Here is a 144179-nt window from a genome sequence, read left to right on the forward strand (position 1 = left end):
GTTAGAATTTACACACAAGACTTTAGGTGGCTTTTTTTTTCTCATTTCAGTCACTGAAAGTTTATTCCTAGTTACTGACAGCTTAAGTAGGCATTTGCTAGTCCTCACAAACAGCAATAATCTTAACATGTGGCTGGTGGATGCGACAAATAAAGTTAATGTAATTTATTTATTTTTCAATCAACCGTGATTTCAGGGCCCTTTCCCCAGGGCCCTTTCGTTAGTTCCAGCAATATTGTTATTTGTTGGATACCAAATAAGCCAGTTATTTTTTTGACAGTTTTTTGGAGTCTTGTTTCTGCAGAATGTTGCCTATTTTGCCTCTTTGTTTTATGTCAATAGTTGTATATTTGCTTTATATTAAGATGTTTTTCACTCATGTTGCAAGGAGCAGAAAAAATAATTATGAATACCACCAACCTCAAGTAACACTTAATTTTTTTTATCTACGTGACAGTTTTCCCATCCCTATATGGCAATGTTACTATTGTGCCTGGAGCAGTCCATAAAATTCAATCTGCCCCATTTTCATTGAACACAACCTACGCCCGGATTCGCACGCCAAACCGCCAAATGAACTTCCTTTCACCAAAGGACTTCAACAGGGAAGAGGAACTAGAAGGAAATGGGAGATACAGAGAGGCTGGGGAGGGCTCGGCCGCGCGTGGAACATCTGGACCACGGCTACGGCGGTGCACCACTTCCCCCAAGTCCCCCGGCCCCCGAAGTCTCCGGGCTCAGCCACTGTTTTAATGCACCGCGCCGAGCGGCGCTCCCCGCTCGGTCCGGCCACCTCCACCTCCGAGCCGCGCGAGCGCAAGGCCTTGTCGCCTCGGGCACAACAGCCCTGAATCCTGCACGTTCGTCCTGGCTGGCTTCTGGGGCTGTGACTTACTTCTAAAACGCCGCCGCGCGGGCTCCGAGCCGCCCTCGCCCGTCGCGCGTCGGCGGCGCCCGAAGCGTCCAGTTGGAGGCTGGGGTGCAGGCCCGGGTTCCGCCTCCACAGAGCCGGCCCGAGGGAGCCGCCGCGCGCTCCCTTCCGGCCCGAGGGCAGCTGCCGTCGATGCTCCCAGAGGAAGCCCCGCGGGAACCGCCTGCCCGCCGGTCGCCTACCTAGAGGCTTGCGACCCCCCGGGCCGAGCCCGAAGGGGCGGGGGCCGGCGGCCGGAGCGCTCCCCGCGGGCAGCCTACCCCACCCCCGCCCCCGCCTCGGCGCACGCGCAGCAGCCGCAGCCTCCCTTATTTAGTCCGAGATGGCTTCTCTCGCGCCCCACCGTCCTCCTCCCGAAGGCGGCTCCCTCCCGGCGCACCCCGGGGCCCCTGGGGCCAGCGTCGAGCGGGTTCCCAGGCAGGACTCTCCCTAAACCGGAACGGCGGTGGCCGGACGCGAGCGTGAAGAACAGCAGCGGTAACCGGAAAGAGCGGACGGGTCGCGAGGCCGGGAGCCAGGCCGCGGAGGAAGAGGCAGGCCGGGGCGAGCCGAGGTTTGCCGAAGGCGGCGTTCCGGCGCGGCGCGGGGCGGGGAGGAGGACCGAGGGTGGGAGAGGAGGGGCGCGGCGGAAACTGCCGAGCTTTGCCGAAGGCCGCAGCCTCCGAGTTGCCCGGATGTAGTTGGTGGAGCGGCAGCGGCGGCACCAGCGGCGGCGGCGGCGGCAGGAGGAGGAGAAGGGCCAGGCAGCGGCGGCGGCGGGGGGAGGAGGGGAGGAGGCGGCGGAGCGAGAGGAGGAGAAGGCGGAGGAGGCAGTCGCTCTCCGCGGGGCCGGGCCGGGCGCGTCTTCTTGCCCCCCTCCCCCCGGTTCGCCGCTGCCGCCGTATAGTTGGCGCCGCTGCCCGGACTGAGAGTGAGCGTGGTGTGGACGGAGGGAGATGGCCCGGGAGCGCCGGCGCCAGTAACGGGGAGGTGCTGAGAGCCGCCGAGGGCGCGCCGGGCCCTGGTGCCGGTGCTGCCGCCCGCCCGCCCGCCGCCCGCGCGCCCGCCTGCCCGCCTCTCGCGGCCACCTTCCCCCCTCCCCCGACACACACTCACAGGCCGGGCATTGATGGTAATGTATGCGAGGAAACAGCAGAGACTCAGTGATGGGTAAATTGGCTTTTCGTTTCGGGCCGGGCGGCGGCGCGGGCGGGGGGCGGCGGCGGCGGCGGCGGCGGGGGGGCTGTTCCTCCTTATCTGTGCTGGCCGAGCCGCCATTTTTGTTGTTAACCCTGATCCGGATCGGGCTGGGGAGGAGGAGCGGCCGCGCGAGCCGGCGAGGCCCGAGCGAGTGGGGAGGGCGCGGCGTGGGGAGGGCCGCGGCGTTTCGCCCTCGTTACCGCCTTAGAGCGGCGAGTGTCTGTCTGCGGGCGGGCTCCGTGCCGCTCGGGGTGGTGGGTTCCCCGCGGGGAGGGGCGCGGGGGGGGCACCCGTTTTCTAACCCCCCGCCGCCCCCCGAGATGTTTCATGTCGCTGTCTCTCTTCCTGTTTTTCAGCTGTCACGACCGGAGGGGGGACTCGCAGCCTTACCAGGTACCAGCCGAGGCCGGGCTGGAGGGGCGGATGGGGACGGAGGGGGAAGGGAGGACCTGCCGCTACTCGAGCGCAGGCTTCAGAAGTCGCTGCAGGCCCTTTGGTGCGACAAACCCGAAACAAGCACCACGGGCCCCCTTAAAATGTTGTGTTTGGGTCCATTAGCGCTCCCCGACAAGCTTTAGTCACTTGTTTTGACAGGTGACGGGAGGAAGGTCAGTTGTGTGAGGAAAAAGCCTTCTCAGCCAGGCAGGACCTGGCTCGATTATTTGGGTGTCGGAGGAAGAATCGATAGGGTGAGGTGACAGGTGATTTCTGAGCCGTGTGTATTGTATCCGGGAACTGAAAGTTTAAAGTATTAAAATTAGATGAAAGGTCTGGGAAGGAACAACTCCTTGATTTGCAATTCTTAAGTGTGTTGTAAACCACGGTCCCTTCTCAATTGTTTTTTGTGCAAACAATTGCCTTACTAGTGAAAGATAGTGGATTTGCTTCTGTAGGAATCGAGGTCTTTGGATAGTTGGAAAATTCATTCTTATGTAAGAGGGTTTTAGGTTTTTGGGTTCCTTTTTACTGCAGTTGTTGCATGTAAAGTTTTAAAAAATTGATACAGGTGGTGCCTCTTTTCAGAGGGCCAATCTTATAAGTGGTTAATTATCAGATAACCCTAGGGGTAAATAACTTTCTACATCTAGTTATTAGTGATTAGGAGAGCAGGTTTCTAAACTGATCGTTTAACTGGCTAGCATGAGTTAAAGCTCAAGTTAGAAACCCTAGGTTCCTTGATGTGTAAAACATTTTCATTATAGTTGGATATGTCAAAGATTAAACCCGAGTGAATCTGCTCCCCTAAAAAACATAATTACACGTTGTAAAAGACTGGTATATCATGGTCATCTTAAATATGTGTTAGAATAAAACTAAACCATTATTGTGAAGGAGTTGCATTAAGTTTCGTTATGTTATGTTAGAAGGATCAGCCAACATTTTTTGTATGCCTTAAAATTGTTTTACACCTGTAAGAGTAGGTAAGGTATGTTTGAAAAGCTTTATTTGAATCAAAGATTGGAGAAACGGATGCTTTCTTCTGCAGGTTTGCAGAAACATGCTTGAGCTCATTGTATTTGTGTCTTTGCATCAGTTGTAGAGCAGAAATAGACTACAGTAGTACTCACTTTCTACTTTAGGTTAAACTATTGAAAACTTTACTGAGGAATTAATGCACCAAAGTGTTTGGTTTTATGTATTTACAAGATACTTTATATACTGGATTTTTAAAACTTTTTTCAATTTTTTTTTTTACATGGTATTATGATTTGTATCAGGAGTCTTATAATAATTTAGGCTAGTGGGTCTTGTCTGAATACCTTAAATGCACAATTTAAAATGGAAATTTTAATTTTATTGATATAAATTCATAAAACTTCATGAAGTTAAAAAGCCAGATTTTATGATAAAATTAATTTAGGAAGCAACGTTTAAAGTTTCAATTTTTTCTCTTTTTTTGGGGGGGTGATGTTTTACAGGCACTTAAGTATTCATCGAAGAGTCACCCCAGTAGCGGTGATCACAGACATGAGAAAATGCGAGACGCCGCAGATCCTTCACCACCAAATAAAATGTTGCGGAGATCTGATAGTCCTGAAAACAAATATAGTGATGGCACAGGTCACAGTAAGGCCAAAAATGTGCATATTCACAGAGTTAGAGAGAGGGATGGTGGTGAGTAGCTTTTTTGTTGAAACTTTAAAAATACTTTTATTTTTAATAATAGCTCTGTATAAAACAGTAGGTGGCAGTAACATTTCTAGCGTGTGGATGTTGACATACAATTATGTCATCAAAATATTTTATTTCTGTCAATTTACTTGATTCCTGAAGAAGTTATTGTATAAATAAGATGCTGACCTGAGCATCTAAAAATGGACTCCAATGGCGGATAATAGAATGCATTTATGAATATAGTCTACGAAATGCTTTAATAATAATGAGAGAAACTCAGGACATTTTTCTAAGAAAAGAACTTGCACCTTTTCAAGTAAAGGTTTTAGCTTATTTGGCTTAAGTTATTTTGAGATCCGTGTTGCAGCTTGAATTTACTTTTTAAGGGCCTCATCCTATTGATAAATTATGAATTTAAAACAGTAGGTTTTTTGAGACAGTATACAGGTTAAAAAAATTAAGTTTTTTTAAGTTTCGTCATGTTACATTAGAAATATCAGCCAACATTGTTTTTATACCTTAAAATTGTTTTACACCTGTAAGAGTAGGTAAGGTATGTTTGAAATGCTTCTCTGTGCATAATTACTGGGTTGAGGAAATTAATAATGGTTAGGAGATTGCACTGATATGGAATAAATTTTGTATGGGAGGAAAGTATAATTCTCTTTGGAATATAGCTATAACTGCTATTAACTTCGTTGAACCATATTTTTGTTTGTAAGTGACAGCAGGTGAGTTTGATCATTAAAGTATTAGAAAAGTTCTTAGGCAAAATTACTTAGACTATTAATATTTTTCATTTTGTGGGTAAATTTTCTATAGTGTTATGTATAGTCTGAGGTGGTACTGTTATCAACCATTCTTCTGTAGTGGATTTCATTTCAAATATTAGCTCTTGGAAGGCAGGTATTGTATGTACCATACTGTGCTTTATTTTGAAAATTTTGGTGACTGACAAAATAGGATGTGACACCTCATCTCCTTATAGATAAGTATCTTAGGTTCTCTTTCAGTGATTATGATCTGGTTAATCTATCATCTATCCCCAGATTTAGGAAGAAGTCAGTTTAGGTGCTCTAGGAAACTTGATGGAAAAGCTTTCATACACTTATAGTGAATCATGCTTGATAAATTCTTTTACAGGTGAAATAATCCCAAAACATTCCGTTGCTTATTCATTCAACAAACAGTGGGCATCCACTGGGTGCCAACAATTGTGTGATATTCCTGGAAGTAAAGATAAGATGTCACCCTGGCCTTGAAACTATTCAAGCTTTTGACTCTTGAGAGTTAGTGGTGGTGTAACTACTTTTTCTTTGCTGCTTTTTTCATTGTGATTTTAATTTTCCTATGTGAATTTGATACTGCTTGTAGGCTTTTAGTTTCCTTTTTATTTGCATCTGCTTGCTGATGTTTCTTCAGGTCCATTTGTAAGAAATTCCTTTATTATTTTTCTGATTCAGTCATTTGCTGAGTTAGGCCTTACTTTCTAACTTTGCTTTTTAGCTGCTTGCATGTCTTCCTATGGATTCTAATACTATAACTCCATCCCTGTTCATACTATCTCTAATATACCTGCCATATTTCTTCATACTATGTAGGAATAATATAACAAATATCATAAAATGTGGGATCTCTGGAGTTCAGTGTATTTTTGATAATTCTGTCTTTTAAAGATGTAAAGTGATTCTTCTCATTTAATACTTAGGTATTTAGTCATTATACTTTACAGTTTTATTGTTAATATGAGGTTCAAACTAAGCTTTTAAAAGTGCATATGTATGATTTTATTAAAGGCATTTGTATTGCCTTAGAGTTTTATTTTTAAATATGAATTCAAATAAATATAAATATTCATATTCATATACATGTGTATATATATGTAAAGTCAGTCGTTGTCCAAAGTCAAATGCAGGTGAGTTGGATGATCTGTGTGCTTAGTGTGTATAAGTAGCTACTTAATATAAAACAGGTTACTATTGAACTAATTTCAAATTTGTTATTTTTTTCATTTAGGATTATAAAAAAATCTAATGACTTTCTTTAGTAAATATCTAATAAGTGCCTACATGCTATGATTTGTAGCTTGCATTTTACAAAGCAAGTTAAACAAATGTGGAACTTGTAAGATGTGTTTGGTTTTTTCAGTAATTACTAGATTTCTTTCATGGCACCGTGCAGTTCCTTGAAAAGTGACAGTTTAGAAGTAATGTATAAAAAAAGCATGTAATGTATGTTATAAAAACTTAGAAATTAGGGTTAGAGAAGGACTGTCACTCCAAGAAATCTTTAAAGAAAGACTTAATGTAACATAGTATGTACAATTTAAAAAGTGAGAGATTTTTATCTTTTAGATTTACTAAAGGGAATGGAGATTTTCCATTGTGAATTAAGGGAAGTTATGTGAGATATAACTTAAAATGTTATTTAACTTGGTGAAACAAATTATTTTTCTGTATTCTATGATCCATCTGCAAATCATATAATCTTTTGTTTAAAAATGACCAAAAGCAAGAATATTAAGATACAATCATGAGATTTGGTTTTTATAGCTTAGACATGTTTTTAAAGGTGCAGCTGACATCCAAACCTCAGAAGAGTGAGCATACAGTACATGTTGTATTTATATTTTATGGATTTTTAATTTTATCCATTTGGTTTAAATACTTTTTCTTGAGGGCTAGTTCTAATGATTATTTTACTAAGTAACTTTAAGAATGATGATAATACAAATGAGTTGAGGAATGAAGGGTGTCTTTACCAGGTATTCTGTAAAGCTGTTCCAGAAAACTTCAACCTCTTGGGGATCGTTCCATTTTTCTCATCATCCATCTCAGAATTGACTGAAATTATTGTGATATATTTGGAATACTTGTTAGAAACATCTTTTTAGGAGAGGTAGCTCAGTTGGTTAGTTGAAAAATATTCTTATTGGTTCTCTGATTTGTGGGGCTTTAGTGAATTTACATAGCTCTTTAGTTAGCATTCAAATATTTTTGAATGCAAAGGAAAATTGCTGTGGTTTGGGTACCCATGGTTTCTAAAGATTTTAAAGTTTTTAGCTGCGCAGTAAAAGTTTTATCTTGACATTTAGCCATATCTGGAGAAGTTTGGAAATACATTTTCATCTAATTTTCAAACAGGTTACTATAATTAACATTTGAAGGAATTGTTCAGTAGGGATCATTTGGGGGATAATTGGTGTTTATAGTTTTTAAAATATAACTTAGTAATGTTTGAATCTTTTCACATTGGATAATAATAACTAGTTTTTGAATAAAATGAGATATGCTTTGCGTTTGTAATGTTAAAGAGTGCTATAAAAATGAACAGTCTCATTTGATCCTCATTTTGACCTTGGAAGGTAGATAGAACAGGTAGCGTCCCTGTTTTAGTTTCACAAATGAGGGAATACCATAAAGTCTTTTTTTACTTGTATAAAATTGAACAAATAGTGACAGCTGAGTGTAGGAATTAGTCCTTTCTACTCTGGTAAATTGTATACACTGTCAGAGATGAAACATGAGGCATATTGAAAGCTTACTTGGTGTGTGTTTACTATAGCACAAATTAAAGGTGCTTTTGTTTGTATCCTCTTAATGGTTTCAACCAACTTCCTCCAGTGGTAACGTCTCACCTAATTATAGTACAGTATCAAAGCCAGGGAATTGACATTGGTACAATGTATATGTGTAGTTCTAGACCAAGTTATCACATGTCAGTGTTTTACTTTTAAAAATAAGTTTTAGCATGAAAGCTTGCCAAATATTTTACAAGGAAGGAGACCTGTTTTCAAAACAACTTGGAAATTTCATACATAATCTAAAAGTTACTGATAATTTGGATTTCAGTAACATTGATTAATATTAAATATTTTCTGTTTATTGACAGATATATATTACCTATTTTTATTAATCCCTGCTTTATAGGAAGATAGTAATCTCGGCAAATATGTTTGCATTGGATTTCCATAGGTCAGTGAAAAGATCACAGGAAACAGGTATTCCATTTCAAGAGAAACAATAAGGTTGGCAGATTACCATTCTCAATGTTTCAGCTCTTTAGTATTTTTTCCTTATTTTTAGAAAATACATATGCTCTAAATATTTGTGCATATATTTGAACACATTCATCATTTGTCTTTTAGTGATCAAATTTTAACATGTTATTTTTAAAGATGTGGTTATTATGTATTGTTTACGACCTAATTTTTATTAATATTTCACAATCAGAAAAATTTGGAATGGTTGACTTTGATCTTAAAGCAGACTTAATTGAACTGTTAGTTGTGCAAGATGTATTTGAAGTTCTTGGTGTAGCACACTTAGGATTTTTGATCCATAATTCACAGAAAATTTATATATTCTAGATAGTCTCTCTGTTAAACATCTGTTTATTGTTTTATTCTGTTATGCAGAGTAGTTTTGGTGTATGTAATGTATCATTTTGTTACGATGATGGAAAGGGTGAAGAGCCAGTGATCCCCATCTTTATGGGGATTCTGTAAGTAAGACTAAATCTATAACTGGATTTTGGTTCTGGGCTTTTATAGTAAGTACTGGAGATACTATTTGTCAGTCGTGTCAAAAACAATTATTTGGGGCTTGAAAATAGATCTTATGAAGAGTCTATTTTTTATGATTTATATGCTTCATAATTTTCAAAGCTTTTTAACATTGTTTCTCATCTGATCCTCTACAACCCTGTGAAATAGGTTAATTGGATTATTCCTGTTTTACTGATGAAAGTATATAATCCATTGAAAATATTCAGCCTACTATTGTTGAAACTGGAAATAGATCTGTGTTGTACTTAAAAGCTTATCTCCACCTTCAGATTATACTCCAAGTGTAACCACTTCTCAGGACTGAAAATATAACCATTGTAGTCCTGGTGATCACCTCTTTTACCTGGATTCTGCAAGAGCCTCCTGAATGGTGTCCCTGCATCCTTTCTGTTTTCACCCAGTTTTTTTTTCACACAGTAGCCAGTGTGAAATGCCAGTCAGCTCTCATCACTCTCATGCTCAGAACCCTCCAATGACTATTACTTATGAAGGACTATAAAAGACCCTGTGTAATCTGGTGTCTGGCTGTTTCTTCAGCCTCTTCCCTGACCACTCTTTCCCTTGTTTGTGCTGCTCTGTCCACACTGGCCCTACAGGAAGAAGTTTGCTCTTGTCTCAAGGGTGCTGCACATTATTCTCCTTTCTGGGATGTTCATCTTTATGTCCTTGTGTACTCTCTCACTTCAGTAATGTGTCTGCTTAAATGTCACCCTCTCATTGGCCTTCCCTACCCTTGGTCACTCTGAAATAGCCATCACCATCATTGTTTATCCTTTCCACTGCTTTATTCCTTTCTTGTACTTAATGTGACTTGATGTTACTTAGTCATTGTGCTGTCACATGACATACGTGTTCCTGAAAGTTACCACGCTATGCAAAATTGCACCACAGGATTTACGGGGAAAATGTTTTGAGGAACAATATTCAAACACATCGTCAGTGACATGTTAAAAAGAGAGGAACCTAACACAAATCATAACATAACATTAAGTGATTGAGTACATTAATGATACAATAAATAGTGGCGCTTTATCTTGACAGAGACCTGAAATAGACTTGTGGAATTGGGCATCTGTTGGAAGGATTGCAGTGTGTTAAGTCATAAAGTGATGGAAGGAAGGTTTTCTGAAATAAGCGTCTAAAAGTTGTAACACCAGTTGTGGATGGATCTGACTCATAAGTCATACGACAAACTGGGTAGCTGACAGATGTTTGAGGTGTGTGTGTTTGTGCTTTGTGGATTCCTGTGTAGCTTGGTTCAGCTAGGTACAGCTAGTGTTTCACAGGTGAAATTGCTCATAAGTAAGTGGGAAATTTGTGTCGTGCTCAAATAGTTTCCTGGTACATCAGTAGCACTCAAATGTGGCATTTTCAGGTTAGCTCAGTTGGTTAGAGTGTGGAGCTGATAACACCAAGGTTGCTGCCGGTTCAATCCCCACGTAGGCCACTGCGAGCTGTACCCTCTTAAAAAAAAAAAAAAGCATTTTCAAAATAAGTGTTATAGCAGAACTGACTGTATTTTAGTTAATTTCCTTGTCTTCTTTGTATAAACTCCATCAGAACAGGGAGTGAGTTTGTTTTGTTAACGATTTTATCCCCTTGTATCACTGTTGCTTAGAACAGTGTCTGACACCTTATAATGCTTCTGTATATGGGTAGACAAAAGAATATTGGGATTGTCATGATTTAAGGGAAATGAAATTGCAGTGACTCTCAGACTTGAATGGTTACACTAATCACCTGGAGATAGATCTTGTTAAAATGCATATTCTAGTTCAGCAGTTCTGGGGTAGGGCCCAAGAGTCTAGTCTGCCTTTTTAACAAGATCCCAGATGGTGCCCATGTTGTTGGCTGCATCTGAGTAACAAGGTTCCAGAAGAGCACTGTCCAGTGGAAATGTAATATGGGCCACAAATGCAAATCACATGTAGTTTTCTAGTAGTCATAGTGAAGTAAAAGTGAACTGAAATTAGTTTTAGTATATTTTATATAACCTAATATATCTAAGATATTTCAAGACGTACTTGATAGTTAGAAAACATAAGATTCTTTACAATTCTGTTGTGCAATATCTTTGAAATCCATTGTTTTACACTTATAGCATATTTCAGTTTGTATTAGCCACATTTCATATGCTTACTGGGCACTGTGGTTAGTGGCTGCTGAATTAGTTGGACAGCACAGTTCTGGAGAATATGATCACCCTGTTCGGTCTAGCTTTAGACATATTCTTGTATCTCTGAAGAATAATTTTTTTTTCTGAAATACTGTGACAGTAAATTGATAGGTTTACTCTTCTATGACTGATGAAGAATTAGTGTCAGGTCAGCAGCTCTAGGTCTCTAGGAAGGAAAATACTGGGAGTCTGGCAAGTGATCTCCATGAAGGACTGCAGGGCAATTTTAACTTGGAACCCGCTCGTACCCAGGATTTTGCAGTTCAGGGATTTTTAGAATAGATGTAAGGTTTCAGAAACAAAAACACATGCTCAGGGTAATTTCCTCAAATTTGGCTGCTTATTAGAATCAATCTGAGAAGCTTTTAAAGCTGTAAGTGCCCTGACTCCATTTGAATTACCGTGAATCAGCAATAGGGGATAGAGCCTCGAAAACTGAATTTTTAAATAAACACTGGATTCATTTAGATATTTATAAACTGCAGATCTAGGAAGAATACTCACGAGGCACTCTGAACTGGACATTACGGAACATGAGTTTTATCATTAGGAATCTAGAAGTAGAGGGGTTGGGCGTGTGTGTTTTAAAGAATTTTCTTGTCATCTTTCCTGATTCACAGATAGTAATACAATTTGTATGCATTAAATATTAAAATTAAACATTAAATAGTTAACTTAGTATCCTTTGGCAAGGACAACTAATACCCCAGAGTAAAACGAGTGCCAGACAGTAGAGAAGTTTCTAACCATATCAGCAACTGGACAGGGCAGTAAGATATATTTGGGTAGTATCTGGAGCAACCACTATTGCTTTAGGTAAAAGTCTTTGGCACTCCATATTCTTCTCCCCTGCCACCCAGCCTCTCAGTCCTGTGCCAGCCAGCCGTCTTGAGACAGCTAAGTGGTAAACTACAGTTAGCTTTTTGTCTGTTTGAAAAATAGCCTTCACCTGAGTTGTTATACTTAGCCTGATTTCAAGTGTTAGCAGTTTTCTTGAACTGATCCTTAGGAGTAATTTTGCATTTTTAAAGAAACTTACGATGTGTGGTTGATGTATATACATAGGTCTAATCTTTTGGTTTAAATTTGATTACTTCTGAATTGTGTGACAGTATACCAGAAGAGCATGGCATAATGTTGGCATCTTCTGAAAAGTTCTGACCTGTACTATATTCACAGAAACAGTCCTTTTCTGGTAGTCAAAAAGCAATGCTAGTAAAATACGTTAATTTGGAATATTTTGGCTTGGATGAGGAGAGGATGGTGATCAAGTGTTTCTGCATTTAATAATTGATTTTTGAAGAATAATTTTGCAGACTCAACTTCATAAAAATGTGTGCTGATCGTGAAAACATTCTTTGTAATAGGGAAAAACTAGGGAAGTTGGAACACAGTATGTGATAGGCTATTAGAAGCAGTGTTCTTGACTGCCTGCAGCCTTTTCTGATGATTTGCTCAGGTGTCTGTTCCTGCTGCTTATTGGCTCCATATCAGGGTTTTAAAGCATTCATCTTTAATACTGTATGCATAGATATCTCAGTCTCATTTACCATGTGACCTTTAAATTACAAAGACTGTGAAGGGTTAGGTCATAAGGCTGTACTTTCTAAAACTGTAGACTAACTTTAATGATATATTTTTGTGTAATGACGATAGTTCCTTTTTTATATAACTATTAAATGTCAGTGTTGATTATTTTGAAAAAGGAGAACAAAGTACTTAACCCCTCAAACCTCCCCTTTGATTTGATTTGGGCTGGTTTTGTTTGTTAGAACCTTGACAAGGAGTGGGTGAGTCCTTGATACTGACTCTCATAATTTAGGAATGTTCTTGATTTGGGGGAAGAACAGGTTTCAAAATACAGTTCTCATTTTAATATTCAAATGTTAAACTGTTATTTTTAGAGCAAACAGGGAATTTGAAAAGTTATTTTACTGTATTTTCATCTGTGTAGTGCATGGAAAGATTAAAGTCTGGCCAGTCTAGAGCACAACTCTATTGGGTGCTATTATTCTTACTGTTAAATTTAATTGGACTTTGTCAGCACCATGTTAGTAGCACAGTTGGGGGATTAACTACTTTTTTCCCATTATGCCCTTGCACATTGGCACATTATACATTTAGGCTTTGAAACTGTCCTTTTGTGTGCTGATTTGGCATACTTTAGCTAACATTAGGTTATATAAAGCCATATGTTATTAGCACTGTTTGAAGTACTATAGATTTGAAGTGATTAGAATTTGGATTAAGATGGTGGAAGTAGAATTTAAAGAAGATTGCATTTGATAAGAATATTTTGAGGGAAAGATAGATTCTGGTTCCATTTGATAGATTCCAAATGGTTAGAAATGCTGAAGACCTCAAGTTTGAACCTAATGTAAGAGAAATGGTGGGGTGGGGGCCTAGATAGTTCGATTTTTGGATTAGTGGTTGTCATTGGGTGACCTCTTTATTGATGTTTTCATCTTGTTTGAAATTTTGATACCGTGTTTCCCCAAGAATAAGACCTAGCCGGACCATTAGTTATCCATCTTTTGGAACAAAAATTAATATAAGGCCCGGTCTTATTTTAATGTAATATAAGACCAGGTCTTGGGTCTTATATTAATTTTTGCTTCAAAAGACGCATTAGAGCTGATGGTCTGGCTAGGTCTTATTTTTGGGGAAACATGGTAAGGTTCCCATATAGCAAAATTTCACTAATGTGGAAACTTCTGATTTCTAGTTTGATAATGTAGAGAGGCTTGAGTTAAAAACTGTGCACATTTTCTACTTTAAAACAGAAAGGTTTACTTAATTTTTATAAATAATACCAGTAGGAATGTATCCAAAGAGAAGACATTTTTATAACAATGAAAGCATGTTCAAGATAGTCATTTTATGTAGTTCTTGGTAATTGCATGTTGTATTGCTTTATTAAAATTAGAAGGGCAATCATTATGAAAGGTAGAATGTGCATTTCTGCTGCAGCTTCTCACTGTAGTTATGTATTGGATTAAGTCATATGAAATTGCTGTTTTTGTAGGTAAAAAAAATTAAGTTCATATTCAACCTAGGTTACAGATTTATAGCATATTCTTCTTGGGGCAAGTCCTCTTGTTTTTGAAAAACATCTAGGATGTGCTTAAATATATTTTCTCACTGGGGTAAAATTTATTTTTTTTGAATAGGTTTATTGCCAAAGATGGGCATTCAAATAATGTTCATTGTACTGATAATGGACATCTTTGTTCTGCATTTTAATGACATACCTCTAGAGTTTCACATTAAAGAATACTTTTAGTTTTCTGGTAGAGACTACAAATTAAGGCAATTTTCTTCCTAGTTCGCCAAAGGTATCCAGAATAGATGTTGACTCTCATGCTTTCTCCTAACTGTTAAGAGAGCTGATCACTTTATTTTCTTCACTTTATTGATATAATAAATTGTAATAGGTTTTTTAATGTTTAAATATTTTTAACATTGAAAAAACCCTGGTTTTGGTCATAATGTATGTGGTTTTTGTGTGCTGACATTTTATTTAGCTTTTTTTTTCTTTTTTGCCTTTATGTCCATAAATATGAAGCACTATTTAGAAAGATTTCTTTTGTGCCCTGAAAGTTTGAATAATATAGGAATTATCTATTTTTGAAAGCTGTGTTTGAATCTGTAAAACTTGTTGCCTTATTGTGTGGTAGAACTTTGGCTCTTTTTCCGTTTTTCCTATGGTTATTGATTTCTTTTTCCTACCTCCTTTAATATTTTATTAGAAAGTTTATTGATACAAAGTTTAAAATTTATATTTCAATCTGTCATCAGTTTGATTATTCTCTTGTATTAATGTTGTACTCTCCTCCGCTTTTTGTGAATCAGACTTAACCAAAGACTCATTTCTTGGTATTTTTTTTTTTTTAACAGGACTTTATTGGGGGACAGTATGTACTTTCAGGACTTTTTTCCAAGTCAAGTTGTCCTTTCAGTCTTAGTTGTGGAGGGCACAGCTCAGCTCTAGGTCCATTTGCTGTTGCTAGTTGCAGGGGGCGGAACCCACCATCCCTTGCGGACTCCGGGAGTTGAACTGACAACCTTGTGGTTGAGAGCCCACTGGCCCATGTGAGAATCGAACCGCCAGCCTTCGGAGTTAGGAGCATGGAGCTCCAACCGCCTGAGCCACCGGGCCTGCCCCGGTATTGGTACTTTTTATAGAAGCTAAAAAGAACTCTGTTTTCTATTTATTTTTAAGTGATTTTTGTTTTTATAAATTTGTACTTATTTTAAGTGTGTTTTCCCAGGACCCATCAGCTCCAAGTCAAGCAGTTGTTTTCAATCTAGTTGTGGAGGGCACAGCTCATTGGCCCATGTGGGGATCGAACCAGCGACATTGGTGTTAGCACAGAGCTCTAACCAACTGAGCTAACCAGCTGCCCTATTTTTAAGTTTTTATTGGGTTCTTCTTTGGCCCTAATTTCTTTTGTTGAATACTTAGTTTATTGTGATTCTTTGTTGTTTATTGAAAACTTTTTTCCTGAAATAATTTAAAATTTATTATTATTCATTGTTGCAGGTGGGAAGGATGGTATCAAACCTAGTTCTTACTTATAAAGGTAGCTTATCCATTATAGTGTATCTCTTAACTTTCCTGTGTTCTCCCATACAACTTGAGAGCCTTTAGAATTTTTTCTTTATCCTAAGATCTAACACTTTACCAGTCTCTCACTGCAAGTGTGATCTTTTTTCAGAATACATTTTACTCTGAGGAGAATCCCTTACCATGTTCTTCACACTAATTATATTTTAAGCTGTGTTCATTTCATCCACCTATTGAAAGCTCTATTTTGGACGATCTAGTACTTTTAATTTTTATTACGTCTTGTAATTTTATGAATCCAATTTAATAGAAATACTCTGAGAATTTAAAGTATATTTTGTTTTTTTTCATGTCAAATGTTTCATCAGAAAGTTTTCTGTTTGAGTTTGGTGCATCACTTTCATGTTATTGGGTTCCTGGGATGTGTGCTGTTTGTAATTGCTCATATTTGGGAATGAGAGTCTAAGCTGCTTTGCAGTAGAATGTTGATGTGGTTTTAAATGTTCAGCATCTGAGCTGTACATTATGGTAGCCACTAGCCACATCTGCCTATTGAACATTTGAAATGTGGCCAGTGCAACTAAGAAACTCAAGTTTTAATCTTACTTAAATTTAGCCCATTGCTGTTAATGCTTTTTACTATTGCCATTTCTTTTTGCAGTTGCTAATCTCTTGGTTACCACTGAAAACCTTTCAGTACTAATTTTACTTGACGTTAAGTCCTTTCAGGTGCTTTGTCCGTTGTTGTTGGTAGGTTTTTGATTTTTCATGATTTTAGTTTTCTTTACTATGCTATTGTTTTAATCACATTCCTGGCGCTGAGTCCTTGTTGCTCCTCATTCTGCAAACCCTGTCCTTTGATTTTTCAGGCCCACGTATCTTTTTGCTTATTGGGCATGTTTCATATGGTGGGTGGTCCGTAGGTACCTTCCTAAAATCTATTTCTAACTTGAGTATTCCCTGTACTGGTTAATGCTGGGAAAGTCATACTTGATGGTTTCTCCTTTTCTCCTGTGTTTAGACCTCATTGCTCTTTTCTTAACTATTGCAGTATCCTTTTAATAGATTATTGTCTCATTCTTTATCCATTGCTGATTTTTAGGCTATGAATTTAAACACAATCCCTTCATTAACCCTTAAAGCCTGACTTTTATAGGTCTTTATTATGTTCTGTTGGCAACGTAATTGTCCAAATATATGAGTTTTCCTCCCTACTTTCCCATGCTTATCTGGGAAATCTTCCTGTCTCGTGTACATAGAAGACGCTGAAATGAAAACAGTTATGTTTATGCTGGAAAGCAAGCATCTCAAAATAGATTTCTGCTTGTAAATATAGCTTGAAGATTTGAATAATTTAAAATCTCTGAGTCACCATTGCCAAGAGTCCAAACATCTCTCTTTTCTTAACTACGTTCTCTTCTATACTGCAATTATGTAAAACTGCTTACCCAGTCCTAGAACACCAAATGATGTTGTCGTTTTGTGTTTTCATAACCAAAACTGTCCTCTCCACTTCTACCCTATCTTTTTTCTTGGCAAACCTCTTAATCCTTCAAGACCTCAGTTCTTTATTGTGTGATGCCTTCCTTGAACCTATTTCTGTTACAACTCTTTTACAGCAAATTGTAATTATTTACATACATGGTTTGCCTGCTCTACGGTGAGCTTTTAGAAGGCAGAGACTATGTTTTAATTTTTATTGTACCAGGACTTGGCATATAAATATAGGTGCTCGGTAATGTTAAATTAATGTCTCATATGCCATTTTAAATATCTAGTACATGTCAAAAACAGGTGAGTGCTAGTAGTCTTCAGAGAATTAAGTGGTTTCAATTGAAAGTTAATTTTTCAGGTACAGTTAAGAGTAAAATAATTTACTATTCTAGAATTCCTAAAATAGTTTAAGTTGCTTTTGTACTATTTATGAAGGAAGCAAATACTTTATGCAGGCTTTCAGGGAGAACAGTATAAACTTTTTAAAAAAATTGTGTACATAATTGATATGTTAATTCCAGCACATTATTACCAATCCCTTAAGTGGTCTTGATAGTTAGACTAGTAGATGTTGCTTTGTTATAATCCTATAAACTATTATATGTAATTTAAATAATAGAATGACATTTAAAATTCTACAGCCTTCTTTAGTAATTTTGACTGCTCCTTTCCTAAATCATTGTTTCTGAAATTCTCTTAAATCTATGCCTCACTAGTTAATGAGATTTTTATAGTTTTACTTTCTATAAGCCTGAAATACCACTGGAAGCAAATAGTATGTTAAGCAGAATAATCGGTTGGTTTTTTGAGTTTTTTGTTTTGTTTTTGAATAACCAAGAAGGTTTTTCAAGCTTATTGAAATTAAGAATTTCCCTAGAAATTCTTAACATGTGGTGCTCCATTTTCTTTACCCTTGAGAATCGCTGCACTGATTATTTTTAATTAGTGATTCATTGTTCCTAAAAGTGACTAAAGTGTAACTGAAGATAATTTGTATCAGGAAACAAAGAATGCAACAATAACAGGGCATATTTGATAGCTCTTGAACTTGTCCATTTTGACAATAAAACCATAACTTTTCAAAGTAAACTCATTGAAAGACTAAACTATTTCAACTATGCAGTGGTCCTTTTGAAGCCATTGGGGTTGAATTCACATTTTGTTAAAAATTCGAGAGCTGCAGTAACCGATTGTTGTTTCTTTTCAATCGCATTTTGGTTTTGATCTGAAACAATATTAGCCAATTTTCCTTCTATATTTACTTTTGTTTCCATTGAATTATGTATTATTTTTAATAGTCAAACCCATCTTTAATGATTAAAACATTAGCTCAAGACATTTGAGTGAATATGTTACAGGCTCTATAATGGTTTCTCAAAGAGGAGTAATACATGTTTTGAGAATTGACATCATCGGAGACTTCTTAAGGTGAATGCTTTGCAGGTTGGTATTTACTTTTCTTTATAAGTATTCTAATGTTTAATTTTTAAAAAAAATCATTACATTATTTGTCACCTTTCTAATTTTTTCTCAGTGTTTATTCAGTGTGTGGTTTCTTAAAAAGCTATCCGCCGGCTTTAAAAAAAGCATGACTGTATTTTTGTAGATGTTGGAACGATGCATTGTATTATGGATTTTCCTCTAGGCTCATAATTGATCAAGTCACGTGGGCAAAGTCAGGCTTATTGGTCAGAATGGTATTTAGGTTTGGTTTGCTAGCCCTGTCTCTTCTTTGTGAGTATGTTACGTGCCTTGAATCAGCTCTGATTCCTGGCAACACTGTGATGTCCAGTGTCCTGTCTTCAGAGCCTTAGGCAGTGTCTGCAGACTTATGCCTGTGGCTTCTTTTATGAAGTCAATCCATCTGTTTTTCCCAGCATTAATGTCTTTTCCAAAGAGCCCTGCCTTTTCATGATGTGTCTGAAGTAGGGCAACTTCAGTTTTGTCTTTTTGCTTCCAGTGATATTTCAGCAATTTAATTTGCTCTCGGACCCACTTGCTCATCTTTCTGTCAGTCCAGGGTATCTGTACAGCTCTCCTCTAACACCATATTTGAAATGAATCCATTTTTTCCTTTTAGACTTTTTCAGTGTCCAACTTTTGTATCCCTACGTAGTAATTGGAAATATGAGGTATGGATGACCTTAGCCTTGGTGTCTAATGACACATTTTTGCTTTTGTAATCTTTCCTAATTCTTCTATTGCTGCCCTTTTGAGTTTCAGCCTTCTCTGTAGGCTCCATTTTACTTGACTGAACCAAGATAAGCAAAATCTTTTTTAACAAGATGTTTAAATGAATCCTGCTTTGGCACTTTCTTTTAATGTCATCACAAGCAGTTTCAAGTCATTGTTACTTTCTGCCATTAAGATGGTGTCGTCTGCATATTTTAAGTTTTTGCTATTCCAGTTCCACCAATTTTCACTCCTCTTTTCTCTTAAGTCTAGCCTGATTTTCCTGATGTTTTTTTACACACGGATTAAACAAAGAAGGAGATCAAATGCACCCTTATCTGGCACCTTTGCCTGTAGGAAACCATTCTCCATATTCTGTCCTGACAGTGGCTTCCTGTCCACGACACAGGTTACACATCATGGCAATCGAGTGCCGAGGCGGCACGCCGTTGCTTTCAGAGCAACCCATAGCTTTTCATAGTCTACACAGAGGCTGTGCTGTGGCCTATAAAACAGACTGACACCCTTCTGAAATTCTTTGTAGCACTTTAGTATTTCTGTAATCCTTTCAGTATCATTAAGATTGGTATCAATGGTGAAAGGCAGGGAAGCATATAGAGATCTGCTTTGTGTAGTGTTATTTTAGAAGACCCTTCTTGGTTAACTCTGGGTTTTTAATGCACATGTCAAAGCATCAGGTTAAGGAACTACTACCAAATAAAATTTAAAACCTGAAAGAAAAGTTGAATCATAGATCCAGAACTCTTTGAATATTGACTGTTCTAATTGTAAGCAAGTTCCTGTTTGGGTTTGGATATATGTATCTTTTAGGATGGTACCCTGCTAGAGATAGATTGTTGTTAATTTGTTAACAAGAATTAAGGTGAGAAAATGTACGGTGCAAAGAACACCAGTCTTGGATGTGGATGTTGTAGTTTTTGTTTTGCTGGTTATTAGCTTTTTGTCTATGGGCAGGTCATGTATCTTCTTGGCTGCTGCTTTTTTGTTCCTTCTTTTTTTCAACAGGATTGAATTGATAATTTCCAACGTCCTTTCCAAATAAATGGCTTGAGATGTGTGTGGGAGAACTTTCTGATTTTCATGCTTTAATTTATGCTTTCATATGTTTGCTGTGTGTTCTGCCTTTCCATAGTAACTAAATTTCTCCTTGCCAAAAGTATAGTACAGTATGTATGGCTTCTTTTGTTTGTGTGGGGACCTTTGGAATATTTCCCACCAATGTTTAGCTTTTTTTTTTTCATTGCTATATAGAGAAGAGTAGAACAGCGTGATAGTTTTCTCTGTGCTTATTAACTTAAATTGAGAAATAGGTTGAAAATTTTCAAGATTATAAGCAGAAGTCCTAAAGTTTTTACTGTATATACTGTATATACTGTAAAAATCAATTTTGTTTATATAAAAAGTGGTTTAGTTTGTAAGCTTGTCAGTACAGCTTCCAATTTAAGTCTTCAATTGCCCACCAAATTCAGTATTTATTGTTCTAAGTTGGGAAACATTTCATTTTGCTTCAAAATACTGAGTAGTAAATATTTAAAACTTTATTGGTCAAATACCAGTTTCTGGTGAGTTTACTTTAAAAATATGAAAGAGATACTAATTTTATATTCCAGAAATTCTTGGGTATTCTTTGTATTTTAAATGTACAGCCTTTTCTGATTTTTACTGAATAGATGATATACTTAGAGTATTATAAAACAAAGGCAATTATATAGTGGGATTTAAGATTGAGGGAAGAGTCATTGCTGGTTTTAAGTTTAAAGTATGTGAGTATAGTGTAAATGTTAATACCTAAATTTGGCTATTTTTGGTGAAAGTGGAGTTTTCAAAATGCAGTTACCTAGCATGAGTCAATACTTTTTTGTACTGTATAGGTTTTTATAGCTGTGGAATGGAATGAGCACTGAGGTGTGGGGGAAGCATGCTCATTGTCCACTTACTGGTTTTATGAGCTTAGATTCTCTTCGTATCTTGGTTTCATGAGCTTAGATTCTCTTCGTATCTTGGTTTCCTTTATTTTGGTTGATTCTTGACTTTCTTAATACCGTTATTCTACCTTATCCCCAATATCCACTTATGAGTCTCTTAGATCTTGCCTCCGAAATAGCTCTTGAATGGATTCATTTTTTTTTCCCTAGCTCAGACCATTGTCTTTTGCCGGAATTAAAGCATACTGCTGCTTCCTTACCTCCAGATATTCCTCACACCAGAATCACCTCTTAAGAGGAAGAGCACATTTTCTCATTCTTTGTGTAAAAATCTTTGTCTTCCAGTTGCCCTTAAGATAAAGTTCAAATGTTTCTAGTGGACAGCTTGCTACATCTCTTTGTATTTTTTTAGCCCTCCTACATGCTTCAATTCCTTGAAGATAATGAGTTTCGTCACTCATGGGAACTTAACACATGCTGTTTCCTTCTTGAATACTATCTCTCCTCCTGCCCCTTTTGCCTAGTTAATTCCTTCCTATTTTTCAGGCTTCAATTTAAAAGTTACTTCCTCTAACCTCCCAATTTCCACTCTAGATTAGTTAGCACGTCTATTATCACATATAACCGTTTATGATGATTACATTATAATGTCCAGAACTGAGCTTCTCATGTTTCCCTCTCAAACCTGCTTTTCCCACAGCCTTCTGCATTTTGTTAAATAGAAACTGCAGCCTCTCAGTGGCACAGGCTAATAATCTGGGCCTCCTAACCGGTCTTTCTGCTTTCCTACTTTCCAGCTCTTTAGTTTATTCTCAAAGCGGCAATCATATCAAGTCACTCCATTGCTCAGACCTCTCAAATGTCCTTACAAAAGCCCACAGGCCCTATGTAATTTGTTACACCCTCTATTGTTATCTCTCTGACCTTACTCTCTATAGAGTCTACTCTTGCTGCACTTCAGTCACACAGACCTCCTTGTAGTTCCTGGAGCATTTCAGGCACATTCCTGCCTCACATCTCTGTCTTTGCTCTTCCTGTTCACTGGATATCTCAGCTATTTTCTATCATTTAGGTAGTTTGACAATGATACATAAAATGGGTGACTAAGAATAACATTGAATGAATTGAATAATCAAAAGGATTGCAGTGACGTCTGTGGTATGCACGTTTGTACTACGACCCTTACTCAAAGCAGCAACAGATTGTTCAAATATGCTTGGTTTCTTATAAATATTTTCTCCCGTCGGAGGACTAAATATCTAATCTTAAAGACTAAATCCAGTGCAGTAATTTAGGATTAAAAGAGGGATGGGCTTTCTTGAACAAAAAGTGAAAATACACTATAAAATATACTGCCAGTAATCTTAAGTCTTGTCAATTTGTCAGTGTTCTTTAGAACATATTACAGTATATTTCAGAGAAAACTATGTTCATTATATTTTAGAGAAACATTCTGTTTTTGTTTTTTTTCCCCCCATGGTCAGAAACATGTACCATTGTTTTTCAAAGTATGGTTCATGGACCACTTGTCCCAAATCACTTGGCGTGTTTAAAAATGCCACTCAGTCCCACACAAGACCAACTGATTCAGAAGCTCTGGGTGGTGATACCTGGATGTGTGCATGTACTTAACATGATCCGAAAAGTCATGTTGATGCACATAAAAGTTTTGACAACCACTGCTTTGTGCTATATGAATGATAGAGTTATAATGGAGTAGAGGAAGAATTCCATGGCATGATTAGTGGCAGAAAATCTTGGATAAATATTAAAGCTTAAAATTAATTTGACTATATTTAAAACTCAAAAGAAAAACTATAACTTAAAACACTGATGCTAAGAGAACCTGGGCCCTTTAAATCTGCAGCAGTATCCTTCATTTTTTTCCTGGAGGCAAGTAACAACATGTTTTGGGGTGGAATAGGGTGGATCCATTTGGAGTTGTCAGTACTCAAGGACTTTCTAATTCTTAGTGTCAGTACTCAAGGACTTTCTAATTTTTTTTTGTCACTTGAGGATTACACTAGAGAACATTGGGAATATTCTTTGGTTTAAACCACAGAAATATACATACGAAAACATATTTTTACAAACCCCTGCTTTCTAGGGAAATGTCTCTTAGTGTTATCAAAAAAATTTTGGTATTTGTTACAATAATTGTGAACTGGTTTATATTAACTCAAGTTTTTAGCCTGGATGTGAGTGGGTTATTTTGGGTTGAGGAAAGCTGTGTGTTTTTTCTCCCTGCTAGTGAGAACTTTGCCATTTTAATCTGTTCGGTTTTAAGATGGAGATTGTCCTGAATATTTGAGACTAGTAGTTGCATACTTTGGTTACACTTCTGACAAGGCTGCATAAGTCAAGATTATTTAACTTGAAGCAGTCATTTTCTATTCAAAAATGGATGTTATACCCTGAGGCGTTTAGAAATTAACTTGAATACCTGTATAATAGACTAATAAACCATCTTGCATAATTGAATGCATTTTCATGCCAGTAAAATTGCATATTGAGGCAGTATAACACTATTATAAAACTGTATTAATGTCATACAGTATTATCATTACCTACATAAAGTATCTGAGATTTAGCAAGGTCTTTCTTAGAGATAAAAATTTATCTCTGAAATTATTTTTCATTTATTTCCTGCTGCCACATTACTTTTTTTTCAATGCTGTGTGCAGCAATCGACTCTTATACACATAAATTATAAAAAGTTTTATGTAAACAAACCAACCTCTGTTAAGTTCACAATTTTCCATTCTTCTTTTTGGTTCTCATCATTACACTTCATTGTGTCAAAGACTATAATTATTGATATTAATGAAAGCCACTAAAATAATGAGTTTGCTTCAGAATAATTAAAATGTGGTACATTCAAGAAGTTCAAGAAATCCCAAAGTGGGACTGTCTTGGGGAATAAAGACACTTTGCAAAAAAGTGGAACATAATTTGTATACACTGTAGTATTTAGTTGATATAATTGGCAGACACCTAGAAGTGAAAGGTTAGAAAATATCAGAAAATTGTACAGTGAAGACTATGTAGTACATTGGTACAAATCAAGATGAATTTGTTGATATTGTGTTTCCCGGAAAATAAGACCGGGTCTTATATTAATTTTTACTCCAAGTGACGCATTAGGGCTTATGTTCAGGGGATGTCATCCTGAAAAATCATGCTAGGGCTTATTTTCCAGTTAGGTCTTAATTTCGGGGAAACTTTATAACAGGTGGAATGTGTAAAGTAAAACATTAGGGGGGGACCGTGAGAGATTGATAGAGCATGCACAAATATATTGAGGACCTACTGTGTGCCAGGCACCCTGGATATTGCAGACATTAAGACAGTTAAATCTGCCCGTTAGAAACTGACACTCTTGGGAGAGATAGATAATGAACAAACTAATACACAAGTTAGAGAAAAGTACTGCCTCACAGAAAAATAGAGCTGAATAAGAGAAAATAAGATAATCTTGGGAAGAATGAGCTACTATATAGAAATACAAGTTTGCTATATAGAAATGAGGAAGGTGGGCATATGAATATGGGGTGAAGGAAGTATATTCCAGGTAGACAGCAGTAAATGTCAAGGCCTTTTGGTCAGAGTATGCGTGATGTGTTTGAACAAGATAGCACTGGTGTTTTTTGAATAGGGAAGTGATGAAAGATCTCATAGGTAGCAAGGACCAGATTGTGCAGGGCTTCGTAGGCTTTGGAAAGGATTTATAGGCTTTTATTCTGAGTAAGATGAAAAGCCATTGGAGGATACTGAATGACTTAATCTATGTGAATAAGAGAAGCAGAAGATCAGTCACTTAGGACACTATTGCATTGCCAAAGGTGAGAGACAGTGCGGCTTGGGTTAGGATGATACACTAGAAGTGATGTATTTTCTGGAAGTATTTTGAAAGAATCAGCTGATGACCTGGAAGAATGACTCCCAAGATTTTCAGCCTAAGCATCTGTAAGCTGAAATTGTCATGTATTGAGATAAAGACTATAGAACAAAAGGTTTGATTTGTGGGGAGAATTGGGAGTTTGTGTTTTGGTTGTCTTATATCTGAGAATCCTGTTTAGGGCACCAAATGGAGTAAGCCGATGCTATGCTTGGGCTGGAGTCATCAACACATAGAGTGAATTTAAATTTAAAACCATGAGACTAGATTTCATTCAGACTTTATAGAAATAGAAATTGAATCAAGACCAGGGGTTTGCAGACTTTCTTCAAAGGGGTAGAGAGTAAATATTTTCATCTTTGCAGCCACAGGGTCTTTGGCAAATACTCAGCTCTCCCAGTGTAGTGCAAATGCAGCCATGGGCATTGTGTAAAGGAATGGATGTGGTGAGATTCACCAGCAGGAAGTTTGTCCACCTCTGCTATAGACAGAAAGGGATAGCTTTCTGATTGGTCCTGTGGTAATAGATGTTTAGAAGTCAGGAGCTTGAAGATGAACTAGCAGAGGAGATTGAGAAGGAGCAGCCAGTGGAATAGAGAACCTAGAGAGAGTATTTCGCCTGAAAGCCAAGTGAAAAAGTGTTTGCATTGATCTTTTTGAGAGTTTCAGTGGACTTCTGATTGGATGGGTTTAAAAGAATAGGAGGCAAAGAGGTGAAGGCAGTAACTGACAAACTCTTATTAGGGGAATGTTACTATAAAAGGGGAGTAGAGAACAAAACTATGGCTGGAGTAGGATATGGGTTAAAAGAAAGGGTAATTTTTTCTTTCTTTTTCTGTTTTTAAAGATGGGGGCCACTGAAGAATCTTAGTGTACTAATAAAACATCCAGTAGAGGAAAAAATTAGAGACAATTGCTGGGGCAATGTTGTGAGATTTAGTGTACAAATTAAAGGATTGACCTTAGAATAGAGCATTAATAGTTCATTGATAAAAAGGCAGCTTATTACTATTACAGTGTATATACTGGTTATTTTTGCCATTTACTTAATTATAGCTGTAGAGATCATTGTAGCAACCAGTTTTTAAGTTAAACATGGGAAAGGTTATTTGAACTATACAGCATGTTCTTGAATAATGTTTTTTTCTATGTCGCTTCATTATAAGGTTGATGAGATGCCCTAGGAACTTAACTCTAGTTTATACTAATTAGCCTATTATAAAATTGCTATTGTTATTCATTGTTAAAAGTTAAAGCCTCAGAACCTGTCTAGGACACTAAGTGAGGACTTCAGTAGCTGCTAAATGTGTTTTAAAGCTTTGAAAATTCTGCCTTTGGTGCCATGGATGTTCTGCAAAAGTACCTTGCAGGTCACTGTTAGGAGCAAGGGAAGAGAGACCAATTCTGCTTCTACCTGTTTTCTATATCTGTTCTGGGTGAGATTTTACTTTGGACAGAGTTTCTTTTTTAAAGGTTTTATTGAAAACTACTTTTCAAAATAATTTATATTCTTTAAGTATGAAATGATAGATATTAGAGTTAAAAGCAGTAATGCAAGGTGATGATCTGCTATAGTGCTACAGAACTGTACTTCCCACTTAATTTAAGAAATAAAACATCACAAATTAAAGAAAGCCCCTTGTGTACTACCATTTCTTAGTCACATCCTTTGGCTATCCCGTCCCTACACTCAGGACCCCTTTCCCAGAATTGTCCTGATTTTGGTGTTTGTCATTACCATGAATGTGACTGTTTTGATTTTGTAGATTTTGTATTCATCTAAAATGAACTTTCATAGATTTTCTTTTGACAAAAAATTAACTAGAAATGAAAAGTTCACTTTTAAATGTCTTTAAAAAAGAATAGTTTAAAGCAATTTACATTAGGGTGTGTGGATGTGTGTTGTTTTAATGGGATTTGAACCTAAGGGTGGGGGGAGAGAGGGACAGGAATTATAGAACTTTTAAGTTTTATTAGGTGAGATGGTGGGTGGAATATTACGGGTTGTTCTTCTAGGTTATTTAGAATCTTTCTGGGGTGTGAGGGAGGGTTGAGAGCCAGTAATTGATTTATGATATATAATACACTACAGACATTTGGGATGTTTTCTAATAGATTTTGTAAATGTTTTCTCACCCAGTTCCTTAAGGGCAATGGCAGCAATTGAAAATCTGATTCAGATAGAGTGATCTGACCTTTTATAGCATGCTTCATGGTCTGATATGTGTTGTCCTAGCACAAAGTAGATGCTGAATAATATGGTGACTAAATGAGCAAATAATGTAATGGTTAATAGTTTCTGAATTTGAGTATTATTTAAGAATGTACTTGTAGGAGATACGAAAGGTAACAAAAATGAATAAAATTGAGAGTAGGCATTTCATTCCATCCCTTTCTTGAAGGAGTTAAGCTAAAATTGACTATTTTGTACCTGTCAATTATGTAAATAATGATGCATTAATTGCATTATGGTATAGTGAACATAACAATTGGCATTAGGGCAAGGACTGTAACCCATGTTTGTCTTCCACTTACTCTGTAGCCTTGGGCTCATTATTTAAATTTTTTGTTTTTTGAATTGTAAAATAAGTCTTTGTACTACTCCTCAAAGATTTGCTTGAGGAATAAATGGCATAAAGAGCCTAAAATCTGTAACAATCCCTCCTATATAAGGTAATCAAAAATGTTCTTGTTCTTTGTGTTTTATGGTACTGTTTGAGTAAAAATGTATTTGGCTTTAGGTGCAGAGAACCATACTATTTCAGCATTTCTCTTCAAGTAATCTGGATCTTTTCCCCTATAATTGAAATGTTTAGTAATACCTAATACCTCTCTTTCCTTGATTTTGGTTTATAGCTAAACTTAGTGATTATGTTCTAGGAGGTATAGAACAAGTGAGATTTTGGAATTAAAAAAAGTGTGGGGGCAATTATATGTGGACTGCTTTTTCTTTTACTGAAAATATTTCTTGAAATTGAACTCTCAAAATGCTATATTTTATAGCACTAATCTATAGGTTTGGGAATTTTATGGAATCTTGACAAGAAGTATGTTAAGTCTTTGGTTACTTTAAACTTTTTCAAATTTATGACAATTTAATGGTAGCAGTGCGAGACACTCCTGTATTTTTAAGGACAATTACAGTAAAATTGTATTTGAATAGATTTTGTTTTCTGAAATGGCATCAAATTCAGAAGTGTTTTAAAAAATCAAGGGACAAGAGCAATGGAAAAGGAAAGTGCAGACTGGCTAATATTGGTGTTATCTGTAGAAGGCAAAATTATTTGGAGGAAGTTTTGATGCTGACAAAAGGCATGGTGAATGGAATGAGCGAAAAGCCATGGAGGTTAAGATGAGTGAGTAGGAGTGATTAAGCATGTATCAGTGGAGATTAGGAAGTTTAGTGGCAATAGTGAGGAACAATTATGAAAGCACCTCCAGCAAAAACTACTTCATGATTGGAGCAATGCAAGAATAAAACCAGGGCCAGCCTGTTGGTTCAGGCAGTTGGAGTTCCATGCTCCTAACTCCGGAGGCTGCCGGTTTGATTCCCACATGGGCCAGTGGGCTCTCAACCACAAGGTTGCCCGTTCAGCTCCTCAAGTCAGGCTCCGCCCCCTGCAACTAAGATTCAACACAGCATCTTGTGCTGAGCTGTCTCCCGGATGGCTCAGTTGGTTGGAGTGCGTCCTCTCAACCACAAGGTTGCCAGTTCGACTCCCGCAAGGGATGGTGGGCTGCACCCCCTGCAACTAGAAAACGGCAACTGGACCTGGAGCTGAGCTGTGCCCTCCACAACTAAGACTGAAGGGACAACTTAACTTGGAAAAAAGTCCTGGAAGTATATACTGTTCCCCAATAAAGTCCTGTTCCTCTTTCCCAATAAAATCTTTAAAAAGAAAAAAAAAGAATAAAACCACACGACCTATACTTGTTAGCAGAATAGGAGCAGTCACACTTGGGTTTAAACCCCCGCTGTTTGGTTTTAAAAAAACTTTATTTTGGGATAATTGTAGATTTGCTTACGACTATTAAAAATACTAAGAGAGATCCAATATACCCTTTATCCAGTTTGCCACAACGGTAACATCTTGGATAATTATAGAATGCTACCGTGTTACAACCAGGACATTGATGTAGATACAGTCCACTGGCCCTATTCAGGTTTCACCAGTTTTACATGCATGTATATGTGTATTTTGTTCCATGCAGTGTTATCACGAGCAGATTAACATGATTACTGCCATAGTCAAGATACAGAACAGTTCCTCAACAGTTTCTTGTGCTACGCTTGTACATGTATAGCCACAGCCACCTCCCTCTTTCCATTTTTCCCTAACTCTTAGCAACCACTGATCTATCCTCAATCTCTATAATTTTGTCATTTCAAGAATGTCATAAATGGAATGACAGTATGTATTAACTTTGAGATTGACTTTTTTTCCACTCAGCATAATTCCCCTGAGGACCAGGAGAATGTGTATTAATAATGTGTTTCTGTTTTATTGCTGAGTGGTGTTCTGGGGTATGATATATAGCTCAGTTTGTTTAACCATTCACTGTTGAAGGACTTTTGGTTTTTTCCAGTTTTGAGCTATTACAGATATAGCTATACGTTCATGTACATGTTTTTGTATGAAATAGCCTTTCACTTCTCTCTTACAAATGTCTATTATTGCTGGGTTATATAGTAGGTTAGCTGCTTAACTCTTTAAATAACAATTACTAACAGGAAAATCTTCACTTACTGTCATCAATCATCAGACTGTATTATAAATTGTTACTGTTGCCAGAATTTAATTTTCATCTGTTGTCTTCTAATCACATTCTTCTGTGAGTCATTACACAAATACCTGAATTTTTTTTTTTTTTTAAGGAAAGGCATTTTACTGGATTCTAATTTAATGTTTCAGTATTTGTATCTAATGTGGCATGATAGTAAATGTACCAGATTTGCTTTTCATTTTGCTCAGAAAAGGATACAAGCAACTCTTCTGGATAACTTGTACTTTCATATTTGGTCATTATATTTAGTGGAATAAATGTATGTTTAAGGCAATTTATTTTTAACCTGTCAAACTCTTGAAATACATATGTTCACAGAGGTATATTTTGCTGCTGGCTACTCTATTTTTTTTACATTTAAAAATTATTGAGTGTTTAAAAAGCAGTGACTCAATCTAGAATCTGCCATTTATAGTAAAGTGCCATCTCTACTATATTGCCATTGTGAAAAATTTCACAGTAGAATAAAATACAGTAAACAGTAAAATTACTAGATGTTATTTAATCTGCTTTTGAAGATTTAGGAGACTTGAAGTTGCAATATATGTTTTAGCTATGGTAGACCTCTAGTTCTAAACCTGGCTATGAGAATCACCTGGGAAAGTCTAAACATTCCTGAAAATCCTCAGATTATTAAAAGTGGTGGCATGGGACTAGGAATCTTAACTGTTTATGAAGCACCTCAGTTTCTTTTGAAACATAGTTAAATTTGGAAAACTGAACAATTACATAAGTTCCAGGGAAGAGTGATTTCTGTTTTATTCTTTTGGTGTCTTGCACCATCTTTGGCATATGGTAAATGTTTAATAAATACTTGTTAAATGAATACTGTTTGTGTTTTGGTGGTCAGGTGTTATTGACTGCTTGTATAAAATAAAATTACAACAAAAGAACAGTTTAAAGAGTATAGTTTAAGTAAACTTAAGTTTTGCTGTGTAATGTCAGTCATTTGGCACAAAACAAACAGTTATGAAAATAAACACTTGGTAATTTTAAGTGGCTGTTGAGCCCAGATACTAAGCAGATGAATTGAGGTGCATTCAGTAAACATTGCCAGTCTTTTCCATCTGTGAATTTATTTTGATTTTTCTTGTGACTGTGTTAGTTCTCCTATTGTTGTTACTCATGAACTGAATCCTGATTGGAAAAATAATTCTGTGGGCCACATCCATTTTTTTCCTCTTAGCATAAGACATTACTGCTGTCTTCTGGCATTTAATGTTTCTATGGAGAAGTCTGAGGTCAGCGCTTTCTTGTTTGTTTTATAAGTTTCTACCGCCATATTCTTTATGCTTAAAAATTAAGCAGCTTCACTAGGTGTGAAAGACGTGTCAGTTTTTATTGGTTCTTACTTTTTCCTTGTATATGGTGAGCCCTGTTCACTCTCCAGATTGAGATCTTCCTTTCTTTCAGGAAAGCTTGTATTACACTCATGAGCAGCATCTTTGTTTTCTATCCTCCTCTTCAGGACCTCTAGTTTTACATGTGTTGGCTCCATCCTTCATACAGGACATTTTATTGCTAAATGCTGTCTATCGTCTGGCCTTCTTGTCCACTTTGTTTTGTGATATTTCCAAGGTCAGTGTTCCTTATGGTTGACATTACATTCAGCAATGTTGATTCTTTTATTACTTCTAATGGGGTATTTATTTCTTTAATGATTTCATTTCTTCTCTAAGTTCCTTCTATTCCAGCTCCCCTGCTTTTTACCTTGTCTTACCTCTTTTTTGTTTCATAGAATTTATGTACTCTCTGCTCTGACATAGAACAGAATTTGTCTCAACAGTTCCCGGTTTCCTGAGATTTCTTTTGAAGTATTTTCTTTACCTGTTTCTGTTATATTCCCCCACATTGGTCTCTGCACAGACTCTGTGTGGGATGGTTTCTGTGTACCTGTCTTGAGTGAAGTTATTCTATTGGGCCTTTAAAATAGACAAAATATATAAAATACATATAGTGTATGATTGAGATTCTCTTTGCTTTTGTTTCATATTTTCTTGTACACTATTTTAATTTTGTATCCTTAGAAGTTTCTGGTTCATAATCTGAGTCTATATCAGGGAAAAAAGTGTGGGATGTGTCTTTTAGGAGGAGAGTGATAATGTGGGAAAGAAGCAGTTCATTCTGTTTTCTTTGAACTTCCTATATTTGATTATGTAATTCTGTCATCTGGGAGTCCTGGCAAAAATTTAGAGTGGCAAGGCTTTTCTCTGATTCAGGTAGGTTTCTACTTAATTGGGCCAAGTGACTCTTCTCTCCCACCTCTTCTGCCTGCCATTATTTTCAAAATATGTATCTTTACAGACTTCAGAGTATTTTTCTGCGCTTGAGTGTGGATTTAGTTGTCTCTTGAAACTATTTGTTAGTACCAGTTTGTTGGGTTGTGATGACTATTCCCTTGTTGAATTTGATTAAATGTCCTTTTGGTGTTTTTTAGTTAATTTTGATATGTTTCTATACCTGTCCTCTATAAAACCTATTCTCATGGTGTCATCTTTCTGAAAAGCTGCTTTTAATGTAATTTTCATTATCAATTGTTTGCTGTCTCAATCATTTGTTAAAACATATTTATCATTTCAGTAATGACTGAATGGGTGGCTTTTAAAATCAGTTCAGAAATAAGCATCTTAAGATGACTTTTACGTGGTTCTTTTCAGTGTTAGATGTTTTTAATTTCATTTTTATGTGGCTTGGGAATTCAACACATAGATAAATGGTAAACAGAGAACATCAGTGTTCCTCTGATTTGCATATTATGATAGATGCATGCAGTGTGGAGTATAATGTTGCCAATTACATTTATGAGTGAAGATGTGGCTGGGTATTAAATAGGAAAAGCCACATATAAAGTAGTATGATTCTGTTTTTGGGTGTTATATGTATAACAGAAAAAAACCTATGAGGATAGTTGTCTTTCCTAATGTTTTTCTGTAGCTTCTGATTATAATATTAACACCTGTTCTTTACTTTAGAAAATCAGTTGTTACAATTTTAAAAAATGATAAAGACTCTTGGGACTTAATTGCTTGGTGATATGATAAATCATCATTATGCAAAGATCATCCCTATTTGAAGTTTGTCTTGATTAAGGAAGCACCCATCTTTTCCTACATTTAGCTTTTAATGCTTTGTTAGACGTCTTAAATTTTATCAGATGTCCTCTTAATATCTGTTGATAGTGTATTTTTAAAAAATTAAATTCAAGATTTATATTCATACAAGTCTTTCAATATTCAGCCATTGTGCATTCCTGGACTGAGATATATAGACGTATATAGTTGTGAATTCTCTTAATTCTGTTACTGGTCTATGGTTCTTGTCAGCTTTGTCAAGGATTTTGCAGTTGGTTTCTTTTATGATTGAACCTGTTTCCGGAACAGATTATACACTACAGGAATTAACTTTTTCCTTGAAAGTTTGAAACAGTTCCTCAATAAACCTATATAATCTAAATCTGGCTAGAGCTGGGATTGGGCAAGGAGGGTGGTGAGGAATAGAATGATTGAGACTGAAAGGAGAGTGAAGAATGTAATATTCTTTGTCCAAAGTATGTTGCCATCCAGTTCTGTAGGTTAAACATTATCAGCAAATATGATCTGTTGGTGCTTCTCCCCTAATTATTTCAAGCCTCTGTTTTTATTTTTAAAATACTTCATAGTTAGTAACATGTGCATCTGCCACTTAATGTGTATAAAATTGGTTTAGGCATTGTGGCAATGTTTATTTTTTAGTAGACAATCATTTCAGAGTTGGAGAACATCTAGACACAAAATATCCAGTATTAGATCACCAGTAGCTGTATCAAAATGCAGCCCTGTCTCAACACAAAAGGAGGTTGACTAAACAACAGAAACAGATGGTTTTAGAATAAATGCTGTTTGTGTGTCTATTAAGAGACACACAAGAGCAATATTAAAAATGTCTTATCTGTAAGAGAAAACTTAGTCATTGTTTTCCTTGAGGTAACTCTGCTGTAATATGCTGCCTTTTTTTCTTTCTAATAACCTCATAATTTTGGGAGAAGAACTTTTCCAGTTTATGTTGTACAGGTAATAAAGACTGGAGGGTAATTTTTCCTATTAATAAGTATTGAGTTACACATTTTCAGTGAGAGTTGGAGGTAATGAGTTTCTTAACTTTTTTGCTGTGTCATATTAGTTACACTTAACAGGTAAAGTTTATATACCTGCATATGACACAGGATTTGTTACCACTACCCAGCCTTTTGACAACTAATCTAGAGATTATCTATATCATTCCTTTTTAAATCAAGCTGTATGGAATTTACAGGTTCCAGGATTGTGACTGGGCTAGTTCCTTAATCCCACACTACCCCATTGCAATAAGAGCAGCTCCTGTTTTAAGTATTGGACTTCCATTCATGCGTGTACTTTATTTTAGCGTCTTCTGGCAGACCCAAGCACTGTTGTAATTACAGGGATTATAGTCATGGTATGACAGGCAAGGTCTCTGTGCTCAAGAAGTTTCCTCATGGAAGAGACACAATATATATAAAGTGGACAAGCATGATCATTTCATGCTGTGACTTGTGCTATTAAGAAAATAAATAGAGATGGAAAGGGGTAGAAGGTGGTCAGGGAAAGGCTGTTTTGGAGTGTGACTTATGAATTGACACCTGAAGGATGAACCAGCTAACCATGTCAGAAAAACATTCTGTGGCTTAAAGTTGGGGGAAAATATTAGACAACCATTTTTTAAAAAAGAATCCTCTTTAGTCTTTTGTGTTGTCTTTAAAAATGCATACTTGTAAATTGCTTTTTCATGGTGCACCCAGTACTGTTCAAAAGCAAAAATTAGGTTCGTAATGATTTGTGTTCCTTGTACAGAAGAAAAATTCTATTTTTTCCTTAGTTTGGCTTCCGAGGCCCTTGAATAGCCTTTAGTTTAACTTAGCTTTATACCCCTTTTATCTCACATACAGTAATTTCATGTTCCTGTAAGCTAGTTTTACTCACTGTTCTCAGAACCGTCATAGGTGCTTTCTGACTTTTATGCCACTGCTCATACTGTTTGCCGTGATGGGAGCTTAGTCTTCACTTCATTGTACCCAGTTAGATCTCTTCCTGTGTTAGATGATCTTTGTAGTTTCTCTTTCCGTCTCGTAATGTAACTGAGTTTAAGTGTGTGCAACATGAAGGCATGGCAAATACTTGCAGATTCCTTTGCATCCATTTTTCACCCATTCTTAAATTGAGGAGTACCAAGAGGCTTCCAAAGTTGAAATTAGCTATTTCTTGCTCAGTTGATTAGAGTCAGAAGGTAAAATTACTTGGAGAGACCTGCAGACATGCCAGGACCTGCCTCTGTGTCTCTCTGTTTGTTCTATTGTGTGTCTGAAGCCATCAGTTTGGGAAAAGATGATACTCAGTTTTTCAATGACATTGTCTGCTGCTCACCCTTTCAAAGTCTTACTATAATTTCATAGCTTTCTCAAAAACTGCTTTTATTTTTCATACTAACATATATTCTTTCTCTTTTAAAGGGATGCTTTCCTTCCTTAGACTAGCCACTCAACTAATTTAAAAACAAGAAAACAGGGAGCGATGTCAGATGTAGTCTAATCACACTGCTTAAAAATAGCTCTTAAGGAGAGATGTGTGCTATGATAGGGGGCTTGTTTTAGATTGAGGGGTCAGGGAAGGCTTTTCTAAGGAGTGGCATTTAAGCTGGAAGGACGGCCAAGAAATGGGCAGGAAAAGAGTAGGAGATATAAGTAAGGAGATAGAAGGATCTAGGGTAGGAAAGAAATGGGCATGTGCTCAAAGAACTGAGAGAGACCACTATAAGCTAAAGTGCAGTGAGCAAGGCAGTGGTGGTGAGTGCCGCAGGGTGAGGCTGGAAAGGTAAGTGGGGCCAGAGGAGGTTGAATGACTTCCCTCTACTCATGGAATTCAAAACATATCTCATGATCTGACATACACATTTAAAAGGCTACTTTGACTAATCTGTAGAGAGTGTTTTGAAAATGGAGATGAGAATGACGGTTGGAGAGCAGTTAGAATATTAGGGTGAACCCAGTGAATTTCTGCAGGAGTCGGGTAAGAATGAGGAGATCCTTAGTCCAGGATTCATTCTACATTGCTCTGTAATGCTATTTGATCTGTGTGGATCACTGAAGAGTCAAGAGTCATGTTGACAATTCAAAGCAAATAGAAGTATAAGGCATCTAATCTTGAGGGTATAGGCAATTATCCTGTTTTCCTGAAAATAAGACCAAGCCGGACAATCAGCTCTAATGCGTCTTTTGGAGCAAAAATTAATATAAGACCCGGTATGATATTATATTATAAATTATATAAGACCCGGTCTTACATTAAGTTTTGCTCCAAAAGACGCATTAGAGCTGATTGTCCGGCTAGGTCTTATTTTCAGAGAAAAATGGTAGAAGGCTCTAGGCTTTTATTGTTACTTTGTTAATAAAGCCTTCACCAAGAGCTAATAGGAGGAAGGATAAAAATCTTAGTCTAAAATCTTCACTAAACCTTAGTGAAAAGTCAGGTGAAAGATCAAAAGAGGTTAGTAACATTCATAAGTATAGCATTTGTCATCAGTTGTCATCTTTGCAGTCCTACACACTGTCAAACCCGTACCTGATTTGACAGAGGTAACCGTAGAAGTTAGATGACCTCGTTTTTATTTAGTAAGGTGGAGGCAAAATACGTACTAAAGCCCAGACTGCCTGATTGGGTGCTCTTTTTACTAAATCAGTGTCTCAGCTTGGTTAGACTGAACCTTCCTACCCTTTAAAATATATTTTAATTGGTTATTTTAAAAAATTGAGATATAATTCACATACCACACAATTATTTCCCCTCCCCCAATAAACCTCATACCGATTAGCATCATCACTCCCGATTTTCTTCCTCTTCCTGTCCACCCCCCAATTGCTAATCTATTTTCTGTCTTGATAGATTTTCCTGTTGTGGACATTTCATATAAATGGACTATAATATGTGGTCTTTAGTGACTGCTGCCCTTCTGGGTAACAGTTTTAATGATGTGTAATTAGCATACCATAACAGTTCACACATCTAAAGTATGCATTTCAGTGGATTTTAATATTTTCAATCACCCCAAAAAGAACCCCTATCGCTATTATCCTCCTCAGTCCTGCTCCCCACTTTTGCCCCCAGCCCTAGGCAACCATTAATCTCCTTTCTATATAGATACTCCTATTATGGATGTTTCATGTAAGTGTGTTCCTGTAATATGTAGTCTTTTGTGACTGGCTTATTCACTTAGCATAATATTTTCAAGGTTCATCGATGTTATAGCATGTAGCAATACTTTTTTTTGTTGCTGGATAATAGTCCATTGTATAGATATACTATGTTTTATTTATTTGTTAATCAGTGGTGGACATTTGGTTTGTTTCCATCTTTTTGGCTGTTATGGATAATGTGCTATGAACATTTGTGGACATGTTTTCGTTTTTCGTTGACATGTCTAGAAGTAGAATTTCTGGGTCATATGATAATTCTATATTTAACCTTTTCATTAACGGCCAAACTTTTTCAAAGCAGCTGAGCATTTTTCATTGACAGCAGCAATTTCTCTGCTCCCTCATCAGTAGTTTGTCACAGACTGTCTTTTTTGACTGTAGCTGTCCTAATGGGTGCAAAGTGGTATCTCATTGCAGGTTGGATTTACATTTCCCTAATGACTAACATTGAGCTTTTTTTCTTGTGCTTTTTGCCCATTTGTATGTCTTCTTTGGAGAAATATTTGTTGATCTTTTGCTTATTTAAAAATTGGATTTTTTTATTGAGTTGTAAGAGTTTCTACTAGAACTAGATTAAAGTTCTTTCCATGTGATTTGAAAATGTTTTCCCATTCTGTGGATTGTCTTCTCTTTTGATGTCCTTTGAAGCACAAAAGTTCTTAATTTTGACAAAATCTAATTTAGGACTTTGTTTTGTTTCACTTGCTCTTTTTGTAATTATGTCTCTTTTCTTGTAAGAGTTTTATAGTTTTAGCTCTTATATTTAGGTCTATTATTGATTTCTAATTAGTTTCTGTGTATGGTGTGAGGAAGGGTTCTAAATCACCTTCATTCTTGTGCATGTACATGTTAAATATTTTGTAAAATCCCCATTTCTAGCCTGTAGATAAAGATAAGTATATATGCTACCTACACGTGTAAGAGTGGGGAAGACAAGGGTAGTTCCAAAGAACATGATACAATAATTTTTCACAAGGAATTTTGTATCACTGCTAAAACTATTTAGCATATTAATTTGCGATAAACATACAGGGTATCAGTACAGTTTTTAAAACAAGCTTTATTAATGAAATCCAGCGAGAGCTGCAGCTTTCATTTATTTTTGTTAGTTTGATAATTTTTGGTCCTATCTGTTAACAAAGGACTTAATACCATTTGTTTGTAATAGATACAAGTACAACTGTATCGTATGGCATTATTGATGAGATTTTTCCAAGTGGTAAACATCTTGGTAAAAATTCAAAACAAAACTAAGTACTCTCTACAGTACAATTTGCACAGCAGTTGTATTCCTTGAAAACTCAGCGTATTAAGCAGAGCTAGGTTCTAGGCTCAGCTAATTATAAGCTAATTTTTGAGACATGGGACGGTTCTTTGAGAAATGTCCTACGCATGGTAAGCATCCCTGGCTCCCTTTGAGTAAGTGTCACGGGGCACTTTCATCTAGAGCAGTGCTGTCCCATGAACTGTTTGTGCAATGGACAATTTTTTAGTAGCTAACATCTGGAATTAATTTTAATATAGACTGTTTAACCAAATATATGAAAAGTAGTTTATCTTGTCATCAATATAAAAATACTCATGTGCTGTTTTACGTTCTTTTTGTACTAAGCCTTTGAATCCTTCCTATATATTTGCCACTTTATTCTTTGAAACCTTCCTACATATTTGCACATATAGCACATCTCCATTTAGATGTGCTCAGTAGCTGTATATGCCTAATGGATATCATTTGCATAGCACAGATCTAGAGGGAGTAACTCAACTCCAGGGGACTTTCGAATGAGAGCCGATTGTTGACACATCATCTTATTCATTTCTCCCCCAGCCCCCAGTGACAGTCTGGTTACCACTACTTTTATTTTTTACCACCATAAGCTCATATATAATTGGTAAATTGGAAAATGACATGACTATAAACTGAAGTTGTGTTGGTTCGTATGTGAAAAAAATTTTTTCTAGTCAAGGAGAATCAATAGCAGGAGTAGGGTTAAGCTCAAGCCTTCTCCCTGAGCCTTACATGGCTCACTGTCTGTGGCAAGCTGCGCTGTCTCCTCTGTCAATGTAAAGTGTAATCTCTGTGCTCAGAACTTCACTTCCATGTTCTCAGCCGCAGCAAGCTGTGTTTCTATCTTAATGAGTTTTTACATTTTTAATATCCCCTGAAGCAATCTACAACCAGGCTGAGCTGCTTGCTTCTGCTATTTCAAGTCTTTGTTAGTGTTCTGGTTATAAAAAGTTGCGTAATATTGAGTTACTCGTTTGTTTCTACTCTATTTTTCCCATAAGACTTTATTCTTAGTGTGCAGTTTAGCAGAATTCAGTGTTTTTCAAGAAAATATTTGTCATATTATGGCAGAAATACCCACTATATAGATACCTGGTTTTCTTCATGAAGTCCTCTTATTTTTAAAGGTTTTGGGGTAATGAGAGGAGGACCAAAGATAATGGAAGGCAGTATATTTAGAATGAAATGTGGCCTAGATACTGATTACACCAAACCATCATGAGAGTGCTCATTAAAAATTCAGGTCTTGGGAGTTCCATCTCATATACTGTAAATCAGAATCACTGAGATTTAACCTTGAAATCTATTTTTTTTAATATACTGAAGTTTCAGAGTCACTGCTGAACCTTATTCAGTCATACCTGTTATCTGCTTTTATTCGTTTGGAAAGCATTTGGGGAAGTAGAGGTCCTTGAAATCTTTCATTTAGTATATTAGGTATACCTTACCTGTTTCTTCATTGTCATGTTCTGAATAAGAACATAATGCCATAATGTTTTGCCACTAGTAGAGTGAAAACTGTTTCACCTTTGGAAAAGCTGGTTGCAGTTCCCAGCCTTGTTTGATCATGTAGAATTGTATATACAGTTCCTGGTTTCCTGCTTATATCTGAGTTCCCTTTTCTAAATGGGAGGGCAGTCTAATTGCTTTAGTGCCCCCTTGTCTTGCTGAGTCAGTATGTTTTGCTGCATTTTTTGTTCTGTTTTTCAGAGTACTCTCCTAGGACTCTGTCTTACTCACAGTGTAGGTTATATTCTTTTTACCCTTAAGATCCAGCTTCTGAAGTATGAGAGGATGCCAAATAAGGATTATTTATTCTGCCTTTTAAATATTGAAGGTTCTGTCAGGGACAAAGTCATAGTATCCTTTTCTTGGAAGCCTATAAGACTTGCTTCATCAGTCCTAACTTTAATTTCTTAACGTTGGATTGAATGTGTATTACTTAAAACCAATTTTATCCCACTTCTCTGCAAATGCTACTTTTCTCAAGGAGATAGTTTCTTTTTCTTTAAAGTAGTAAGCATTTTTCTTGGTAATGGACACAGAGCCTAAAGGATACTGGACCATATAAACAGTTTTTGCTTCCTTTACTTTGTTGGGCCAACTAGCATCCATGATACATCTCACCAGCATATATATTATCTTCCTTTGTGCATTTGACTAATCATTGGATTTAGTATTAAAATTCTCAGTTCAAGTTTTATGTATGGCTCTACTTTTTGGATATGTTACCTTTTTGGATATGTTACCTTCCACAAGTCACTTATTCTTTGTGTCAGTATTAGGTTCTACATTATACTAATAATGAAAAAACAATTTGTGTTCTTATTCCGAAACACTCAAATTCATCGTGGGATAGGATACAACAAAATCGTGAGTTTTTAAGATAAAGTAGGAGATTTCAAAGAAATTGTGTCGTGGCATTTTCTCTAGGTATGGCTCTGGAAAATCATAACTGCCATCCTCATTACTCTGCCACTGGGGAGGGTGAGCATAATCGCTTTGCTTTTATGCTTGTGTGTTACTTCAGTTTGGAAAGAACTAAATGGAGAAATTAAAAGGCTCAAATGAAATACTTCCAAAAAATGCTCTGGTAAAGAATGTAAATTGTAGCTTTTATTATAGAGTTAGCTTTGCTTTAGCTTATTGTATTTATGTTATTCTGGGGCAAATCTGCCTTTCCTTTATTTCTTAATTAAGCATATTCTCCTGGCTGGATCTAGCCTGTGTTACCATAACATGCTTTGTGTAAAACTTCTTTTACTTAGTTTTGAATTCTGTTTAAGAATGTCACTTTATTCTTACACTTTTACAAAAAATTATCTGCATCTTAATCTTGCTCCTCGCTTTTTAATGTTTCATTTGTTAGTTTTGCTATCTGGTCTAGATAAATCTGATTCGTAGAACATAGAATCTAGTCCCTGTTCATAAAGCTCCTGTCTCTGAGAATGACTTCATTCTAAACAGCTGATGTAGTTTTCTCGACTCTAAAATCTTAGGCTAATGTGTCTTGATGCTTTTGGTTTTTAATTATGTTATACCCTCTGAAAACACATACTAGATCTAAATGCTATCTAATACCACAGCCTGAATGTTTGTCGGCTGGTGGAATATCATGTCTTTAGAGGTAAGAGCTTAGTTGGGTGCTTGTCAATATTTGAATTTTCATTGATACTAAGAATAACTAAAATTGAGGGAATTCCTGGATCTTAACTTCACGGAGAGTTCCATAGACCTCATTTCTAGCATACCTTATGTTTATCGAATAGTCTGCCTATCGTGCTTTTTAACAAATATTTATAATGTGGCACTTTTGTTTTATGGGTTTAAGCTATTTCATAGACTATTTTGCACAAGAATGTATGTAAATAGATGTCAGGACATCTAACCCAGACTTCTTAATGTATTAGTCTGGGGTTCATTTCGGTCCCCAGAAATGAGGATTCAATAAGATTGGAGATTGGCCTTTTCGCCAATATTGCTGATGTTTATGGAAATTTTCGTGGAAATCTCAGTTCCACTAGTAGTGTATGTGGCTTTCTATTAGTCTGTATTACCACTTCTGTTTATTTGTGTTCAGCTATAAACCTGTGATTTTTAGAAAATTTTATGAATTACATCTGAAAAGTACAAATTTTGGCATAGGTCTTAGATTTCCTTTAAAACTTGGAGTATTAATTTTTCTTTGTAACTGAATGTGTTGAGGTCCTCCGACCATCCCCAGGTTTGATGATTCTCTAAGAGGACTCACAGGACCCAATATGTAGTCATCATCACGGTTATGACTTATTACGGTGAAAGGAGGCAAAGCATAACCAAAGGGAAAAGGCAAATGGGGCAGAGTCTGGAGGAAACCTGGTGCAAGCCTCCAGGGATCTTCTCTCTGTAGAGTCACATGGGACACACTTCATTACTCCAGACTTGAATTGTGAGAACAATTGTCGTGTATACAAAAATGTTGTATAACAAGGAAGCTTCTTAGAAATTTAGTATCCAAGGTTTTTATTGGATTTGGCTTATTATGTAGGCACTCTCCCTAGCACCTACCAAAAGTCTGGATTCTCAGTAGGAAAGCACGTGTTCAGCATAAATCATATTACAGTACATGCACAAGCAACTTAAGCACAGTGAACAACTCACATCTGTTATTGTTGTGGGAACTCTCCTAAAATCTAGGTTTCCGCAAGCCAGCCAAGGGCCAGCTGGTCACGCAGGCCTTTCTAAGGATAGCAGTCTTAAGCCTGCTGTGTTAACTTTTCTGCCCTTTGATCTTATTCTTAACGGATTTCTTCTTGATTGTGTTCATTCTTACAATGTTTATTGAGTTTGTTACCAACTCTATTAAAATAGTTCAGTGTTTTATATAAATATATACTATAAAGTGAGATAAAATTAAAAACAAGTAGATGAAAAAAAGTCAGGCATCTTAATGTGCAGCTCTGTTAGGAAATTTCCGCTGTTATGCCTACATTTTACTCAGTACTTAAGTAACCCTCTTTTGTATTTTGTCACATCACTAGCCTAATTGGGTCTTTGAGCTTGCTTCTAGCTAGTCCCTTTCTGGGGTTAAATCTTAGCTATTTCCTGTTTTCTTGCCTTACTCTTACTTCATTCTGAGCTTGTGGTGCATGCTTATTATATGCAAGGCAGAGTTAGAGTCCCTTACCTTTCGTGCCTAATAGAAGAGACTTCAGATGCACTACGGAACTCCCAGTTCTACATAGACCTGCCAGCCATTTCCGCTTGGATACTGTCAGTCATCTTCTGTGTGTCCCAGTTCACCTTTGTGTCTACCAGGGGGGCCAGAAAGATGTGTACACATGTGACCTGTATTTATCTTTTGTTATTGGTATATATTGAGTATTACAATTTTAATAGTGTTTTCCTTTCTTAAAGTGTGTATACATTTTTTTGGCACTCTCTGTATTTAGTTTTCTTGTTGATTGAAATAAATGAACTTTTATATTCCTACTCACGGCAACTCTGGTTCTGATGGCTAAAGAACCTCAGATTACAAAACTTCTGTAGTTACTTAAAGTAGTTTAACATGAGCTGCTCTTTCCATAATTCAAGAGTCAACTTCTTATACTATATATTTATTGAGTACCTACTGTGTATTATACACTATTAGTCCCTGTCCTCAAGTGCATGAAACTAATTCTTTGACCACTGGACCATTTAAATTGCTCTTCCCACTTCCAGTTTTTGTTCATTATATAGTGTAGCCTTCATTCCATTGCCAGCTCAGGTGTTTTTTAAACAGTTGAATTATGTTACTTGATGTTGAAAAATAATGTGGAATGAGCTGAAATACTAACTGCGATTTTTGAGGTGAAACTTTGTCATTAATCAGTGTTTTTGCAAGTCTGGAGGTTTATACCTTGGCTTTTCTTAAGGCAATAAAAATTATCCTGCCTGATGATTTCTGTGATGTTTAGATTATTCATAAAACTATGAGTTACATTTATGCATTTTTTTAGGTAGATCCTGTTATTAGAAAGCTTGATGACATTTTTATCATCTTAAAAGCAAATACCTTCCTGAGACTTAACTTTTTGAAAACTTTATATTGTTTTAGATGAAAAATTTGTGAAACTATTTAAGAAATTGAAAAATAATTGCAAAAACATATTGGAGAATTGTGACTATTCTGTATCAGTTGAGTTTTTGTGCCCTTTCCTCTATGTATGTTGTGTTTCTGTTTATCCTTAATAAAACTTGTAGTAAAAAACCCTACAAGTTGCTAGAAATGATACAGATGAGGTTTTCCTGATCTGATTATAAATAACATTATTCCATAGGATATTAGCCACGTAGTATATGTGTTCATTAAGCCACATCTTTAGTAGGCTCATAAATACTTTATATATTAACAAGAATTATGAATATGTATATATTCCTAATGCTTATGTAAATGATTTAAGGATATGCCATGATATATATATATATGATATGATATAAGGTATGATAGACCAATTTAAACATGAAACACTTGTAAGTTGTTTTGCTTTTTTTCTTCTTTTTTAAGGGACCAGTTACTCTCCACAAGAAAATTCACACAACCACAGTGCTCTTCATAGTTCAAATTCACATTCTTCTAATCCAAGCAATAATCCAAGCAAAACTTCAGATGCAGTAAGTATATATATGAACATGCTCAATTTTGGGTTTTTTGGAATTTATTGGAAAAACAAACAAACAAAACACCTCACACCAAGTCTTGTTAAATCTAATGTCTTAAAAAAAATTTTTTTTAATCTAATTTGGCCTTTTCTTAATATGTTTGAACTAATGAGCTAGCCTTACTAGAACTGAGGATAGTCAGAAGACACCATTTTGGCATTATTTCGTCAGTATTCCTGTACAGGGCAGAATTTTACCATTGAGATATCGGAGAGGTAAAGAACCTCAGATTATGAAACTTCTGTAGTTAAAGTAATTTAACATTAGCTGCTCTTTCCATAATATATAACTTCTTATATATTTATAGAGTATCTACTGTGTATTATACACTGTTAGACACTAGTCCCTATTCTCAAGGGCATGAAACTCAATGAGGAATTTTAGGTAGTTCTAAAATGAAGCAACTAAGTTTGAATTTTTTTTAATTCAAGATTCAAATGAAAGTTCTAGTGCATTCAGCAAAAATTTAATAATAAGATTTCAATTTGCCAAGTATATTCTAGGTTGTAGAGAAATAGAACCAAGAAAATGTGGTACATCTTAAAGGAACTTTGTGACCTGTGGTAGAGATAGAAAAGTAGACAATTAAAACAGTGCATGTTAAAAAGTTGCTTTGGGAGCATTCAAGGTGGGGCTGGTCTCTCAGCATGGATGAGGAAGGTATTAAAGCATATGCAGTGCTTCCCAACAGATTGAATAGTTGAAGAGAGCTGGAATTTCTGTAGCATGCAGAGGAACAGCACCTACAAAGATAGAGAAATGTAAAATAGCATAGTATGTTTGGAGAACTACAGGATTTTGATAATGTGAAAGAATGGGAGGAGCTCAGGTTACAGAGATAACTGGGGGTTTGATCACAAAGAGTTACATATCTTGCCAAGGAATATGAGTTTTATAGAAAGGCAATGGAGAGCTGTTGATGTAATTGGTAAAGTAACATCATATTTGCAATTTGAAAAATTAAGTAGCCGTGAGGAAAATACATTATAGGAAAGAAAGAACGAACAGCTAGAAGGCATTAGAAGTGTAGGTGGAATCCATCAGATTTTTGCCTTGGATATTTGGGTGATCATCATACCTTAAGCAGCTTTGAAAGATTCTCAGTTAATTATTTCTTGTCCCTTGTTGAAGCAGTATGGATAGTACATTTCCATAGAAAGTTGAGACATCCATGATAACATTTTCATAAGAATAAATTTAGAATAATTTAAAATACTTTGTCAATCAGGGTCCAGTTGGAAAAATAAACATACTAGCTATTTTTAGTACAATTTAATAATACAGAATTTCATATACAGGATTGTTTAAGCAGATACCACAGGTATTAAGGACAAAAAGAAACAAAAAGGGACACTGAGGGAACACATATGTAGTGATTGCCTCTTAGGGCTGAGGAACAATAATAGGAAGAGTTAGGAGTATCAGAATGGAATAGCTTAGAGGAGGAGGCCTGCAGAGCTGGTGTTAGTAACCTCTGAGTGGTGTGATAAAGCTAGGTCTGGTGTGGGGCAGTAGCAAAGAGCTGGAAACTAGAACCAACTGGGGCAAGTAGGCTTTTCCTTTCTCCTGTCTTTCAGTCTTCCTCTAATGCCTACTGTTGGCAGAATCTAACCGGAGGCCAGCTGGCTAAATCGGATGTAATTTGCATTATTCCAGCCCTAGCATCGCAGAACAGACAGGCTATAGAAGGGTGGTTTTGAGGCTGAGACAACAGCTTGATAAAACTTCACAGGTGTTATCATCAAACTACTTGTGATGAGTCATTTTCAGTAAGACATACACTCAGGATTTTAGAATGAAGAGCTCGATTTTTTGTCAAAAATAACTCCATTAATTTACAAAGTTACACTAATGCAAAGTTCTGTTTATCCCTGACAATTTAGATTTGGTATTTGTCTGCCGTTAGGACAGAGGCAGGCCATGTGGACATTATTTTGGTTTAAAAAAACAAAACACCTTATTCACTGAAAACAAATTCCGATTATTTTGATTTTCAAGAAATGAATTAACGTAGTGAAATCAGAATAAATAATAGGCATCAGATAAGCTTGAAAGACCCACACCATGAAGGGTGTCAGGGAATTTCATTACATGAATGGAAACTGAAGACTGTTAGAGAATGGATTAAATGTGTTACCTGTTTTCAGAATCAGGATTTCCCTTTCTGTAGCTTTCAACTAGAGGTATAATTAACCTCCCAGTAGTTGTCTTTTTCATTATAATGTACCCAGCAGATACGACACATATATCAGTTACAATCTTACCTGAGAAGTGGGCTTTTGATCATTTCTGAAGGGTACTTGTAAACTGACTTTGTCTTAAAATTACTTCAGTGGAAGTTTTTGAGTAGTAAGTAAAACATAAAATTACCTTTCATCTAATATTTTCATAATGAAATAATAAATGAACAGATGAGTTAGGTAACTGTCGAGCGGGGGCGGCCGGCGGGCGGCCTGCAGGCGGCCTGCAGGGTCTCTGCTCCCACTCCCCACATAAGAACGCAGGACATGGTGAGGCCAAAAAGGAACACCCACGGAGCCATAGGTAGGGGAGTCATACCACTATATTATCACTGGCGGCATCCGCCTCTGCAATCCGCTCTTGCTAGCCCCCATTCTTTCTGCTAGCGTATCCACAGCTGTTATATTAGTGGCCAATGGCTTACGGGTTACAGCTGACGGCCAACAAGCCACAGCTGCTGGCTATCTGATCACAGTTGATGGCCATTTACTACCCGAGCCAGCACCTTTCTATGTGAGGCCGAGAGCCTGGAAACTGCTTTTTGGGGCTTTGTCCCTAAAGTAACCATTATTTTAACCCAAGTTAAAATAAGGAATAATAATAATAGCTTTTTGAAAAGTAGTTTTTGGGTTTTGTCTTTGAGGTTTTAAATCTGTCTTTGAAAATCACTAACAATATTATGTAGGATACTAGATAGACTTTTGGTTGTACAATGATTTATATTCGCTGTTGCAAGTTGAGTTGAAGTCACCTTATTTTTTCAGTATTAGGATAAGATATTTATATGTAGTTCCCTGCCGAGTCCTGTGATGAACATTTTATTGTTTGACACAAAGCCTACCTAGCCCATGGTAACTATTTAGGAAAAGCTTGTTGAATGTCTCCTCCTTCCTAAATCGTGATAGGGCTTATAGGAATCATATAGACTGTTTAGATAAGTTATGCATACTTGTTTTTTATGTGTGTTTTTAAAGAGACCTCTGAATCTCAGAAATAATGTTTTCATTCTCATTTAAAGATATTATAATTGGAATCTTCCCTGTTAAGTATGCTTCACCAATTTTGATTTGCTGGAAAGCACTTTAAATTCAATCCTAGATGACTTTCCATTTATATTCCAACTCCTCTTATCAGTTAAATATCTTCTGCATGTGTTGGAGCTTTTAAATTTGAGGCTCCCAGGATCTCTTTTCTATAATCAATCTTGCCTGTAGATATTCTACTTAGTTTAAAAAAAAAAGAATTATGAGAGAACTCATAGGATTCCATGAAGTGATTTGTTACAGTGAATGCTATCTTTGATGTTCTTTAATGAACTATTCTTTATTAACAATTCATAAATTTTAAGATTAACTATTTCTTTTTCATAGTTTAACTTAGAGAAGAAGTAGTAGGACTCCAAATTTTGGAGAGTAGAAAGGGAAGGTGCCTTTTTTTTCCTTTTTTTTTTTTTTTTTTTTTAGAGAGAAAAGCAGTATTCATAGAAGAGTTCTAAAAGACGATTTGAACTGATGGAGGGCAAATAGGTGGCCCAGTAACTGTTCAGTGCTAATCTTTTAGAGCAGCCATTTTCGTACTTTTAGTCTCAAGACTGCTCTACATTCATGAATTTTGAGTTTTTTTATGTGGACTCTATCAGTATTTACCATGTTAAATTAAAACTGATAAATTTGAAAAGTAATTCATTTAAAAATCAATTATAAACCCATTACGTATTAACATGTAATATGTTTTTAAGAAAAATGATTATTTCTAAAACAAAAAAATTGGCATTGAACATGTCTTTAATGCCTGACTTAGAATAGTAAAAGATACCTAGAATTTCATATCTGCTATACATTCAATGTTTTGTGATATCAAATCTTTATGCAGTCTCTGGGAAAACACTTTGATAGAATGAGGAGAAAAAAAGACAAAACTATCTTAGTTTTATTATGAAAATAGTTTTGATCTTGTGCAATGATCTCGGAGTCCCTTATGGGGTTCTGGACAGCACTTGCAGAACTGCTGCCTTAGGGTATATGTTGGCAATTACATGGAGCCTAATTTAGAAAACTTGTAATGTTTTCAGGCGTTTTGTTTGGTTAGTTCTTAATTTTAGATACTTTTTTAAATTAAGAAATTTAACACCTGAGGATCTAATGTATAACATGGTGACAATATTAATAACACTGTATTGTATAATTGAAATTTGTAAGAGAGTAGAACTTAAATGCTTTCAACAACAACAAAAAGCAATGTGCGGTGACAGATGTGTTAATTAACTAGATAGATGGGCAGTATCCTTTCAGTGTGAATGTATATCCAAATAATCACTATGTACACTTTAAATATCTTACAGTTTTGTCAGTTAAACCTCAGTAAAGCTGGAAAAAAAATACCTTGGAACAAAAAAGAAATTAACACCTGTTGCACATTAGCATTTTAAAAATTACTTCATTACTTAAAGTCCCTCCCCGCACACACACCTTTACCCTTTTTTTTTGAGCATGAAGGTGGCGTGTTTCGAGAAAGCTGTAACTTACTGGTATGTGATTGTACTGCTATATTTTACAACACATACTTGTACTAACCTAAGATTTGATAGGCAAAATCACTGCAGTGTCATAGACCCAAGTTCTTCAAAGTTCTGGTCTTTGAACTTTTAACTGTCCTGAAGTTGTGCCAGAATATGAATTTACTGGCATTAAATATACTATTTAGTTGATTTTTTTATTTTTGTTTTTTTCTTAAAGCAAGACTTTTGGCTAGGGAAGCAGTGTTGATACCTCTCGTCCAGGACAGGCAACAGTTCCCCAAACTATCACTTTGACTCTAGAGCACTGATCTACATCACTCTCATCTGCCCTGGTCTCCTCTGTCCACCTGCCTCCAAATCTTTACTATTGAACCCAGAAGAAAGGAAAGATAGGCTTCCAAAAGTATAATATTACTTCATTTAATCTCAAAGGTCTTTCGAAAAAATAGTTAAATTCATCTGAAGTATATTTGGGATTCTACCAGATTTCCTGGGGCCAGTGCAAGGCCCCACTTTTTGAGATTAGTTCCATGGAAACTGAGCCTTTCAGATTTGTCTAATTTCGTTGTAATTTTACCGTGCCTATAAAATACCCGCAAGAGACTATATCTGAGAACTTTCAAAAGACAGACCAGTTTTAGTTTCAGGACAATGAGTGATGCTGCTGATCCTATATATTATATGACACAAGATTTAGTTAATACTTGACCCATCTCAGGGATTTTGAAGGTGAAACAAATTCATAGCTCTTAATTAGTTTTGTGTTTACATTTAAGTTTGGTGGTTTTTTTTGCTGTTTTTCACTAAGTAATTGTAAATACAGGACAGTTGTTCTCTTATACTGTATATGATTACTGTTGTGCCCTAAGAGTTTAGAACTGATGTGCTCTCCTGCCATCAAATCAGTCAGTTGAGAATGAGTTCCCTGACCTCCTCTGCCATGTGACTGGATTTCAGCAACTGAAATTATGATAATGGGGAGCTTTGTAATGCCTTTCGAAAGTCAAGATATTGTTAATTTCATCTTTTCTTTCTGTGTCTAATCAACTAGTATTAATCTATTTAATTTTATATTTATAGGGTTTTCCATTATCTTTGAAGGTTTTCATAGACTACGGTCTCCTAAAGTACATATATAGATAGATAATTAATTACATCCTAACTTAGGGCACCTTCATCTTATGAAGTCTTTTCCAATATATGTGCTTTGAAAATCATCTATATTCTTTATACTTCATATCAAGTGGTTAAATAGTATTAACATTTTCTAATTTTTAAAAATATTTTTAAGCCTTATGATTCTGCAGATGACTGGTCTGAACATATTAGCTCTTCTGGGAAAAAATACTACTACAATTGTCGAACAGAGGTTTCACAGTGGGAAAAACCAAAAGAGTGGCTTGAAAGGTATTTGCTCTTAATCTAATTCAACAATATTTTTCATTCTTTATAATATAGGTTACCATCTTAGAACATTAAACATTCTAAGTTTAGGTTTCTTATCATGATACTCCAGTTTTTAATTGCAGTGGTTGGCCTATTGTGTTTTCCACTTATCTTTACTATTTCTCTGTTTACCTTTGGGCCCTATCCACAAGGGCTTTCAGTATACTTAATTTAAAATTTCATATTAGTCTACATTCGTGTTATCGTCCTGACAATTTGTAATGCATCTTCATTTATAATTCTTGTAGGGTATTATTTTTCCTTCATATATGTAGAATTAATGTTGCAGAGTTTTGGTTGTAGGGTTAATGGCATAAATAATTGGTATAATATTGCCATCAATGAGAAACATTTAATATTCTGTTTGCTGCCTCCCATCTGCCATGTGAGTTAAATGATTTTATGGCTATGTTCAATTCTTTTATTTTCTATATATCATTTCTTTGAACATTTGGCCAGAAGTGTTATATGTGGACTCATTATATCTGGTATAATTTTTATGGGTTTATGTATTTTTTATTTTTAGAGAACAGAGACAAAAAGAAGCAAACAAGATGGCAGTTAATAGCTTCCCAAAAGATAGGGATTACAGAAGAGAGGTGATGCAAGCAACAGCCACTAGTGGGTTTGCCAGTGGAAGTAAGTATTAATTTTCTTCTTCGAAACAATAATGATGTTTGCCATTCCTGTAGTTCATTTATGTTACAAATATATGTATGCATAACCATTTATATATGTAAACTAATATAAATAGAAACACATAAGGTTTCCTTTATGTTGGATCTGTTGCCCTAATCTCTACCATATTTTCCCTGAAAAGGGAAAAGTATGCGCAGTGGAATAGTACACACATGTATTCATCGCTGTCCTTACTGGCTATAATGCAGTTGAGTGCTTAAAAAAATACAACTTCGTGTTGTGGATTTACTTCTTTTTAAAACAGGAACTTAACCCCCCACCCCCAAGTTGTATACTATTATACTAGACACTGAAATCCCTTCCAACACTCCCTGGGTTTCAATCTAATAATTGAATCAGAGCTACCCACAGATAGTGACATCAAAGTACCTATTGGTGTTTTGTGTTATCAGTAAAAAACTTGTTTATCCTTACATTTGGAAACTGATTTCAACATGATCATAGATCTGTGTAACATCTCCATACTGTAAGCATACTTTAATATTCTTTTGAGGCCAGATTTTGTCCAAGTGGGCAAGATGAGTAACATACATTTGTTTTTAATTCAAATTGTATTTGAATGTGATGCTTTTACTAAACGTGCTCTATTTCCAGTGTCTTCCCTTGTCTAGAATAAAATGTAAATGCCACACAGAGTTCTTCGGCCCTTTATCAAATTTTGAAATTTCAAGAATTTTAAAGTGTGTTCTAGGAATCCTTAGACTTAAGCGTTTGAATCTTCCTCCTATAATTCTAAACAAAAAATGTAGGTGGTCTATTTGATCTCAGCAAAGAATATTAATTTTTTTGATGGGAAAAAATTATTTAAGATTAAACAGTAACAACTGTGCAGGACTGAATGTTTAAAGTATGTTCCTTAGAATATTTTATTTTTTAGTGAAATTGTACTTAAGAATTTTAGAAAACAAAGTGATTTAAAGTACTGAAGTTACGAAATAAAGAATATTGTATTTTGAGACAGAAGAGTGGGGTGCTAGCTCCATTTCACCTAATACCTAAGTAACTGACTTTTGGCAATTAAAAATGAGATAAAGATTTTCTTCTCTAGGTGTAAAAAAAAAAAAAAAATAGGTACCCAGTTTGTGGGCCTCCTGAACAAATTGTTCGGAAGTGTGGGTGGGTATCGATAAAGAATGGCAAAATGAGTGTAAAAAGAATAACTGTTTAGTTATTGGGCTAAGCCTCTCTTAGTGGTTGATGGTTCCCAGAGAGGAAAAAGGATCAGAGCCTAGTATGTCTGCTTTATTCTTTGCAAAATAACCTGTCATTTAAGTCACTCCTTCTCCACTGGGGTAGAGAAAGTGAAGGCAGTAATTGAGATCTGGTAGAAATATTGACGGAAGTAAAAATATTATTTTTGTCTTTTAGTAAGCCATGTTTAAGGAAATAAAATCAGTTGTGTTTTTAAATTGTTTATCTTCATGCTTTATGATTTCAAAAGTAATGCACCCTTGTTATTTAAAAAGTAGAAAAAATTTTAATCCCATACCCAGGGACGTTTGGGGACATATACTATTTTCTATCTCTTCATGTAAATGTACATATTTTCCACCAAAAATGGAATCATATGTTACTGTTTTTAACCTTTTTGTTCAGTAATATTTCAAGGATATGTTTTTGTGTCAGTTTATAATTCTACGTTTGGTATGTTGACTGCGGGGTATTCCTTTTTTGGATGTGCCCTTATTTATAAATAATTCCCTCTCAGTGGATATTTAGGTGGTTTTTAGCTTTTTCCTATTGTAAAAACAATGCTTTGATTCCTATCTTTGTTCTTATCTGATTACTTCCTTAGCTAAATTCCTAGAAGTGCAAATGAGTCAAATGAGTCTGGGTTTGTGTTGAAATGTAGTCATGTATTGCACTTTTTTTGACTTTTAAAGTATTGTTTGGAAAATGACCTTAGCTGTATTGCTGCTGCTGCTGCTTTTGTTTTGTTTTGTTGTTGGTTCACGGAGCTATATTTGGTGTGTTGTAGTTATACTAAGCCATTTAAACATTTAACTTGGTCTGTCCAAAAATGTTGGCAGAGTTTTCCCATATATCCAATACATTAGTGTTCATGTAGGGTAAGGCTTAAAGCTTTATAATTCCTAACTGCCAGTAAAAGAAGTGTGTGTATGTGGGTGTGTGCAGAGGGCACAGGGAGGATTGGGAAGATTTATATGTAAGGACATAAGGGTAGACAGACAGGTTTTTAGAGGTTCTTTGGCTGTCTGGGGTTTTTTTGTTTTGATTTTGCGGTATAGTAAATTTATCCACAACTTTACATTGAAAATTATATGGATAAAATTTTTAATTTGATATTACTGCTACTAGATTATTTTTATCATCTTTTATATGTGCCTGATAGAGTGATTGCTCTATGGTTAGAGAAACCTTATCTTGGGGTTCCTCGACAGTAACACTAATTGCATTTTGGGTCAGGTATTTCTTTGTTGTGGGATGTTGTCCCGTGAGTGTTGTAGGATGCAGAGCACCGTACCTGGCCTCTACATACTAGATGCCAGCAGCACACCTCCCCTCTCCTCTGTTGTGACAACGAAAAATTTCTCCACACATTTTCTAAATGTCCTTGTTGTGGGGGATGTGCAAACAGTCACTGCCTGTGTTCTGTAGAGTTGTGAGTAATAGAAAGCTGGTGCAGCTATATCTTCCTCAGTTCCTATAACGCTGCTGCCGTGTTTTTCTTCCCCAAAGCTTACAAACTTTAGAAGAAGTATGTTTAATTTTCATCTGAATATGTTTACTTCATGAATTTTGACTGTTTTAGTCATACAGAACTAAAAGGAAATTCTTGGTAGGGGAAATAAAAGTTCTGGGTAAGCAAGTCACAGGATTGGTGGGAATTGGGCGTGGTATTACTTGTTATGTCTGTCTCTAAAAGTTTCTATTGTAATAGTATTCTTTTCAGGAAGAAACTCTAGAATAAAGCTTTTAACTTTTATGTGCATGCAAGTTGATAGTATTATACAACAAATATATGTGTTCTGTGGTAGCCCAGTCTATTTGTTCGTTTTTCTGATACAGTAATATATGTGTAATTCCTAACACTAAGTTTCATTTAAGTCATTAAGTCAGAAGACTGTTTTGATCTGATTGAAGTTTTTCGGCAGCACCTTTGGTTTTGGTGTAACATGTAGGAGTTGTGCGCCGATGACTTGAAAACTGACTTGTAGTTGCAGCGTACTTCCTTCCCTGTGCTGTCTTGGTCTCTAGACTTGGAGGAACCGTGAAACGGAAAAAAACAACACAATATTCAACAGGGAGGGCGTCCTTTGGTAATATTATCATTACATAGCATGTGCTTGAATCTTAAGATGTTTCTCTACTTGGGAACATAAAACACATGATTTTAATTCTTCAGTTACTGATTATTATAATTTAGGCTGGAGGATTGGTTTTTTTTGATAAATACAAATTTTGTTACTGTGATGGTTGAATTTTTCCTCCTTTTGTAGTTTTTGTAGAAGCAAAAGTACTTATTTCTGACTTTAAAATATTTTTGTAGCTTTAAATTGGAAGAGGCTCTATATAACTGATAATAAACAGCAAGCTTTTTTTTTTTAACTATACTGCAGATGTAGGTCTTCTTTTTTCAGATAGCATTATTCGTAACCTGATTTTATAACCAATTCTGGTATTCGTTAGCATTATTAAAATATTGATTTACTTAGCGGAATGCACACAGTTCATTATAAATTCAGTCATCTCAAAATGAGGTCATTTAAGCCCTAGCAGAAACTACTTCAGAGCCCATTTAATTAGCTACGTTAGTGTTCAGAAAAATCAGGCTAAATAAAGCTAATATTCCTTTGCAGTTGAACCACTGTGGATAATTCAGTTAATTATTAGAACCTGTGATCTATATTTTAAAAGAATGGACCATTTAGTTTTTCAATTTTTAAAATATTTAAATATTTTTTATTTGAGTAAAATGTTATAACTCCATATATTGATTTTTTTTTAATGTTATGTTTGAACAATGGTGTGGTTCTAAAGAATCCCCAAAAAGTAATAGCCCACTTGAAATATAGATTAATATTTATAGTGGAGCTAACTTCTTCCAGCATTTAGATATTTATATGCTAGTAGTAAAACTGCAGACACTAACTGGGCTTGCAGTTTTTAAAAAAGATATAAGTACAGGTATGTTGGTAAATTAGCTGATGTTCAAGACAGGATTCTAACGTAATCTTTTTTCTTCCCCCTTCCGTCATTCCAACATCTCTTTTTTCGAACTGTGAACTAAAGTGGAAGACAAGCATTCCAGTGATGCCAGTAGTTTGCTCCCACAGAATATTTTGTCTCAAACAAGCAGACACAATGACAGAGACTACAGACTGCCAAGAGCAGAGACTCACAGTAGTTCTACGCCAGTACAGCACCCCATCAAACCAGTGGTTCATCCAACTGCTACCCCAAGCACTGTTCCTTCTAGTCCATTTACGCTACAGTCTGATCACCAGCCAAAGAAATCATTTGATGCTAATGGAGCATCTACTTTATCAAAACTGCCTACACCCACATCTTCTGTCCCTGCACAGAAAACAGAAAGAAAAGGTATGGCATTATTACTAGATGCTGCACGTTGAACTATAGTTTGAGTTTCTGATTATATTACATTATTTCCGTTAGCTTAAATAAGACTCTTATACATTTTTTAAAAGGTTTAGAATGTTACTGAATAGATGTAGGTCTAGAGTTAGCCATATTTAGCTTTTTCTTTTAATTTTTAATTATGAAGCCTCATAACTGTTTTTTGTCTTTGACACTTTGAAATCCAGTACTATAAGTTAGTAATGATTTCTTTAAATAACTTATCAAAGCCAAATGACTGTCCCTACGTATTTGTATACAGTAATTTTCAATTTTTGTGATAATTGTCTTGATGGTTTAGTTTAGAAATTCTCAATTTTCTATTAAAATTCAGTATGAATAGAGACATTTAAAAAACTTGTCATTTACATAGCATGCAATTATTGATTTCAGTTTGTGAATTAGAACATTGGGTCATAGGCCACAAGATAAGGAGTCTTAATTTCTGAAGAGTAAAAGTTAAACTTTGCAACCCAAACTGTGTTTATCCAACTCAGTGCTAATAACCATAGCATGTTCAAAAAATTTAGAAAAAGATTGTGCCAGCTGCTCTTTGGGAGATGACACGTAAACAGAAACAGTGATGGGATAAGTATGTTTGCATAGACCACTAACAATCCCAAACTTATACTTTATAGTGTGTTTTAAGAGACTAAAGAAATGAAAAGACAATAAGTAAATAAATTATCATGGGTAGACCCATTAGTAGATTAGCATTAGGAAATGTTGAGGAACTTTTAAGTGTCATGGGTTTTAGGAGATGCTGCATGAACATAATGAATCTTTAAGCATTTAATCTATTGTCTGATTCATTATTTCATATTGATTTACTTTGTTGACAGAGGGTTCAGATAATTGCATTTCTTTTGCTTTTAGTTTCCTCTCCTTTTATGCATGTTATTTGAATTTCACTTATAACAGTTGTTAGACATTACTAAACCATACTTTCATCATACAGTACATAATATCATCAAATTTTAAATTCCCCAAAGCTGGTTTGTATCAAAATTCATATCGACTTAGCCCGTGTGTGTGTGTGTGTGTGTGTGTGTGTGTGTGTGTGTCCGTGTCCCAAGATTCTCTGGGGCAGGTCTTGCCCTACATGGACTCAGGACACATCCTAGCTGGTCTCTACTACCTGCCCCCCCTCACCCCATGCCTTATCATTTTGCCTTCTAGAGCTCAGCTGAGGGCCAAGGGCAGGTGTGCAAGCCATATTTACCCTGATGCGGAATTAAATGAAAACTGAATTAATGCAGTAATTGTTAATTTGATAGTACTTTCTAAAGGATGTTAGGGTTTTTCAGTTCTTAAATAATTTCATTTTGATTTATTTGGTTAGAAAATTTTATTTTAAAAACCCTTGTCAGTTTTTAAAAAAAAAATCCTACTGTCTTTTAAAAGTCTATCTAATTTTACTTCTTGTTGACTTAACACTTTTTAATCTCTTAACTCCTTTTTAAAACTTCTTCCCTGTCTTCTGGGATACTGCTGCTCTTCAGTTTTCTAGTTCTATTATCTTCCTGCCCTTTAAATATCAGTAGTGTTTAGTCTATTTAGTCTGATTTGTTTTGTTTTTTTTCTTGCTCAACTTGTCTTCTTTTGCTGGGTAGTCATTCTGTGACTATGTTGTATGCATAAGTGACTTCCAAATCTTTATTTCTAACTCATATCTACCTGTATCTGCTTCCTTTCTGTAAGCACTTGGTATTTGTTATATCTCAGAATACAGTGTGTCCCAAATTTTTCCCTTTTCCCACAGTTTATTCTTAGGTTGTCAGTAAGTGACAACACTGTCCCCCACCACCCCAACTATTCCTTGTTATTCAACATTCTTTGCCTACCCTCTCATTGACAAATCTTGTATTCTTCTTCCTATATCTTACCTGTTTATATTCTTTCTCTTGTTTATACAACTGTCATTGAAATGACATCAAGTCATCTCTCCTGAGCTAACCTTCTCATTATTGCTCTGCTTCCTTCTACCCAGTCTGTCCACTTATGGTGGCATCATTATAACTTTTAGATTGGATTGTGTCAACTTCCTTGCTTTAAATTTTCTAATGGTTTCCCATTGTCCAAAGAATAAAGTTCATATTTCATAGTAAGGTTAAAGCAAATATTTGACAGTCTGGTTGCAGTGTTTTACTAGCTTGACCTCCATCATTCTACTCTTACATTTTCTATAATTCTCCTGTTAGAAATTTGTACACTTTTGAGGGCATGTTATGATCTTTCCTTTTATGAGCCTTTGTTGAAAAGAAAGACGTGTTCTTTCATCTATTACCATCCTGTTGAACTCAGTACTTTTTCTTTAAAAGCCAGATCGAATGTCCTTTGGTTCTCAGCATCAGTTAACTTCTCCCAATCTGTTTCCCAGATTGTACTGTTGTGTATTATAGTATTTATCACATTATAATTTTAGTTTCTTCAATTAGACTGTATCCTGTTTAGGGTTAGACATTATGTTTTATTGCGTTTTGTACTTCGTTCACCTTCTGCCCTCTTAATTCCATGCTTCAAATGCTATTTCTAACATACTTGACAATTAAAAATAACTGTGCCAAGTTTAGTGCTAAGTGTTTTATAGACATTTTTAATTTATTCCTTAAAACAACATTGTGAGGGGGAAAGTATTGTCTCTCAGATGTGAAGAGCCTAAATATTACCACAGTCTAAACACAGTGTTGTATTAGAGGCAGCTTCTCAAATCCATGTTCTTTCCATAAAACCATAGGAAATGAAAGACCTAACAAATCTATATTTATTTGAACTCTAGTAATTAAAAATTTCTGACAAATCATCGGTGATTCAAGTTTAAATTCTACACGATGTTTGCTAATCACAAGCTTTATATAAAAAATTTATATATAATAATTTTATTGAACTTAATGTTAGAAACTTGATTACTTTGGAATTGCCTCTTTGTATAGGAGAAATTGTACAGTCTCTCCAAATACTTCTGCTTGCACGTGAATTGAAGATAATATTTAGTTTCCTTAAATTATGTAACAATTTGGATCTTTTCAGATTGCTTTCCAGTTAGTCTAAATTTGTGAAAAATTCCATTTGAAATGTTTTTTTTTCTTCAGTAGAGACATTCATGTTATTTAAATTAAACTTCCTCTTGACTCTTCTCATCAACATAGTGATTTCCTTATTTGGATTTTCCTTAACGACATATATGAAGACGTTGATGGTTCAAATAAAATTGGTTTCTTGGTCATAAGTGCTCACAGGACACTAAGCTGTATCTGAGGATGTCAACAGTAGGATGCTGTGGTAAATGATACAAGAGCAGGGTCTTTCTTAACCATGGATCTATCCATAGTGCTTGACAAACAATAGGCACCCAGTAAATACTTGTAGATGGATAAGTAACTGAAAGAATGGTAATGAGTGTGTTGAGGGTTGGGAGAAACACCTGCCCTGGTCATGATTTTAAATATGTATTTGGAGAAAAAGAAGAGTGTTATATATGTTGTTCATTTCCTTAAAGGATACCAGCAGTAGGTTTAGATTTGTTTAATACCAGTGTGTCTTTTGAGAAAAAATCGTAAAATAAGTCAATATCTGTCCTTGCTCAAGAGATAGAAGTGTGGAGAAGCTGTGAAGCCTTTCGGTTTTAAATTCTGGTGTTAGGTAGGGTGAAACAAGGGCTGTGGGATCAGGTACCTCCTTTTAGATACATATCTGTTAGGGTAACATTTGAACATTTGGCAAGATTAATTTATTGGACAAGCATATAACAAAGTAATAGAAACTCTGATGTGAAAAAATCTAAAACTGATTTTTGTCAGTTGGCAGGCACCCCACCTCGTTGGCCATTCCAAACTGGACTTAACTCCACCCTCTCTTCCCAATTTGTGAAATGACAAAATAGGCAGGAAATACGTATCTTTGGCCAGATAAGTGCCAGAGTCAGAAGAGTTTAATGACCTTAATTAACAAGTTTCTTATGATTTATTAGCATAGACAGGTTTGAAAAATAAAGTGGCCTCAGAAACATCTGTACAGTGACCTTAAGCTAGTGCTCAGATTAGCATGTCAATATTTACAGTTACCTGCTGGTTCCATAGTCTTCATATAATGGGAAGAAGAATTGTTCATTCATTAATGTGAAGTGTGAGTCACTGGTAGAAATTTACCTTTTGTGTTTCGATGGTGTTTGTAGACTGGGTGAAATTCAAATGAACCTGAAGACAGAAATAGCTAGTGGTAGCCTTTTGTGGCTGACATAGGTTAACTGCCTGTAGTGGGTCACATTCAGCCCTCTGTTGCTTTGCTTTAAAATAATTTTTATGCTTACTAAGTACTCATGAAAAATTTGAAAGATTGGCCATATGGTTATTCAGATATTGTTCAATAACTGAATATATTATTGGAGGAATTTAGTCTGTTTTTAGTCCATAGGCTTAAAATTACATTTGGTCAACTTAGTCAAGATGGCATTTTGAATAGTGGGACAGTGGAAATACCTGTAATGAAAGAGTATTAGAAAATATTGTTTATTACTTGATGATTAGGGAAAGTTTTTTTAATCAAGACCCAAAAATGCATTTGACTTAAAAGAAAAAGTTGATAAATTTGACCACGTAAGACATTTAAACTTCTCTATGACAGCAATAACACTAAACAGATTGAAAGATGAATATCACATTGTGAGAAAATATTTGCAGTATATATAACAGTACATTGAGGACATTAAGAACTCATCAAAGCAATATGAAAAACAATCCAATAGGAAAATGAGCAAAGGATATGAATAGGACTTTACAGAAGAGAAACTTAAAATTGCCAACTTTGCCTTGTAGTTACAAAAACTAACTCAAAGTGGCTTAAAAACCTAAACTTAGCTAAAACTATAAAACTTTTAGAAGTAAAGGGGAACATCTTCGTGACATTGGATTTGGTAGTGATTTCTTAAATATGATATCCAAAGCACAGGCAACAAAAGAAAAAATAGATAAATTAGACTTTGTCAAAATGTAAAATTGCATCAGAGGACACTCTTGAAAGCAAAGACAGCCCACAAATGGAAGGAAATATTTGTAAATCATGTATCTTGTATGAGATTAATATCCAGAATATATGAAATCTTGTAACTCAACAACAAAATGAAACAACCCAACTTGAAAATGGGCAAAGGACTTGAAGAGACATTTGTCCAAAGAAGATGGCCTTAAGCACAAGAAAAGGTCCTCAACATCATGTTTTTAGTCATCAGAGAAAGCAAATCAAAACCACAATGAAATACCGTTTCACACCCATTAGGATGGCTATTATTATAAAACAACAATGGAAAGTAACCAGTGTTTTTGAGGATGTGGAGAAATTGGAACCTTAGTTGCTGGTAGGAATGTAAAACGACAGTAGCTGCTGTGGAATAGTTTGTCAGTTTCTCAAAAAGTGAAACAATTACCATAAAATCCAGCAATTCTATACCTAGGTATATAACCAAAAGAACTGCTACAAGCCATGGAATCAAAACAGGTATTCATACATCAGTGATCACAATAGCTAAAAAGTGGAAACAATCTAAATGTCCAAATTGTGGTTCGTGTGTGGGCGCGTACGCGCACTCAGACAATTCAGTTTGCGAACTCATCCTGGAAAAAGTGCTACATACCTTATTTGCCAAATATTACTACGGTCACCTTTGAAGTGTACTCCCCTTAGGAAGCTATGTACCCACACCAACGCCCAGCCCACCCTTTAAAGCAATTTTGGAACTTTTTTTTTCTGGAATGCCCATCTGAGCTGTCATCGTATTACCCTTGATGTCCTGAATGTCATCAAAATGTTCTATCTTTCATTATTTCCTTTATCTTTGGGTAAAGAAAGAAGTCATTTGGGGTCAGATCAGGTGAGTAGGAAGGGTGTTCCAATACAGTTAGAGTGGTACCTCGGTTTTCGAATGTAATCCGTTCCGGAGGACCGTTCGAGGTCTGAAACGTTGGAAAACAGCCGGCAGCTCGGCCTCAGGATCTTGCACTCACAGTGGAAGCCGTGTGACATGTTCAACTTCCGAGGCGTGTTCAAAAACCAAAGCATTTATTTCTGTTGTTTATGGCATTCATAAACCAAAATGTTCGTCAACGGAGACGTTCGAAAACCAAGGTACCGTTGTATTTGTTACTGGCTGAAAAATCCCTCAGTGCCATGTGAGCTGGTGCATTGTCGTGATGCAAGAGCCATGAATTATTGATGAAAAGTTCTGGTCATCTAACTTTTTCATGCAATCTTTTCGGCATTTCCAAATAGTAAGCTTGGTTAACTGTTTGTCCAGTTGGTACAATTCACAATAAATAATCTCTCTGAGAACAAAAAAGGTTAGCAGCATTGTTGCAACAAGTTTGCGAACTTAATTGTCAGACCTTGTCTGTGTGTGTGTGTATATACACACATGCAGTATGACTCAGTCGTAAAAAGGAATGCAGTTTTGATGCGTGCTGCAACAGGGATGAATCTTGATAACCTTATGCTAGGTGAAACAAGCCCAACCCAAAAGGACATACATTGTTCGATTTTACTTACGTGAGGTACCTAAAATGGGCAAATTCATAGAGACAAAGTAAAAATGCTTACTGGGGCCTGGGGAGATGGGGAGTTAGTGTTTAATGGGTACAGAATTTCAGTTTGAGATGTGTCCACTGGAAGTGATGGTTGCACAAAAGTCTGAATGTACTTAATGCCATTAAATTGTAAACCTAGAAATGGTAAACTGTATGTTGTATATATTACCAGTACAAAAATTTCAAGAGTACCAGTACCAGTACATACCAGAAATTAAAAGTGAGGTTTTTTTACCCTTAAGATTAGTGACAATTGAACGTGGGGAAACACAGTCGGTGTGTAAATTGGTTATTGTAAAGATCACTTCAGCGTAGTAAAATCTGTTTTAAGTTTTAAAATCTGCTTATCCTTTGTATTATCATAAAGATTTTCTCAGTTGAATAAAACAAGTTGCAAAAATATCTATATAATAAAACACCAGCACCATATTTACATGTATTTCTAAATGCATAGAAAATATTCTGGATGGATATGTGATTAAAAAGACATATTCATGAATTACAAAATTAAAAAATTAAAATGAAAGTCACAGATTATATACCAGGTGTTGTCACCCAATTATCTTAAATTTTTTCCACTACACTTGAATACTTTGTTTTTCTTTATAACTTCTCCGTGTTGTACTCTCCTGTGTAACACCATTACTAGAAAATAGAATAAGCAGGCTACCCTGTTGCACAAGTATTTTGAGCTTTGTTCCCATGTCCTATTCAGTATTATTATAGCAGCTGTCGGAACATCATAGGAAATTATGATTAGAAATGCAATTAGTACCTTTTACTCTTCAGATGTAGTATGTTTTTAGATCTTATTGTAGGTCACAAAGGAGTTATTGGCATACCAGAAAAATGTAGGTCAGAAATGAATTTTGACTTCGGTTTATGCTCTCTTGGGTACTTTGAAAGGGTGCCTGTAATTAAAAGAGGTAAGTGATAAAGTTAGACTATAGTAAAAGTTTCTGTGTTTTTTAGTCTCTGGTAGGTTACTCCCCCTACTGGTAAAAATTAGAAATATAAATGAACAATTCATAATTATAAGCATAAAGGGAGAAAAAAAGGTTTTATCAAAGCAATATACACATTTTAAATTAAAATCAAAGTGTAACATACCTTTGGCTCATATTAAAGAATTGGTCAGAGATTTACAAGTCATAGACATATTCAGATGGTAAAACAACTTAGTTCATTTAAGTTTAAAATAGCTTAGGAAGAGATCGCTAAATATCCTTTTAAAAAGGTCACAGGCATACGCCAAAAAATAAAAATGCTAGAGCTAAAACCGGGCACCATTCCATTACCAAAGACTGAACAAATACTTAAAGTAACCTAGGTTTCTTGAATGCTTGGGAAAGGTTGCATTTAAGGAGTGAGACTAGAAGAAGAAAAGCAGAAGAGCCTATTGAGATGGTTTTGTAATGCAAAACACTATATTCTTTTATATAAATTCATTAATTTTTAGGTAACTATTTTCAAAAATCCAAATTTCTTATTTATATTTAGTTTGATACAAATCTGTATGAACATACTAAGTATATTAACCTCACGGCTAAATTATTAGACTCCAGATTAAAAGGTTTCAGACAAACAGAAATGTTAATTAAAATTAAATACCTGTATAGAAAAACACACTCATAGACTGTTGACTTGTTCTGAATAGTAGTTTTGTTGCCTTTGTGTATTAAGGAAAGAAAAATGGTTGTGTATTTTATAAGATTATTTAAAGTAAGTCTAAATAAGTTAAATTTTGTCTCAGACTACATAGTGTTAACTCAGCTTTATGAAAATAGCATAAAGAGAGCTGTTCCTGCTTTGACAATTATTTATGGCGACCTTAGACTTCTCTGTTTGAAGTTTTGAACCTAGAGGTTTAGAGAGAGCACATTTACGTGCTCCTGTCTGGCCTTTAATTGCATATTCAGGCATCCAGTCAAATACATATTGATGCCATCTTGGTGCTAAGTTTTGATTTGTACCAGGGCGACAAAGATAAATACAACAAAATTCCTCTCCTGAAGGAGTTAATGTTTTAATAGAAGGGAGGTATACTGTGTTTCCCGGAAAATAAGATACGGGTCTTATCTTATAGGGTCTTATAAGACCATGTCTTGTTTTAATTTTTGCTCCAAAAGACGCATTAGAGCTGATGATTCGGCTAGGTCTTATTTTCGGGGAAACATGGTAATAAACTATATAATAGAAGATGCTGGGTAATGTAATAGAACTCTGAACACAGGATGAGCACACAACCAGTACCTTTTATAGTTTAATGGTAAAACTGACTTTTTTTCAGTATAGCATTTTTTATGTATATTATTAAACTCAAATCAGTTATTCTCAGTTATACTTGTAGATTGAGGCAAATAATATTTAAAATGTTTAACATGTAGCATGCTTTGGAAGGGCATTTGTGTGGGGGTGAGTGGTGGCTGTTCTTTAAAAGTGTGAAAATAGCATGTTGAAGTCCTGCCTGGGAAAGCAATGTAGCTTTTCATTGTCTTTGATTTTAATTCTTTTCCCACTCAGTTCTCCATGTTTGTGATATGTTTTTTATTTTGTTTTTATTTTTGAAGTTAAGGGGACCTTGAGAATTCTGTAATTTATTTTTTCATAACCAGCAAGGTATGCCAGAACCACCCATAGGACTCTTACACGTTCAATGTTCTTGGGCCTCACCAGGCTCATTAGATCTGGGGTGGAGCCCTGGGATCTGTTCTCTTATTTTTTGTTTTTTTTTCATACTTAACAGGTGATTCTGATACGAATTCTGTTGAAAGCTGGTGTGCACAATCAGACCTTTTGATAAATTCTTACCTTTAGAGATGTAACTTGCTCAAGCATCCCATAAGTATTAAGTAGTAGTATAGTATCAACTGGTTTCCACACTGTTCATCAAATAATCTTTTCTCACAAAACTGTAAAATATATCTTCAAGGTAAATCAACTTATTAAAATTAAAAGTTAAGGATGTTTAGTTTTTGCTACTGTATTTTTTGTATGGTGATACGTATTTTCTATTTTGGGATGTTTTCTTGGATTGAAGGACAACACTGAAGAATATTTAAGCCTGTGTTAATTTTTCAAATCTATGGATATATTTAGCAGCACCAAAACAAAATAGAAAACTACTCACATCTTCTCCAACTCCTGTCATTAAAAGCAGGAGAAAAACCACACTAAAAGTAACAAAAAGTAAGGATCATTCCAAAGGGATATGATTACTAATTTAATTGTTAATGCAGGAAGTGAAAAAACAACTTATTCTAAACATTAAAATGCCCCTAGGCTGTATATTCCCTAAACTGAACCTTAAGGGATATGATTTGGAGAAAACTGCTATTGTGGTCTGCAGTTGCCCCATAAAATGTAATAACTGACAGTAGTTTTTCAAAAGGAAAATCTCATTTCGTTCAAGTGTCTTTATACTTGTCTGTGAATCCAAACGCAAAGCTTAACATAGGTAGACTGCTAGACTTACAGACCCTCTTTTAAAATGTGTCCCTTACAAAAATTAAAGTATCTGCCTTTCAAAGATCAAAATGTCTTAGGTCTTCTAACTTGATCATAATTGATCAACAACACATCCTTGAAATGTACTTCAAGCGGTTATGAGGTTCGTGTTTTAAAGAGCTATATTGCCTAGTGTTCTTTTGGCCATTAATAGTAACGGTAGGTAAAGGCTGATAGAGCAATCTTTTCAGTAAGCTTGCTAGTAATTCCCAGCTTCTTTGGGACCATGAATATTAATGAATGTTTAGTTCCTAGAATTGAAAATGGTTTATAGTTACTAGATTAGCAGTTTAATATTCAAATGCAGTGTTCCTGAAACTTATACATCATAATAGTTTTAAATCAGTTACATAATAGATATATGAGCTTGAACATCTTTAAGAAATGCATATGTATGGGAAATTAAAGATGCTTAAGCAGTCAGTCTGCTTAATAGTGCAGTCAGTTTTAATGTTGTAATGTTGTTACCCACAAGACCTCTGTTTCTAATTCTCCTTTTCCATTAAAGTCACTATATTAGTAAAATTCCATAGTATGAAAATAACAATTTGTGTTCATTTTCCTGTTGGTGGACATTTGGTTTGTTTCTAGTTTTGTGCTAAAATAAACAATACTGTGATAAAAATTTTTGAATGTTTCTCCTAATTTAGGAATGTCAGCATTTTTCTAAGGGTATATACCTAAGTGGAATTATTGGATCATGAAGTGTGCATCTCCAATTCTTATAATGCCTAATTATTTTCCAATATGGTCATATAATTTAGTCTCCTCCAGAAATGTGAAGTTTTCCTGTTATTCGTCAACATTTGATAGTGTCAGGCTTTTTTTTTAAAAGCTTTTTGTCAATCTAGCTAGCATAAAAGAATAATCCTGTTGCTTTTAATTAGGATTTTCCTGATTATCGATAAAGTTGAACATATTTTGCATTTTTTTAGCCATTCAAATTTTCTCTGAAATAGCTTCATGACTTTTCTTCATTTTTCTATTGTGTAGTTTGTTTTTATTTATAGGAGTTCTTTAAAATATTTTGGTTACCAATTCTTTGGATGTAATTGCTTTTGTTTTTGAAAATTTCTGTATTCTGATGTCAAAGATAATGTTCCTATATTTTCCTCTACTAGTTATAAAGACTTTAAATATAAAAAGTTTAATCAGCCTTAAATCGGTTTTGTTTTCAATGTTAAGTTTTTATATCTGGCAAAGCACGTCACTAGCTCTGTTCTGTTTTCTTCAGGAGTTTTGTGGCTATTACTAGCCCTTACCTCTTTCTCATAAATAAGTTAATAGAATCAGTTTGTCAAATGTTACCAAAAATGCTGTTGGGTTTTGATTGAAATTACATTGAACTTATATAAATAATTTGTAATGACACTTTCAAGTAACGATAATTTTCCATGCATGTTTTATATTTTATTTTTAGATGCTTAGGGTGGGGTTTTGTAGTGGTTTGCTATTAAAACGTCCTTTTTTTTTTTTTTTTGAATAAAAGGGTCCTTTTTAGTACTAATAATCTTTAAATGGTACAGTGATAACTCATTGCCTTATTTAGTTACGAAAAGGAACTAGGTAATTCCAAAACTCAATTGTTAAGTATAAAAGTTCAAAGTAGGAGTCTCCTTATTTATCACAATCTTATTAGCCCATTCTGGGATTGTTCACCACGGTGTCTCTTCTATTTGTATTAAGGCCATTGTCATACCTACTTAGGTTGGCATTGTGATCATAAATGTTTTCTTTCAGCTTAATTTATTTTATCAGACATGAAATTAAGTTCTGGAGAGTTGTATTGTCCTTTTATCCTAATGGAAGTTTATTTAAATGTGTAGTTAATACACAACTGTGTTTGAGACAGCATTACTAATAAACAGTGTGGTACTTTTAGAATCAGACATGGAGTATGGTTGAATCACTGCTTACTACGTTTTGTGACTTCAGGTTATGTAATATTTCTTGTTCAGTTTTCTCACCTATGAAATTGGGATATAAAAAATGCCTACCTTATTATTCTAGTTTTTCAAATAGTTATTGAGCCTTTTATGTGCTAACTTGTAAATATTAAGTGGTAACTACCTGAGTTAGGTGCCTCATCCATGGAAGTTGCTTGTTTGATATTGGTTCCAGTTTCCTCTATTGAAGTAATTTTTTTCAGCCTTATTATCCTTTTTATTTAGAATCTACATCAGGAGACAAATCTGTTTCACATTCTTGCACAACTCCTTCCACATCTTCTGCCTCTGGACTGAATCCCACATCTGCACCTCCAACATCTGCTTCAGCAATCCCTGTTTCTCCTGTTCCACAGTCACCAATACCTCCATTACTTCAGGACCCAAATCTTCTTAGACAGTTGCTTCCTGCTTTGCAAGCTACGCTGCAACTTAATAATTCTAATGTGGACATATCCAAAATAAATGAAGGTAAATTTCATAGTAACAGTTTTAAAAATTCACTTGCATTGTGCAAAATTATGTAATTAGTAAAATCTTCATTTTAGGAATGGTCTTTGTTTCATTTTGAAATTCATATTTGAACTTAATTCTTTGGAATTTATATCCCCCATAGTTTAAGGACTTTGGTATTGTAATTGAGTTAGCAATTGGATTTTCTGTGTATTTTTCAAGACCTTCCATATATCTGGTAGTTACTAGAGATAAGCTGTTCAGTATACTTAATGTGTTTAGCAATTCTTTCTTTTTTTAACATAAAATAAAAGTAAAGAGCTTTTGCTAAAATTGTTATAAAAACACTGGATTTCTAGCGTATTTCAAAAAAATCTGTATATGAGTAAATAATTATTTGGAATGTTAAAAGTATGTTAATTACTAAAAAAATAGGAATTCTGGTTGTTCCTTACAATATTTGAAAAAAGTTTGAGAAGAGAGGTAATGGGTAACATTTCACTTTTTTTCCTGGTTAATTGCATTGTTAATTCCAACGTTGCTTGTCATTATACTACTAAAGTATTTAGGTAGTGATCTCAAAAAAGTGAATTAAAGTGGATGTAAATTTTAATTCATAATCAAACGTTAAGTCCTAAGAGCATAGCAAAATTTTATATTTCTATACATTTTTGCATAATATGTTTGACAGTAGTGTTAAGTAGTAAGTTCTTCTGTATCCTTTAAAATGGAGCTGTGTCAGGTTAGTTGGTCATTAATCTTCTATTTGTATTGTCCTCACCGTTCTGTATTTTGCTTTTATTCTCTAAGGTAACAATGTTTAATAGGTGAACTTTTTATTAGGCAAAGTTAGGGCTTCTAAACAGTTTGAAGAAAAGCCAGCACAAGAAAATGTCAGTAACAAGATCTTAATGCTTTGAAAAACATGGCATTCCTAACTACCCAGCTTTTTAATATCCATTTTAAGAAGATTGTTGGGGTGGGAGTTGATGTGGGATTTGAGTGGGTGAGCTTGTCTAAAAAAGCAGTTGCATTAAATAGCTACCATTTATCCAATTAATTCTAAGCACTTATAAATGCATAGGTTTGTGCTATAATCGGAAGTTCCAGTGAATATTCATTTAGAGGAGTTTTCTTCAACTGAACATCTGAATTTTAGTATAAAGGAAACTACTGTTTTCTTTACTATAAACCCATTACATTTCTTGTCCTCTGTCTCAGATCATTTTACATCTCTAGACTCATCATATTACATCTCTAGACTCATCATATTACTCCTATCTTTTAAACTTTTATTTTGAGAGTTTGGGTTTGAAACTCCAGTTTTCTTCTGTGTTGTTTTTGAATTTTCAAGTTGTTACTAATGCCACATATGCCTGTATGTTTTCAGTTCTTACAGCAGCTGTGACACAAGCCTCGTTGCAGTCTATAATTCATAAGTTTCTTACTGCTGGACCATCAGCTTTCAACATAACTTCTCTGATTTCTCAAGCTGCTCAGCTCTCTACACAAGGTATTCATATTCTTAGATATCTCTAGAATTGTATCTTGATTTGGGAGGGGTTAATAGCAAAGTTTTTTTAGTCTTTGAGATTTAGCTACAATAATGGTTTTACTTTTTTTATGCTTGATTTTTAACACTACTGTATACAGTAGTATTTTAATTTATTTTTTAAATGAAGCAAGCTTTGACATTTATCTTACAATATTGCCATCAAGTCTGTAATATAGTGTATATTTAATTCTGAATTTAAGTTGTTGATGACATATTTCACTCCAAAGCTGTGGGTAAACTATGATATGCCCTTAATCTTTGTGAAACATTGAGTATATTTTAGTGAGAGTTGAAGTTTGGTTCAGGTTGATATTAGATGGTTTTTGACAGGAGGATACAGAAATGCTTAAGTCCTGCCTTGAAACAGCTATCCCTCCTCTTCCCCGTGAAGGTATCCAGTGAAAAGAGATACACTGGGTCTCTTAAGAACAAAAGAGAAACAAAAAGATCACTTTGACTTGTCCCTTGGCTCTAATTCAGAAAGCTGGTATATTGAGCAGGAATAAGTGTTCTAAAATTGAAGGATGATAGTGAAAAGACTTAGACAACCCTCTAGTTAGCCTCATGAGGCAGGGGATGAAGGAGGATGACTGGCCTAAATGTGAAAGAATGATGATGAGGATGTCTTCCATGTGAGAATAGGTTCCGGCTTCCCTTCCTGCTCTGGCCTTAAGGAGAGAAAGCCTCACTGGGTGTGTGCTTATCTCTGACACGCAGTCATTGTGGCCTCAAAGAGTATCTCAGATTCTGACCTTTTCAGTGTTCTCTTTGGGGGAGTGGAGCATGTGGAGAGATGCAAAGATCTCCATATATACTGCAGAGGTTTTTGGTTTGTTTGAAATTAACTGCTTCACTCTTTTGCAGCCCAGCCATCTAATCAGTCTCCAATGTCTTTAACGTCTGATGCATCATCCCCAAGATCCTATGTGTCTCCAAGAATAAGCACACCTCAAACTAACACAGTTCCTATCAAACCTTTGATTAGTACTCCTCCTGTTTCATCACAGCCAAAGGTATGTCACCTTTGAGGGAAATTGGGAAAAGAAAACACTTTCTAGCAAAAACAAGTTTAATGTTTTAGAATCTATTGTAAAAAAAGCCTTGCGAGAATGAACTGCTAGAGTGAGTGATGGGTGAGCGAGAACAGATGCAGGTTAGAACCTCTCGGTTAACTGAAGGATGGAGAGGGGAATTGCATCTATGCTACTTTTATGTTGTGATTCTATTCCCTTAAGTGGCTTGGGAGTTTGTGGCATGGAGAACAGGCTAAAGAAGGGTGTATTAATTTAGTCTTAGTATTTGTAGAATTTTCAAACTCTAAAGATATGAGGGAACATGTTTCTTAGGAGTTTTCCTCTATACTTTTACTTCAGAGATGAGTCAGTTTCTGTGCTCAGAGCTTTTATGTATTATTACATTTAACTTTGACAGGAGCATCAACCGTTTGCCTCATTTAATAGATGAGAAAACCAAGCCTTTAGTTAGATCTAGTCTTTGAGGGGGAGTCAGGACCTGAGACCTGGATGTTTCTGAATGGAGAGCCATGTGCTAATGAGTAAGCTCTGCTGGCTGTGCTGTCTGAGCTGTCGCACACGGGTGACTCGTCACAGCAGTTAGAAATTGCTGGTGTGTTCTTACTGAACTATAAAGAGGACCCTATGCCGCAGTCCAGTTTTCTACATCATCTGGATCTTGACCACAAATGCATAAGCAAGTCTCAGTTACACTCATGCCCTGCTTTATAGCACGCCACCAGTAAAACATCGAGAGATTTGGAAGTCAGTGTATATAAGTGGTGATATTTTTTTTTTTTAATTTTTAATGGTGAACATAGGAGAAAATTCTTTTTAATTGTAAAATCAATGGCCTGTTTCAAAATTTTTTGCCAAAAATTCTTTATTTAAACAAAATCATAAGCAGAAGCCTTCATATAAAAATGCATTGAAAAGTAGCTTGAAATTGATTGTAGGCCAGCTTTTAGGTCTTTCTGTTGGCCCTTCCTTACTTCAACCATCTACCTATGAACATTTTTGGGTCAATCTAGATTGATTTTTTTAAATTCTCATTACTATTGGTAGAGTTTATTGTATGATTCATTATTGTTTATATTTTGATGGGAGAGGAATTAAAATGTGAGTTTTCACAAAAGAGATCTTATAGTTAATGCTTAAAACGTACTTTCCAGGATGGTATCTCAAGAGTACAGTAAATGATGACTAAAGGTGGTAGTGGTAGTTTTACAATCAGTTGTAAAAATTAGCATTTCAAATCCTTTAAGCAGATGGCTATCAGTTTTTTGCACTGAAAAACTATTTCAAGTTTTTAAAATAAGTGGATATTTAGTCTTATGTATATGTTATTAAAAATGATATTTATGAGAAGTAGGAGGACCTTCCAGATTTGTTTGGGAGAATATTAATCATGCAAAACAAAGCAAAACTCCAAATAAAAAACTCTGCTAGAGGATGTGACTTAATCACTAATGGCTTCATCTGCCTTTGTGCCTTAATTTGTGGTTTAAATTTAAAACTACTGTTTTCTCACTCTGTGGCATCTGGATGTAAATAGTACATGTATCCTCACTGGCAATTAGGGACCTCCTGCTCTACCTCTGTAGGGAAACATCTCTTTGATGACCAATCTGTACGTTGTCTCCATATGTGGTTGGAATTTAAGCAACTGTATTTATATAATATTTATTTTTATTGATATTGATGTAACAGTACAGTCATGTGCTGCCTAACAACGAAGATATGTTCTGATTTTCCTTGTAGTGCAAACATCATAGAGTGCAAGCATAGAGTGCAGTTATGCAAACCTAGATGGTATGGCCTACTGGTGTAGCCTATTGCTCTGTGGAAGAGGGAAAATAATTTTCCCTCTACCCTTCTGGCTTCTTGGCCGAGACGTTCCTATAATAAAAGACAGATTAACAAGAGAAAAACAAACAGAAGTTTACTAACATGTATACCTTCTGTATACATGGGAGAGACCAAGGAAAACTGAGTAGCCAAAATGGCTGAAGCCATCCCCTTAAATACCATCTTCAGATGAAGACTAAAGAAGATGTTGGGGATTTGGGAAGTCAGTTGTAGGAAGTTACCAGAAAAGGCATAGGAAACAAGGGTAAGGTTGTTACGCAGATTCAAATTCTGGTTTTCTACGTTGATAAGAGTTTCTGGAGTTGAGGTCATCCCCCTCTTCCTGGTGCACTGAGGGAGACATTGGTTCAAATGGAGATTTCCCTGGCAAATGTAAATGTCTTTTACAAAGGGTAACTTCTACGTACTTGGTTTACAGAGCTTCTTCCATGTCTGCTGTTTCTTAAAATTAGCCAGTCTAAAATAAGCCTTATGCCAAATACACATATTTTGGGGTGACAAATTCTGTTCCCCTGCAGTTCTTAGGCTGTAAGCGTGATACTGTACTGAATACTGTAGACAGTTGTAACACAGTAATGTAATGTAATGCATTATGCTATGACTTTAAGACAGCTAAGATGTCACTAGGTGATAGGTATTCTTCAGTTCCGTTATAATCATACTTTATGGGGCTTTTGCAGTATATGTAACTTACTTGACCAAAATGTTATGCAGCACATGAGACTCCCAATTCAGACGAGGTATTAAATCGCATGCTGTTCTGAGTGGCTTGAGGAAATCTCTCATGCTATCCTGCTCCATCTGTCCCCGAACGTGAATCATCCCTTTAACCAGCAGGTCCACGCTGGATAAAGCTACCTGCCCATTCAGTCACTTCACAGCCATCTTGATTATCAGGGTTATCAGAGAGAAAGAGAGAGCGCGCACACATTTACTTGATTTTTATTACAGTATATTACAATTTTTCTATTTTATTATTAGTTATTGTTAATCTCTTTCCATGCCTCATTTATAAATTAAACTTTATCGTAAGTATATATGTATAGGAAAATACATAGTATATACAGTAACTCCTCACTTGAACATTGTCCATTGATTCTGCGACTTTAAGCAAAACAGCATATAATGAAACCATTTTTACCATAGGCCAGTTGATACAAACAAGAGTTAAATTTCTATCAATATTACAAAGAAACGACGTTGAATGAAATGATGTTATTTGAGCACAGGTTGTATATGGGGTTTGGCACTATGCAATTTCACACCTCCATTGGGGGTCTTGGAATGTATCCCCTGAACATAAGTGGGGACTACTTAGTCTGTATCACTAATATTAATCTTAATATAAAATAGAATTTAGGATAACTCTGGTTAAAAATCACTGAAGAATAAAAATAATTGGTAAGTTTTATTGATAGAACTTCTGCTTTTATCTAGTTTCCATGCCCATTTGCCTATGTGATAGTAGCCTATCTCACCAGATTTTGATATTTCAGGTTAGTACTCCAATAGTTAAACAAGGACCAGTTTCACAATCGGCCACACAGCAGCAGCCTGTAACTGCTGACAAGCCGCAAGGTCACGAACCTGTTTCTCCTCGAAGTCTTCAGCGCTCAAAGTAAGTTGATGTTATATGTTATAACATTTTTTCCTTAATATGGCATACTGCATTGTTTGAATATTATAATTATGTATGTATAATAGAAGTTGGTCTTGGAAGAATCCATGGATAGCCTAACTTAGTTTTATGTATTATAAAATTTACAAAGGCAAATCTACAACAAATAGATTGTTGTCTCTAGTAGTGAAACCTGGGTTATTTTGAGGAAAGTGTCTCTTTTTCTAAAATTTCACTTAGTGGAATATAATGGGAATAACAATATATGATACTTACACAAAGAGGGCAGTGGTTTTATAAGTTCATTTGTTGGAAATAACACCATTTTTAACCTCCTTTATAGCAGTTTTAGATTTGAGTGTATTGATGAAGCCAAAAATCTCATATCTAAAACTTGGGCCAATATTTGCAACTGGTATGTGTCAGCCTTCCCCATTAGCTTCAACTCTACCCTGTAGAGAGTGCTTGTCAAATAGAACTGTATTGTGTTGTCAATTTCTTTGTTAATGAACAAATACAACTTTAAATATTTTTCATTTGATTGATTTTCCTATTCTTGCTGTGAGGTAGCAAAATAATTCAACTGTTGTTTTTATTGTTGTTTTCTAAACAAGCATTTCAGAACTTACACATCCAAATGAAAGTTGTTCCCTTCAAAGTAATCACCTTGGGAAGCTGTCTGTTACTTGAGCAATGTTGCCATTGCTCAGAACATTTTTGGGAAATTCTTCTTTTAAATTGTCTTTAGAGGCTGCAGTATTATTTTAAATAGCCTCAGTGGTGAATATTCTTCATCCTTTGGGAGATGTAGTTTTTGGAAATAACTGAAATTCATTCAGAGCCAAGGCTGGTGAAGCAGGTAGGAAAGCAACTTGGGTGATTAAATTTTTGGTTCTCATCACCATACCCTGAAACCCTAGCGTAAACCATATGCAGTTTTAAAAGAAGATAATCTGAGTTACTTTTTGGTCTTATTTTGCCACTAAGTCATTGCTACTCAATAAAATGCTTATATTTTGCTTCATATTGTTTTACCCTCTGATTCAGCACTTTGTGATGTTAAACAAGAGCAGTGTATATTTTCTCCTCCTTACGTATATGTATTTAAGATGTAATATTCAGATGTGCCTGATGTCTTACACCTGTTAAAATGTGACCGTTTCTTAGTTACATGCTTATTAGTGTTTGTAGTATAGAGTCATCAAATTCTACTGCTAAATTTGGAGAGAGTACTTTTAAATTTGATTCTGATATAGTGTTAAAGGGGGCTTTCCCCTCCAAAAAAATGTATTGGGGAATACATGATACAAATATACTTTGGATTTTAAATTCTATTTATTTTACGTCAAAATAGCAATTTTTTCTTAGGTATTTGGATATCTTTAAATTAATAGAAGGTATTGACAATTTCTATGATACCTAAAAACTACTTTTAGATACACTACACCTTCCAATTGTGTTTTCTCTTCCAGTAGTCAGAGAAGTCCATCACCTGGTCCAAATCACACTTCTAGCAGTAATGCATCAAATGCAACAGTTGTACCACAGAATTCATCTACTCGACCTACATGTTCATTAACACCTACGCTAGCGGCACACTTTAATGAAAATCTCATAAAACATGTTCAAGGATGGCCTGCAGATCATGCAGAAAAGCAGGTATGTTACAGGATTCACAGAAGATGTTTTACCTTTGGATGACTAGCAAAATATAACTTAATTCTACTTTTTAGAAAATCTAATCTGGACTGCTGAACTGAAGCTATATTTAAAACAACTAATTTCTAATTAGGTTTTAGTCATTTTATAAAATATTTGATACATAGGGTATTTATGTGATCACTTGTGGTTTCACATAAAATATTTTGATACAATTATCATAGTTACCATTATCAAGTACTCAACACTTAGCTCTGTGCTAAGTGTTTTGTGTTTATTTTCTCTACTTCTTAACTCTCCTAACCAGTGCAGATAATGAGTTTTCCTATTTTACCAATGAGGCCCTTAAGACCAAATAAAATAGATTATACCAAGGTCACCCAGTTAATGCAGTGATGTGGATCAAAGCCAGTGTGCTTTTTCCACTCAGCCAGCCACTCATAGTTTTAGAACCTGTTAGTACAGTTAATCTTAGAACTCTCCCACTAGACAAGCTACTAGAAGTTAGGAACCATTTTTTTGCTTTGTGATGAAGACACTGCAGTTGTTGCCATTGGCTCTCCCTTTTATCACATAACTGGCCATCTGAAATGCTCCATAAGTTCACATAGCTTTGTTGTGTGTTTCCTGATATAGGAATATATGGAGGCCCTTTTCTCAGTGTTATACCTGAACTTTGCTTTGGCTGACCCAGCATCTTTTATTAACTACAAATTATGAGTCATCCTATCCTAATGCTATATTATTCTGAAATTGGAAATACTATTTTCCCAAAAAACCAAGGGGTATATCTTAAGTGCCTTCCACCGTATGAGACTTTTTCAAGAAAATCATTTTTCTCTTTAGATTCAACAACATTTTTGTGAATTTAAAGGAAAACGATATTCTGTAATATTGACATGAAGTTCTCAAAAATTTAATGTTTTACTTTTTCCTATATGTGAATGTGACTTACATTTCATGTGATTTTCATGTCTATAATTATAGGCATCAAGATTACGAGAAGAAGCCCACAATATGGGAAGTGTTCATATGTCAGAAATTTGTACTGAATTAAAAAACTTAAGATCTTTAGTCCGAGTATGTGAAATTCAAGCAACTTTGCGAGAGCAAAGGTAAGTTTTATGCTGAAATGATTTCATTATATGTCCTAAATCAGACTGAAGAACATAAATTTTATTTCTGAAATTTAAAGTTCTCTTTGATATATTGTATCACTTTCCATAATACTGTAACTTGTTTTTGGAATTTAATACCATTTCTAGTGAATGATAATGGCATCTAGACTATATTTTTCTTAACCCATAGTAAATGCTTTGTTAGACTTTTTTTTTTCTTAAATTATAACTCCACAAGGTATACTAATATGTTATTTAAAAAGTGAAATTAGGCAGCAACTAATTATAAAAGGTCCCTTGAATTGAGAGGACTTGTTACTTGTCTATTGCTGAGGGTACTTATTTCAGTTGAGATTTCAAATCAGTATTTACATTGTCTTTGAATCACTGATAGATCCCTTGGAAATTACAGTAAGAATTTAGTTGTTCAGCAAGTTCAGTGATGTATATATATCTGTTTATTAATTGTTTTCACCTAAAATCTTACTGCCTCATTTTTCTTAATCTAGTATCCCACTCAAGTAGGATATCTACAGCCAGTAAATAATACAGATATATTTTTAAATGCTTGTTACAAAATTGAGGGCAAACTTTAAATGGCCTCATATTCTATCTGTATAAGGTACAGTTGATCTTGTCATGAAACCACAAATATTTAGTAAATACTAAGTTGGGATTTATAATAAACTTGGAAAAGTTGAGTTTTTATCTAACCTTTCAATTATTAAAATATCTGGAGGCATCTTTTGAATATAAACTGGGAGTTTTTTACTCTAGGATTGCTCTGAAAGTAGTTGTAATATAAAGCTTGAACTTCATTTTAGCTTGCTAGACACATTATTTAGCTTTTAGGAAATTATGCTATTCCTTATTGCAAGTTATTGAAACAATATACACAGTTAAATATCAAGCCAGTATATGATTTTGCCTAATTCCCTGGTACAAGCAATAAATGTCATACTTCACAGAATAGGAATGATTCCCTGTAGGGATCAGAGTAGGAATGATTATTTACGAAGTTCATGACAATCTAGTTAGTTGTAGAGTTTGTGGGACTTTAACTTGGCTTCCATTTTTATTAACCTACATTTATGTTGAGAACTGTTCATCAAAACAATGAGCCTCTTGAAGCTAGTTAATTACAGACTACTCAGTTGTGGCCCAGAAAACATGCAGCATAGGTTTATCTCATGTTTAACATCTACTGCCTTTCTGTGTGTGTGTGATGATACAGTGAACAACTACATTTTAAGTCTTATGTTTAAATTAATTATTCAGAAATTGTTAGAAAACTAGGAAACACTCTAACTTATCATTTCAATACTTTATATCATATGTTCAATGGTTATTTTGTCTTAACTGTAGCGTAATCAGTTGTTAATTATTTTGTCCTAACTAATAGTTACTCATTTTCTTTTTAAAGATATATTTGTTGTTAAAAGTTTGGTTTTTCTGTAACATTTTTGTATGGCCTCACAGTTCTAATGCCTTCTTTTATTTTTCAGGATACTATTTTTGAGACAACAAATTAAGGAACTCGAAAAGCTAAAAAATCAGAATTCCTTCATGGTGTGAAGATGTGAATGATTGCACATGGTTTTTGAGTACAGGAACTGTAAATCTATTGCCCAATCTTAACATTTTTGAGCTGCATTTAAGTAGACTTTGGACCGTTAAGCTGGGCAAAGGAAATGACAAGGGGACGGGGTTTGTGAGAGTCAATTCAGGAGAGAGACAAGATTGATTTGTAAAACCCTTGAAATGTAGATTTCTTGTAGATGTATTCTTCACGTTGTAAATATGTTTTGTAGAGTGAAGCCATGGGAAGCCATGTGTAACAGAGCTTAGACATCCAAAACTAATCAATGCTGAGGTGGCTAAATACCTAGCCTTTTACATGTAAACCTGTCTGCGAAATTAGCTTTTTTAAGAAAAAAAATTGGGGGGGGGGGGTTAATTTATCATTCAGAAATCTTGCATTTTCAAAAATTCAGTGCAAGCGCCAGGCGGTCTGTGTCTAAGGATACAGTTTTGAACCATATGGGCAGTGTACAAATTATCACGAAACAACTATTTCCACACTTGCACCTGATCAAGAGCAGTGCTTCTCCATTTGTTTTGCAGAGAAATGTTTTTTCATTTCCAGTGTGTTCCATTTCCCTCTGAAATCCTTGAGCTGATTTTATCCATTTTTTAAGGCTCCTCTTTTTCTCCTTTCTTAAGGCACTGTTGCTATGGCACTTTTCTATAACCTTTTCATTCCTGTGTACAGTAGCTTAAAATTGCAGTGATTGAGCATAACCCACTTGTTTGTATAAATTATTGAAATCCATTTGCACCCTGTAAGAATGGACCTAAAAGTACTGCTGGGCGTGTGTGCTGAAAGTACATTGATTGCTCAAATGTAAGGAAGTGGCCCAATGAACATGGTTGTGGGAGGGAAAAGAGGAAACAAAGCTAGTCAGATGTGAATTGTATCTGTTGTAATAAACATGTTAAAACAAACAAATTGTTATTTTTCTTTTCCTTCGGTCAATGCATACTAGAATTTGAACTACCTGGGGATTCTTTATCAGAACTATTCTTGTTGAATATTTATACTTAATTGAAATAATTCCTTAAGGGAGGCTTTGTTTAAAGCATATCAACAAGAAATTGTGTATAAGATATTTAATAAAATTCAACAAGAATGATTAAGTCACTTCCCAAGTGGTTGTCATTTGTTAAACCCTGGTTTACCTGTCTTGCTATTATGACATTTCATTTTGAAGGATGTTTGTGTTGTAGCTAACTGTTCAAGTCTGGTGCTGACTGCTGTTCTTAGCCATCACAAAAAACGCTAAATTTGTGTAATTGGAGCTTCCTGCTGTTATCTGGAAATGGTGGGAAAGCTCAGCTTTGTATATTGTTTCCTAAAATATATTAAAATAAAAAAAGAAACTATTGCTACTATAAAATTACCTTGGCTTTTTTTTTCTTTGCTAAAATGTTGGTCAAATGGCCTTAGCATGACACTGCCAGTGTTATATCAAATCACAAGGGTTTCTTTATGCAGAAAAATCTTTTACTTTCAAAATCTTAACTTACCCAATTCAGAGACTTTTTTTTCCTGTCAAGGCAGATGCATTCATGTGCTTTTAGAACTGCCAGCACCAAGGGCTTATTTTGTGATGTTAGACATTAATGTTATCACATTCTGGGATTCTAAAATTTTGAAATTGCGCTTGTGCTTTAAGCATATTTATAGTATAAAAAATAACGCTCAGACTTTTCAATAAATTATAAAAAAAGTCAACTGTAAGCGACAGTATGGATATTTTCTAAAACAAAAATGTTCCAGTCTAATTAAGAGGAATTAAAATCTTATACTGGAAACTGATTTTTTTTTTTTATTGTAACTTGAGAATATGTTTAAAATGTAAGGAACAAATGTCAAATGATACCGTCATGAAATGTTTATGCCTGTGTGATTGTTAACATTTGCTGGACTTGATTAGTGCATGTAAATGAAACTACAAAGAGCTGTTAAGCTAGAACCCTATTGATGCGGTCCTGTATCTTTCCCAGAAACAAATGAGCAATTTGTGATGTGGTAGGCAAATATATCCTGATGAGATGGCAACTTGACTTGTGATTTAAGGTAAATTTGAATTTGACTTGCTAATAATTTGTTGATTTATGTCACATTTCTTTGCTTTAAAAAGTTTACATCCCTAAATGAATTGCTCACATATATATAGAAGATGCCTGATTTGAAATTTCCTGGTCAATTTTTAAACACAAAAAATTAAAATTTTGTAGGATATTTTTACAATATTTGATTCACTTATTCTATAGTAAATTATTTTAAATATTGCACTTTAATACAGACGTGGTGTCCAGCTACTAACCTTCTTGAGGTAACCAGGGACTTTATTAAAAATAGGCATAATATCTGAGAATATTCTTTATGTACTTGGACTATTGTCATGGCTTTGAACATGTATCTCATTTTGGTGGGTACCCTTGGTTCAGATAATTTGAAAACAGAAATGTGAAGAGCCCCTAGGAAACCTCGGGTTTTGTTTTAAAAGGAACATTAGTAGTCTTATATTCAAACCTTTAAAACTACATTGTAATAAAATACTTTGTGAAGATGGGTGTGTTAGAAAGTCTTCCCCTGAAGAACCAGCTTCCTAACTTTTTGTTTTCTATGTATCTAGTTTGACTAAATTTTAGAATTTGGACTATATCTCCAGATTTTTAGCACACTGAAAATTCTATGCCTCAGCGCTTTTAAAAAACATTATGCTTCTTTTAATAGCCCAAATGAATAGTTTTATCTTCTAATTTTATATATCTGTTTCACACTTGTAAAATCTTGGAAAGGAGGTGCTTAAAACTTTGCAAAGATGAATTGTTACCCCATTCCAAAAATAATCTATTGTTCTGTTTAAACAGCCTTAGCTTTAAGGGATTATTTGAAAGGGGTGGGGGCAGAGTGTGGCATAAGTAACTGCAAATCAGAACTATTGTAGTTCAGGACTCAAAGCTACTGTATTAAAATGTGGGGTTTGAATATGCGGATTTCATTTCAATACCTGTACATATGGCTATATTCTTGTATTTGTACTGGAGTGTACAAAATGACACCTTAAAAAGTAATAAATATGTTTTGATTATATTGTCCAGTTATTTCAGAACAGCCTATTTTGAAAGTCTTAGAATACATAATTTGCATTTAAGAAAAAATACCAGATTACTGCTAAAATTTTAATAGTTGTCTTAGTCACAATATAATTTCTTAATTGCAGTATTTAAAAATTTTGGCTTAAAAGTTGGGATTCCTTAGATCCTGTTCTAATTTCCTGTACCCTTTTTGTCCTGATTTCTGAACTTCGGGAATGCCCTGAAGCGCATTCTGCCTAGGTGATTTCGTCCAGGCCCTTGGCGTGCTGAATCCCACACGAGGGTGGAGGGTGATTTCATTCAGATAGTCTGGTGTTGATCTCTCCTTTGAGTTCCCAACAACAGTCACTTTAGTTCCTAGCCATAACATTGCAAATTCTCTAAAAGAGGGAACGCGTGATTTGTGCTTCAGACTATTCTCCAGTGTTTCTATTTTCAGCAATTGACACAGGCTACAATTGATGACCCCAGGTGCTGAAGACCCAAACAGCAGTCATCCATTATTTTTTTCTCTTAACATCCTCACCCTATATTTAATCAAGATCCACAAAGTCTGCCTTCAAAATATATTTGGGATCTGTCAGCTTCTCACTACTTCCATGTTTACCACTCCTGTCCAGTCTACAATCATCTTCGAACTAGACCATTGCTACATCCTAACCTTTCTCTCTGCTTCTACTGAACACCACCACCACGTGTACACAATCGATTCTTCACAAGCTGCCAGAGAAATGTAAACCACACATTCTGTTTATAATCCTTCAGTGATTAACACTCGGAACACAATCCAAAGCTCCTGTGGTTCATGTGTTCAAATCCCTAAATATCACAAACTCATCTGATTCACTAGTTTCTCTTGCTCACTGCAATCCCACCTCAGGGGTTTTGTCTTCTCTCTGCTTGGGAAACAGTTCTTAAGAGTCTTGCACAGCTTGCAGCTCATTCAGTGTCCTCGAAGGTCACATAAAATAGGTCTTTTCCTCATCTCCCATCTCAAAAGGAAAACCGTCACTATTCACTCTAGTATTCTTTCAAAGAACTGTCTGATACATAAGTACTCCATAAATACTTGTTGAATAATTATGAAATAGGGATATGGACAGAATTGAAGAAAATTTATAAAGACGACAAAATTTTTCCAAAATTTGGTTATGGTCCTCTCACCTAATGAAAGTAACAGTAACCAGCTTTTTTTTTTTCCTTTTAAGCAAGTAATTGCAATTTACTCTTGGTTACCAAGACCTAACTGCACACCTGTTTTAATTGTTAGCATTATGAAATGTCCAAGCAAGATGAATTAAATGAACCTGTTGAGAGCTTCCTGTGAACACATTTTAGGAGTAAGTAAGCCAGTGAGAAGCAAGACGCTACTTCTGATGTGATAAGCTTGGGGAGATTTTTAAAATGCCAACGCAAAAAAATAGGCTATATCTCTAGACGTGTTTCACAAGCACAAGCGTTCCAAAGATACTATGTAAAATACTGATAATGGATTGCAGGATGATACCTAGCTGATGGAATATTCCCCGTGTTTAACAAAACCAAATTATGTGAAGAACCAAAATACTCCTCTACAAACATCAAAACAAGGAAGGAGACAAACCTGTTCTATATTCTAAAAGATGATGGCTGGAGAGAAAGGAAGATAGAAAATTTGGGTGTAGTGGAGCACATCTAATCACTCCTGAATTAGCGTCCATTCAGAAAATGGAAGTCACAGTAAGTGGTATTTCATAGGAAGGGAATTTGAAGCTGGTGGGGGATGAAAGAAACTAAGGCAGCCTGACAAGAAAGCGACAAAAGAGGTGGGAGTATGGACAGAGGGGCAGCTCTTCTCCAGGGAGCTGGAAACAAGGAAATGCCAGCCACTGACCAAGATGCCATCTGAAGCAAAGGGAGAAACAGACCTTCCCCCTCTAGTTCTGCCTACACTGGTAGAACTTAAGCAAAAGGGCAAGAGAGCTTGGGACATTCTGCAATGGCAATGCTGAGAGGGAGAAAAGGGAGAATAATGACCCTGGAAGTAAACCAACAAGTAAGCACAACCTCTGTTCTCGCTAGCAGCACAAGGGAAGAGAAGGGATGCCAATTTGAGCAATATTTCCCAACAAAAGATAATAGAGCAATGTTTAGGAAGCTCTAAGAAATGTATTGTGACCCAAATATTATACTTAGTTGTTCAAATATAAAGACAACAGAGACTCAAACATGAAAGGGTCAGAGACTATTATTGCACTCATGAGACCTGGAAGAAATAACTCAGAAAATTTAACCAAGAGATAAAATAATTGAGGTAAAAGAATTTACACATGCAACTATAGAATGATGGGAAATGTGTATGGTAAATGAGTGTAGTAAAATGTGGCAATGTTAATAAAATGAGAATATGGGAGGAAATACAACTGCATTCATTTTTTTTCTTAGCAGGGAGGTCCAATATTCACTGATCAATAGAAAGGTATTATGTACTAGGCAGACCAGGTTCTTCCTCTAGTGAAGCTTACCTTACATTTAAGTGAAGGCAAAACAATAATTTGAAAAAGTAAATGCACAAAAAATTCAGAATTCAATACATAATGCACAATAAGTACAGAAATAATTGCTGCGGAGAAAATAAAAGACCCACAAGGGAGTAAGAGTGAGGGATTTTTAAATATTTGTGGAATGAGTGAATAAACAAAATACCAATCAAAGCAATGAGACGTCAATTTTCAACTATGAGATTTACAAAAATTAAAAAATGATAAAACTCAATATTGGTAAATAATGGGACACAGGCACTCAATTGGTGTATCTTTGAATTTTTTAATGCACATACCCTGCTGTTCAAAAGTTCGCATTATGCCACTTCACTTTTATGAAAGACCTACATTAGTAGCTGTTTTCCCTGACCAGAAGAAATCTGAAGAGGATTGTACCTTCTGTGAAAAAGACAGGGAAGTGAAAATAGCAGTTAGTGTTTGTTTTGCAGCAAGTCTTTATGGAGGCAGCACACATCCCAAGTGGCGAGAGGGACGTTACTTTAGCATTACTATATGCTAGTGTTATTGTAGGTTTTATTTGTTACTGGGTAGGTTATTTTTTGGGTCAATAATTTTTCCATATAAATTAATGGTACTTCTTTGCTTTATTCCACTTCAGCTTACAAAAGTTTTTAGAGGAACTCTCGGATAGTCGGGGGGAAGCTGTACCTCAAGATCCAGCAAGTTCACTGCTACATGGATATAGCCACAAAAGTTCAAGATATGTGCAAGAATGATAATTGCAGCATTGTTTATTGCAGCATATTAACAAAAGAATGAGAAACGTCTATCAACGGGACTAGTAATTAACATTGCTACATCCATACAGTGGAATGTTACGCAGAAATGAGATTGGACGCAGTGGATCCGTACGTACTAATAAACATCTCCACAATTTTTAAGTGAAAGATGCAAGAGGCAAAACAGTAAACGGAGTATGAGTTCATTTGGGCAATTGTTTAAAAAGCAGACTCATAAAGATAAACACATATACCTAGAGAGACATATGAATAACGTATATTTTGAATACATACATAAGAAACCATGAATAGTGGCTAACGATGAAGAGAATGACTAGGAGTGGAGGAAGGGAGACTTATTTTCATTTAACATGATTCTGTATGCTTTTCATTTTCCACTGTGGTTTTTAGTGGTGTGTGGGAGCCAAACTCAAAAGTGCTGATTGTGCAGTTGTGCACATTTATTCCCAACTCTGCGTATGGTGACCTCACATCGGTAGCTTGAAATTGGCCATGACAGTCATATTTACAGCATGGAAATGGGCTAACCCTCAAATCAGGCTTCCTTCCTCAAAACCTGTTAAATTATCAGCACACCTCTGCATAGACTACTATAATAATCACAGTCAAAAGTATTTATTTAAGAAAGCCGTGGACAGACCCTCAGGCCCCGATCTCCCGTGTACATCGAGGTGGACATGACAAAAAGGAAAGGCAGCAGGCAGGCAAACTCTGCCAGATCCTGTTCGACCAGGACCAGCCTCACGAGGAAGAGAAGCTGTGAGGTACAAAATGTGACTTCCAAATACACTTCCCCCATGTGATGTGAATTGCGTCCGACACGTCTCCAGCAGGCCTGGGACCAGAGGCTTCCTTACATTAGGCCTTTCCCCTGCCTTTGGGTGGTTCCATGGTGTTTCCAATTAGATGAAGATGTTGCAAAAATCGTAAACATCTATTTTAGCAAAATACATGTCCACAGTCGTTTTTCAGGGGACTGAAGGAGTAACTTCAGAAATGATGGCCATTTTTGATTTTCATCAGTTTGGTCCCATCAGTTTGGTCAGGCTGTTTTCAAATTTTCCTTCTTCCATGTACACCCATTCCCCTCTCCCCAACTCCCGTCCTCCCAGGAAAAAGTATCAACTTACATTTGTGGACCTTTAATTGAATACCTTAACTTATTATTTTCCATTTTGTGTTTTATTCCTTTTGCTAGGATCTAGCATTCCCTGCATTAGTGTAAAAATAGGAAAGTGTCAGCTGCTATTGAAGACTGAAAGTGAGAGCGTCTCACTAGAAATGTGTCCAGCATTCGGAGGATGGAATGGAGCTGTTCCTGTGTAACAACCAGAAAAGAGAGCAACTGCTCAAAAATGTAGCCAACCCAACCCCCAGGGTCATCTCCGGAACTTGGGTGCACGCCAGTGGTGATGTCTTGGCAGCCACTCGTCACAGGACCCCTTGCCTGCATCCTTTCTCTTCCAAATAATCACTTATATTGATCATAGTGTGACTCTTCTGTTTAATGCTGGGTACAACTTACTACATTTTGTTTGGTTGGAGCCACTGAGCTAATCAAGCAGAGGAAAATGATGTATCTCCAAGGAGGTTTGATGGTACATTTGAGGTTGCTGGCTGGAGTCCAGTTCTGCGTCGGCCAACTTGCCCATAAGCAATACACAGCCCCTAGAATTCTCCCTCGCAGGGAAGGGCAAGCAGGGTCCACATCCCGGAGTTTGCACGTTTGGCATTTGGAGTAGGTCTAACTTCTCACAAGTCCCAGTGATGCTTGTGGCTGTTTATCTTGAAGACTATCAAAAACAAAAAGTTGAAAGACCTGCACAGTGAACACCTATATATTTCCTACCTACATTCAGTTATGAAAAATGTCACGTCCCCCCCACCCCTCCTCTCTTTTCCCCAAACCATTTGAAAGCCAGTTGCAGACATTGTGGCACTTACCCCTGCACACTTTCGTGTGACTCTCCTAAGAATAAGGCTCTTATCCTACAAAAACCGTAACACTGTTAGCACAGGAACAGGTACAATTCTATGGAACTTGGAGGTTAAGGAAAAGTAGAGAAATATTTATATGGAGGGCAAGGAAGGGCTGATTTGGCTTTCCATCATAGAAGTGGGCTTCTAGAATCATTCTTTACAAGTATGCTCAAAAGTTTTACAAGGAGAATGTTCTTTTGCAGTGAGAAAACCAAACCAAAACAAAATGTTTGAAGCTGCATCAGGACCAGTAGGTCTCAGCGGTGACCACCGGGCTTTTCGTGGGTCTGGGACATGCCTCTGCTGACACCAGGTGGCGGAGTTGGGCTATTATACATTCAGCCAGATCATCAAACTGGCAAGAAGCTCCCCAAGAAACATTGGAATGGGGCAAAAGAAGAATGGCTAAGCTTAAATTAACTGTTAGAACTGTCAGCAGCCCCTGAAGACATAGGAAGGGGGACAATAACAGAGAACTTACCTGGAGGGCTATATAAGATCATTTTGCTCAGGAGTTGGATCTACTGAATTCAAACACAGGTTCTGTCCCTTTGGAGCTGACTTGTCACAGACAATCCACTTGATAAAGTTGATGATGTGCCTACAGCCTTAGCATAGTGCCTCATAAGACGCAAGCACACGCCATGTTCTGGGGTCTCCAGGATTGAGCCACTGTTGAATTTATCCTTTTGAAAACATTTTCCGCCTCTACTTGTGCCAGCCTGTTTTCCAGAGCTACCTGTGCATTGGGTAACACTGGAGTCCTTTGCAGGGTTAGGTAGGTGAACACCACCCGGGTGTTCAGGTACAGGCTTCTTGCATCAACCCAGGCCTCAGAGAGCCTGTTCTGGAGGACAAGTGACTTGATGGACAAGGTCCTGATTTGGGGTTCAGAAAATAGTGGCACAAAACCACCCTGGAATGAATTGTGGCTGGAGATAATCAAGGCTGACAATGTTGGGATAGGCCTGCTTAGTTCTGGTCTTTGCTTTTTCGGTCGGATCACAGAGAGGACGAAAAGAAGGCAGAATTCAGCTGGGAGAAACCAAATCTACAAAATGAAACAGCATTCCTCTCTTCTCCCAAGGGAAGGGGACGTGTCACTGGAACCAGGAATCCACGTGTGCATTCTCTGTGCTCTCTAGCGTGTCTTCCTTTATGCCATCCTGCAACGGGAATGCGTGAAGGGAATTAGAACAATTAACTAGTCGGTTGTATTTATCCATGTACTGCTGCATTACTCTTATTGTCAGCTTTCCATTCCAGGCCAGTGCGTTCCCACGGCCAGGACCATTAGACTTATTCACACAGAGCACCTACCAATTGCGATGGTGGTGCCCAGACAACGGTAATGAGCTTCGGAAATGCTAAACTAACTTGTAATGGCAAATAAAGCCATACTTCCTGGGCTAAAAAGGCAGATGCTAAAGTCCAATCACTTATCAAGTCCCTATATACACTAGGTGATTGCACAAAATCGCCTATAAAACCAATGTGACATCTGACTCCATCTCTCAACCTCGGCCGTAAGTTCTGCCTCTCACGTCTCTATAAAAGCCCTGTACTGTAGCTGTCATTCACCCACCTAAGAAGTCATATCTTCTGTCTTGGCTTAAACCAGTGATGCCAGTTTAATCTCAGTTGTACAGTGACCTCTGAGATTCAGACATAGCTGGGAATTACCAGGAGAGGATGTTTTCACCAGGGACTTTGGGAGTCAAGGAACTACCAGCAGGGTGGCTTCAGTGCCCAGGTGGCAAATTGTGACGTCTGTTGGTAAAGAGACATTCTTTTTGCCCTTTCTTGCAACAAATGTTAATTGAGGCTCTACTCGTGTGCCAGAAAATGTCCCAGGAGGTTGGAACACAGCTGTGAACAAAAAAAATCCCCTGCTCCAGGGAACATACATGTTTGCATGGGGACACAGACAAAAAAAGGTAAACATCATAGATAAGTAAATTATACAGCAAGTTAGATGGTGATAAGGGAAACAAATAAAGCAAAAGTAAAGCAGATAGGAAAATCCAGATATGTCTGTGGTGGGAGAGCTGATTGCCATTTTAAATATATGGTCATATCACTCACTGTGAGGTGACATGGAAGCCATGCCTGAAAGGAGATGAGTGAGTTGGCCACGTCTGGGAGAACATCAGGAATAGGAAGAGCTAGAGCAAAATTCCTGCAGGCTAGTGCATGCCTGGTGTGTGCTGGGTGACATGATCAGTGGGGGCCTGGCAGGAGATGAGTTTGGAGAGGTAGCAGGGACCAGGTCACGTGGGGTCTTGCAGGTATCCTACGAACTTTGGCTTTTACACTGAGAGAGATGGGTCCTTTGGGAGGGTTTTAGTCAGAGCTGTGGTATGATCCAACTTACATTTTAAAGGGCTGTGTGTTGAGAAAAGACTGAATGGGAGTGGTGAAGGAGGGAAGCAGGGAAACCCTTTAGGAGGCTACTGCAATCATCCAGGTGTGAGATGCTGCGGAGTTGGACCAGGTTGTGGTAGCTGAGGTCATGACACAGGCAGGATTCCGGGAAGATTGTGCAGGCAGCCTGGCACCACTGCCTGATGAATTGGGTGTGTGGTGTGAGAGAAAGAGAGAAGACAATAATTATCCCAAAGTTTTTGGAAGAATAAAGTGGCCCACGAGTGAGACGGGGAGGTTTCCCCAGTTCTTCATGGGACATAGCACAGCTTTGGGGCATTGAAGACTGAAAATCACAGTGTCACCTTGCAGTACCACATGTGATAGGAGGCAGCATCCATGAAGGGGCCCAGTGATCCAGTAGAAGGACCCCATTTCCACTACTTAGTCCCAAGACCCCCAAATGGTTCCGAGGAGCAGACTATCCTTCCTCCAGCTCCAACCCCCCCTGCAGTCTCGTCCAGGCCCTGCCCATAACGCTGGAGACTCCATATAAAAGCTGACATTTGGGCCCCAAAACTGCTATGCAGCTGGGGAGCTGCTTACTCACCTGTCCTGTGAGTAGAAGACCTAGTCTCTGGAGTGGATATGGTATAGAAGTTCTCCACACAAGAATTACGGTCTGGGCATCTACTCTTGGCGGAAAAGGCACCACGCCAGCTACTGAACAAACCTTCTCACCCCATCTGCTGCACCAAGAAGTAAAACAGGTGGAATTGGTATTGTTCACAGCACACGGGACTTCCCTCTTCCCCTGTGCCCTGTCTCCCAAATTATGCCATAAGGTCTGCCCCCACAGCTGTGTAAAACCAGGGTCATCAATGTGGGTGGTTTGGGGGCATTAGGGGGACAATGGTAGCCCACACAATCTGAGCTCAGAATTGCTAAGGGGAAGGAAGGTAGGGCTGACAATTTAGCTGAGGGTTGTCAGCGTCTGTCTTAGTCAGACAGTATCACATCCAGCACTGGAAAGAAGAGAGCAGTGCCCAGAGCTGCAGGAGAGGTTATGGGACGGCTACAATGGTGACTGAACGTTGGACAGGAACTGGGTTGATTAATATAACAAAAAAGTTTGGGCCATGTCTGACAATGGCCTTCAGATACATGAAGGTGTATCGCCAGAAGGATGGTGCTTATCTGTTCTTGGCCTCGACTAAGGATGATTCAAAGGGACATGTAATTTTAAAATTCAGTAATATCTGTAGGTTTGGCAAAGGAAGACTTTCTAGGTAGTGAGGGTCGCTAAGTCCCAGGGGGGATGCAGAAGGAGGTAGGGCCTCCTTGGGGAAGCCACAAAGGCCAAGCCTGGTTTGAATGTGCTCTGTTGAATGGAGGAGACTCCCTATAGTGTGGGGTGTGTGTGTGTCTATAATTGAAATGAGTTCACGAAGAAATAGGTTCAGGGGACAGAAGAGGAGGCGGAGACCAACAGGCAGAGGAGAAGTGGGCGCTCTGATATGCGGTGTGGCAAAATGAATTTCTACCCTGACATCTGTCATTCAAAGGAGAAGTGAGAAATATTACTTTTGTGATGATACTGTGGTGCCTTGGCAAAGAATTTTTAGTGGTGACACTTGAGCAGAACTTTGGCTGAGACCCTATCTTTCTTCCACAAACTCAGCCCATCGCAGAGGCTTGTAGGCACCTGACCCAAGATGCGCTCGGGCCTCAGTTGTAACGTCCTCACTCGGGCAGACCTTCCACTGACCTCCGATGAGGTCCGCCAGAGCCAAGTTACAGGATCAGGTCTCGGGACAGTGTATTGACTTAGAAAACCGAATCAGAGTTGGACCTGAAACCAAGAAAACTGTGAAGTATCTAGACCGGAGCTGGGGAAAATATCCTTAGAGTTTTCGGAGCCTTAGTGTGGCATCTCCTCATTCAGAGTTTATTTAGGTGATGGTGGTTAAAGTCCTTGGGACTTGAAGAAACCTACTATATTTCACGGACTTTATTCACCAACCTTCCAGAAGTCTATATCAAAGGAAGGCTACACCTTTTGTGTTGGAGGATTGCCTTCTGCTTCGAGCTCTCCTGTAGCCCAAGGAGCTTTTCTGGAAAGACTTTGGCTCTTTGGAGTTCAGGGTAGGACTCTGCAACAAGCTTGCAGAACATCAGTCATTCACTGAGCTCTCCCTTGTTAAGGCAGGATTCAAAAGTCAGAAATACTCAAAATATAGAATAGGGTGAGCTATGCTGGGCATCTAGATTCTAAATTAAAAGATTGTAGTCTACATATTTTTCTATAAGCATTACCTGGCTGAATTCCACAAATTATAATATGTTGTATTTTAATTAACATTTAGCTTGAAATATTTTCTAATTTCCCTTATAATTTTTTCTTTGACCCATGGATTGTTCAAAAGCGTGTTGTTTAATTTTCAAATGTTTGGAGTTTGCCTAGTTATCTTATTGATTTCTAATGTAATTCCATTGTAGTCAGAGAGCAAACTGCATATGCTTTCAATATTTTAAAATTTGTTGAGACTTTCTTATAGCCTAACATATAGTCTAGTCTGATAGATGATTTGAATATATAACTTGCAAAAAGCATGTATTCTGTCCTGTCAGGTATACTGTTAGAAAAAGGTAGTTGATAGTATTCAGATCTTGTGTCTTTAGTGATCTTTGTCTAGTTGTTCTATCAATTGGTAAAAGAGGGGTATTAAAATCTTCAACTATGATTGTAAAAATGTCTCTTTCTCCTTTTAATTATATCAGTGTTTGCTTCATGTATTTTGAACCTCTGTTATTAGGCACATACACATGTATGTTTTCTATGTCATTTTAATCATAATGAAATGTCCTTCTTTATCTCTGGGATATACTTTTATCTTGAAGTCTATTCTAGTTGGCATTAATAAAGCCTCTCTGACCTTCTTATGCTTACTTACTCTTTGCATAGTGCATCTTTCCCCCTCTGTTTGCTTTCAGCTTATATGTGTTTCTATATTTATACTGCATTTCTTTTAGATAGCGAATATATATAATCTGATAATCTCTGCCTTTTAATTGGAGTATTTAATTGATTAATATTTAATGTAATTATTGATATGTTTGGGTTTGGACCTACCATTGTATTACTTTTCTCTTTGCTCTGTTTTTGCTCTTCTATTTCTTCCTCCTCCCTTTTAAAAATATCACTGCCATGTCTCATATACAACTTCCAGATTTATATCTCTAGCCTGGGTTTCTCCCCTGAACTCCAGACTTCTAAGTTCAGTTACCTACTTAACATCCGTATTTAGATATTTAATGGACATTTCATGCTTAACATACCAAATTCAAGCTCTCACCGTTCTCTCCCTTCTTTTCTCTCAATGGTGCCCCCAAAGACAATTGGCAACTCTATCTTTCCAGTTTTTCCAGCCAAAACTTGGAGTCTTCCTGGACTCTTCTCCTTCTTTTAAAACCTATATTCAATACACGCATATCCTGTCAGTCTTATCTTCAAAATATATATTCTTCCCCACCTCCTACTCTATCATTCTAGACTAAGAGCCATCATCTCTACCTGTGCTATAGCAATAACCTCCAACTGGTCTCCCTGCAGTCTATTCTCAAAACAGCAGCCAGAAGGATTCTTTTAAAAGCCAAGTCACATCATTCCTCTGTTAGAAACCTGCAACGTCCTTATTTTCTCAGAGTGAAAGCCAAAATGTTTACAATGACCTAGAAGACCACTTCCCATTATTTTTCTGTCCTATTCTCCTTCTACTCTTTCTCTAGCTCATTCCATTCTAGACACTTTGGCCTCCTTACTGTTCCCCTAACTCAGTGTTTCTCAACTTTTTTTTTTTTTTAATTATTGCTCCCACCAGGGGCAAAAGGGAAGTGCTTTTTTAGATATATTTTTTTCTAGTCACCCCCTGCCCAACCACATGAAAACTTAATACCATGAATATGTGTGCTATATATGTTTATGTACTATCTATCTGTCCTTTATACATCAAAAGAGTGAGTTGTGGGGTTTTTCTTTAATTTTCTTTTTTCTTTTTATCCTCCACTAATGAATTTTTAACCCCTTAAGATTCTGTCTCCTCTATTGAGAATGCATGCTTTCACTATTTGGGCATGGTTCTACCTCAAGGCCTTTACACTTACTGTACCTTCTGCCCCATGAGAGAGCTGTCTAACTCTCTCTCCTCCTCCAGGTCTGACTAAAACGGTCATTTCATCAAACAGCATCTCTTGGTCACTCTATTTAAAAGAGCAACTCTTGGGGTGGCCAGATGGCTCAGTTGATTAGAGCGCAAGTTCTTAACAACAGGGTTGCCGGTTCGATTCCCACCTGGCTCAGTGAGCAGCACCCTCCACAACTAGATTGAAGACAACGAGCAGCCGCTGAGCTGCCAGTGGGCAGCCGGATGGCTCAGTTAGAGAGTGAGCTCTCAACAACAGGATTACCGGTTCAATTACCGCATGGGCTGGTGGGCTGTGCCCACCACAACTAGATTGAAAACGGCAACTGGACTTGGAGCTGAGCTGCGCCCTCTACAACTAGATTGAAGGACAATGACTTGACTTGGAGCTGATGGGCCCTGGAAAAAAACACTGTTCCGCAATAAAAATTCAAAAAAAAAAAATGAAAGAAAGAAAAAGGGCAACTCTTTGATTCAGGATTCCCTGCCTTCCTTACCGGCTCTCCTGTTTTCCATAGCACTTGTTACCATCTGGTACCTCCATAGGTTGCTCAGCTATTTTTTTATTTTCTGTGTCTTTTCACAAGTATGTGAGCTCTAGGAGCTATTTGTGTTTCTTGGTGCATCTAGCCAGTTCCTGGCACACAGAACAAGCTCTGCCAATATCTGTTGAGAGAATGCATGTGGCGCTTTCTTGCGCTTACCTGCCTCCATTTGTGTGGCTCCATTTGCCAGCATGTTCTCTTTTCTCCCTTTATCTACCAAGTCCTGTCCTTGCTTTAAAGCCCAAGTCAAGCACTAAAGTTTCCCTAGTTTTATGTCCTCAAGGATATTATAAAGTCCTTATAGCCACTGTCCCGGCAGGAATTATAGAATTAGAATTAATTATTGAAGACTGAACTCCTTTTCTCCTTAGCCTAACGTGTCTCAAATCTATTCAGGAACCTCATTATTAATACAACATTTTAGCTGCCAGAGATGTTTGGTTATTCTTGAAATTGTGTACATTCACATGCCATCAGAAGACTGAGTGAGGGTCTATTGACTTGAATCTGTGGCTGCAAAGAAGGGAGAGAAAACTTAGTCTTCAGGCTGATTAACACTGCACAAGTATGCTTTGGGTAGATTCAGTTGGCCTCGTGCTACTGAAAGTGAAGAACATATTTTTTTGCTGGTTTTCATTGCATTAGATCATGTTTTTTTAACCCAAGGGCCTCAGGAAGTACACAGTAAATTGGAACACTTCATCAAATAAAAAAAAAAGTATGCTAAAACTGAGTTATACTTGGTTGTGCCACAAATGTCCAAGTTGACATTCCAGCCTGAGCTCATACTTGTATTAGTGAGGAGCCCATAGCAGGGGGAGGAACAGAGAGGGGATCAGACTTCAATGTACATGTTGTGACTTTTGTTCCTTGAAAAAAAACGAACCTTGTGATAACCTGACTCTTTGTTTATTCATTTCTTTGTGTGTTCCCAGGTCTGTCCACCATATTCTTTGCCAAAAGACTATTTGCTTGGTGAGCCTCACCTGGTGGAATAGAAGTATTTTAGGGGCAATCACTCCCCCTCCCACCGCCTGCCACCATCTCATCTCTCCAGTGCTGATGGACTAAGGGCGGGGATGGCCTATCCTGTAGCGGGAGTGGGGGTCCTGTAGCCTAGTGGCCTTGCATCCTAGATGCTGATAGCATTTGGCATTACCTGTGTGTTGTTCGTCAGCAACCCAGGGAAGAGGAGGAGAACCTGGAACATCTCAATTTCAAGAGTAAATAATATTCAAATGTTGCTATGAACAAACCAGGTCCCCACAGTATAACTGTATTTTGGAAGCTGGACTTTACAAAGACAACTATGTAGACTTCGAGCATCATTATGAGTTGAAGCCCACATTCGGTGTCTCCCAATTGTTCTTCCTTCATCCTCATTCTCCTGTTCATGGTCCCTCCTAAGATATCAGTCCCTTACAATACTAGTAACTGATCTTTACAACTTACAAACTGGTTTCTCCTATGATATTTCAGTGAATCCTTAGAACATTCCTAGGAGGTAGGAATTATCATCATGATCTATTTCGTAGATGAGAAAGTGGAGGGGGAAATGGGGAAGACATTGGAGCAGGGATAAAATTCTCACATCACTTCTCAGATCACATAACCCGGGCAACATATCACTCCTGGCCAACAGTTTCAAATTCCAAGTTTTTTCCTCCCCTGGTAACCAAAATAATCAGGATGCCAAACGTAGTGAGGGCTTACTCTGCGCCAGGCATTGTGCTATGTGCTTTACATACACTGTCTCATCTTTTTCCTTCCAATAAACTTGTGAAATAGTTATTTTATTCCCATTTTAACAATGAGGAAACCGAGGCTTAGGGAGACTTCAAGACTTCAAGACTAAGTATATTACAAACAGCTCCATTAAATCCATCATTATATATTTTTAAAAAAACAAAACAACTTTTCAAGAGTCACTGACCTAATCGTGACATTGTCAGGATGCAAATGGAGCTCTGAGTCCAAAGTGTGCCTTTTCCCTGCCTGGTCCACTGCCTTCTAGGGCCCTGGAGGAGAAATGCTAATGCTCTAGATGAATGTGGGGCCAAGAGGTTTATAAGCAGAAAGGCACCATTAACTCAGAAGCCAGTGATTTGTATCCCAAACAAGTTGAAGAATAATTGAAGAGGAAGCATAACTCTTACCCAAACTGAGTGAGTTGGTTGAGTGTATAAAATCCAAGCCAGGAGGATATCAAGGGGAGACCAGTTGACTGATCTGGATGGTGCTCAGTGAGTTTGCTAAAAATCATTTTGCCAACTTATTAAATACTTTTGAAGAGATTTATTTTTCTTCTTCGCCTATTACTAGCACTAGTTCATGTCCCAGTCCATACAACAATCCAGCTTTTGCCCTTTCTCTTCTTGGCCACTGCTGCTCTTCCAGGCCCGTCTCTTTCCAACTGGTGCTAGGAGACTAACTATCCAACTTTCATGTCAGCCAGAAGACCAACAAGAGTTTTCCTTTCCTCTTGCCATAAATCTTGACTCAGGGCATCAGGCTTCTGTGGACAAGGTTTCAACTGAAGATCAGAAAGCGCAGCATTTAGCTGGGAGATTACCACTGGTCAGAACCTACTCCCTGTGCTCCACCCCCACCTCTTCTTGTCACTAATGAGGAATGCAGAACCCTGTTATGGGGTGAGAATCTCAGGATGAATGAGCAAGGGTTTGAACCTCTTGCAAAAGCTCTATTTCAAGAGTCAATGCTTCACAATGCAGCCAGTATAGGTAAGTCATTGTAAGATGGTCGATTTGTCCTTAATAGAAACATTTAAGATGATAGGTGATTTTTGTTGTTGTTCCCTTATCCTAATAAATAAGACCACATTCCCTTGAGCATGAAAGACTCCTCACCAGCAGCACTATCCTGAGGGGATGATGGAGAATGAGCCTGACATACCACCTAAGGAATATTATTAGGAAAGTTCATCATTGTTGATGATGAAAGGGTGTGTACAGAGAAGGACGGTCTCATTCTATCTGTTTGCAGCCAGCACTTTATACTACCTGTCTGCCAGCAATCTCCAAGGACTTGCTGTTAACTGCATTAATTGAAGACAGAACGGAATCAAGAAAGTGAGCAGAGATTGTAAAAATCAAATCTGAGAACTAAGCATTGAAATTTACGTTTTGACAAACATATCGGGCTGTACAAAAAAATTATTTGATACTACTAATGATGATGACTGACATATTGTCGTGCAGGGGACCCTGCGTGCTACGCCATTTGTCGTGCGGGGTGGCCTGCGGGGTCTCTGGTCCCGCTCCCCACATAAGAACGCAGGACATGGTGAGGCCAAAAAGGAACACCCACGGAGCCATAGCAGGGGAGTCATATCACTATATTCTCACTGGAGGCTGGATTCACACGATGTGCAACCTGCTGTCCGCTTTTCTGCCAACCGACCGACTCTCCTTACTAGCTGCAATCCACCGTGTTAACTGCAATCCGCACTTGCTAGCTCAGCCACCATCTTCTTGCCAGCCCCCATTTTCTGCTAGCATAGCCACAGCAGTTATATTAGTGGCCAATGGCTCACTGGTTACAGCTGACGGCCAACCTTCCAAAGCTGATGGCCATGCAATCACAGTTGATGGCCATTTACTACCTGAGTCAGCACCTTTCCACGTGAGGCCGAGAGCCTGGAAACTGCTCTCTGCGGCTCTGTCCCCACACATATAGTGCAAATTCACTATTTCACTAGACTGTTTGAAAGCCACATTCTAAGGCAAGAGTAAGAGCTTCCAGTTCAGGTTTCTGTTGGGTTATGACAATTGAGTCAGAGGAAATGGCTTTCTGAATAATATGGCTTTGCATGTGTTAAAACGATACCTAATTAGCACCTCAAAGAAATAATTATTTGGTTAGAAACAGTGCTCCAATTACCCAGAAGTGTGTATTGAAGGGCAGTTCGTAAAGTAGGAAGAACACAGAAAAGCTTTGGCTGTGTCCTGAGTCCCCACTCCATTTTTTAGCTGTGTGATACTGATCAAAGACGGGGCCACTTGGAACGCATCATAGGATCTCAGGAGGAGCAAAAAAAAAAAAAAAAAAAAGCAAAAAAAAACCCACAAAGCTTTTTGAAAACTGTAATGCATTACACAAATATTAGTTATCATTATGTACTTCTCCATGAGACTAACCCTACGAAACAGGTTATGGGTTATTTAGGAACCTGTCAGCAGGTAGAGGTCCAGGTGTTTGTCTGCAACTGCCTCCATCCTGCTGGCAGAGCAGCTTTACAATCTCTCGGCATGTCTTTTGGGAACTGGGAAGTAGTTGGTGTCTCCTGTAAAGCTCTGGGCCAAAGGATTCACCAAGTGTGGTCCCCAATTGGCAGCATCAGCACCATCTGGGAACTTATTAGAAATGCAAATTCTCAGGCCCTACCTCATCCTAATGAATCAGAAACTCTGAGGGTGAAGCCCATTAATCAGCTTTAATAATCCCTCCAGATGATTCTGATGCATGTTCAAGTTTGAGAACCACTGACTTAGGTCTTGGAGCTTCTGCAGAAACTAAGATCAAGGGCTCCGCTTTCACAGCCTGTTACGCATCTGTGGAGACAGAGCCAGGAGGCCAGTTTCCAGGCTCTCGGCCTCACGTGGAAAGGTGCTGACTCAGGTAGTAAATGGCCATCAACTGTGATTGCATGGCCATCAGCTGTGGCTAGTTGGCTGTCAGCTGTAACCAGTGAGCCATTGGCCACTAATATAACTGCTGTGGCTACGCTAGCAGCAAATTGGGGCTAGCAAGAAGATGGTGGCTGGGCTGGCAAGAGCAGATTGCAGTTAGCACGGCAGATTGCAGTTAGCAAGTGGGGTTGGTTGGTTGGCAGAGAAGTGGACGGCATGTTGCAGATAGTGTGGCTCCTGCTTCCTGGGTCTCCAACCCAGCCACCAACGAGAATATAGTGGTATGACTCCCCTATCTATGGTTCTGTGGGTGTTCCTTTTTGGCTTCACCATATCCTGCGTTCTTATGTGGGGAGCGGGAGCTGAGACCCCACATAACACCCTGCATGACAGCATCCTACCAAACATGAACATCATTAGAAGGAAGCTTCTAATGAGAGCCAGGAGGGACTGGAGAAGCCAATTTTCAGGTTGGCTCACTGTGTAGCTAAGGATTCTGCAACCCCAAGGGGCTAAGTGAAGTCTGATCCAAACCCAGGTCAAGAGCCACCACAGAGATGACATTCAGTCTGGTGCTCTTCTCCTGCACCCTACTGCCTCTCTTGTATTCGGATCACAAAGCACCATGCAATTACTACTCAGAGAAGATGGTACATTGAAGAGGAGCAAGGTCAGACGGAGAAGCTGAGTTTGGTTAGACCCACTTACCTCTGGCCCAGAGGCAGTCATGGCTACCCTCCTTGTTCTGGGTTGGGAAGATGAAGTCATCTCCAGGTTATTAGTGACTGGTGGGCCTCCCCTTCACAATCCTCAAAATGGAACCAGGTATGGACCTCGGGAGCCCTGAGGCATCCCTTCCATGGAATCCACTTCCCTGGTTGGTGTGAACATCCGGCTTGGTGTGAAAGCTGAGGTTGCTAGTTGCTTCTGTTTATGTGCCCAGTGAGTGCTGAGGGTCAAGGTCAGGGAATTCCCATAGAGAATTTGCCACAGAAGGACAAGGTCTAGGCAGAAGGAGACTTCAAATAAAATCAAGTATCAGGGAAAACAATCACTGACAACTACCTAGGCAGGTTGGTTCCGGCAATGAAAGCTGAAATGCAAGAATGATCCAACAATTCATTCCCAGAAATGCTTACTTCAGGCTCTTAAGAACAAGGGAGGTTTGGGAGTGGCGGTAAGTCAATCAATTCATAAACAGCCCTTATTCTCAGCAGTATAATTCTCTCCTTTTCTTCCTCAAATTACTCCATTTTTCAAGAGGTAATTTTACCTTGTAACATTGTCAAAATGTTTCTGCGGGATCTTAGCTCAGAAGCACTAACAATTTCTTTCCATACCCTTGTTCAAGGCCACTATCTACCTGCGAAAGTAATGGCCCGTCACAGTTTTCCACCTTTGAAACTGGCCAGCAGGTGGTGATCTCAGCCCAGAGTTTCAGTGCAGCTGGGTTGACGCTGGGGAGCCTTCCACCTCTGAAGTTTCCTCAGCTGTGAAGTCAGGGAGGGACGCAATCATTTCCATGATTTCATATAAAGAATGGCTGATGTACCTTTTAATAGACGGAGGAACTGTTTGATTAATTTGATCAGTCTAGACTGGTCTCCAACTAACGTGGAGTTAGAGGCTGAACTATCCTGTTAGTCTTTGAGCTTTGATCCCGAATAAGAGTGAGATTTTCGTGTCAGATGGGGGTGTGAGTATAGCTCAGACTGCATTACTGCAATGTCACCAGGCTCAGTTCTAGGAGAAATGTCAGTCACCCATCCTTTGGTGTTATGTGGTCCAGGAAAGGAGGCGATCTTTGTTTCATTCATCTGTTTGGAGGTTTTCTGTTTCCGGTTTAAAGTTGAAGTTGGCCAAAACAGTTTGTAGATTTGTAAAAACAATGCAAACATTTGGAATTTAGAGATTGGGGCAATGCCACGTGGTGGTTCTGTTCAGCCTACACATTTCCATTCAAAAATATTAAAAACCAAGGTGTGAATCAGGGTCACCCAGAATATGAACTCCTCCTTTGGAGGAACTCTGGCTCAAACACTTGCAAGGCAAGGGTGTTTTTTGTAGAACAATGGTCACTGTTGTTCTCCACAGCATACCTGGACCTGTTACCACCACCTTCTCCTGGCATTATGCACAGAGAAGAGCTTGTTCATTATTGTCTGAAGCCCTAAGAAGATTCTGGGAACATGGCTTACAGTCCTGTTACTGAGGTCACTGCATGACATTGAGACACGGTCATTAAAATATTGAGTCTAAAATTTCCCTAGAATGACCTCGCTGCCTCTTCTCAACAGCAAACAGCCGCTGGGTGCTGCTACCCTCTCACCACCAGAGGGCGGCAGAGACATGCCACAGACGCGCTCCCTCCGGGACCGCCATGTACGCCCTGAAAGCCCAGAAAGGTCTGGGTGGCAAAGAAGAATGTAGTTTATTCTCTGGAAAACCCAAGTGGCTTAAGAAAAACGGGTTACCTTGATGTTTGTTGGTTGAAACATAATTATTCTATAGAGAATGAACACATTTATTTTAAATAACATTAATAATGTGTGTAAGAATTCCAAGGTGTGATAAAACAGGGTCTGATGAATTGGAGCAGAGGCCCGTTCCCGGCGCTGCTCTCTTGCTGTCAGGGACATGTGCCGCCGAGGACATTTAGAAAAGGATACTGGGGAACACACTGCTTTCAAGAGAAGGAAAGCGTCTAGGCTGGGTTACAGTGATGCGGTTACCCGTTACTGAAAGGTCCAGTTCCAGGCGCACCTCAAGGGATACTTATCAAAGAATTTAAACTATGATATAATATAAAATGATTTGTGAGAAAGGTTGTCAGAGCCTGCCCGGCGGAATTAGTCTTTATTCCCGTGAAAAGTTAAATCTGTCCATTTGTTGACTGAAAGGAGATGGACAGGAGTTATTGTTTATACCCCGTCAGGAAAGAGATAAAGGAAGTGCCGTTTGGAAATATAAAATACAGCTTTGGGAGAATCTGTATCAGCTTGAAATGGTTTTGAGATTTTTCTCTTTGTTGTTGTGTGGATCTCAAACTTGAATTAAAATCCTAATTATCAGCTGTCTTCATGTGAGCCATCTGCCCTACGTAGCCCTAACTATAATTCCTCAGCAATAAATGAGTCCTGCTAAGTTAGTGAGAGCTCTGGGTCATGGGACTGTAACTGGCCCCTGTGTGTTGTGTGTGCGCATGCGCATTAGAAAAAGGCACCCCTCTCAAGCAGCCCAGGTCAGCTCCAGAGTGTACCACCTGTCCAGAGAGTGGCAGCTGAATGTCAGCCCCCACTCATCCCCTCACCTCAGCTGGACATCGTTGGCCTTGAACAGTTCAGGACATTCTGAGCTCACACGCAGTTCCTCACTCCTTAGAGGTGTCCAGTGCCCAACATTTTTCCTATTTCTGGAAAATGACACAGCTCAGTCATTTATAGTATTAAAAGGAATGATAACTAGAAGTTATTGCTGTAATTATAGCATCTCGGCATTGAAAGCTACTTGAAAGGCTAACCTGCTCCAACAGTTAGTTTACATGTCCATCACTGGAACCACAGTCTCTCCAGACAGCATTAATGCTACAAAGTTCTGCCTTATCTTATGCCGGCCTGACAACTTTTAGCTGGCACTCCCTGGTCCTTGCTGTGCCCTCTGCAATTATACAAACAACTTTCCTTTTTTATGGTTGAAAATCCTTCTTTCACATCTGTTGTTAAAGGGAATATTAATTGCCTTCACCAACTGGATCACTGTATTTCATCAAAGACCGTTTTCAGGTGCTATACTGCATTGAGTCCTCTATTCCAGAATGGTCTGATCAGAGCAGTTTCCAGTAGAGCGGTCATCATTTTGTGCTGGACTTTTTAATGTATACTTGGCACCAAGCTGCCCTGCCAAGTACTTGTGTTATTCCTATCTGTTTTTAAAGGACAGAGCTCCTGAAAAATAGATAGCGTCATATGGCTGCTTTTTAAAGCTTTTCTTAAAGGAGCTTATGAAAAGTAGTAGTTCTATTTTATTTGGCTCGATGGAGAAGGTAATGTCACTTGCTGTCTAGAACTCTGATTTTACTTCCGAGGCTGTGTTTCACAGAATCTGGAAGTGATCTTAGAGATCATTCTACTAGTTAAATCTTATAGATGACAAAACAAGTCTAGAGAGTTTAGTGATGTTTGGCCGTAGGCACACACCGGTAAGGGGCTGAGCCCCAAGCTAATGCTGCCCCAGCCTGGGACAGGGTGGAGGTGGGGGGCAATCACCTTGCTGCCTCTTCACCATGTTTGGTTCTGCAAGAGGAACTGGGTGAGGACTGGTATGTCCTGTCACCTGGACCAGCCACAGAAGTTTCACACTTCTTTTCTGTAGTTTCCAAGTGTTCTATAATGACGCATTTCTCTTCTAATCAGAACATATATATAACAGAACATATACATATATAAAACAGCAGATCTTAAACACCCACCTCACTCACACTCAGTCCCTTAATTCTCTTGGCCTTCCCTCTACCCTGTAGAGTGCCAGTCAGAAAAGTTGTTCTTCCATCACCCCTGACCTCTTAAATTTAGATGATTCAGTGATCCCATTTTACTTAGAAGTTAAATAGCAATAGAGCCCTTTGGGGTGGGGAGGGCAAAAAAGGTGAACTTCTAGTTATAAAATAAATAAGTCAGGGACGCAATGTACAGCATAGGGAACACAGTCAATGTCATAATAACTTTGTGCAGTAACAGATGCTTACTAGACTTACGTGATCACTTCCTAAAGTATTTAGGTGTCGAGTCACTGTTGTACATCTGAAAGTAATGAGATATTGTATGTGAACTATACTTTAATCAAAACAATAAAGCCCTTTCCTGTCCTGTCCAGCATGTTTACTCACTCCCCCGCTCCTATGTGGATTATTTTAAAGAGTTCCCTGAGTTAAGTTCCCTGAGTTAAGAGGAGAAAGGGGTCATGATGAGGGGTAAGACTGGACCCACAGCAGCAATAGGGACCCTGTGGTACAAGGATGAGGACAGCGTTGTCTGCAACCCCTACAGATGCTACCTTGGGGGGGGGGTATCCAGACCACAAGTGCTTGTCCCCTTGTTTTACTTTGGAACACGTCTGTGTCGCTCAACTGGTCACAAGTGAATGAGGTGGCAGGGCGAGGCAGAGAACAGCTGGGACCAGCCAGCAGGTGAGTCAGGCCGGCGGTGCGAGCACCAGAACGTGAGGGTGGCGCGCCCGGGGCGGGCGGGCGCTGGGAACCGCGAGGACGCCGGCCGGGCCGTGGAGGAGCCGCGCGCGGTGCGGGTGCGTCGGGGTCGGGGCCGCTGATGTAAAACAGAGCGGAGCTCCGTGGCGCCTCTGCACCATTACCTTCAATTATAATAATTGATGCCTCTCTCCAGCGCTTGCTCCCCCCCCACCCCGGGGATCCCTCTCGGGCTTAGTCTTTGTCTGCCTCGCTCCCCCTCCCTCCCTGCTTTCGGACCCATCCGTCCACTTTGTCCGCCTCTCCGGCCTCGCTCTGCTTTCGATCCATGTGTTCTTTTCGCACGTTCTCCCTGCGGGAGGACGCCCTACAACCGACATTAATATCCATTGATTGGTTCGAAATGGTGCTGGTGCTGCCACTTTTTCTATTTTCAATGGAAACGCGAAGCACCTGCATTAGCATTTATTTTATAATTACACAGACCTTTCCAAATACTTCTCTGCTGCCATGCCAAGAAGCCGGGAACCAGTAAAAATGTGTGGGGCCTGGAGTCAACTTTCCTGAAACTTCCTGGGTCTGTCAATACGGAAACTTCGGCCTTGGCCACCGGCCATTCATTCCCTATCTCCCTCTCTCTTTTATCTCCTGACTCTTGCTGGAGTTCTGCTGCCTGATGGACACAAAAAGATTTTAGGCCTGAGTGGCTTCGGTTGTAACCTCGAGACATTACGTCTGACAAAAAATAAAAATAAAAGATAGGCTTTTTTTTCTCTGCATTATTTGCATCTATTAGGGCCCCCGGAACTCACCTATTTTCAGCCTTCACAGGATAGCTTCAAGGATTAGCAAAAAAGGAATGGCACCCCTCCCTTGCCCCTATTCTCCATTTCTACAAACCTTTGTTAAAATTATGCAGTCACCTAAAAGAAGGATAGCAGGCTTGTAAGCAATTTGAAGGTGGGAGCTTCTTCAGTAATCTTATTGATTACCCCTAAAAAGGAGTTTGGCTCATGAGTACAGTTAGTACATTCATAATCAGGATTACATTGAAAATGTTTCCCTCAGACAGTGAGTTAGCAACATCCGACTTGTTTGAAAAACGCTATTAAATTGGAGATGGCTAATTTAAAGGAGTCCTATTATAGGGTGGAAAATACGTCTTGTGTTTCCCAAAAGACTGGAGGCATGAATGATGGCTCCTTGGGAGCTGCTAACTTTCTTGCGAAATGGTAAGTTAGCCCACCAATTTGTCTCAGCTGATTCTTGGACCATCACCAGTCATGGGAGCTAACCTTTGTTGGCAGGATTCATGCTGTGTTTAGAGAGAGATGATCACCCTGACAAGGCTGGATTGGCAGTGGCATCATTTGTGCTTCAACTCTTCCGCTCTAGGGAGAAAAGAAAGCCCCGAACCCATCCGGGAAGTCCTGAAGCTACCATAAATATTCAGATGATTAAAAAAATAGATTTGAATAAACTCTTTGTTTCTATGAAAAATCATTTAATATTTCTATAGAGGTTTCACAGTTAACAAAACTACATGAGGGACCTCATGTTACTCTCAAAACGTTCTGAGAGGCAGCCAGACCACCTACCCTTATTACCCTCATGTATGGGAGAGATAACTGAAGCACAGAGGGCACAATTGGTTTGCCTATGGTACCACCCTGAACAGTGAAGCGTGGATATAAATTCAGGTCTTTAGTCTCCTAATTTAGTGTGGTTTCCTCATCTACAAAGTTATATGGTTTCCATTTGAAATCCACTCATTGACATTAATTCATCAAAAACTAAAATTTATCCAGGACTGCACTGTGAATGGTATCAATGGGAATAGAAAGAATGATAGATGTTTTCTGATCTTTAAGGGTTTATAATCTCCTGGAGTAACCAGACAGGAAAGGAAAGTTAAGTAACCATTGCTGGTGTGCAAAAAATAATTTTCTTCCCACCTTTCTAAGTTTTCTGGCTGTGCTAATAATCAAATCAGCATGAGACAAATTAACAGGAGAAAAGGTCCAAAATGTATTAAGGATGTACATGCAGGAGTGCCATAAGAATACGAGACGAGATTGGGCAGTAGAGGTTCCTTTGCCATTTGGGGCAAAGGAAAGGGAGGCTGGGGTCTGGGATTTCAAAGGGAAAGCAGGTAATTTACAGGTAGATGAGAAAGACAAAACATGTGATAAATAAATTCTTGTTGGGCTACCCAGAAACACTGGGACACAAAAGGAAGTTCAACAAACAGGCTTTGCTAGATTTCCTCCGGTCTGCCACATTTAGTTTATATTATGATGCTAAGGTGATGCTTCCTTCCTTTAAGCAGGTTTTTCTATTTGAATTCCTTTAGGCAGGTAAAGGGGGAGGGTCAAAGATTTCTTTCTGAGTCTGTTGTTTCTTAATAACCAGCTTACAATTACTATCCCAAAAGGCATATGTTGGGGTGGCAAAACTTCAGTTTCCCTTACCATGTAAGCAATGCTGCTTCTTTAGAGAACTCTTTTTATACGCCTGTGATTTTATGAAGAACAGCTAAGTGGTATGGGGTGTGGCAGAAAGGGTAGAACTTTAAGGAAGTCACTACTTTAGCTTTTTGTTTGTAAAGTTGATGAATTTTGCTCATGTGCTACATAGGGACTGGCAAACACTGTTTGCTCATAGACATGCAGGCACCTTTGCTCCCCATATCGAAACTACGTGTTTGGAAAAAGCAAGATGATTATTGACCCCAAATACCCATCTTTGTCTGGTAACTGATATAAAGCTCTTTGCTTGCCATTGTCAACTAGAAATACAGCATATTTAAGATTGTTGTGTATTAAAAAAAATCGAAGAGTTCAAAGTGGTCCCGCTGTCTTGAATTCTGGAAAGGTTCTGAGACTTCAGTCCGTGTAAGATGGGCCACATTCATTTGGTTACATTAAGTTTATTTTTGATGATAGCAAACACTCAAATGATACACTCACACTAAATTAATAATTTAAAGAAATGATCTGAATTCCACTTACTAATACTTTTTTTATAGGTGAGTTACATGATTTTGTATGTGATATATATGCCTATATACATATATGTATATATATTATACATACATACGTATAAATATAACATGCTTTATGGTGCTGGCCTGCCTATACCTCCTTGTACCTGATCTTCCTGGCCCACAACCTTGATGAGGGACGGTAAACATGTTTTATACCGGCCGGGACCCTGTGGGAGCTGAATGAACCATAAACAGCATTTTGGGATGGGCTCTCCATAACTGAACAGCACTCATGTAACCTGCAGGTCAGATTCATCTGAAGAATTGGGAATTGGGAAACTGAAGGGCTGAGGTCGTTTGCAATAGGCAGAAAGCAAAACCATCTCGAGCATTGCCTCTATGTAAAGGGGGCTTATACAATCATAAAAGCAAGCAGAAGTTATGAGAGAGCAAAAACTACAAATGAGGAAAGGATGCCAGCTCGCTGGTGGAGAGGTGAGAAGCAAGGACAACCCTGAGACAAGAGACCCAAGTCTAGTTTCCGGTTTCAAGGAGGCTGGCTTCCGGGGAAGATAAGTAATGCTTATAAATAACCAACTGGTTGTATCCTTACAATAAGCCTATTGTGTCTGCACAAGAAACCCCTCCTTAGTTAATTAAGCTTAAATGGAGCTCTCTTCCTTTTAATTAAACAAGTCTGACTGAAGAATGTGCTACAAATGTGCACATTTTAAATGATGTCTTTGAAATGATAGGCTAAAAATATAGGTACGTGACACTAAACTATGAATGGAATAGTGGTGAGTTGTGTTTAAAAAGATTCACAGCAGAATAGGAGATTGTTAGAAACAAAGGAAAATGACTGAATATAGGAATAAATGTATTATAAGTTCTTCATTTAATATCAAGGATAAGAAGAAGAATTCTTTGATGATCTCAGGGCAATCCTGAAGCTCTCTCCATAACCTCTGCCCATAGAATAAATTTCAGTGAAGTACATTAAATATTAGAAGATATTTGGCTGGCATTTCATTTTGTGGGTTGAACCCCCACATCCAATTTAATGTGTATCTCGACACTTTGTAAATAGTAAAACAAATACCTAATTATTTGTATAGCTAAGTTCCACTGCAAAAGACCTCATTCTGTTCTTTCAACGAGATTTCAGTTTGGAATATCCAGTATTAGAAGAAATTGGCTTTACGAGTACTCATTATGGGACCACCAGAGGAGGAGTAGTGAACAGGCAGAACACCGAAAAACACAGGTGGATTTTGGGCAGTGGGAAACGATGCAAAGTTTCAACCAATTTCAAGCAACAGTCTAAATGTTTGGTTATCTAATGAAAACATTAAAGCTTCTGAATCTCTGGTTCATGGTTTACTCATGAACATTAAAAAGAAAATCCTAAAAATCCCAAGCAAAATATTGTCGGCTAAGAAAATAGAACTCAAAAATACTATTCATTGCCATTACTGACCAGCATTCTGGATCAAGGATGTTTCTTTAGGTAGGAATTTAAGGTAATTTCTCTGCTTTAAAGGCTTAATTGGCCATTTTAATTACAACAAAAGGAATTCAACTGGTTATTTGACAACAGGTAGGCAAAACTAGCAGGCTATTGAATAATTCCTAAAAGTTCTACTGGCTTAACTGGAGGCTATATTAACATAACAGTAGTAGAACAGAGACTAAGGCTTATGGTCAAAGATCATACAGAATACATTTGCTATTATTTGATTATAAATAATATCCACTGTAATGTAGATAAAGTAATGTTCTTTAACCAGGGACATTTCTCAGTGTATTCTAAACTTAGTTGCTTTAAAAATTCTTAAGAAAACATCAACCCAACAGATAACCTATGGTTTATTTGTAAGACCCCATAGCATTTGTGCTAGTCTGTGGGGGGATGGGTATTTTGGAATGTGAGCTTCAGTCTTCTTTCTTTCTAGCCTCTATCACACTACCTCCAGACTCTGCAGTCAGCCCTTTATCTCCTTTTCCATTTTGGAGGGGGGAAAATACCCCCGCACACACGCGGAAAAAAACCACAACTTCACTAGACAGCCATTCCTTTGGCTGGGCTAATCTCTCACCTTTGACCTTATTTCAATGAAAATAAATTTTAGATCTGAAGTCTTAGCTTCTACTAAGAACAAATGACTTTGTAAAAAAGCTGCTACTGGGAATTCAAAGTGTTACCTAACCTCTGTGGATTGTTAGTTGGTAGATTTGTATAACAGGCAGAAATGTTAGATTCTATCGCTAGACTGCAATAGTTGTTTGTATGCCAGCCAGGAACTTGAACACCACTGCTTCTCTCTGAACAAAATATACCAAGAGTTATTTTTCGTCTGCATTGTGAAGAGAGGCATTGCTAAAAATAGGGATCACATATAACTTTGGGAAAAAGTGGCATTATTTGGGTAAGCAGAGATTGGTAGAGTATTTACAGCTTTGTTAACAAAATGAGTTGGGACATAAAAACCCTTGGGTTTTTTGGTATTGTTTTGGGGTTTTTTTTCTAAGAAAAATGAAATTTAAAAACTTATTGTGTCGTGTAAGACAACCATAAAAACGTGTCATAGCAGCGTGTTGTGATTATATAGAATATATATCCATGGATAAATATAATATCTAGAACACTGAAATTAATGCCATAAAACTATTATCATGTTTAATTATTTCATTTTGTTAGGTCTAGAATCAACTTTCTGTTCTTGGGTTTAGATGGCTGGTTCCCAGCTCGTATTTTCAAAATTCCCTTCATAAGACTAAAAATAATTTTAGTCATTGATTTCATTTCTTGGTTTAAATATCCAAAAGACACTAGATTTTACTATTTCCCACTCCACTTATCAATCTACATGTAGGAAAGCAATAACTGAATTATGTACAAAACGCAGGTACAATTCTGCAGAAAAGCAATTTTCCTTGAGCCTTAAATTGAATTAAAATCATTGCCTATTCTCTCAACCATTGATATGGCCTCTTAATTGACATATTATCCCTAAACCAATTTTGATTCTCCACATTGATTCAAACGCTCTCCTTCACTTAGTTGAAAAGTCCATGTCTACTCCAAACCATTAGATAAAGTGCAGACTTGTTTCTCTTAAAACTAATTTCTAGTCATTTTAAAAGTCTGTCCATTAAACTAATAATGAAAACAAAAGAGTTGAAATCATTGTCTGAAGAACCACAAGTTTATTCTAAATTGTGTTTGGAACAAAAATGTGTACATCCTGGAATGATAAAAGTCAGTATTAATTAAATAAAATATGATAGTTGGATCCCTTGGGTTGAAAGTAAAAGAACCTTAAGTAAAAAGGAGAACTTTTAAGGTGACTGAGTTAACCTTCATATGGAACCTAAGGGCAGGTCATGAAGACAAGTGACTGGAAATCCATCTGGACTTACATCTTTCCCACTCTATACATCTTTGTCAATTTTCTTTCTTTGCAGAAAGGTGAATTCTGAAGTTATATGGCTCCTGTGAAGTGACCTCTAGAAACTGACCAGCATTTATGTCCAAAGACCAGAAAGAGAGAAACTAATTGGTCCAACTGGGGTCATGTGACTAGCTATGGCCAGTGCCCACTCCAGAGAAAGTGGCTGGGAAAGAGGCACTTGGAAAGTGTTTACTACAATGCCACTTTCATCAACACATCTCCCTGAACCCCTTCTACTAAACAAGGATTTATCTGCATCACAGGTAACTATAGTTATTTTCTTTTTTAAATATATATATTTTAAAACTTTTGTTAATTTAAGTGTGTTTTTCCAGGACCCAACAACTCCAAGTCGAGCAGTTGTTTCAATTTAGTTGTAGAGGGTGCAGCTCACAGTGGCTCATGTGGGGATCGAACCGGCAACCTTGTTGTTAAGAGCACCATGCTCCAACCAACTGAGCTATCTGGCTGCCCCTATAGTTATTGTTTGATGCATCTCTCCCCACTACCTGCTTCACATTTTCCGCTCCAGCAACAAAGAATTGTTTGGAATTCCATCTACCCATCCCCTACTTACCACCCATATCCCAAATCACAATCAATGAATTTCATGCCTAAATTCCTGTAGTTCCCTGTGCTTGTAATTGTCCCCTTCTAATTCTCTTTATTCTTTAGGAGTCATGCCCAATGTCACTGCTTCCTGCAGACCTTCCCAACTTCTTTACCTTCCTGAGCTAGTTATCTCTTCTTTTTATGCATAACATTGTGCACATAAATCTCTATTATCGTCAAACTCCATTGCTTGTGTTTTCCTGTTTAGGTTTTAACATTTTCATAACCACAGACACTGTAAGCCTGGCCTACAGTGGGTGCTCCAAAATAGTTGAATTAATATACTCTCAAACTTTCCTTAGTTAATGATTGACTCTCTCGAGTTAAGAGTATGTCATTTCATGAAAAGAATTGTCTGCATGAACCCCTTAGAATTGTTAACTTACCAAAAAATTAGCTGTCTGGAAGTTCTGATCAAACTCCTCAAGGAATGATGTCAGCCCACCACTTGAGACCTGCCTGATGTTCACCTGGTGCCCTAACCAGCTTAATTTTCTCGTAAAACTTCTAATGGGCTTGCCTTCCCCTCCTTTTGTATGCAATCTTGATCTAGTGCAGTAATGGTAAGAGCATCAGTTTATGAAATTATTTTATTTTTCTGCACATAAACATTATTTTTCAAAGGCAATTTCATTAAGTACATCCTGCAGCTCTGTGGACTTTCAACAACTTTAATTTACAAGGTTCGCCTTGATTTTCAGTCCTCGAGACATATATTTTTTTTCTTAAGTCTTAAAGCTCACTTCTACACTCTAGTCTGAAGAGTTTGACTTTACATCTCCCACCTTAGCATCAAAGGTGCTTTTCCTTCTTGTTTTCCACCCTCCTTGACATTTTCTCAAGTAGGGAAATGTCGCCTGATCCCAAAAGGAAATTGTGCAAACGGTTGACTTTTGTTAATCTCCAGTTTGGAGGATAGGGGATAAAAGAGCATTTCTTCAGATGAGCGTTTTAAGCTGTATTTCCCCACCCCCCAAATTAAAAACAACAGCCAAACCTCCAGGACTGCCTTTGGGTACCTTGGGGCCAGCAGCCCCGCAAGTCCTAACAAATGAATTAGCATCTCAGACAGGAGCTCACTGCGGGGCTGATATTGATCAGGGTCAGCCGGGGTGTTTGCCTGCGATTGTTTGGGGGTGGTTAATTGAGTGTCAGTCTCGGCCTGTGTCGTCTCGCTGGCGCCGGGTGCTTTTTGGATTTACTAATTTTCGTTAAGTGTCTCTTGCCGGCTACTCGTCCCCTGTCTACCCAGGAGAACTTAGCGGCTCCTACTGATCAACAGTCTGTCTGTCTGGGCTTTATTGATCACAGGGCGGGCGGCTCGAGGCGGACGCGCCGAGGAGAGGGGCAAGGCTGAAAGCAGACCTCGGTGCCCCGCCGCCCCCCTTCCTGGCTCCGGACTGGACCCCCCTCCTCGGCCACACGCGAGCCAGCGGGGCTCGGCAGGGGCGCCTCGGCCGACGGCGCACGCCGGGTGACCGCCACTTGTCCCTGGGGCTCCCAGGGCGCGCGGCGTGGCGGAGGGCTTCCGAGGACGGACACGCGGGTCCCTCGCGTGTTTCGGGGTGAACAAAAGAGAAGCAACGGACCAGGGGAGGCTGGCCGAAGGTTGAGTAGTGAGGGTCAGGAAGGGGGTGCCAGAGACAGACCCAGCGGCCGGGCTCGACTCGCTTCTCCCGAAGGTCACGGACGCGCAAGCCTCCACGAGGGGGAGCGCAGGAGACAGCAGCCGCAGGGCCCTAAGCCCCAGACGCCGGCGCCGCTGGGAGCCGCGGGCAGGTCCGTCCCCGCCCGCGTCTGGGCCCGCCCCCTGCCTGTGGGACGATTGACTGGGGCCTGGCGGCCAATCGGACGGCTCCGGCGCGGCTGGGGGCGGTGCCGGGGCGGGGCGGGGCCGGCCCAGCTCCCCGAGCCCCGCGCTATTTACGGCGCGGAGCAGGCCTGGCGGAGGCGGGTGCCGGCGGGAGCTTGCGGCTGGCGGTGTCTGCACGCGCTCGCGGAGCCTCCGCCTTCGCAGAGTGTCGCACGGGAGGTGTGAAGCGGCGAGCACACCCGGGACTGCGGCGCCGGACGCAGCGGCCGAGTCGGTGCACGCAGAGTCTGCCCGCACAGATCCTCCAGGCTCCTCGGCACGCCCTTCAGTCGCGCTCCATGCTCCGGCCGCGGCCGGGCCCCTCGCCCCGTCGCTGACGGCGTCCGCCGCCCCGGGCAGCACCCATGCACGGCGCGCTCCGGGAGTCGTAGGCTGCCTCTGCGCCGCGGCTCCGGGACCGGCAGGGTTGCTGCGGCCGTGGGGGGCGTCAATGGATCGCCATTCCAGCTACATCTTCATCTGGCTGCAGCTCGAACTCTGCGCCATGGCCGTGCTGCTCACCAAAGGTGGGTGCCCGCCGGCTAGACGGGGCGCGGGCGCCCCGGGGAGGGGCACGCGGGGTCCCGAGGCCGCCTCCTTCGCGGGCCTTTGAAGCCGGCTGCCAAGGCTTTGTTAGCGGCGGGTAAGGCTTCCTCCCGCGCCGGAGCCCGCAGGTCGCGACAAGTTGCCTGTTCTTAGAAGTCGCGGCGGTGGCTTCGCGGTTTGCCCCCGCTTGTGTCCAGGGCCCGGCGCGTGCCGGTGGAGTCAGACTTCAGGGCAAGTCGTTGTCACAATGTTTGTGTAAATCGGTCTGTAGTGAACTTCTGGACGTTGGCTGCGGGGAGCAGAGCGGTAGTGGGGGCTCGGACGCTGCCTCCCTCCCCATCCCGGGGGAGCAGCGGACCCCCGCCCCCCAATTGCACGGTGTGAGCGTGTGTTTGTCCGTATATCTGAGGGCGGGTCTGTTGTGAGTGTATGTCTGTATTTGAGCGTCTCTATTTGAATGTGTCTGCCGTGTCTGTTGAGTGTGTCATATTTGCCGTGTCTCCCTATTTGAGTGTGTCTCTGTATTTGAATATGCCGCTGTCGGTGGGAGTTTCTTTGTGTCTCTGAGTGTCTTTATGAGCCAGCGAGTGTGTGCGCCTCCCTGAGAGTATAGGTGTCCGGGGTGTGTGTTACGTGCATGAGTATGTGCTGTGTGGCTTCTCAGTGGCTGGGAGGAGTAGGCTCTGTCATCGGTCCCATTTCCCACACACCTCATATTTTACAAACACTCAAAAAAAAAAAAAAAGTTCTGGTCAGTTTCTTTCTTTTTTTTTTTTGCCCTGCAGGCTTTCACCTTTTAGGTCGAAATAACCCAAACTCTCCCTGGATATCAAGGTTCTCCCACCTACCCCGCCATGAACTCTACCTTCTGTTAGATACATTTTTTTTTAAATAGGAAGCGTTATTTAGCGTTTGCACCCCCCACTTTTCTCTAATTGCCATGTAGCAGGCATGAGGTTAAAGGATAAGCTAGCCGAGCAAGGATGATGTGCTACAGTATTTATTTATTTTGGAAGGAAGGGTGTAATTAACCCTAAATAACAGCCCTCAGAGCCTGCAGAGGGGAGCCTCCTGGCCCTATCAAAGGCCAGCAGAACAGGGAGGGACGGAGGCTGACATGAAGTCACAGATACCGAAACTATGTGCCTGATAATGATATAATTAGGGGATCAGAGATTTCTGACTGCTGCGGACTTCAAAAGCTTTAAAAGAAGCCAGCAGTCTCTCCTGTAGCCATCTTGACTAAAGCAGACATTTTTGTGTAATCACTACATACAGTAACAAGAAAGGGGGAAAACAGAAGAGCATTGTTCACTGTTTCAAAATACCAGTCCCCTTTCTGGCCTTTTGCATGCCACAGGAAGAAACTTTATGAAACGACAGAAATATAGTTTTAATACAGTAATACAAAAGTTCATTCAACTTGCTCAAATGTGGCTCCAATTTAAAAAAAAAAAGTTGTTAGAACTTTCCTGGTTACCTGTCAGAATTTTATTAGACTATTTTAGGTCATTGAAAATATAGTATGTTAAATAGGCTCTCATAAATATTTAAGCGGCATTTTACTTGTATTCAGTTTTCTTTTTCTGTACTAGGTCTGCAGTGAATAGGATCAAAGTTGACTTTTAATCTGTTATTTCTACTTTAAGTCTGTAGATGGAATTTGTCAGACTAGGGACATATAGTCATCACCACAGAAGACTGGTGAGCTTTATGTGGAAAATCAAATACGATGGAAAGAGAAAAGAACCTGTGCTAAGCAAGGTCCTAACTTGAAGGTCTTACTAAAGAAGGGACTTGGGCCCAGACCTAGGACAAGGGAGCACAAGTTTAGGATAGGAGCAAGACCTCCAGCTTTGGACAGTTAAACGTGGGTTGCCAGAGATCCATGCTTAGTCTTTTTAGAACTGAAGCTTTAGTAGCCTCTGGTGAAAACTGAGCATACCATACAGTGGCCTTTAATTTGGGCAGATAATTAAATGAGACACTTGGCTCAGGCATTCACCAAGAGGAGGAGGAAAAAAGGTGAGGGTGGGAAGAGGTGTTCAATTTCAGAGCGGAGGTCTTGGTAACTAGACAGAACTTCAGCTTGGGAAGCTGGGAAGAGGTGTATGCATTCGTTCAATTTACAAGTAGCTTTAGCTGTGGCATGTGACAATGACCAGAGTCCACTGGGTCAGATAGCATACTAGTGATAACTCTGAGACTCAGTATTTCAACTAGAAATTGATGTTAAAAGCCTCAGATCTTGCATTGTGGCAAAATGTTAACTGACTCGCAACTTACTTTATAAAGGAAACTTTTAATCACTTCCTGTAGAAAAATTTGAGGTTTCCTTAAGGATTTTTCATTCAGCCAGCAGAGGATTTTCAGTTTCAGTGTTTCCCCTTTTAGATCCCATGTTAAATTACATGTAAAACTGGAGAGTTTGGGGGAGGAGAAGTTAGCCTTGCAGTTTTACACCCTCCCCTCCACCCCCAGTTTTATGACTTTCCATTTGGGCTGAAAGAAATTGACTTTGGCAAGCAAACCACTAATTGTAAACTGCCTAGTTCCTGTTTTACAATATACTGACTAAAAGCTCCTCTGCATGAAAAGATCTTTATAGGCAAAGTTTGCCTTTTCTAGAGAGGTTGCAAATAGCTGCCCAGTTTCATAGTTTTAAAACCTCCTGACTGGAGCAATTTCTAGATTGTTGTGTTTCTAGTTAATAACTTTATAAGGTGTTAGCTAAAGCTCTTAAATCTTGGCACAGCCCTTCTAGGTAGTAAACAATTCAGTAGTTCCGATCAAATATTTATACTGACAAAATCAAAAAGCCTAGCATTTTCATGTTGTATGGTCATGTAGGATTAAAATGAGTAAATAAGGTAATTTGTCTTATGGTAGGAGAAGTGATTGTGATTATTTTCTTTCAAAAACAAAAGTATTATTTTTAATTACTCACTAACTTATCAGAAACCTAAATTGAACTTTTATTCTCTGCTGTTAGGACTAATACATTTGTAAAATTGTGTTTTACTGGATTGAAATTTAAGCACTGGTGTACATAAAGGGCTTTTCCAGTCTGCATGGCTTGCTGTTGTTGTAAGCACTCAGCTGAATATTCTAAAAGTTAGTGCCTTTTGAGCTTGGGATTTAGCAGTCGCTTAAGCAGATGCTTTATCTGGTCTCCGAAGCAGTTTGACGCCAATTTCTCATTGTTTTCAGGTGAAATCAGATGCTACTGTGATGCTGCCCATTGTGTGGCGACTGGCTATATGTGTAAATCTGAGCTAAGCGCCTGCTTCTCTAGACTTCTCGATCCTCAGAACACAAATTCCCCACTCACCCATGGCTGCCTGGACTCTCTCGCAAGCACAGCAGACATCTGCCAAGCCAAACAGGCACAAAACCACTCTGGCACCGCCATGCCCACATTGGAATGCTGTCATGAAGATATGTGCAATTACAGAGGGCTGCATGATGTTCTCTCCCCCCCCAAGGGGGAGGTCTCAGGTAGGTAGGAGCCCTTTCTAACCAAAGGCTCGCCTGATCTATAGGCTTGGGACAGCTACGACTTTGTATGTCTGCTATTGGTTTTGTCGTTAATGTAATTAGAGACACCAGAGGGAGAAGCATGTCTGGATGCAAAGATGCATCTATCTCTACTGAGTAGCTTTTATCTCTGCCTGAGCGTTACATATCTGTCTACATCATAGGTTTTGCCTGTTTTTCAACATGTTGAAGACATTAAAAGACCATTGCTACTCAGTAATGACAATCTGTAAACAAATGTTTTTGTAAGTTTTTTGCATCATTATTGCAACATTGACTTTCTCACTATTGTTGACTTAATTGTAAGCTTTTTAAGGGGTTGCCTTGTTTAAAATGGATAGATGATCATAAATCTCTACAGGAGGGGGTTAACATAGTTTGATCATTTTACTCGTGCTCCTTTAGGACAAGGAAACCGGTATCAGCATGACGGTAGCAGAAATCTCATTACCAAAGTGCAGGAGCTGACTTCTTCCAAAGAGTTGTGGTTCCGGGCAGCGGTGATTGCTGTTCCCATCGCTGGAGGGCTGATTTTAGTGTTGCTTATTATGTTGGCCTTGAGGATGCTTCGAAGTGAAAACAAGAGACTGCAGGACCAGCGGCAACAGATGCTGTCCCGTTTGCACTACAGCTTTCATGGACACCATTCCAAAAAGGGGCAGGTGGCAAAGTTGGACTTGGAATGCATGGTACCAGTGAGTGGGCATGAGAACTGCTGTCTGACCTGTGATAAAATGAGACAAGCAGACCTCAGCAACGACAAGATCCTCTCGCTCGTTCATTGGGGCATGTACAGTGGGCACGGGAAGCTGGAATTCGTATGACTGCGTCTTATCTGAACTGAGCTTCTTGGACGCTTGAAGGCCTTTGAGTTCTGCTGGACAGGAGCACTTTATCTGAAGAAAAACAAACTCGTGTAATCATCTTTGAGAGACAAAATGACCTCTGCAAACAGAATCTTGGATGTTTCTTCTGAAGGATTATTTGCACAGACTTAACGTACAGTCAAATGTATTAGTTGCTTTGAAATTATAAAAAAGCAAAGAGAAGACTATGTACACACTGTTACCAGGGTGATTTGCATCTGAGGGAGCTGGAATGAGTACCTAAATAAACCAAAAATGTGCTCTATGTCAGCTCCTACATCTTGATTTATTGTAAAGATTTTAAAAAATATATATATATATATATATATTTTTTTTTTGTCTGAAATTTAGCAGTGTCTTGTCATAAATTAAAAACTAAGTGGGAAGTGTAAAAAAATACTACATGTTAATTATACAAACGAAGATCTGTTCTCAGAGTAGGGTCTAACTAGGATTTGGCTTGATTTTTCTTTTTTCTTTTTTTTAAAAAAAAAACAAGACCAAGATCTTGTTTATTCTTACATGCCCGTGTATAATTTTCTTGCAGTGTGTAGAATTTCTAAATGTAATGCCCATCGTTCAGTGTCTTACAGTTTTTGTTTGGATCATTCTGGTTTTTAGCTTTCATCCAAGAGAAATCTTAAATGTATTTAAACCAGGTCAGATATGATCGATCAGTTTCTGAAGTTGCCTTAGCAAAGGTACTGTTATTTATCAACTTGATCCAGTTGCTCTGGAATACTTTTTAAATGTCTACCTCCAACCAGGAAAAAAAACACCTAAATGAAACTTTTTTTATTTTTTTTGTACTTAAAGTTAGTCACTGTCTACTTCTACTGTTTACTCTGTCTCAAACCTAATTAAATATTTTGGGCCCCATGTTAGCCAAACTTTATTGTACCATGCTCCCAGTTTTCAAAACTTCCTTCAACACAGTATTATACTAATATTTTATTTTATTTCTTACTTCTCAATTCTTAGAAAGGTTTTCAATAGTGAATATTATATATCAATTGAGATTTAAATAACACAGAGTGCTACTAGTTTTCCTCCCCCAAATTAACATAACCAAATAGAACATTGACTTTAGCCACTAACTTGATACACTAACAGTGTTTTCACTCCTGTAGGACTTTCTGTCTGGCAACACTGCCCAGCCTGAATTTAAACCCATGCCATATTTGTGGACTTTTCCCCCCCGGATGGGTCTTTGTTATCTTAAATGTGACAATAATTTGTCATGTAAGGTTTTTTCCCCCAATTCTTTTGTATATTTGAAACTTTTGCTTAAAAATTGACCTCTTGCCTGCATATTTGAATATGGGGTTTTCTTTTATGAGTGTTAAAGGACTTTTTAAAACAGGTTTTCTGGAATATTTTATGATAAGCATAATTTGGGTCCCTTAAGACAGATGCAGTAGCCAATTTCATGGAAGAGTCAGTTGAAAGGACTAGTCTAAAAATGAATACCTAGATTATTTAATAATCAATAGACTACAGCCCCAAACAAATTAGGCTATGGAATAAATATGCGTTTTAATAAATGACATAACTTGTTTTGTGCTTTTTGAGATTGACAGTTTGTGCATGCATGACTTACAATTTACAAAAGGTGTTAAGTTTTATGTGTGTCAATGTTTGAGGGAACCAAAGGACTGTTCGACCTAATTGTCCAAACCTGTCTAGAGAAGAGAATTGATCAAAATTGCCATTGGTGAAATTTCCACCTTCACCTCCGCTTTCTGCCTCAATCAAATCATAGTAGTAGTGCCACTTAGAATTGGAAGACTTCTTGCTCCTTTTGCCTTTTCATTTCATGTACAGTACCATGCAAGTGCAATCATTCTTTAAGTAGCCAGTCTTTATTATCAGTTTTGTATAGTTAATATTCTTCTGTTTGCCCTATCATTCTCTATTCACCTCATTTCTTCCAAGTCCCAGTTAACTAGGAACTCAGCAATTCATTAAGAAATAAAGCACTGTAAGATTTAAATTCATGTGCTCTGAAATGCTTTGAAATCAGTAAACCCCATGTACCAGGATGGGTCAAGGTCCAGGTTACAGCTGACATCACAGAAATCGAATGCAAGATGAATGTAGGAGTCCCCGCTTGGTTCTGTGTTCAGTGACCTGCATCTTGTTTCTATTGTAAATTCATGAGACCGTTTACACCTCTGTTGGTGGGATGGTGGCAATGTTAGACTGGGTGTTCTGGGCCTCAAGTGGTAGCCACTTAAATAGACTGGCCCTGTCTCTTGCTAATAACAAATCCTCTTTAAAATCCTCTCATTTACTATTTGCACATGTCCTTTCCACCAGTCTAGGCATAACTTGACCTTTCAATGAAAGTACTGCAGGTTTCTCAACTTTGATTTTTACTAAGAACTAAATATAGATAATTTTGCTTTCCTATGAGTGTAGAAGTTGCCAAGAGTGGAGATAAAGGATCCTTCATGAAATAACTGCCTACCTGACTCAGTGACGTAAGAATAGTTATGACTGGTTTATTTGTTTTTCCCTCATAGAGATGTTTACTGTTACTTTGAGGTGTCAGTACAAGGCCAGGCTAACCAGGGACAGCCCCTGTTTAATACTGACATAAAACTCCCCCCAAAAAGTAATTTTCCTTTCTAAGTGGAAATTTGCCCGAACCAGAGACAAATGGGACCAAATTTGCCATGTTTTTGTATCTACACTCCTTACATTGTACTCCTTTTGAAAAAATTGATCTGTACATGGTTATGTCTTTTATGGCATTTCCCCCCCTTATTTTGAATGGCTCAGAGGCTTCCTAGAAATTGACTGGTGTGTCTCTAATTTCTGCTGAACTGATTTTATTAAAAACACTGCACCATAGGGGGTTTGACCTTCTAAAATACCAAACATGTCTGCTTAGAAAATCACAAAGCTCTCCTCTGAAGAGCTCGTAAATCTGGTTTCAATATGGGTTGATTATAGACTAAAAGCTTGAAAGCAGTGGCATCTAGTATCATGAGTCTGGGACTAGCCTTTTTGGGGCCAGGACAGCTTTTTTCCCTTATAACCTAATTGGTCCTCTGCCCTGTCTTAGTCCAAAGAACTTGAAACCTCAAAAGTGACATGGTGCAGATGAGGTTGAACTCATACAGAGTAGTGGTCAAGCTTGCTTTGGAGTCTCACAGTATGGGTTCAAATGCTGCTTTTGTCTACTAGCTGTGTGAATGTGGGCAAATGACAAGCTCTTTGAATACTCAGTTTTGTTACCTATAAAATGGGGGCAGTGATTGTAGCCATTAGGAGATACACAGCAGCCATTCCTATTAATGTACGCGAGAATCTTGGGTGAACTAGAGTGGCCCAACCTTCCTCAAAAATTGAGAACTTGTGCCTATTATTTATACAATGGATATTTTCACTTTTTCATTTCAGATTTTTGTATATTTGAGATTTGCCGGCCCTTCAGTCACCTGCAGACTGGATTTAGTATTTGTAATATTTGCTTTCAATTTACTGCTTTTATTTAGCCTCTCATATCTACCTATTATGTTGATTTGTAATTATGTCTTCTCAGAATAATCTATATGGCTACTGATAAGAACCTTTTAATTTTATGTACCTATTTTGTTTTTGTTTTTGTTTTTGGTATTTGGCAGAATGAAGTTATCTCAGTTTCAGCTGCTCCAGCTGGTTCATCCATTGAGAAAACCAAGAGTCAAGTTAAATGACAGATAGTTTCAGAATTGCTTGAACAGTTTGTGTCTGATTGATGCATTCTGAATGAGTGCTCCCATCAATTATATTTGCCCCATAGGTGCTCCAAACAAAATATAAATAGTTCCACAACTGGTTTGGGGACTTTGTGAATTTTGGGCGAGGGGCAGTTAGTGAAAAATCCATTGGAAGAAGTTAATTTAGTTACTCGGTGGATCACAGTTGTAATGGAAAACTATAACTGCACCAGACACTAACTCCTCTTCCCTCTACCCAGTTCATTCTATCAATGTTGCCCTCATTCTGCTGACTTAAAAAGGCTTATTGTTGATCTGAGAATTTGAGAGCCAATGAAATAATGAAATTAAATGCTCTTTCAAATTTCTACAACGCTTTATTTGCACATAGTTTTAGACTCTAAACACGTTCTTGCTCATTTGCTAACACTGCGCTGTTCTGCGGCACGGTGCTGTAATTCACTTGTCTGCCATTCCATCAATTTAGAGATGGAATTGGGAAGGTAGCAAGCTGGATTCAAACAGATAAGGGTTTAATTCTTGCAGCAAGGCAGCAATTTTCCAGTGGATCTGCTTTGGGGAGTTTCAAAGTATTTATTACTAAGGGAGGCCTACCAGCCATATTTCTGCAAACTTTCCTCACTCTATGAATATGAAGAGGGGTAGCCGGAAGGGCACTGATGAGCCATCTTGGAAGGTAACTTTGGGTAAGCAGTGAAATAGTATCTCAAGGCATTTGTCATTCCTCAAGACTTTTAAGGGATTCATTCTATTTGGTGGCCAGTGGACAGAAGGCCTCCTAGGGAGTATTTTAAATTTTGTTTAGCCACCTGTATCTTGCAGATTCGATTGATGTTGGACTAAGCCTAAGTAGAACACTGGAGAGAGGAGTAAATATTTATTGCATGCTATATGTATGCCATGCTAGTCCCACAGTCTTCGTAATCCTGAGATAATTTTACATTTAACAATTTTCAGGGCAGTGTGTAAGTACATGATGGAATTTGTGAGAAATCAGCAATTTGTTTTTAGACATGTGAAGATTAAGTTAGTTGTGACGAATTAATAAAGTCAGAGGCTGTTGTGTAAATTCACTCTGAAAGATCTCACATTACAAACCTAATGGAACAAAAATTGTTTTAGCAGTTAAAACCAAGAGAAATACAGAAAGCTCTTTATCCCTGGTCTCTTCCCCTTGGAATTTCCCTAGAGAACTGACGAGGACAGTGGAAAACTACAATTCTAAATGCAGTCTCTTACTTTTCAAGCGTTGGAAGTCCACTTTAAAGTATTTTTTTTAGTAAGTTTACTAGATGAGATTTTGATATGATAGACTTTAATTCACAGTTGCCTTGGTAAATGGGGTATTTCTCACCTGGATTTAGGGGTTAAACTATGAACTCCCAGTGGGGTGGCGAGAGGGGGTTAGGATCAGTAGCCTTTGAACTTTCCCGTAATCCAACCAAAAGAGAGAATGAGATGAAGGACAGATTACAGCCTTTCGTCATCAGACATCTGAATTCGGATTGTCAGTAAATAAACAAAAGCTTCTCTTTTGTTTCTCTATCCTAAACTACTGTTTTACAGATTTATAATTTTTTTTTGTTTTTTTGTTTTTGTACAGGAGGTCTAAAGGAAAACAAATTGCTAGTGAAGGGAGCTGAGGAGAAACAATTCAAATGGGTCTGAAAATTAATGAAGCATTGCTTAGGTCAACAGGCTCAGCCCACCTTTTAAATTTGGGGCAGTCGCCAAGCTAATTTAAGGATCTCACCACTCCTTACTGGTATTGTAAAATATCCAAAGTTTTCATCAAACACTGTTTCTCTAAGGAGGTGAAAACAAGCCACTGAGAGTTTTCTTCGTTCAAAAGGTGAAGAGCCTGGGCTCAACAGGCTGACTTAGTATCTCATTTTCAATAGCTTGTCCTATCCACACTGGGGCAACTTCAGCAAATTCTCTTTTCTACTCTTGAAATGAACCTCTGACCAGAGGCTATAGTTAAAGCAACAAATACTTTGCTGCATCTTTCATTCAAGGACATACTGAAAGTTATAAATGAACTTCCCCCTCTCAAACACTAAACATCTTCACTTGAAGATTACTTTTTACTTCAAAACTCAAATGACTCTTATGCATCCATTTAGTTTTATAATTTAGACTTTTATGTCCTTTTTATTATATTGTTATCTTAAGAAAATTACTGATGCGTAGAGAACTTTAAATAACCAAAAGTAAATTAAAAAAAAAAATCTGTGTGGGGGAATGATCATTTATGGCTTTCCAATCCTTACATTGGTTTTAGTTTTTCATATTCCTTTTATTTCTTTAACAATATTTTATATATACATGTATTTCGATGTTCCACGAGCTCTGGCTCAAAACAATGTCAACATGCTTCCAGTAGCGTTTGTTAAAAATATGAATAAAGTGTGGAAAACGGAAACCCCATTTCTTTAAAAGCAGCAGAGCTGTTGACATTTTCAAAGGCAGACTTCTTTGCTGGAAGTAGAAAAACGTATTCTCTCTGCAAACCCTGGTGGAGCAGGGATCATGCTTGATTCAAAGCTCAGCCTCCTTTGGGAGTCTTCACACCTGGCCACCAATTTCACAGGCTAAGAAAGCACGGAGATGGCGCTGCCCTCGGAGGCTGTCTAAAGGGGGATTGTGTGTCCATCCGGGATTTCTAAAAGTCAAGGGTCATTTCCCTGGCCTGACACTGAATTGTGAAGCAGGTTACGAGGTAAATCTTTGGAGGGGTTGGGTTGTGACAAACACCACCATGGAACAATAAAACTCGACCTCCTTAACCATCTTGTTTAACAATAGGAGGCTGTTTGTTGGCATTTGTATGCAAATTGTGTGAGTAGCTAACAGGTTGCTTTGAAATGCTCAATTTGTTTATCCCGACCTTTTCTTCTTGGGCAGAAGATTTATAGAGCTCTTTTTCATGGCCCTCAGCAATGAATTATGTCCAGCAGGGTCCTCCGCATTTTCATTAACTCCGGTTGGGCTGCTGGAGCGGAAGTGCTCTGCTGGTCCCTGGACTGCTCCAGACGGAGGTGACCTGCTGGGAAGTCACTGGCTCACAACATTCTGGAGTTCCTCTCTGCTCTCCTGGGTGGGGCTCAGCCACCAAAAGAGCAAACAACTGAAAGGAATAAAAAACTCCTCTCTTCAGGATATCCATCACCTGAATAACTTTCTGGAGAAAAACAAATCAGCCATTTCCTTGGGTTGCATATTCTTCCCTTTTCTGGGAAACTGCCCCTCCCTCCTTGGCCTAAAGGAACACCTGCCATTGAGCCTCTCTCACTTGGCTGTGTCTTTGTATGAACCTATTACAGTTAAAAGCATTTGTTCGAAGTGCTCATCCTAATATTTTTACCGTCTTTATAGTGGTTCTCGGCGTGTGTAGTTTTGGCTTCCAAGTGACCTGGGTTCAGTTCAGAGTTGGCGTGTTATTAGTGGTGTGACTCACTGACAGAATGGGGATAATAATATTATCAGCACTGCGTTTTGGGGAGGATTAAATGCGATAGTGCAAATAAAGATTTAGCTCCATTCCTCTCAAGTTGTAAAAGTTAGCCATTACTAGTGGATATTGTTCCTTCATAAGCCCTCAGCATTCTTAGAAAAGACTCATGGGTGGCCAGGGTTCACCAAGCCTACGTTACAGACTGGAGGAGAGCCAGACTGGATAGATCCAGTGATGTTTAATCTTTTCTATTTGTGAGTTTCTTTGATTGGTCCAATTTTAACCTTCCATGTTTATATTTGGCTCAAGACAGTACGAAAATACTTAACTTTTGATGTAAAAATATCAAAACTACCACATCCCCTGCAGGAAAATTTTATTTATTAGGAACAATGATAGTGTTTGACATCAGCAGAGAACAGTTTGTGTTAATGCTCTCCCAAATCAGGAAGGGCATGTTATCTGCTCCCTGTTACAACAAATACCTGTTTTTGCACATCCTGTTAATGAATACACACCTGTCGAGTGTGTGAGTTGACTCTGCTGAGTTAGTTGACAGAGGGCCAAGCCACAGTTCACTGCACTTAGCACTGCCCACTGTTTCGCTGCTTGGGGGTCCGGGTGTAGGGCTGGTGAAGGTCACGCCTGCAGGAAGGCAAGAGGCATATTCAAGTTTTGTTCCAGACCACACCTGTAATACATAAACTGAGTGATGACTGTTCTCAGGAGAATCTGTGCTTCTAAGAAATCCGTTGGACTAAAACCATAGGACAGCTTCAATAATAGGAATACAAACTGCAAATCTACCAACGAAAAGTGGTATGACATAGGTGGTTCTATATTTTTTAATGTTCCTGTAAGGCAGCCTGTTGGGTGCGTTCCTTAAGAAATGGACAAATCAGTGGGACTTCCCCAAACCCAGGAATTTGTCTCTGTCCCACATCTTTACAGCATCTCCAAGTAGTCACCAGCCACCTTCTGGAGGCACATGCTGAGTGAGACACAAAGGCAGTTCCAACGCATTTCTCATTAGTTGACCAGCTCTTGAACCTTTCCACCCATTCTGAGTCTTGCCCTTTACCCTATTTCTTCTGATGCCCTCGGACATGGGTGTTATTGTGGATAATCGTGTTGTCCTCCCACCACTCCCCCTAGACTTGAGATCTCTTGCCTGTCTGTGACTTTCCACCATTCAGGTCATCTCTCTTGGCTTTGCCTCAGGCTTGTTCCGACCTCTTTTACTCCGACTTAATGTCCTTTCTCTCATTTATGTACTGGGGTTTTGTTTTTCGATCCAGACTGTTTGTCTTCCAGTGACTTGATTGGACAAAGAACTTTGACTTCGGCTTTCGTTGGAGAGGTCTCTTGTGTCAACCTTGGTGTCATGATGTCACGCTGGCAGAACAGGCCTGGCTGGGCTTGAGTAATCCTGGGCCTGGAGCACTGAACTCTTGTTTGCTTAGATACAAACTTGGTTATATACTTAAGATCTTGTCACATTTTAACTCACCTCACTGAGCTACCAAGACACATATAATCTTACGTTTCCTGGTAGATATTCCTTACTCATTAATAATGTAAGATTAGAACCTATGGACTCGTCAGTATAGGGCAAGCTGGAGTGCTCCTGGCCAAGATGGGAGGGAAGAGGCCACCACGCTTAGCACTGAGAACACACTGGCAATTTGTCTGGTACCCTGTGTACTCTAGAAGGCGATATTCATTCCTCTAAAACTCTGCCTGACAGTTTGCACTGAAATCTGACAAAATTGCCCTAATTCTTCCTGCAGGCAGAACAACTTATGACCATCTACTCTTTGGTTCTCTGATGAAACTAAGTAGGTGACATTTCTGTTAACATGACTGGGAAAGAGAGGATGAGATACCAGGGAGGCCTCTCTAAGAAGTCAAGGTGGGGTTCTGGTTAGAGCTGGGAGGAAGGGTGGGCACTCACATGACCCTTACCACGTGCTGCCTGCGACAAGAGGGAGCTTGTCATAGCTTCCCCAAGGAGCATGTGCTCCGACTTGGCACAATTCTACTCTGAACTGACAGGCCCCGGAAGGGCCCGCTAGGTCACTGTTTGATGAGCTGTTGCAGGTATTTTGGCCAAACTGATGGCCCACGGCAGGCGGCTGATCAGGCTATCATCCACATGCTATTTGAGGGGCTGAGCACCCCTCCCTGGCCATGCTTAGTAGGGATGTGCACCCCCAGAAAGCTCTGGGCTTCTGTTGCAGAAGCCTTGTCCCCTGTACCAAGGTGGGACCAAAGCAGCACTGGTCCCAGATTGGTCGAGGACAGCACTGTGGCTTCAGAAGTCCTTGGAGATGAGTTGCAAGGCCTTCCTGTGTGTTCTGGTCGATCCTGTGTGCAGCCTGTATGTAGCACAATGCCTGGCAGTGAAGGTGATCCATATGAGTTACCACAGCAACAGCTAGTCCTCTACTAACGTCTTCCTTTTGGCTCCTGTTCACCCCTGCACAACTCTGATGAGGTCAGTTTTCATTTTTGGAAAAAGGAAGCAATTTGCTTTAAGGTTCTATTCTGATGAGTGACGCATAGTACATGATGCCATCTCCCAGCTTCATCTTTTTCATTCATCAAATGAGAGTCACAATAACACTGTTATCCTTGTCCCTCAAAAGTGTGCGATGGGAATTCTACAGCCACAGTAAGGCCCTTGGATTTCCTTGGCAAAGGCACTATAAAATAGGAATTGTTGTTAAAATGCCATCTTGAAATAAAAGAGGAGCTTTTCCTTATGTGTTTTCACGTTTTTGTTTCTTCTATACTTTTAGTCCTGTTACTACTCTTTTAAGCTAGGTTTTGAATCCTTTCTCCTTCGTCAAATATGTATAATTAAACCATAAAATTTGCTTTAAGAAGACAGAAATGGTGTACACAACAGTTATATGCTTAAGGCCATCTTTCCTTGTTTTCCCCACAAATGAAAGCACTACCCATTTGGAATATTGTTTGTAATTAAATTTACATGTACAATAAACCTTAGGTTTAAATTTGGGGCTAGGGTGTGGAGAGAGAGAAGAGAGAAAAGTCCGAACAGTATAATCAACGGAAGTGGTAGCAGCACAGTTGTGTACAGTTTGAAACAAACATGCTGACAGTTTTTAGTGTCCTGAATAAAAATGAACCAACAAAGCATCAAGTTCAACTAAAAAAAAAGGAAAAGAAAAATCCCCCAAACCTTGGAGATGATTTTGCTTAAAAGTAACCTTAATCTTGGTACTGTTCTCCTACTCAGACAAATATTATATAACAATGAAACTATCTTTTGTTTTCGAAAATTTTCTGAAATTACCTGAACTGTTAAGATTAGCTGACAGTGTCTTGGTTAGGGACAATAAGAAGGAATATTTATGCTTCTTCTTGACCTATACCTAAACGTTTAATACTTAAATAGTGCTTAAATATTGCAAATTTGGGTGTTCTTCTAACTACCTCATAGTTGGAAAAAACTTGCTAAGTGACATGCCCAGGACCATAGTACTGGGTCACATTCTCCTCAATAAATATTGCAAACTTGTGAGAAAAATAAAATCACGTTCGCAAAGTTTTATTTATGAATGGAATCTTTACGAAGCCCTTTGTCTGAAATAGGGTCTCTACCTTTCAGGAAGGCAAAACCACCCTAAACGCAAACCATGTGATTTCTGCCAAGCCTCACCCCATTCCTCCCAGTGGAACCAAGAAGGAATTCTCTGCTTATCGTATTTGGACTTGGGGCTGAGAATAAACTTTTTTTCTTCTTTCTAGCTTTAATTCCTCAAGGAAAGATCCCATGGTTTATGTGTTATTCTGGCAGCTATGGGGAAAGGATTTTTATTTTCCTCCCCAATAATTTCCTTACTCTGAGGTAAGAGAAGGGCACTGTTGATTTTCCTCTTTCTGGCTCTCGGGAGGAAGGGAGTTAAAATGCAATCTCATCCTCTTGCTTACTTCTAGTTGCCTCTCACCTTTGTACAAACCACTCTCTTAACCAAAAGAAACAGAAGTCAATTGATTCTGATGACCTTTTGTGGCTTATATTAGTGAAACTTTGTGGAAGATTTTTTTTTTTTTTTGAGTGAGTAACTTTTCCCTTGGAAACATAAAAGTACTTGTACAAAAAAATATGTGTCGAATTCACTCTTCTAAGAGTCTTGATTTTTAATACTTAGCTAAGAACAGAGAGATCCTGGTGCAATTTTAGTGAATAGTTTCAGGATATATTTTGTTAAGTCATAAAATGCCCAATTTCATGTAAATTGTATTTCTAAAACCTCAGTAGCACTCAGAAACTGTAATTATATTCCAGAGGGTGTCTTTTTCAGCATAACAGACTCAAACAACTTTCTCCATGGTCATGCTTTGACAACTTCATTCACTTTATTCATAACATTGTCCTAAAAGAATTTCCTTTTAGAACACAGTCAAGAACACAACACAGTGGGAATTTTCTCCATGATTGAATTCATGGAAGAGTAACATTCTATTTCCAGAATAATCAAAACATCCAGAGACATTCAGCTTCTCCTAATGATGAATATTTGATATTTCAGAACTAAAGTAAGCAGTATGATGGGAATTATCAGGCACTGATAAAATGCTAGAATCAGAAAGTCAAGACATCAGGTTACATGGAACGCTCAACTTGAGTCTAGCACACAGAGTCACCAGAATGACTAGCATATAAAAAGTCAATGTTTAACTTTTCCAAGTTTTGCTTACAAGAAATGTGTAAAAGAGGTGAAGAGAGAGAGATAAAATTCTTGTTTGGTTAAAACATGCTCTGGATAGAGAATAAGAAGAAAGATTTAACCATTTTCAAGAAGACTTCATGTGCTACACAGACCTGACTCATCTTGATTTTCTGTATTCTGTGATTACATATTGGAGAGAGAGAGAGAAAGAGAGAGAAAGAGAGAGAGAGAGAGAGAGAAAGAGAGAGAGAGAGAGAGAGGAAATGAAAACAAACAAAATGAATGAGGGGGAAGAAAGAAAACATAAAGGAATATTAGAAGACTAGAAGGAAATTACATTTTTTCTTGGGTGTGGAAAAGGGAAACAAACAGAATAGGTTAACATTTAATAAAACGAGCCCCAGGGTCACACATGGGCTTCTAATCTGGTATCTAGAGCCTTGAGACCTCAGACCACCATGTAAAGAAATGCAGGGTTGCCAGCAAAAGCTCTCTTCCCTGGGTTTGTACTGATTTGCAGCAAAATTAGACCCTGGCCCTTCTCAGACTGTTGGGTTCCTCATCTTTTTTTTTTTTTTTTTACAACTCCTCCATTTTCCTTTGCCTTGCTGGTAAAACTCAAGGACAAGGGTGACGTGCAACTTGGCCCACGGCTGGGACCTGTCCACCTACTGTTTTGAACTGGTTCATGATGGGATAAGCACAAAAATTGAGAGTAAGCGTCTAGAAACTTTTATAGTCATTTGGTGGAGTAATTTTATGTCTGTTGAATCTAATAAAAAAAAAGGGACTTCATTTGCATATCTTTGGTTTTAATTTTACTTTGCCTAGTAATTTATTTTTATTGTATTTTACAAGATATCAGATGTGATAGATTGGGGGAAATTGATCTTATATGACAGATAGTTTGAGAAACACTGCTTTGGAGAACCAAGAGATAATGTTTCTGGGGAAAGATATCACCCTCTTCCAAATTTGAATGGAGTTTATGAGGTGGAGGAGGGTGAAATATTTTTCTCTTTGACCAGTGTGGTCAGAAACAATGAGCTGTAGTGAGTGCATTCTTTAGAGAAGTGATTCTCAAACATATTTGTCTTAAGACACCCTATACACTTAAAAGAATTTCAGGTTTCAGTTGTTCATAGCAAGTACGTAGAAACACACTTGGTTTATAAAATATTTTCTTGGTATTCTGTGACCTTGTTTACTCACATATTTGGTCTAGTAGTTTTGTTGTTGTTGTTGTAGATTCTTTGTGATTTTCTACATAGACAGTCATATCGCCTGAGAGTAAAGGCAGTTTTGTTTCTTCCTTTATAATCTGTTACCTTTTTTCTTTTTCTTGCCTAATTTCCCTGACTTGAGCCTCCATACAACATCAGATAGGAGTGCTGGAAGCAGACGTCCCCGTCTTATTCCTAATCGTAGGGGGCAAGCCTTAAGTTTTTAACCATTAAGTGTGATAGTAGCTGTAGTTTATAAGACTGAAGTAGTTGCCCTTATTTTGTAATTTGCGGAGAGTGTTCATCCTGAATGGATGTTGAATTCCGTCAAATGCTTTCTCTGCATCTATAGAAACGATCGTGTATGTGTGTTGTGTTTTCAGTCTGTTGATATAGTAAATTACATTGATTTTTGAATTTTGAATCAGCCTTGCACACACGCACAGGATAAACCACATATTCAAATGTATTGTTATTTTAATATATTACCGAATTAAATTTGCTAGTATTTGGTTAAGGACTTTGCATTTATGTTCACACTGTATATTGGTATGTAGTTATCTCTCTTTGTAATATTTTTGTATGTTGTGGGGACCTGGGTAATACTGAGAAGTTGGGAATGAGTCGGGAATTGTTGCTTCCTTTTCTGTATTATGAAAGTTTGCACAGAATTGGTATTATATTTCCTTAAAAATGCTCTGTACAAGTTTCCAGTGAAGCCATTTGGGTTTGGAGTTTTCTTTATTGGAAGGCTTTTAGCTACAAATTCAATTGTTTTAATAGATATAGGACAATTCATGCTATCCATTTCTTCTTGAGTGAGCTTAGGCAGTTTATATCTTTCAAGGAATTTGTCCATTTTATCCAAGTTGCTCAACCAAATACTAGCAAATTTAATTCGGTAATATATTCAAATGACAATACATTTGAATATGTGGTTTATCCTGTGTGTGTGTGTGTGTGTATGCAAGTCTGATTCAAAATTCAAAAATCAATGTAATTTACTATATCAACAGACTGAACACACACACACACACACACACACACACACACACACGCACAAATAAGGTTATTTGCAACATTGTCTTATTATCCCTTTAATTTTTTGTAGGAATTGTAGTGAAGTCCCCTCTTTCATTCCTCATCTTAGTAATTTGTGTTTTCCTCTTTTTTCTCTCATTCAGTCTGATTAGAGGTTTATCAATTTTATTGATTTAAAAAATGCATTTGGCTTCTTTGATTTTCTCTATAACTTTTCTATATTCTATTTTGTTAATTCTCTTACCTTTACTATTCCCTTCTTTCCGCTTCTTTGGATTTAATTTGCTCTCTTTTTCTAGCTTCTTAAGGTGGAAGCTAATATATTTGATTTGAGACTTTTCTCCTTTTCTAATATAAGTATGAATGCTATAAGTTTCTCTCTAATCACTGCCTCAGCTGCATCCTGTACATTTTTATATATTGTGTTTTCATTTCCATTTAATTCAAACTATTTACTATTTTTTTTTGTGATTTCTTCACTGATTCATGGATTACATAGAAGTGTGTGATTTAATTCCAAATATTTGGGAATTTTTAACAATATTTTTCTTTTATTGATTTCTTCATTTAATTCCATTATAGTCTGAGAACAAACTTTGTATAATTTCGATTTTAAAATTTTGTTGAAATTGGCTTTATAGCCCAAAATGTATTCTATCTTAGTGAATATTGGGTATGTGGACTTGACAAAAATGTGTATTAGACCAAAGGTGGGGATTCTAATCCAAGATGGTGACATATGAGGCTCCTGAACTCATCTGCTCCCATGAATACACTGGATGGATACCTACACCTGGAGCAATACCCTGTGAAAGAAATGCAAAACCTAACTGAGTGACTGCTACACAGCAGGTGAACAGGAAAATACCTACGTTGAAATGGATCTTGGCATACCTTCAACTACTGGGAACCAGTAAAAGCAAAGCAGACAAGTTGGGCAATCACAAAGGTTTGAGAGACAATCAAGAGCTTACGCTGGGCTGAATGATAAGGTTCATCTCCTAAATGAGACCATTCTGTCAAGACAAGGAGAGGTGGCTGTTTTATCTACTGCACAGAATCCAACACACAGAGTCAAAGAAAATGAAGAATCAAAGAAGTACGTTCCACACAAAAGGACAAAATTCCAGAAACAGACCTTAATGAAATGGAAGTAAGTGATTTATCTGATAAAGAGTTCAAAATTATGGTCATAAAGATGCTCACTGAGGACAAGAGAACAATGCATGAACAAAGTGGAAATGTCAGCAAAGACGTAGAAAATATAAGTATGAAACAGAAATCACAGAGCTGAAGAACACAATCATTGAACTAAAAAAAATCAATAGAGGGGTTCAAGCAGAAAAATAGATCAGTCAACCTGAAGGCATATCAGTGGAATTCATCCAATCAGAGGAGCTAAAAGTAGAATGAAAAAAAGTGACAGTAGCTTCAGGGATTTATGGAATACCACCAATGGACCAATATTTGTATTATAGGGATCCCAGAAGGAGAAGAGACACAGAAAGAGTCAGAAGCTTATTTAAAGAAATAATGGTTAAAAACTTTCCTAACTTTGGAAAAGAAACAGACATCCACATGGAAGAAGTCCAGAGAGTTCTAAAAAAAGAGGAAGACCCACACTGAGGCACATTATAATTAAATTGTCCAATGTTAAAGACAAAGTAATCAAGTGCTCATCTTCTCTTTCTCCCTGGATTCTGCTTTCTCTCTTTACATTTCAGGTTAATCAGTTGCAGTGAAACCTCAGCTTTCTGATGGGTTCAAGAAAAGTTGTGAATTTGCAGATTGTCTGAAACTTCTTGTCGTTATTGTGAGGAAGCACTGCTCTTTCCAACTTTTTATATCTTAAACAGAAGTCTGCACTTTCCTAGATATGTTTGCCAACTATAAAAGACCAAAAAGAGCTTTAGTTAATGTAGGTCACTCTATAGATATTTGTCATATAAGAAATTTCAATGAGAAATTAAAAAATAATTATTAACTTATTAAAGTCACAATAATATGCCATTTTTTGAAAAGTAACTGTAAAGAATCCATTTTTAATGAAAAAATAACTGTATTTCCCAAAATAAAAGTTTAGTGAGAAGTGTAGTGGTGGTGTATATTTTTGAAAATCATTTTAATGTATATATTAATAGAAGATGGCTATATTCTCATATATTCTGATATCTGCTTCTGCTTTCAGTCTGTTGGAATATCAGCATCATGTAGTCTCTGGAATACTCCAACATATGAGTATACTAGTGAGAAAGCGAGAGTAAAAAAGACGAACCACATCTTATTATGAGATTAGTTTTGACCTTGCAGAACCCCAGAAGTGGACTTGGAGAGTTGTAGGGTCCCCAGACCAGACTACACTTTGAGAACTTCTGCTTTATTACAGCTCTTCAGACAGTAATAAAAAGTGTACCCATTCAGCAAATGAAGGTTGAATATCTTCCAATATATGTATCTGTTTATAAATTATATATACATGACTACCATCAATCTGTATATCGTCTTAGTGAAGCAATTTGTGATTTTTCAGTTAAAAATAAAATGAAATAGAAATGATACTATTTCCTTCCTGCCATCCTGTGCACCCCAGCTCCTAACTCCTTTAGAAGAGAAGCAGGAGACACTGAAGTCCTGGGACCTTTGTCCCTGGGCCTTGGTGAGTCTCGTCCCTCACATTGTGGGCAGGGAAGAATGACATCAAGACATGAGCTCAGTGGTCTGCCAGGAGGCAGAGGCCAGGCTTCAGGTGTGGCACCAATGGCAGATGCAAGAAGCACGTGGGAGCAGCGTGCCTTGGAGATGACGGTGACTGTGGGGACTTACAGTTGGCGGTGTGGAAAGAAGTCACCGGCATGAGTCTTGGTCTCACAGGCTCAAAGAGGTCTTGAATCATCACGCCAAGGAGTTTTATTCTGTGATGGAATTCTGTACGAGAGTAGCCAGAATTCTGGATGTCAGATGTAACAACACCAAATTCACTGTGCCTCAACCAGAGTCCTTCAGGGTGAAGGTTTTAGCTGAAGGGTTGGCTTTGTTCTTTCCTGGTCCTGGAGTAGGGCAGGGTACTGGATCCATGGGAGAGACTAGAGTATTCCTTGGATATTTCTGTGTCATTCCAATCTTTTTAAAAAACTGGATGTAAGAATATAGTTCATTTTTACTAAGTTTTCAAAGGAGATTATCAGAGTCCTACAGCTTATGAGTATGAGGGTATATTAGTTGTCTTTTGCTGAGTAAAAAATTATACCCAAACAGAGCAGCTTAAAAAAATACATGTTTATTATCTCAGTTTCCACAGGTCAGGAATAATAATGAGCACAGCTCAGGATGTCTGTGGTTTAGTTTCTCGCAAGTCTGCAGTCTAGGTATAGCATGGGGCTGCCGTCATCTCCACGCTCCACTTGGGGAGGATCTGCTTCCAAGCTCGCTCCTTCGGCTGCTGGCTGCAGACATCAGTTCCTTGCCACAGGGGCCTCTTCATCAGCTGCTCACAACAGGCAGCTGGCTTCCCTCAGAGCGAGCCAGGGAGAGAACAAGAGAGGTTGCTCGTAACAGTTGACTGTGAGCTTGAAGAAAATGTATCTATCTTCCTCTTTAGAAGCCTCGCACTGAAAAAGCAGTCATCATGGGAATAAATAATCCATCACTGGAGCTGACAGGGTGGAGGTAGTTTCAGGAGGGGAGATAGTATAAAGCCAGATGTCACAATACAAATAATAAAATGTTTTCCCTTGCTATCATCTAAATGGTGAATGAAAAAGGATCCAGGGATAAGACAAGCCCCTGAAGGGGTTAGGGGAAATTAGTGCTGATGTTTCCCATTAAAGTAGTAGTAATAACGATAACAACTGAACATTTATAGAATGTATTTCATGCCTGGGATTCCTCTGGGCTTTAAAACAGGAGGATCGGATTCACACCTACTACCAAGAGAATGAATTACTTTCCAGCTCTCAAGGGTTGCTCTGAGGGACTACTCACAGGAGCTTAGATCCATCAGATTGTAGAGCTAAGTACGGCCAGAGGTAAACTAGTTCAATGTCCTTTTCTGATAGGCCCAGAGAAGTCAAGTGACTGGCCCAAGGTCACACAGCTACTTAGTGGAATTGATAGGACTAGAACTCAGTTATGTTTCCTTAGAATATTAGCTGTCACTTTCTAACTATGTATCTTTGGGCAAGTCTCCTAACCTCTCTGAGCCTCAGTTACGTTACATATAAAATGTGGACTGTAACAGCACCTACATCAAAAGGCTGTTGCGAGGATTGAGTTAATATGTGTTTAGAACAATGCTTGGCACAGTAAATATTAAGTACATGCCAGCTATCATGAGCTATTATTCTTTTTCAGGGTAACACTTATTTTAATAAAGGCTGCTTCTCATTTGTCACAGTTGAAAAAGAATCAGTTGAGATGGAAATGGCGGCTTGACCCAAATCCTGGTCAATAGGAATAGATTACCGTGAGCCTGAAGTAACTCTGGCTCTGTGGGCCCCGTGAGTTCTGGGGCAGTGAGAGACTTGGACAAAGCACCTGGACTCGTTTCTGCCTGGGTCTACACTGGAGGTTCTGTGTGGACTCCAGGTTGAGTCTGGAAGGAAGGTCAAGTTTAGTCACTCTGAATTGTTTCAGGACTACCTGACCTGATCGGAGGCAAATCACTGGAGATACTAGAAAGCACAGTCAGCGGCTGCCACCCTCTCTCCTCCGTTTCTCCTACCCTGTTAGTTAATGTCTGATATTTAGAAACGATTTTTTTTGATAAGACATTTATTTCTTTTGTTTTAAAGATTTTTATTAAAAATACAGCTAACATGCAACATTATATTAGTTTCAGGGATACACCATAGTTATTCAACACTTATGTACTTAAAGAAGTGATCACAAGACCAGCAACCATCTGACACTGCCATACTATCACAATATTATTGACTATATTCCCTATGCTGTAGGTTACATCCCCATGACCTATTTGTTTTATACCTGGAAATTTGAATCTCTTATTCCCCTATACCTTTTTTAACCCTTTTTAAATTTACCAATTACAGTTGAAATTCAGTTATTATTTTATATTAATTTCTGGTTTACAGCATAATGATTAGACATTTATATAATTTAAGAAGTGATCCCCCTGACTAGTCTAGTACCCACCTGGCACTATACATAGTTATTACCATATCATTTATTATATTCCCTATGCTTTACTTTACATTCCCATGACTATTTTGTAACAACCAATTTGTACTTCTTAATCCCTTCCCCTCCTTTCACCCACAACCCCAAACCCTCTCCTATCTGGCAACCATCAAAATGATTTCTGTATCTAGGAGTTTGTTTCTGTTATGTTTGTTAACTTTGTTCTTAGATTCAACACAGAAGCAAAATCCCATTGCATCTGTCTTTCTCTGTCTGACACTCCACTCAGCACAATACCCTCCAGGTCCATCCATGCCGCCGCAGATGGGACGAACCCATTCCCTTCCATGGCCGAGCAACAGTCCATCGTATATATGTACCACCTCCTCTTCATCCATTCTTCCATTGATCATCACCAAGGCTGCCTCCACATCTTGGCCATTGTAAACAATGATGCAATGAACATATGCATGCACACGTCCCCTCAAAGTAGCTTGGGTTTCTTTGAATAAATACCCTCAAGTGAAGGGATTACTGGGTACGTCACTGTCTCTTCTTATAGCCTTTGTTTTAAAGTCTACTTTGTCTGGTATAAGTATTGCTACCCCAGTTTTTTGTTTTGTTTTGTTTTTCATTTCCATTTTCATGAAATATCTTTTTCCATCTCTTTACTTTCCTTCTGTGTGTGTCCTTCAATCTGAAGTGATTCTCTTGCAGGCAGCATATGTAAAGGTTTTGTTTTCTTATCCATTTACCTTTCCTAAGTCTTTTGATTGGAGAATTTAGTCCATTCACTTTGAAAGTAATTGTTGGTAGATATACAGCTATTGCCATTTTATTATTCGTAATTTTGATTTTCCCCCCCACCTCTAACATTCCTTGTAATACTGGTTTGGTGGTGATGAACTCCTTTAGATTTTTTTTTGTCTGGGAAGCTCTTTAACTATCCTTCGATTTTAAATGATAGCCTTGCTGGGTAGAGTAGTTTTGTTGTAGGTCCTTGCTTTCCATCACATTGAATACTATGTGCCACTCCCTTCTGGCCTGCAAAGTTTCTGTTGAGAAATCAGCTGACAGTTTTTTGGGATCTCCCTTATAAGTTACTAGTTGCCTTTATCTTGCTGCATTTAGGATTCTCTCTTTGTCTTTAACCTTTGCCATTTTAATTATAATGTGTCTTGGTGTGGGCCTATTTGGGTTCATCCTGTTTGGGACTCTCTGTGCTCCCTGGACTTGTATGTCTATTTCCTTCACCAGGTTAGGAAAGTTTTCAGTTATTATTTCTTCAAATAGGTTTTGAATCTTGTATTTTCTCTCTTTTTCTTTTGTACCCCTATGATGCAAATGTTGTTATGCTTGATGTTGTCACAGAGGTTTCTTAAACTACCCTGTTTCCCCGAAAATAAGACCTAGCCAGACAATCAGTTTTAATGCGTCTTTTGGAGCAAAAATTAATATGAGACCCAGTGTTATATTATATTATATTAGACTGGGTTTTATATTAATTTTTGCTCCAAAAGACGCATTAGAGCTGATTGCTTGGCTAGGTCTTATTTTCGGGGAAACACTGTATCCTCATTGTTTTGGATTTTTTTTTTCTATTTGCTGTTCTGATTGGGTGTTTTCTGCTACCTTGTCTTCCAAATTGCTGATTTGATCCTCTGCCACATCTAGTCTTCTGGTGATTCCTTCATTTCAGTTATTGTATTCTTCATTTCTGACTGTTTTTTTTTTTTAATGATTTCTAGTCCTTTTTTATGCTGCTATCTCTTTGCTGAAGTTCTCACTAAGATTTTTGAGCATTCTTATAACCGTTGTTTTGAACTCTATCTGGTAGGTTGTTTGTCTCCATTTCATTTAGTTCTTTTTCTGGAGATTGCTCTTGTTCTTTCATTTGGGGTGCATGTCTTTGTTTCCTCATTTTGGCTGCCTCTCTGTGTTTGGTTTTGATGTATTAGGTTTGTTGCTATGTCTCCCAGTCTTGACCAGGTGGCCTTATGTAATAAGTATCCTGTGGGGCCCAGTGGTACAGTCCCCCTGGTCACCTGAGCTAGGTGCTCCAGGAGTTTCCCATGTGTGGGTTGTGTGTGTTCTCCTGTTATAGTTGAGCCTTAATTGCTATTGGCACTCATTGGGTGGGATTGACCCTCAGGCAGACTGGCTGTGTGGTTTGGCCACATCCACAGCCTAGGGGCTGCTGTGTGGGAGGCTTACCCCACTAAGTGGATTCACCCCAGGGGGCCCTGGTGCCTGTTGAGACCATCCTTTGTATGCCACTTGTGGGGCTAATTGGGCAGTGCTCTGCTATGGTCTGAAGCCAACCTCTAAGTATGTTGGTTCTGGGACCACTTGGGAGGGGGTCTGGTGCAGGCCCATGTCACCCACTGCCTGTGACTGACTGGGGTTTACTTGATAGGAGCTACAAAGCAATCTGCAGTTGTTCGCTAGTTGTGCTAAACCTGGAGAAGCCATGCTGTGAACCAAGGATGGCTGCCTCCAGTACTAGGCCTGGGGTAACTCCGCAAAAAGCTACCTGCTGGCTTCCTTAAGTTTCAGCCACTTATAAAGCCTCGTTCTGTACCTGAGTTGAATGAGGCAGGGTCTCAGGGAGTCACTGGAGTGTGAAGAGTTGTGGTCACCAGGTCAATGTAGACTCTGGTTTGGTGCCAGTTCTGAGCCTGGAGCGACTCAGCAAAAGTCTCAGAGCACACCAAGGACAGTTGCTGCATTCCTGGGGCCCATGGACTCCGATAGTTTTTCTAGAAAGAGTGCAATGCAGGAGGGGCTGGCTGCTCCAGGAGAAAGTGCCTCAGGTGGTGTGAGAGTTGGGTGAGGCAGGGTCCCAGCTGAGTCAATAGGGAGAAGCAGCAGAGCTCACCAGGCCAATCAGATTCAGATTTGGCGTGACGGGGTGGTCTCAACATAGGAAAGATGGCGTCCACCTGCCGGCTGCTTGGGAAGAGGACTCCTCACCAGGAATAGGCCAACAGTCCTCCAGTCCTCCTCCTGAAGCCACTCTCCTTAGTCTGCCCTCTGTATGTCTCCACGGTCCCCTGAATCATTGTCCCTCTGCTGGATCCCAAGGTGAGTGCCTGCGAGTGAGTCTGTGTGGGGGCCTTTTAAGTGGATGTCTGGGTTTCCTGCAGCCTTCTGTCCCTTCTGAATGGTTGGAATCCCCAGTTTTTCACAGCCAGATGTTGCAGGGGCTCTTTTTCCTGGCAGCAGTACTCTGGGCTGGAGAACCTGGAGTGGGGGGAGAGGGTCCTTTGCTTCTCCAGGGGGAACCTCTGTGGCTGAGGTATCCCTTCTGATTCTCAACTGCCCCAGGGAGGTTTGGGGCTTATTGTGCATCTCCACCCTTCCTATCCATCTTGATGTGATTTCTTTTTATATTTTTAGTTATAGGACTTCTGTTTGGCTAGACTTCAGATGGTTCTCCAGGTGATTGTTCTATAATTTAGTTGTAATTTGAATGTGTTCATGGAAGAATGCAGGCACAGTGTTTATCTCTGCCATCTTGGGTCTCCCATTACTACTCTTTCGATAAGACATTGAGTCCCTAATTCTGGGGCAAGCACTGACATTTTAGTTTATGACCGGTTATTGTACTTTAATGTGAATAAGTCCTGTTCTTTCTTGAAAGTAAGTTTTAATGGGAATGGAGAACAGAGGAAGGAGTTAGGGTGGGATGGATGTTGGAGATACATTAATGGGGAGAAAACAACTCAGAATTCAAGACACGTGTGTTGGAGGATGGTAGCTTCTTTACAATTTAGCCTAATTTAGGAACTGCTGGAAACTACAATACTATTCAATCAAGTGACAGTAACCTGTAATCGTTTTGCTTTTTCTAACAACCGCAGGTGAGCCATGTGCCTGTGGGTCTGGGTGCTCTCTATAAATGCTACTCTCCCAATGGCCACTTGAATAATTTATTTCCTTTCCTCTACCCTCTGCTCGAGGTAATTTATTAAATGAAATAATTTATGGGAAAGGGTTCTTTGACATGTAAAGTACTATGAAAACGTTTTGGTAATCTATGGTGAAAATTGATATTTTTCCTATTGTGTGTAAGTGTCACTTGCTGGGTTACTGAGATATCTACTGAAGGGATAAGAATAAAATAGCATGTTTTTCAAGTTTTGGGGAAGGGGCAAAGTAGGAGAAGGCACGTTGCTTTCAGTCTTGTTGCTTTTGGAAAGAGCTCTGAAAAATCCTATTTTCTTCACTGAAGAATCAATGAATGAATGGAAAGGATGTCTTCTTTAAACTACTGCACAAGGGCAGGAAAGCTAAGCTGACCAAAGGAGGTGGAGACTGCACAGTCAGAAAAGTCAACACAGCGCTAGCAGGGTGGCCTCATGGGTCAGGCAAGCCTTGGCTCACTCCATACACAAATTGCTTAACTTCTTCGAGGCTCATATCCATTATTTCAGAGGGTTAAATGAGAAAAAAATATGCAAAGTGCATATTTTTGTACTGTACAAGGAATGGCACAATTCCTTGTACAGACTAGCTACCCCAAAAGTGGTTATTATTATTACTCCTGAGGCAGAATTTATGTCTTCTCAAAATAACTCAGATTTGAAGCTTTCACAAATAGACTCTATTTGCCAATATGCTTCTTTAGCCTCTTGTGAAGAAATCTCAACTTCTGATTTATTCATATATATATATATATATATAGTTGTTGTTGTTGTTTTTTTCTCTCTACCTAAGAGTTGATGCCCTGACTGGTAGATATATTGGTGAGTAAATAATTTTGGGTTCAAGGAAAGTTCTGACAATGGCTTTGAATCTTGTTCTGTATAAATCCACAGTGGCAGCGATGTGCTCTCATGATAAAAGCGAAGAAGCATGCTGCATTCCATGAAAGGAAACAGGCATTAACTTTCTTCCCCTGCCTGGTTACTCGGGACATTAATCAGCCCATAAAAACGGGATTAAGTCAACTCTCAATTTAGTTTTGTAGTTCACCTTTAAAATGTAACCGCTCTTTGTGTTTTAACATCGGGTGATCACGTTTTAGATGTAACGAAAGAGCAGGGATATTTTCCCACAAATTTTCATGGGTATTCGTGACTACAGATGGACTCCTCCCTGAAGACATAATGAACAATTATTGAATCTAAGGAATTGCTTTTGAGGAGCCATTCCAGCTGAGGGTATATAAAGTGAGTTTCCTAAAAGCTGTATAAATGAGAGACTAGAGTAACCTCCAAACACGTAGTCATCTATTTGATCCTTTATTGCCTAATGAGTATGCGATAATATCATGAGCCCATCAGCTTGAAACTTTGCTCTTGCTCTGAGTCCTCTGAGGCAAACAGATGGAGTTTTAAATCCTTCCTCTTAAAGTCTTACTGGATTGCAAAGCTTTTGCTGAAATGTTGAGCCTGAAATTTTCCTGAGTTGTAAAGCATCTTCCTTGGCTTTAAACGAGCTGTCCCAACTCTGCCCTAAAGGTTCGCAGTTTTTGTTTTCCATTTTTTCTTCTCTAGGGTACGATGCTGAAAGGAACATCTCAGGAGTCATTCAGGCCAGAGTGTCTACAGCTCCCAACTAAAGAGAAAGATTAAGGCTGTAGTGAGTTTTCACAAGAAACCGCATTTATTCAGTTTAAAGGACAAATCCTTACTCCACGATTTTATGCTTTCTCCTTTTTTGGTGTAAAATATTTTCGTTTATTAGATGATTTTCTTAAATGTATATTTTTGAGGTGAAATAAATCATTTTCCCAAAAAGCTTTCTTTTTAAAATTTTGCTATAAATTCAAGAGTCTGGGAACCAGTGGTTTAGTGGAACCTTTCCATTTTGCAGTTAGGAGTCTAAGGGCTAGGCCATGGCATTTCCCCAAAGTTGCTGAGTGAGTTGGCAGAGCTGGTCAGCATCAGGATTCCGCCTTCTAGGCTGGTAGCTTTTCCTCCATCAGGCTGTCTTTCAGAAGCTGACAGAGAAAGCCTTACTAAGTGGACAAGGGAAACTGTGGATATAGCTCTTGGCATTGAGAAAGGTCATTAGAATACTCCAAAGGGTCTGTATCTGAAACATGACTCTAAAAGTGGTCGTGTCAAAGCAGACAGAGCCTCACATGCAGTTGAAGCCGAAGCTGTGGTTTACATTCAAGAGTTCTGGAATGCGCAGGCCTGCAAATGTTTCCTTTGCTATCCTGAGATGCCCACAGCACAACCTCAGCCACTTCTTCCTTTGGATTAGGACTTGCCCTCTCGAGTTGCCCATTTTTTTCTCCTTCTAAGAGCAAGTTTCCTTAGAACATGTATCCATTAATTCATGTTGGTCACTAACAATTTCAGAATGAACAAGTTTGTTGTTTTATTTATTGGAAGCCAGCTAAGGGCTACTCTTCGAATGGGAATGGGGAGACATAATTTAAGATACAGGGGAGGTCAGAATGGCAAATAAAAAGCAGATCTAGATTGGATGGCCAGAGCAGGGAGCAGAAGGTGGAGTGGACGGAGACGGTGCACAGACTCTGGGGCCGGTGAAAGAAGGTGTCCAGAGAGGAAGAGGTTCACCAGATCAGGGGTGGGTGGGCAAAATGGACACACGGCCAAGAGTGTCCATTTTGCTTGGAGCTATTTATTTGGCAGGAAGGACTACACTGAGAATGTGAACTCTCTGAGAGCCATGCTTGAACTGGGGACTTTCAGAATGCTTGATTCTATCCCCAAAGGGACCCCCCCCCTCCAGTCCATCAGCTTAGAGCCTGGGGCTCAGGAGGACATATCTTTGCTAATATTGTCAAATGTTCTTTATTCTTGA

At 38.2% G+C, this 144179-nt stretch overlaps 2 protein-coding genes across 9 annotated transcripts; both read left to right on the forward strand.

Moving 5' to 3' along the window:
- The first annotated feature begins 792 nt into the window (after nucleotides 1-792).
- Nucleotides 793-82021, forward strand: WAC (WW domain containing adaptor with coiled-coil). 7 transcript variants are annotated; one of them, XM_081054754.1, is made up of 14 exons: nucleotides 793-1484; nucleotides 2467-2503; nucleotides 4030-4225; nucleotides 44390-44496; nucleotides 50595-50710; nucleotides 51276-51388; nucleotides 55703-56011; nucleotides 68301-68546; nucleotides 69919-70041; nucleotides 70948-71096; nucleotides 74462-74583; nucleotides 76056-76242; nucleotides 77230-77357; nucleotides 78866-82021. In XM_081054754.1, exons 3-14 carry the CDS (start codon nucleotides 4087-4089, stop codon nucleotides 78933-78935), a joined length of 1809 nt encoding a protein of 602 aa, XP_080910880.1. In that variant the 5' UTR covers nucleotides 793-1484; nucleotides 2467-2503; nucleotides 4030-4086; the 3' UTR covers nucleotides 78936-82021. The 7 variants fall into 7 exon arrangements, with proteins under 7 accessions (XP_080910880.1, XP_080910879.1, XP_080910884.1 ...); XM_081054753.1 differs by having other exon boundaries at nucleotides 2467-2502; nucleotides 4011-4225; XM_081054756.1 differs by lacking the exon at nucleotides 793-1484 and adding an exon at nucleotides 1667-2080.
- A 31224-nt stretch (nucleotides 82022-113245) lies between these two features.
- BAMBI (BMP and activin membrane bound inhibitor) lies at nucleotides 113246-119654 on the forward strand. Of its 2 annotated transcripts, none has more exons than XM_081045080.1 (3): nucleotides 113246-113686; nucleotides 116916-117203; nucleotides 117648-119654. In XM_081045080.1, exons 1-3 carry the CDS (start codon nucleotides 113611-113613, stop codon nucleotides 118064-118066), a joined length of 783 nt encoding a protein of 260 aa, XP_080901206.1. In that variant the 5' UTR covers nucleotides 113246-113610; the 3' UTR covers nucleotides 118067-119654. The 2 variants fall into 2 exon arrangements, with proteins under 2 accessions (XP_080901206.1, XP_080901207.1); XM_081045081.1 differs by having other exon boundaries at nucleotides 113669-113802; nucleotides 117648-118372.
- Nucleotides 119655-144179: the final 24525 nt, after the last annotated feature.

This window comes from Rhinolophus hipposideros (genome assembly GCF_964194185.1).
Source record: "Rhinolophus hipposideros genome assembly, chromosome: 1".
Classification (NCBI taxonomy): domain Eukaryota; kingdom Metazoa; phylum Chordata; class Mammalia; order Chiroptera; family Rhinolophidae; genus Rhinolophus; species Rhinolophus hipposideros.

Excerpts from the sequence above, each read along its gene's own strand:
- BAMBI (XM_081045080.1), top strand. The coding sequence starts at position 113,611 with ATGGATCGCCATTCCAGCTACATCTTCATCTGGCTGCAGCTCGAACTC. Across the intron at positions 113,687-116,915 it reads GGCCGTGCTGCTCACCAAAG|GTGAAATCAGATGCTACTGT; the intron begins GTGGGTGCCCGC and ends CATTGTTTTCAG. Across the intron at positions 117,204-117,647 it reads CCCCAAGGGGGAGGTCTCAG|GACAAGGAAACCGGTATCAG; the intron begins GTAGGTAGGAGC and ends GTGCTCCTTTAG.
- WAC (XM_081054755.1), top strand. The coding sequence starts at position 2,040 with ATGGTAATGTATGCGAGGAAACAGCAGAGACTCAGTGATGG. Across the intron at positions 4,226-44,389 it reads AGTTAGAGAGAGGGATGGTG|GGACCAGTTACTCTCCACAA; the intron begins GTGAGTAGCTTT and ends TTCTTTTTTAAG. Across the intron at positions 77,358-78,865 it reads GCAACTTTGCGAGAGCAAAG|GATACTATTTTTGAGACAAC; the intron begins GTAAGTTTTATG and ends TTTATTTTTCAG.